This window comes from Serinus canaria, chromosome Z, assembly GCF_022539315.1.
Source record: "Serinus canaria isolate serCan28SL12 chromosome Z, serCan2020, whole genome shotgun sequence".
NCBI lineage: Eukaryota > Metazoa > Chordata > Aves > Passeriformes > Fringillidae > Serinus > Serinus canaria.
Window position 1 is genome coordinate 59537633 of NC_066343.1, and position 116399 is coordinate 59654031.

General features: G+C 40.6%; 3 protein-coding genes and 1 long non-coding RNA gene across 4 annotated transcripts; 3 read left to right on the forward strand and 1 right to left on the reverse strand.

Annotated features, from left to right (window-relative positions):
* Positions 1–27616: 27616 nt before the first annotated feature.
* LOC103821091 (molybdopterin synthase sulfur carrier subunit-like) lies at positions 27617–30843 on the forward strand. Its single transcript, XM_050986526.1, has 3 exons — positions 27617–27736; positions 28075–28196; positions 30699–30843. Exons 1-3 carry the CDS (start codon positions 27725–27727, stop codon positions 30823–30825), a joined length of 261 nt encoding a protein of 86 aa, XP_050842483.1. The 5' UTR covers positions 27617–27724; the 3' UTR covers positions 30826–30843.
* Positions 30844–31918: 1075 nt separating this feature from the next.
* LOC103821022 (molybdopterin synthase catalytic subunit) lies at positions 31919–35785 on the forward strand. The gene is made up of 4 exons (XM_030237265.2): positions 31919–32048; positions 32914–33067; positions 34439–34562; positions 35676–35785. Exons 1-4 carry the CDS (start codon positions 31928–31930, stop codon positions 35742–35744), a joined length of 468 nt encoding a protein of 155 aa, XP_030093125.1. The 5' UTR covers positions 31919–31927; the 3' UTR covers positions 35745–35785.
* A 5996-nt stretch (positions 35786–41781) lies between these two features.
* On the reverse strand, positions 41782–108623 carry ITGA2 (integrin subunit alpha 2). The gene is made up of 30 exons (XM_030236765.2): positions 108498–108623; positions 89796–89919; positions 81792–81901; positions 80801–80892; positions 77089–77203; positions 76562–76689; positions 75283–75431; positions 74077–74227; positions 73483–73648; positions 72055–72128; positions 70594–70732; positions 67917–68062; positions 67085–67228; positions 65001–65204; positions 64082–64218; positions 62494–62633; positions 61403–61554; positions 60256–60366; positions 59609–59691; positions 58702–58840; positions 57013–57105; positions 56124–56200; positions 55942–56025; positions 53126–53228; positions 52221–52331; positions 51643–51747; positions 51222–51335; positions 48936–49025; positions 45505–45621; positions 41782–44761 (listed from the first exon to the last, which is right to left on the reverse strand). Exons 1-30 carry the CDS (start codon positions 108541–108543, stop codon positions 44672–44674), a joined length of 3534 nt encoding a protein of 1177 aa, XP_030092625.2. The 5' UTR covers positions 108544–108623; the 3' UTR covers positions 41782–44671.
* LOC108962884 (uncharacterized) lies at positions 53235–58694 on the forward strand. The gene is made up of 3 exons (XR_003945818.2): positions 53235–55166; positions 55256–55328; positions 58021–58694. It is a non-coding gene; the product is annotated as an uncharacterized LOC108962884 (long non-coding RNA).
* Positions 108624–116399: the final 7776 nt, after the last annotated feature.

The window sequence follows — 116399 nt, forward strand, 5'->3', positions numbered from 1 at the left end:
AAATCTACAGGCACTCTGTGACAATATAATAACAAGTTTTGTTTTGAAGGTTGTAGCTAATACTCTAGCTAACAAACTTGCCTTTCCTTAAGGCTGAAAAGCAGATTTGTTCCAAGCCTGGAGCAAGAGGCAGAGCATTGTGCTCTGCCACCAGCAAAGGCCAGGGCTGTGCTCCAGTTCTGAGAACAACTGTCTGCTTTGGCCACCTCAGTGAGGTGAGGAGGCAGTGACTAAACCAGGTCTCTGCCCTTTGAAGGGTTTCAAGGGAGCCAGCACACTATACTTTGCACTTCCACACTTCCAAGCTATCAGATAACCCTAAATTAATTTTTCTTATTCTGTTGAAAAGAAAAACTGTCAAAGATGGATCAGGTTCTCTGGTAATCAACACTGTTCTCAAAACAGGAGAGTTAAAAATGAACAAAGATGATTTTTCTCTTCACCTTCCTAATCCTGCCCTATGCCTGAAAGTCTTTCCTTAGTGCAACTTAAAACAGCTTGAACATTGCTCAGAGTTAAACTAGACTGAAATAGATCTTCATAGGCTGCATTCTGGTAAAAGAACTAACTAGTAAATGTACCACAGACATAACTTCTGCAGCCATGGACTCAATAGCCCCTCATTACCTGCACTGGAATAAGTGGTATCCAGGTTACAACTAACTTTGCAGTACGCTAAGGAATAGTCTGCACTGCATTCACAGCACTTCTTTGAATGCACAGTGATGTAGTGTCAACAGAGAAAGAAAAACCTATGTCCAAGTAGGTAGTATAAGTTAAACTAAAAACTAAGGTCTCTCATTTCAGAAGGACAGGCAGCTATACCAGAATATTTTTACCACACTTCTGGTAAAATCTCATAGGGTACTATTCTCAGCCCCCTGTGGCTGTAAGCACAATGGGTGGACTAAGCATTCGCCCTGCATATGCTGCTTGGCATTAAGTCAGACTTCTTAACAGTATCTCAGTGGCATTTTCCCCAGGCCAATTTCCTTTGTTGGGTTTTCTTTTCTTTTCTTTTTTTTTTCTTTTTAACAGGAAAAAATATATGTCACTGAAGAACCACATGAGAAACAGTCTTAAAATTCTGACATATCCTTCATCTCAATGGAAATGCCCCCAATGTTTCATCCTAATGAAATTATTGTAGGGTTGCATAAAAATGTAACTTCTTAATAGTAAATGGAAGCAAAACAAGAAAAAACATACTTGCTACCCTAGAGTGAAGTACAAAGCTCCACTGCATCACTTTGTTAGAAATGACTAATGGAAGAGAAGAATATCAGCCATGTAAAACCTCAAGGATGAAGATGAAGATGAAGAAGTTTCAGCAGGAGGGAGAAGGAAGCGCTGGCAGAGGTTGCTGGACAGCTGCCTGCCCAAAGGCCTTGGAATTAAATAAAGGTGGATTTAAGGTATCTATCCATTCAAGTCCAGTGAAAGAAAAACCACGTAAGGTACAATTCAGCAGCCTTATCTCTAACCCAAAAAGTTGCGCTAAGCTAACACACCACAAGCTTTTGCAAATTGCCCCAACTGGGATAGTTTTGGCAAAAATTTGGGTTCTACAACACTGCAGAACTGCCATAAAAGTTAACAAACATTTTATCTTCAAATCAAATGAATCTGCAAGTAACTGATACTTAGTAAATATAACTGGTTGGCAAAGAGAATGCATAATTGCAATAAATACCAAATAAATTCCATGCATTTCATATATATTTCATATAAAGAGCCTCTCTCAGGCCTTGAATATACTCTTGGCTTAAGGCTTTCATACTCCACCTACTTCCTACAACACTCTAATCTTCCATTAATGGTCAAAAGTTTATTTTTTGTTTATTACAATTACATGGTTTTTATGGGTCAAGCACGAGGCCTTAGGAAAAATGCTGGGATAGAAAGGAGGGAGAAGCAGTTTGAATGCTGATGAAGAATTAATTTAGAACTCAGTTCTTCCAGGCTTTTAAGGATGTTTTCTTTCTGGAAAGACATTAGAGGTATTTAATTCATGTGACCTCAATGCCATTTAGGACAATGCTTTGATTTTTTTTACAATGCTTTCTGTTTTATCTTTTTTATTTGTTTAATTTAGAGGTCTTTGTTACTTATTAGATGTGATGTTTAAACTCTGCTGTAATTACTGGCTTTTCTTCTTTCTCACATTTAGTTTATTAATGTTGTTACTTAGAGCAGATTGTTTAAATATTTTGAGAACCCTTCAGGGATTGATAAAGGGCAATTAATATCAACTGTTGATATTGTCTTTTCTTTTTCCCCCACTCCCTAGATCTTATCTTTAATTTAGATTAAAGGGATGAGAGAAGGAACGGAATTCTAGTCATTTGGACCAGGATTTAGAATGTAAATGTCTTCAAAGTTGTGCTCAGCTGTTTTGGCTTAGCCTTCTGCAATGACAGGGACCATCTGAGGACTTTGGACTTGAATCCAGGTTTGGATTCCTTGGAAATGAACCTCATACACAGAGGCAAAGATAAACATACAAACATACACACAAATGTTCAGGCTGAACAGGGCCCACCTCTAATTGCATATTTATAAAATTATTCTGGTATCATAACAAGGTTTGTAGTAGAATAATCATACATAAAGACAGATGGTCAGAGTAAAAATGGGAAACCCCTAAGACAAAAACTGAGACAAAATTTGTAAAACACCCTTCCCTCTTCTGTTTGCCAGTCTGACATATAAATCTGGATATTAATTCCTTGCATATTATGAATTAAGTAAAATATTTTTTAGAGAACACTGAAATTTTAAATGCTAAAATACTCTATGTGTCTAATGAGATACAAAATGGCTCCATATGTTGGCTCAGCAGTGAAAAGAAGTGCACCAGATCCACTGCCCTTATTACTGCATACAAGCTTCAATGAGATAGAAGGAGTCCCAAATCACTGCAGGACATGTTTTGCGGCAGATTGAAGTCTTTTCCCAGAAAAAAATTGTGAGAACTGGGAAAAGAAGGAGGTAGAGAAAGATCTCTGATCCCAGATGTGTGGGAGGCTAGCAAGATGGACCTGGTATTGACTGGAGGACAATTATTGAATATTTACAAAATGACAACTAGATATACAAACTGGAAATACTTAACCAATAGAGGAAAAAGTAATTCCTACAGAATCTATGCATATCAGCCATAATTCACCTTTCTGATTTTACCCAGCTTTGCATTTCTCCCTTCTTTTCTCATATTTTACTTTTTCTGTACTTCCAAACTACTTTGTCACTTCATATTTGCAGGGCAGAATAAAATCCAAATCAGACTCCGAATCTCTTGGATGATTTTTTGAGCTATTGCTGGATTCCATACTGTAACAGGGTGGAAGGGCTGGAGTACAGAGTGACATGGAGATCACTTACTTGCACCAAGGGAAACTTCACACAGTTCTGGACTTTGCCTGGAATTAAGGTTTCTACATTTCTTGCAAAAACCCAGATGTATATTCTCATAACTGAAGACTTTCTATCAGTCCTCATTTTCCTCTCTTCTTCCTATCTTTCACCTCCTCAGTTCAGCATCTCTTTTTTCTCTTCTCTGCCTGTCTATTGTTCTGCCTCCAAAAACTGTTCCATGCATCTGTTCATCTGTGGTCTGTGGTTCCTGCCTGTGGGCAGGTTTGGACCTTGGGACATGCCAGGTAGCTTGCTATTGTTAACTTCTCCACTAAAGAAAAATTAATTAGCACAGAGAAGGAGCCCACACATTGCTAGTAAGGACAATGTCATTGACATATGAAAACTGAAGGACAGAAGCACAGAAAAAAGGTTAAACAGACCAGCTCTGTGTGACTCCTAGGAAAATTAAATTGTGGATTCAGACTGTTTGGATTAGGGCTGGCCTTGTTAGCATTTGTGCTCTCTCTGGTTTCATCTCACCTAACTCTGGGTAGCTAGCCAGGTACCTTAATCAAGATTGTATTCATTGTTAGCTTCCTCTTGAAAGAGAAGGGGATGCCTCTTACTCAGCTCAACATTAACACTTCCTGAAAAAGCCTGTTTCTTAACAGACTATTAAGACAGTCTAGTGCAAATATGATCCTAATTTCAGTCCCTCAAACTGAGATAATTAGATCTTTTCATTCAGTTGTGCCCCACAAACTTTAACTCTGAATGCATCAAATTGAGGAAGAATGAGAATGTAGACCTGCAGGCAAGAAAGTGGTGCAGCTGAATCCTGTGTGACACTTCTATTCAGCCAGTAGCACGGCGCATGTCATTGCATCATCTGGCACCCCACATTTGCTTTTTGGGACATACGGTAACCAGAGAAGCCACAGTGCTGCTCAGTGCTAAAGGCATAAAAACGTGCCGGTCTTTGTTTCTTACATCCCCAGAGACTCAGCCAGCAAGAAACAAATGTTGAGAGGTCTGAAAGAAACCCACAAAAATGAGTCAAATAATGGAACCAGGTCTTCCACTCTCCAAGGAATATACACAAACAATGACATTTTCTGCAATTTAGCAGTTTAAAACCTAATGGGCTGAGAAAAAAATCTGGATGGGAAGAGTCCCACAGGTTGGGCTAGCTTTGTCTGTGGATCAGCATTTTGTGGTCCAAACTCACTACCTGGACAAAAAGAAAAATCCAGACCATGCTTCAGCTAAAGGAAAAACATGAACTTGTTTGGGTATTTTTATGTATCAGGGCTGATTTCAAATTTCTGATACCTCTGACCATGTGAAACTGTAGTCAGAACAGTGAGTACACAAAAGTATTTTTGTATCCAAGCTACACAGAGACAATGGCCAGATTTTGTTCTCAAGATTATCTAGATCAGAGCTAACCCCTTTCAAGAAATTTATGTTAGGCTGCTATAGAAGTAGTTTTTGTAAAAATAAATTAATATTCTATTATTCATGACTGAGACTATTCAGTACTTACCAAAGGTCAAAAGAAAATTGCTGCACTTTTAAAATCACATTTATTTTGTAAAAAGCCTCAAAAATTTCTCCTTCTCAGTCAGTTATTTTATTTTACTAATTAATAAAGGCCCAAGTCTGAGTAGACAATAAATGTCCCTGAGCACAAATATCTGCTGTCAATTGAAGCACAAGAGTTGAAGAAGTTAGCACTTTCTGTGTAAGTCCTCAAAATAATAGTTCTTCAAAGAGAAGAGCTGATTTCAGAATGGAGCATGGGATATCACCCAATCCAAGAACCTGCTCAGACCAGGACTACCTGAAACATCAGCTCAAGCTATCTAATGCCTCACTCAGACAAGGTGAATGGAGGCCACACATCCCTTTTGGCAACCTGTTCTAGTGACTGCCTAAATCCACCTGGGAAATATTTTCCTTAGCATCTCGAAGGGGTAATCCCCAGAGTAACTGCAGGTATCCAATTACCTTGAACTGATTAAAAGGTTGAATGTTTGCATTACAAAAAAATATTTCCTGGAAGGGATAAAAAAGTATTTTCTCCCTGGAAATTTAAAAAAATCATGTTACAGATATATTGTTCTTCCATTTATCCCTTAAGAAAATTGTTCTTGGAAGAACGGACCCTTCAGAAATTGGTAAAGCTGGAAACCCTGGAGATGCCATAGAAAAATGAAAATAAATGGGGCAGATATGGAATTACTAAGATTTTTGTTTTCTATTCATAAATCTGTCACAGAGTAACCTATGCTTTTCTATCTTATACTCAGTGGAATTAGAAAAACTGAATTGAAAGAGATGTCATTGACATCTACAAATACACTCCTGGCAGTTCATTCTATTTCAATGCTGACAAAATTTCAGTGTCTCAAAAGCATCCAGGAAAAAACACCCGATTACTTTAATGGGTCCTGGCTGCAGAGACCTGTGATGAGGCCACTTCATTGTCAAGGTCAGTTTAAATCAATTATGCCCCTGATCCCTGTTTTGAGAGACTGTTTACAACTTCTTTCCCCATGACTAAATGTAACACTGATGTAATGGCCAATGTTGTTGATAAATGCCAAGAGCTAAAGGCCAGTCATATGAGAATTACCTAGTTGCAACTTTTCCTTCAGGAAAGGCACCAAACATGGAATAGTTTTTTAATATGTATAATTGCATGTTATCAATATCTAACAGTTTCCTGTCACATACTCTGTAAATTTGTCTGTCCACCAGAAGTATTCTAGCTGCCTGGAATTGCACGGTGAAATAAAGCTGAGGAGCTCCATAGTCATACCCCGCTCTGGGGATGCGTACTGAATTCCCAGCACATCAGTGACCCATCCTCCCTTACAAACTGCCTCAGCTGTAAAATCTCCCACAGAGAGGGAGGAAGGCCACATCCATGGGACATGCACATGAGGGGCACTGAGGAGGTGTCAGAGTCCATCAAAGACCCATGAAGCTCTCCCCAGACTCATTGCTGAGGCCTTGCAGCAGAGCACGTGATATAAAGTGATGCAACAGATTCAGAGAGATCTGCAAGAGTCTGTGTCAAACTTGTCCCCCTCCCCTGGGGAGGTACCTAGGCCTTCCCACCCAGCCCAAGTGTGTATCAATCCACTGAACTCAATGTTTCCTTTCACCATCAAGAAGCCGTCATGGAGACCATCAATGGGACATCATTGGGATCAACAGAGTGGTGATATTTTCTACTTAATCTGTTTCTGTCACTCTCTTTCTTGCCTTCACCTCTATTCTATTTCTTTCTCTTTATTTCTCTCTCTCTCTCTCTCTCTCTCTCTCTCTCCCTCTTGTTTACTGTTAAGTAACACCCACACTATTCGCTTTGGCATACGGTACCATTTGCACCTTAATTCAGGCAGAGGCATTTCTAAAAAATTTAATAGCTGAAATTTTAATAGTTGGAATTATGATAGTTATGAGTGGGCTAGAAATCCACAGTTCCAGCAAGTTTGGCTGTTGAGGAGGTGCTGGGTGTGGCCCTTTGTGACACAGGATACAGGTGTGTTGTGTCAGGACCCTTGGTGATGTGGGACATTGTGGTGCCCAGAAGCTCTTGTGATGTTGCAGAGCCCCACCCTGCCAGGGGGGTATTTAAGGGATGCAGAGCCAATCCCATGCTGACCAATCCCATGAGAGCTTCCATCTCAGGAGGAAACAGCTCCCAGGATCCCCCTGCATTGAAGGACATCTGAGATGGAAGAGGACCTGGTAAAACCCAGCTCCCAGCCCCCCAGTCCCTTGGCCAGCCTTCAGAAAGACCAGGCCCTCAGCAGGCAGTGTCTGGGAGCAAAGGGCAGCTCAGACCTGCCCCTGTCAGAGACTGAGAAGAAGGGGGCCTTTGTCAATGTGGATGAAGAGTGGAAAGATGATGCAGGTCAAGAATTTTCCCCAGTGGGAAATATTTGTAGACGAGAGCTTTGCCTGTGGGAGGAAATGAGTGTCCAAGAATTTTACCAACTGCAAGAAGAAATGATATCCCAGTGTGAGGTAGGTGTGACAGTTCGCTGGGGAGATAGAACACAGCAAGAGCCGTACCCCTGGGAAGAAAACATGATAAGCCAGTACCCATGGCATGAAGATGATAGATGCCAAGAGTGCTCCCAGTGGGAAGAAGATCCAACATACCAAGAGGTGCCCCAGCGGGAAGGGGAGGGATACCAGGATTTGTCTCTTTTGCAAGATGTGCGAGGCCATCCACACATGTACCAGTTGGAAGTGGGCAAGAGACACCCACAGTTATCTCAAGCAGGAGACAACAGTGACAAGGAGTTATCCCAAGGAAAAGGCTACAGTGTCGAAGAGCTGCCCCAATGGGAAAAAAATGAGAGTGACCAAAGGCAGTCCCAACAGGAAGAAAGTGTGAGCAGCCAGAGACTGTGCCAATGGGGAGGAGTCAGACACAAGACTTGGGGCAAACCCTTGCAGACAAAGAACGATGAGGATGCTGAAACTTGTGCCCAGCAGAGGCCAAGCTCTTCTAGCAGCATAGGCACTCAGGTATCAGGAGAGGCAGCCCGTGAGCTGCTCAGCACCTCTCCTGCTCTGGCAAGTCCCCCGGAGGCTGAGCCAGCAGCTGCTGGTGCCATGGCTGGAGCTGCTGAGGAGAAGCCCCCTGAGCCTCTGTCTCCCAAGGAGGAAAAAGCACCAGATTCTCCTGTACTCAGTGATGAGGTGCCATTGACAGGGACAGAGAGACAAGAGACAGAGAGCCCAGAGAGCCCTGCCTCACACAGCACCTCAGTCTGCAGCCAGGCTCTGCTGGACTTAGCAGGGAACATCAGCTCTGAGGTGGTGTGCAAGGCTGGGCTTGAAGTCCAGGCATCTGGCCAGCAGCCAGAGGAACAGAGGAACATGGAGCAAAGCATGGCTGCAGAACTCGAAGCAGCAGCTCCAGCGGAACGGAAAGAGAGACCAATCTCTGCCCCACTCAGCCCCTCCTTCCTATCCAGCCCCTCACCCAGATTGCTGGGAGCCCAGGCATCTGGCCAGCAGCCAGAGGAACAGAGGGACTTGGAGCAAAGCATGGCTGCAGAACTCGAAGCAGCAGCTCCAGCAGAAAGGAAAGAGAGACCAATCTCTGCCCCACTCAGCCCCTCCTTCCTATCCAGCCCCTCACCCAGATTGCTGGGAGCCCAGGCATCTGGCCAGCAGCCAGAGGAACAGAGGGACTTGGAGCAAAGCATGGCTGCAGAACTCGAAGCAGCAGCTCCAGCAGAACAGAAAGAGAGACCAATCTCTGCCCCACTCAGCCCCTCCTGCCTGTCCAGCCCCTCACCTAGATTGCTAGGAGCCCAGGAATCTGGCCAGCAGCCAGAGGAACAGAGGGACTTGGAGCAAAGCATGGCTGCAGAACTCAAAGCAGCAGCTCCAGCAGAAAGGAAAGAGAGACCAATCTCTGCCCCACTCAGCCCCTCCTGCCTGTCCAGCCCCCCACCCAGATTGCTGGGAGCCCAGGTGCTCAGTAAGCAGGAGGAGGAGGCAGACAGGGAGTCATCTCTATCAGGGCAGGGATTGCAAGGTGGACAGGAGAGAGAGAAGGGCATCTTGGCTGGGGAGCTCGAGCTTTTCCAGTACGATGATGAAGAAGACTCAGAGATCTCCCAAAAAGAAATGAACAAACACCAAGAAGTTTCCCAAGGGGAAGCCCTCATGGAGCCAGAGCTCTCCCCAGGAGAAGCTGGTAGCTACCAGGAATTGGCCCAAGGAGAAGCCTGCACAGAGCAAGAACTGTCCCCAGGAGAAGCTGTTAGCTACCAGGAATTGTCTCTCGGGGAAGATTGCACAGAGCAAGAGCTATCCCCAGGAGAAGCTGGGAGCTACCTGGAATTGTGCCCAGGGGAAGCTTGCATGGAGCAAGAGCTGTCCCCAGGAGAAATTGGTAGCTACCAGGAATTGTCCCAGGGGGAAGACTTCAAGAAACAAGAGCTATACCCAGAAGAATCCAGGAGCTACCTAGAATTTTTTGACTGGGAAGAATGTACTGAGAAAGGGCTTTCTGAGGAAGGTGGTAGCTCCCAAAAACTGTCTAACTGCGACAAATACAGCAAGCAAGAGCTGTCCCCCCAAGTCAGTAGCTACCAAGAACTCTCTGATTGGGAAGAGTCCACTGGCCAAGAACTTTCTGAAGAGGAAGATTCCATTGGCCAGGGGGTGTCCAAAGGGAATATTAACAGACATTTTCCCTGCTGGACTTCCATGCAGTCCAGCTGGGAAAATGACAGTGATAAAGAGCTCATGCAGAACAGCTGGGAACACATGAGTGTTCACAGCACTGAGGTCAAGCCCTTGCTGCAGAACGAGTATGAGTGGGACAAACTGAGCGTCCTTGAGCTGTCTGAAGAAGAAGACAGAGACAAAAGACTGCGACATTTTGCAGAGGACAGGCTCCCAGGGTCTGTCCCTCAGGAGGCTTGGGTTGAGCCACACCCCCAAGTGCCACTCTCTGTCTTGCCTCCCTATGTGAAAGCCCAAGCCCCCAGAGGACCTGTAGTTTCTCCTGCCTTCAAGAAGCAGGTGCCAGAGGCAGACCCTGCCCCATGCATCTTCCCCAGCTACTTAGGACCCCAGCTGGGAGCCCAAACCTTCAGGTGGCAGCCAGCTCCCCACAAGAAACATCCCTCATATGTCAGACCAGCGCTGCAGGTGCTGTGCAGAGAGTTCTGCTGCCCCTGCCTGGCACCGAAGCCTGAGGATTAGGCCCTGCTGCTGATGCCAGCCTGGGCCCTGCAGGTGGCAGCTAGCACACAGTCTGCCTTATGTCCTGAAGGAGCCACATGGGCTGCTGCTGCATCCCAAGACACAGAAAGGAGGCAGGGATGCCTTGGGAAGGGACACACCTAGATTTAGGGTGACAAAAAGAAATGTTCTCCCACCGTTCCTGGTGCCTTTATGTTAATAAGCCAAGTTATACCATCCCATTTCCCCTCCCCATTTCTAGAATGATCCTCACTTCTGCTTTCCCTATTGGTCCTCCTTCCTTACAGCTACTCCCCAGAATTCCGGTTGGTTGCTACCCTCTAACCCTGCCTCTGTACCGCCCCTATTCCTTCAACCCACTGGCCCTCAGACCTGATGCTCCACCTTCCTTACCCATACATGACCCTAGACGCTGCTTTTTTCTTGGTTCTTTATCCCGTGTTCCATTTAGTGTGCTGCTAATAAAGGCCACTGGAATACCATACACAAAACCCTTCCCATGTGCTTTTCTCTCTGCCGACCTTCAAGTAAGAACATGTGGTGCGAGTGTCTGGTGTGCAGAGATATCCCTTCTCCAAGAGGACATTCTTGGGAAGGCAGTAGTTTTGGCAGGTCCTGCCGTGCCGCCGCAGGTGGCAGCCAGCTCCCCACAAGAAGCATCCCTCCCATCTCAAACTGGTGCTGGGGGTGCTGTGCAGACAATTCTGCTGCCCCTGCCTGGCACTGCAGCCCAAGGATTAGGGCTCACTGCTGGCACCAGCCCGGGCCCCGCAGGTGGCGGCTGGTGCGCAGGCTGCCCCATGTCCTGAAGGAGCCACACAGGCTACCTTTGCCTGGACATGGCCCTGCAGCCTCAGCAGTGCCAGCTGCTTTGGAGCATCCCAAGTGAGTGTTCTGAAAACCAAATATTACTGATGTGGCCAGGCCCAAATCAGCACTCCTGGGAAACATTTGGTGGCAGATGGCTCAACGGTGAATCACAGAGAGTCATCAAGATGGGAAGAGATCTTGAAAGTCACCCAGTCCCACCACCACCCTGGCACCACCATCATCACCCTGAAACCATGTCCCCAGGTGCCATACCTCAACAACTCTTGAACGCTTCCAGAGATAGTGACTCTACCACCTCCCTGAGCAACTTCTTCCAACAACTCTGTCAGGGAAAATTGTTTCTGATATTTAATCTGAATCTTCCCTGGTGGAACCTTCCCTAGAAAGGCCATTTTCGCCCATCTTGAAAGGATTACCTGCTGATCCTTTGGGATTTTATCCATGAAGAACGGGCATAGAGAGAAGGTATTGCTCCCAGGGTCTCACTGCACACTGCAGGATTGCAACACGCACAGCTCTTTTAAAACAAATGAAAGGTGGGCTTAAAAAATAGCAGAAGTAAAAAAAAAAGAAAACCCACATGAAAAAAACCCATACCAAAAAAAAAAAAAAAAGCCACAGAGAAAGAATAAGAATAGGAATAGGAATAATAATAAAATAAGATGAAGAAGATGAAGAATTACTACTACTAAATAATAATAATATGAAGAAGAAGAAAAAAAGAAGAAGAAGAAGAAAAAAGAAGAAGAAGATGATGTAATAGAAGAAATAGTAGTAGTAAATAATAATAACAATAGTAATAGTAATAATAATAATAATAATAAGAAGAAGAATAGGAATAAGAAGAATAGGATGATGGAAAAGAAGAAATAGTAATAGTAGTAAAAAATAATAATAAGCAAAAGAAGAAAAATAATAATAAGATGAAGAAATATAAATAAATAATAATATTATTATTGATGATAATAATATATTTATGATAATTATATTGATGATAATAATAATGATAATAATATCAAGTTAAAATACACATACATGCATATTCTGGAATTATAGAATGCTTTGGATTGGGAAGGGCCTTAAAGATCCTCTAATTCCATCTAATTATCTTTTGCTCTCTTTCTGTCTCTGAGACCTCTTTCCTATTTTTTTATATCCCTCTACTTCACATTTCTTGTTAAATAAAATCCTTATTAAATAAAATCTGCATGTTGTGTCATCATATGATCTCATTTGTGTGCTTTGGTTCAGGCAAATTGGATTCCCCTAATTGGATTGGAACATATTCTCTGCTCCGCCTGTCATTATAGCAGAGGTGCTCCAGCTCTCTGAGGACCTCCATCACTCTCCTCTGAACTATTCTATTCTATTCTATTCTATTCTATTCTATTCTATTCTATTCTATTCTATTCTATTCTATTCTATTCTATTCTATTCTATTCTATTCTATTCTATTCTATTCTATTCTATCCTATCCATCCTATCCTATCCTATCCTATTCTATCCTATTCTATCCTACATTCTTCTTATGCTTGGGCCCCCAGACACAGATGTAGTATTCCAGATAGGGTCTCACAAAAATGGACTAGAGGACCACAGTCACTACCCTTGACCTGCGGCTTTTTGCTCCTTTCCATGCAGCCCGGTCCACTGGGCTTTCTGGGCTGTGAGCACAGATTGCCAGCTCATGCTGAGCTTCTCTTCCATCTGCAACCCTAAGTCCTCCTCCTCAGCCTCTGCCCAGCTCAACTGCCTGTCCCCCGCAAACCCTGTGCTGAGGGTAAGGTCCATACAATCTCTGTGCCATTAGCAAAACCCTTAAAGAGCCCTTGTGCCAAGGCAGAACCCTGAGGGACACCTCTCATTCCTGGTCTCCACGTGGACATGGAGCCATTGACCAAAATTCCCTGGCTGCATCCATCTGCCCAACTTTTCATGCCCTGTATAGCCCACACTCCAAAGCCAGGCCTCTGCACTGTGGGGCTTGGGGCATTGTGTGTTTTAGAATCGGTTATTCCTTTTGTAACTCAATAATGGTTCGGTCCTCGGTTCCCCCCCATGTACTTCCCTCACAATGGTTTCTCCCTGTTAGAGCTGCTCCCCCCTCCCCTGCCTGTCATGGTAACCACCCCCCCTTATCTCGAGAATTCTCTGTGTCAGTCATTCCTTAATTTGATGTATGATTTGCCCCTGTGGTTTTTCCCCTCCCCTGTGTGATTCTCAGTGGCTTAGCTGTAACCCACGCTCCTCCCTGGGTCCTTGCTATTGGTAAGCTTTGTGTCTCCTCCTATCACACCCACTCCCTTTATCAGCGTCCCGCCGGGACCCTATTTTTGTCGCCTGTCCCGGACCCCAGCCGGGAGGTGGATTAGAAGATCTTGGTACTTAGACAGGCGTCCCTCCTCCTTCTTTTGCTTTGGTACCTCGTAGCCGAAGTTCCGCCTGCGCCACCCACGCCACAGACGGTAACCACTGCCAGGGTTCCGGAGGGAATCCCGGAGTGGCACCTCGTGTGGCATCTTCGGCCGGGCCGCCGGCAACAAGCCGGGCACCTGCATAGCCCCGCGGCCGCAGAGGGAGGCTATAGGGTGTCATGTGGCACTGTGTCCAAAGCCTCACAGTGGCTCTGGGCATATCAGCATGTCAGAGACTGAAATGTTATGGGTAATGGCTTAAGCACTGCTATGAAGCAAGCATTTTCCCATTACAGCAAAATAGTATAAAGAAGCTGTGACCACTAAGGCCCACCCATCCTAGACATGACTGGAGCTCTGGTCTGTGATTCAAGCTGTCCAACAGAACTTGAGATACAATAGTGACACTACTGTTTAATTACCTCAGGTTGAGGGACAAGTAAACAAGACTGAGGGAGAAGAATGCATCCACAAGAAAGCCAAACCCCGCAGCTGTCCTGAAAAATAGCTCTGGCTAGGTTTGCCCTGGAGGAGGCCAGAGCCCACAGGCTCATCTGCTGAGGCCAGGTTTGTCCACACTCCCCAGCAACCAAAAAGGAAGGAGAAAAGTTTTGAGGGTGTAAGGGCATAACCTTGGGTCTGAGGCAGTAACCACAGTGCACCAGTTCTGGGAGACATCCATGACAAGCGTACGTCAGTGAATATCTGTCCGTGTTTCTCATCTAGAGAGAGAGCAGTGTTATGTTTCTCCTGTAAATATATATATGTGTCTATATATATGTGTGTCTATATATTTATATATGTAGTCTCCCTTAAGTTCTTTTAGGATCTTTGTGCTGTTGTGCTTTCTTTCCATCTTGACAAGTGTATAAGATTGTGGTGATCTAGGCTGCTTTAGTCTGCATGACAGTGAAATTAAATAAACTGGTCTTAAAAAGGATACTGGGTTGCATCATTTTACTGGATGATATTTAAATTTTCCTCTTGGGGTAGCACCACTGTGAAAACCCTGGCAAATATCATAGTTTTAAAGGTTGTTACTGTACTTTAGCTCCTAAAGAATGATATACAATGTGTACTTCATAATTTACACTATTTTATGCCTATATATGCTTATAACTAAAGCTGTGACATTTTCCTCTGCATTTACTAAACTGTAGCAAAATCTCTGAAGCACCAGTAATCTGACTTTAACAATAGAATGTCTTTGGCAGTGGTCAAGCTAGAACTGAAGAAGCTCCAAGATCAAAATGTAGAAAGAGTGGTAATGTAAAGTCTTTGAAAGAAAGATATTCTGCTATTTTTTCGAGCACTTCTTGACAGTGTTGCTCTGTCTCATTCATGTGATGGAAATATATGGCTCTTCTATATACAGTCCTTTCAAATATTGGCCTTTGAATGTGGGGACATTAATTTTCCTTCATAGCTGCCAAAACCAATGTGCTATAATTTGCCCTATCCACATAAAAGAGCTGGAAAAAAAAAAGAAAATAAATAAAGAAAAGAAAAATAAGGGGAAAAAAAGTAAAAATAAAAGTAAAAAGAAAATTTTTAAAAAAGAGAGAAAAAAAAAAAGAAAAAAAATCCATTGTTGGAAGAGACAGAAGACAAATCTCAATCAGAAACATACAAATACAATACCAAGGTGAAAATTTTTCACAGTTTTCATGTGTATCTGAACTGGTCCTGTGCTCTGCATAAAGCATTACATTTTCTTTATCTCTGCTGTTATTCCTTTTAAAGGGAATTGTGACAGGCTGAAACAGGTACAAAAATAATCAGAAATAACTTGAATTTAATCAGAATCAGAAAAAACTTGAATTTAAATAATGCCCTGTAACTTTCAGTTTCTCAGTCTCTGACATGGCAAGAGAGTTTACAAGCCAGGATTATCATATATCAACAGAGTGAAAAATAGGCAACACAATAGAAGTGATTCACAAACAACTGCTGCTCATGTACAGTATATGACTTGTCACATATATGCTGGATTGTAAACTCAGGTCTTTTAACTACAACTCCTGCTCATCTTGCTGAAAAGAAAAAGCATCACTAAACTGAGTAACATCTTTTTGAAAAAGAAAAACCAAACATCTCCATTATATATCTATTTGAATGCAAAAGAAAGATCTACAGTAAAAAAAAAAAAAAATAGATACAGGCTTCCACTAAACATTTTCATTTATGTGTGGATAACTGTGTGCATTATTCAGTCTTAGTAATAAAGAGGCTACAGCTGCACATCACCAGTTTTAAATTGGTCTAATGCCAGTGCTGTGTGCAAATAAGATGGGAGCTTAGAAGATTCTGTCTAAAAAGAGACATTTTCCCCTCAGTCCTGAGAAGCATTCTCAAGATGTAGCAACAGAAGCACTGAGGAAAAGAATAATTACCTTGGGGTCACTGGAGGAGGCTGTGTAGTATTTGAGCTCCTATTAGGTTTGTTACAGATCAGATTTATTTCCCAGGTCTGAGATCTGAGTACTTAGCCCAAAGGAAATTCCATATAATTTTCTACTTTTGAGAGTTTAATTTTACAGAGAAAGCTTTATTCCAGATTAGTTGAGTAATCCATAGGCTCTGGTGTAATGCTAGGAGCTTACTTAATACTCTAGCAATTTCTCATTGTAACTTCAAATATCATTTTTTTTTAGTTTAGCTAACCACTTTTGAGTCTTTAATTTGACAAACCAATCACAGAGTCTAGATTTATTCTCAAAATACAGGGTCATTTTACTTTTCAGGAACCACTCTTACGTCTGCACAAAACCATGGTCTGTGTCTTGGAGCTACCAGCACCCTGATTCCAGCTGCATAGGGCAGCTGATGATGTGCATGGACAGCAAAATGAAAGGCACTCAACTTCATTAATTTAAACCTTCAGTTCTTTGACAACAGCATGCCTACCTTCATGTACAAGTTTCTGACCCATTTCTTCTTTGCATTTAATTTTGAGAGAATGAGTACATTCTGGTTTCAGACATCCTGGAGTTCTTTTTAAGTCTGGGTTCAGTTTTCTATTCTTAAATTTATGGATGACTAACAAAAGACTTTATCAGTAGTGAGTTTCTACTTACATATCATTGTTATTTAGCAACCCTTAGTTAGCAGACCCATCAGCAGTTTATTTTGGCATATGCTGATGAAATAAATGATTCCACTTTCCAACTGCTAGTTCCTACCCATACCTTCTCTCCGGAGCTGGCATCATTGTTCATGCAGCTGCATGGTGAACTGATACACTTTCTCTGCAAAGTTTCTTTTGGCTGAGCCTGGACATCTTTCAGCAGTTACCACATTTGATCATGACGCTGGCCAGAAGTACTCTCAGAATTAAAAACGTTATATGTGTGTCAACTCTGTGTTAGAGAGTATTTACTCAGGCAACAAATGCTTTTGCTAGTCTTTTAATACAAGGCTAGTAAATCATTATCATCAGGTTGAACGAAGTGTATCAGTGCATTATCAAAAAATGTGGGTTATCTACAATACTTTCAGGGTATTCTGAATTTTGAAAAGACTTTCAAAATTTTCAAAATTCTTCAAAAGAGACATTCTTTGAAAGAGAAATTACTGTCCTCATTGCAGAAAGCACACAAAGGTGTCTGAAAACTCAAGCCCACAGATACTATGCTGCATACACATAAGCTGTATGTATGTTCTTGCTGTTTAGATGCATAGGCTTCAGAGGAAGTGACAAAATTATTCTTAAAATCAACTGTAAATTGTGGCCAGCCAGGAAAAAAATTGAAATTCAGTAGTAGTTTTACCCTTGGAAAGGCAGAGAGACATTCTTTTAATTTAATCAATATTTACTTGCCATTGCTACTAGTCCTGCAAAATTTGACTGAGGGTCACCAGGTCCCTATAAAAGAGCAGGGTTTGAAGTTCCCACAGCCCTGTAAAGCTGATGTACATGAGTACAGAGTAAGATTCTCTCAAGCTGGTACAGGTACCATTTCTGGCACACTCTTGAAACATTCTGTAGCAGATCGGCACTCACTGCAAAGGTGGGGAAAAAGGGCTACTGCCATCTGTCCTTCAAAGCAAACACCAGCCAGAAGCAAGTATGTTCAGGTCCTGCTGCTGCCTGGAAAAAGAGGTTGCAGATCCCTGTCAGTGCATATATTTATTAAATACAACTGCTTAAATATTAATAAAAAGTTAAAAAAATTGAGGAGTCCAGGAGAAGTCCAGACTGAGGAAGTGGAGGCAAAAAGTCTGCCTTGACGCTGTGTTGGGGAAAAAATGTGGGACATTCCCCTAACTAAAGGGAAAAAAAAAAAAAGAAGGTAGCAGAGCATCATAATTCTACTTGAATACTTAAATATAACTTATACTAGTAAATGTTTGCTCTTGCAGGCAGTTTGATAAAAGTTGCCATAACAGCAGTTCACTGCAGTAGCTTTACCAATCATACCAGTACCTGATCTCCATGGTAGAGATATCTGGTTAATCAATCAGTGTTAACCCATGGAAAACATGTTAGTGCTTTTGCTCATGGAAAGATTACTCTTTTAATAAACACATTGTTGAGTTTGGGTGTTTTCCTATTAATTTTAATATTAATAATTATTTCAAATATGTAACTGGAAAATCAGAAGCCTTTTAGGAAACTTAAGGTCCTGTATCACAGAATCTTCCTGTTGTTAGCACAGTTGGATTTGGTTTGGGAAATGATCCATTTGAACCCACTTACTGTTATTTGGGTATCGATGTGCCGAGGAAGAGGAGCTCTTAAGCATACAGAAAGATCCATGCTCTCATTGAATACTCACTAGCAAAAGAGGAAAACACCATACTTGATTCCCGTCATTACTTCTAAATTTTTTCCAGAGTTGCCACTTCTCAGTACAAGGATGTCTGTGTCTTCAATGTATGCATGCATCTAGACTCCTGTCTACATCATAATTTTCTCCTGTGCCACACTGGTGTCATGATTTGTGTGTTACTTTTAGTACCAGGGTCTTCACATATCAAATATGAGACAGGTCAACTATTTTAAGTTTCTTATATAGAATTACAAGCCATGTAGCAGGTGGGTCTTGCTTGATTGACCTCTGCAGCCTTTCCCTCATCCATAAGTGAGTCACCTTGTTAGAGAAAGAGATCAGATTAACCATCCAATGACTAGATATGGCACCTAGGGACATGGTTCAGTGGTGGAAATGTCACTATTAGGTTAATGGTTGGACTCAATAGTTTGAGAGGTATCTTCCAATCTTAATGATTCTGTGGTTCTATGCAGAAGACATCGTTACTCAGACACTATTTATAAATGCACACCACCACTTAGAAATCAATGGGACTATTTCACTTAACTTTGTCTGTCTCAAAGTTTTGTGTCTAATCTCGTCCCAGATGATCCTTCTATAGTCAGTAAAACTGTACAGTCACCTCAAGACAGCAGATATCTTACTCAGGATAAGCATTAGTTATATTGGTATAAAAAAACACTATCTGAAGACGTCTCTTTCTCTTCATCACCTATAAGAAATACCCAGGCAACAAATTAAGGTTCATTATACTGGACAGCTAAAAGTATATCACACTACTCCTATCGTTTCTGACAGATCCCCACTCAGAAAGTTCCTACAGAAATCACAGCTCCTCTAGCCAGAGTTGCAACTGCTCTGTGCTATAGCTTTTGTTTACAGTCTTTTGTTTTTCATCTTTTTCTTAGTTCTTGTTGTTCCTGCAATGACTTTGAAAGTTTCTCTAAGTTGTTAGATGCAAGAGGCTGTGACTCACATGTGCCAAAAATCATGGCAGAGAGTGTTATCAGCTTTACAATTCCCCTCAGGAATGTTCAGATATGAACACTCTCATAAGTGCTACTGACCGTCTCAGTGTTTTACTCAGCAACAAAGCTACATTTTCTGCTAAGGACATAGAATTTTTCTACTGTATAATCAGCTACATTGAGATAAAATGAGGTCTGACTTCTGCTAAAAGTGATCTAGAATCTTAGAAATCCTCTGGAGTTTCCAAGGCATCAGGCTTTTCAGATAATGGATATATATTGAGCTAATCCAGACTTCTAGATGGCTGATCAAATATTCTATGGATCAAGCAGAACCTCTTCTATTGTGACACTTGAAACACTTACTGGCTATTTTTTCCATTTTGTTTTTAGAAAAAAATATGCTATAAAGTCAACCTTTTGCATCAGGATTTTCAGTAGATTAACATTTTCTCTATTTTTTAGTACCTGTTCCCATGCTCAGGTTACTTCTCATGCTACAAAACAGGCTTGTGTCTGTATCTGTGCTTCAATAAAGACTGAGGGTAATTTAAAACCTTTTCTAATTTTTCCAGCCCTATGGGCTTTCTGCTGAGAAGAAATTTTCCTAGGCTTTCTCCACTCCACTCAGAGAACTCTGTTCTATCATAATTTTAACATCTAAAAAATGGCATTTTGTTTCTCTAGGGAATATATATACCAGTGGAGTATATTCCCCAAGACCAAGATCAGCCCCAAAACCCCGATTTCTCCAGTTCACACCAACAGTCAATGGAGAAAGAGGCTTGGCCAGGAGAAACCAAGAGAAGAGGGTGATTGCTTCAAAATCAGTCTTTGGAAAAACCTGTGGGTTTCCACTTCTTAGAGTCTAGAAAGATTAGTTTCACTAAGCTAAAACATTTTGTGAATGTACTCTTCATTTTTGAAGCATTTTTGACATCCCTGACTTCAAAAGAAAAAGGAAATTTTTCTTCAAAAAGCTGTCAAATTGTTTTCAAAGAAACATAACCTTTACATCTCTTCATGTTGTATGAACTTGTCTCTGTCAAATAACCCTGCAGTCTGCTTGGGTATCCTTCCCTGAGTATGTAACAGACTGATATCTCCTCCTTACAGCATGCAGTCTGCTGGTCCCTGGGGAAAGCCTCAAGCCTTTGTGGGTTTGATTGCCTGAAACTTTAGGAGATGGGAGAGGAAATGAGATTGTAGTGTAGATTGGTCAAGGTTCTTAATATTCAGCAGGGAAAGGAAGTGGACAAGATTGGTCTTGGATCCTCAGCCTAATCCAGAGTACAGTCGCTGGTACTCTGTACATGTACAGAGTACATCAATTACTCTTTGCATTTTTTTGAAGATTGTACAACTTTTATTAAATATAAAAATAAAATAGTAAAAATAACTTGATTGTATGCTTGTCTACAAAAGCAATGGGTGTTGGCTGCATATCGTTGTGAGTTTAATAAGAATGAAACAAAAACCTTGGGATGTTTGTTCTGTTTCCAAAGCTAAGAAATACTAAATTTTACCAATTTTAATGAATGTTCCCTTATATTATATAAACAAATTAAAAAATAATTTTGAGTTTATTTATTTTAAAAACTTAACATCCCCACACGTGTGATTGAAGTATATTTCAAGATTTCTGTTGTATAATTTAGGGAAGGTGAAAATATTGTTGCCATAAGAATTGAAAAAAAAAACCCCAAAATTAAAGAACTGTAACATTTAACAGCTTAATCTTTACTCCAGCTCTGTAAAGATGGAACAGCCATTGATAAACATCATGATCATTTAAGAAACAGATTTCACATTGGTCTGAGAATAAGATGTCAGCTGGTGCCCTCATGTGGATAAAGGTGCCATTATATATAATAGAAAATGAAACCTTTAGTCAAAATAAAGCCACAGAAACTTTAACATCTCAGATTTGCACACAGAATTTAGACAGATGGTTTAAGAGTCTTTCATTATTCACTTGTAGTACAGGCAATAGTTAATTGTAAGCAGAATTTGCTACCTGGATGCCAGTATACAGCACAGCTCTTAATGTAAATTTTGAGTATGAAACTGAACTCATTCTTATCTGCAGAACCACAATCTCTCTCCCTCAAAAAACCCCTATGGACTCATATTAAAGTGCAAAAATACCAACTGACTGGCTTTCAGAACTAATCACACAATGTTTTTCCAGGGTTTTGAAAAATTTCAACAGAATATAATCTTTTAAAATAAACACCTTTCCTATTTACAAAGGAAGCATTCCAGTTGTCAGCCATCACAGAGAGGAGCTGAATATGACCCGGGCATGTGGGCTGGTGGAAATAATGCCTTTCTGATCAGCCTCATTGGAAGACATTACCAGTCAAGATCTAGGCATGATTTCCTGGAAGTGTGCAAAACAAGTGAGTGAAAAGCATAAATCCCTTTCAATAAGAATACTAATTCAGCTTCATACGTGCACTGTGTGGTGATGAACATCTGCAGGGATCAGCAGGGATCCTGTGGATGGCAAGTAGGTATGAGAGCAGGCAGGATGCATGCTGCAGCCCACCCCCTGCTAGAGCCAGAGCAGGAACACCACTTCTGTTTACTGTAAAACTGTTCCTTTGGAGTGCTTATAAAAGAGTGTGCATTTTTAACTCCATTACTTAAAAATATTAAACTCTAAGTGTAGAATTAATCAAGTTGTGCAGCATTTTACAGAACCAGCTATATAATATTTACATCTTAAATGTAAGGAAAAGATCGAAGGCAAACCTTCTACAATACTTAACAGATAGCAAAAGAATCATCATGTCATATAGCCACAATTTAAACCTAAGATAGGCGGCCATTTGCACGACATTCTATTACATTTGTGCTGTGTGTGCCCCCAGTGGCAGCTAAAGACACTGACTTGCAATAAAAATACTGAACTGAAATACTATTTTGAAATAATAGTAAGTCAAAACTTCAGCAAAACTTCCTCATTCAAGCCGAGTAAAGCAGCTATAATGATTATAAATAATGGAAAGACAAGGTAACTGCAATCTGTAATTTGACATTACAAATTATGAACTGGTAGAGGTTGTCTTCTTTTTCATCTGTCACCCACAGATCTGAATAGTTCCTGGGGAATTCCTTTGGCTTCAGAAAAACTGATATTCTGAAATGCTTACTTCATACAGTGTTTCAAATTCTTTCACATTATGATAATTAGAGTGCCAACAATGTAATCTGGGAATGCAAACCAACAACTATTATTTATCTGCCAGCCTTTCATGTCTCCCTCTTCTAGGTGCTTTACAAAAGGGCCTACAAACCCACTGAAATACAAGAGCAATTTTGTCTTTCTAAACATTATTTCAGATATCTAATTTGATAGTATTCCAAATTCCTTGCCCTATAACAACTTTTTTTATGGAAATTCAAGACCTTTGCAGGAAACAGTGCGTTTTTGACATGACAATTTTTTTTTTTTCAAGACAAACGACAGATCTAATCTTTTAACTATTTAGATAATCCAGATCAAATATTAGCCAGGCAGTTCAGTACAAGGCAGTTTCAAATATGAGGTTCTATGTGCTAAAACCTGCAGTTTCCTTTGGCATTGAAGTTTGCAGAAACAGTTTTTTATGCTAGCGTCAACCCTGAATGCCCTAATACCCTTTCCCATCATTCTTCAGAGCATATGTTGTATGACTTAATAATCATCAAAAACTCCATAACCAGCTTTACTTGAATGATGATGGTGTGCATTCTAGTTTAATACAACCTCGAGCTACCTTTTTGGGCAAAGGACTGTATAAAAATGAATGAAGTAATCTCTAAGAATACTGTAGTTGCCAACAGAAAAGAAAAATACTTTATACAAACCCTGAAAATTTGTAGAATTTTTAAATCCCATTGAAGAAGTTACACATTTCACTTAATGCTGTTGCTCAATAAAAATAAATTCTTGTAGAAAAGACTTGTCCATGAATGAGACAGTTGAACAGAAAGACTTGTGTGCCTATGAATTATAGTTCCGGACTATAAAGAATACACAGCCTTAAAGCTGTGTATTCTTTCTCTGTACTTGTGCAATGCAATTATATTAGAAGGCCCTCTTAAAACTGGGTGATCTATTGGTTTAGGGAGCTAAAGATTGATTCCAGATGTAGTCATGCTCTTCTAGCCCTTCAAGAAGTAACTACTGCACCATCTGTTTTGTAATAGACAATTTCAAAGAGTGCCAAGGGAAATGTTAAATACATTGGTCAAATGGCCACATATACCTCACACACAGGAATCCTAGAGGTCACAGTGTCTCAGACAGATTCATATTTTCAAGTTTTTCTCTCAATTGTTCCACTATGGAAACTCAAGTAATAGCTCTCCTTCCTTCCAAAATAGGAAGATGTTTTCCAGATTAGTACCAGTGTTGACATGTATGATGCCAAATTCAGACCTGAATTCAGTGGAATTATTGGAATTCACAGTGACATGTCTCCTATACCTGCCTGACTTCTGGATCCTTGTAGATTATTCCAAATGATTTTTGGGGTTGTTTGGGTTTAGGGGTTTTTTGGAGAGGTTGGGGTGTTTGTTTTTGCCTTCTTTTCCTCTGATTGTATTTTTTTTTTTTTTCAAATGAACTCAGTAGCAAAAATTTAATACTGAAATTACTTCAGATTTGGCTGGTTGCCTAAGGAATATGAAGGGTGTGTGAGGTAATGAAGGGTTATTCCATGTCATGAATGATAATTTTTCTTTTCCCTAGTTATTTCAGGAAACTTGAAGTAAAGGAATTTTCTTTGTTCTTCTAAATAAAATCTTATGCATCAACATCTCAAAAAAAAAAAAAAAAAAAAAAAATGAGCACTCAAGTCTGACATCATCATGGCCTAAATTCTTCACAGCAACAAAACTTGAGTAAAAAACATTCTCTGAAGATTTCCCAAGTATAAATCTGAACTTCAGAGCAGCAACTCATGATTTATACCAAACAGTCCTGAGAAAATGTTTAAAATGAAAACAAAAGGAAACAGAAAATCTGCTAGAAATTAGACAATCACAATCTTGTGCAGTCCTAGAGAGACTTTTTTTTTCTGTAAAGACATTAGGTAAATCATTGGTAAAAAGAATTAAAGATTAACAACATGTCTCCAGTTCAATCCTCTTTGGTTTTCCCAGGGCATCCAGTCATATTTTATACTAATTCTTGTAACAAGTTGTTACAAAATTAGCTTAGGACTAGCAGACGGACTAGTGTACCTATTTAAGTATTGCTGACTTTGCTGTGGTTCTCTCTATTCAACATCACATGCAGAATCAGTGCTTTAGACTGTAAGCGTAGTGTCTGGGCAGACTCCAGCTACATCTAAAAGTTCAAAGTTTCCTGATGGTAAATAAGAAAGAAATTTGTAGGTAAAACATCCCTATCTAGAATATTCCTTAGAACCGAACTTCTTTAAGCTGCTATTTGGGAAGTGTAAGGATATCCCACATAAAAGGAAAATTTTCATTTTCAATATTAAACATTATTAAAACAAAGAAAGGTTGTAAAGTGGATACACCTGTTTTGGAAGACTTCATAACATAACTTTTTTGAAATTGAAGACATCTGAAAGAAATAAATTCTGAAATGTAAATACACAACATTCTGGCTAGTGTACATATTGGCATGGGAGAATACATACACACCTTTCTGCTACAGCGAAGGCCCCTTTACTTAGGACAAGATTTAATTGAAAATAATAGACTCAAGAAGTAACAGAACTAGATATTATAAATTGCAAATACCCTTATTCCAATACAAAAGCTCCAAGAAGAAAATGGTACCTGAAAGAGGATACAGAACAGGAAATATTTCAAGGGAATATCATACAGAGCTAGTCTATATCATAATGGATAGTTTTGAATCCTGGTCTCTACAGAGCTAGCATATCTCCTCCTGAGCTATAAAATTATCCCTTATTTAATTTTACGTTGGTATCTGTTCTCTTCCCCCAAAAACACCAAAAAAGCCAAAGAACCAAACAATCAAGCAAAATCAATCTGGATAAAACTCATTCTTGCAAACCAAGCAGCGTAGTTGCCCCACCTCTTGCTGAGGCTGATGTTCCTGGAAGATAAGACTTCCAGAATAAAGAGGTATTTGGGGAGAATTTTGTTTTAGCCACTAGTACTACACCTCACCTTAATTCCTGGTTTTGATTAAGGACTTTTAACTACTTCTTAGCTGTTCAAGAACATAGACAATGAATCATAAGAGTCACAAATCATACTCTATTCCTCTGCTTCCTAGGCACGTAATCTGCCTTTCAGTAATCATACAATGCAGAGCTGAAGACTGATCCATCCTTTGAAAAATACTCAAGAATTGGTTTAGGTGAGTTATTTCTTGGAGTTCAAAGAAAGAAAATCCAGAAATTCATTGTCAGTAACCCATCTCTCCTTATTCCATGGTTGTCTTAACCCTAAATTTACAGATAAATCCTTCAAAGCTCACTGTTTTCTGGGCTGAGAGGCTAATTTTCTCCAGCTTGGGGCCAGGACTCCTCCATTTCACCTTTTTGCATGGAAAAAATGTGCCAGCCACTTGCTAGCTACTGGCTGGGTCATACGCACCATGTCAAAGTGATCTATTCCATCTAAGATGTATAGATCCAAAATTACTCAGCCCAGAGAAAAAATAAAGCAATTATTTTATTCACTTGACACATGCTGTGTTTAGGAGAGTTCAATTTGTAACACTAGTTAATCATTCACAAAAGAACAGTTTTAAAAAGTAACTTATTTGTTCCTCGCAGCAGAGGATTAAGACACAATGAACTGAATAACTGGTGCAATACAATTGCTCTGCAGAAATGATTGTATTTCTATCACACACTTTTGGAAAGCGTAATCACTTTAACTTTCATTGTGTTTGTAACTCAGAGGCAAGAATTATTATGCAGAAAAGTCTGCTTCCTTTCTCAGCCATCTTTTTAGTTCTTTAGTTCTTTGAGGTTCTTAGGTTTTTTGTTGGTGTTGGGTGGTTTGTTTTTGTTGGGTTTGTTTTTTTTTTTTTTTTTTTTTTTTTTTTTTTTTTTTTTTTTTTTTGTTCTGTGTTTTTTATTTTGGTTTTTTTTTTTTTTTTTGGACACTGTTGCATCCAGCAAAGATTGATGTTCTTGTCCAGAGAAGGACAACAGAGCTGGTGAAGGGTCTGGAGCACCAGTCCTGTGAGGAGCAGCTGAGGGAGCTGGGAGTGTTTATCCTGCAGAAAAGGAGGATCAGGGGTGACCTTATCACTCTCTTCCACTGTCTGAAAGGAGGCTGTGGCCAGGTGGGAGTCAGTCTCTTCTCCCAAGTAGCATGCAACAGAACAAGAGCAGACAGCCTCAAGTTGCACCAGGGGAAAGCTTAGTTCGCATATGAGGAACAATTACTTCACTGAAAGTATGGTCAGGCTTGAAACAGGCTGCTTAGGAAAATGGTAGAATCACTGACCCTGGAAGGGTTCAAAAAACCTGTGGATATGGCTCCTAGGGATATGGTCTAGTGGTGAGCACAGTGGGGCCGGGGTAACTGCACTCAATGATCTTAGAGGTCTTTTCCAACCTTAACAATTCAATGACCACCAGCCCAAATGACAATTACTGACCATAAACTCCATGGCACTGATGACAGGAGAAATGTACGTGCACAGCTTTACAAACAACTAGATAACCTGAAAGAACCAATCAGGTTCTGAAAGAATGGCTGCGGGGTTACATGCTGGAGGGGAGATACCTTGCGTGAGGATGTCTGAAAAGTTGTATCTTCCTAGAGCCCCACCCAATGGGAAAAGTAGGAGGGTGCTTAGAATAAATGGAGGCTGTGCCTGCTACAAACTGGAGAGATTCTAGATGGGTATGCCTCAGTGGGATCTCCCTAGTTTTCAGTAAATTTGATTTTTGCAGGACTCCTCTCATTGTGGACCCTGGGCTTTGGCAGCATGATTTTCTACACACTGTTAATGGCTGTGGACTTGCCTCTGTCTCTTCTGCCTGGAGGAGCTCCGCCATTCCTGTTGTGAGGTTACACGTGTCTCCAGACAAACACTACAGAAATAACCGTGGCCACCCACAAGGAGTAGTTTTGGCGCACGGTTATGCCGTGTCGAACTGCCGTGAGTCTCTCGGCAGCGCTTTCTACACACCCCGGTGAGAGCCAGCTCTCTCCCACCCTGCTGCCCTTCCTGCTCCGGTACCGCAGGCAGAGGTAAAACAGGCCCTAACCCTGAAATCCTGTGTCAGCATTGAAACGGATCCGTGGCTTTTACACGCCAACTATACCTGTCCTGTACATTTAGTACATGTTTAATACGTAAGGCTGTGGAGGCGTAATGTTTGTGAACATCTGCAATCCCGATGCGTGCGGAGCTGCCCCCTGAAAATCCGGCTTGTAAAGTGCCGTCCCTAACACTGTACCCTGAGTTTTGGGGCAAAGCCGCGGCATCCCACCTCTGCCACCACCCGTGAGGGGTAGAAACCGGCGGTGCTGGGGCCGACAGCGGGAGCGGGCCCGCGGTGCTCCCGGCCAGGCCGCAGGGGGCGGTCCAGCCCGGCGCCTCTCGCCCCGGCGCAGGCGCCGCCGTGGGCCCGCGGCGGAGGGCAGCTCGCCCCGGGACGGCGGCTCCATGCGCTGCCAGGTAGGTCCCACCGGCCGGCGACCCCGGGCGGGTCCGGCCGGAGGCTCGGCCGGTGCCGGGTAGGGCCGCAGGGCTCCCGCTGCCCCTGGCCCCGATGGGCAGCGGGAGCGGCCTGGGCGGCGGGCGCGGAGCGCGGATCCGCGGTCACTCACCGCCCGCCGCCCTCTCCGCCTTTCCCCCGCTGGCCTGACAGCCGGGGCAGGAGGGACGCGGCTGAGCCGATCGGCATCGAGACGAGCCTGGGAAAGCTGTTTTTGGCGCTCTGTTTCCGGTTTTGTGCTGGTATTTTGGGAGCGGTTTTCTGGGCAGGCCCTGAGCGCTGTTTGTTCCCCGGGCAGGTCTCGGTGCTGTATTTCGCCAGGAGCGCAGAGCTGGCGGGGCTGCGCTGCGAGACCCTCTCGGTGCCACGGGAGATCACCTCTCTGCAGCTCTGGGAGGAAATTGTCAAGGTCCACCCTAGGTATGCAGCAAGTTACCCTGGAGGTACACAAAGAAACGTGGATTTTTACAAAAATTTTTGTAAAGCAAATTTGGTGTTTAGTATTGGGCTGGCACACATATCAGTACTTCAACAGCGCAAAACCAATGGTCTTACCTTCTTTTGGTAACCCTAAACACTAAATTTTTTTTGTTTTTTTGCACAGCTGGCAGTGTTGCAGCTTTTTGTATACACAAGGAAAGCCCAAGTGCAGGAGATCTACCCAAAACTGGGCCAGAGAGTACACGTGGCCCATTGTCCAGGCGGGCTGTGGTGTGGTAACCTGAAAACCACCATGTTTTTAGTCTGTGGAGAAGATGAGATGTAGCAAGGAGGGATCAAGCACGGCCAGGACAATATATAAGAAATGAAAGATAAGATGCGGGTGTTTCCAATTTTTTAGGATGGACATTAGGAAGAAGTTCTTCATTGAAAGGATGCAAAGACATTGGAATGGGCTGTCAGGGAGGTGGTTGAGTCACTGTCCTTGAAGATTTTTAAGGAAAGATTGGACTTTGTGCCATGCACACAGAGTGCTTTTCAAACTTAATTGATTCTGTGATTATCTGTACTCTGAGCCATTGGTCTGAGCCTATGGCACACTCTGCAAGGCAGCTCTGAAAGGGAACTCAAGCCCCCACAGGCTTCCAGCCACTCAGCCCTGACAGAGCAAATATGTTCAGCCATTTCAGTGCTCCGAAAAAGACCCACTCCACTGCTGCTTGCATTTCATAAGGAGTCTGGTCTTGAGAAAGTACTTTGTATGCTGTAAGGATTGCAGCAGCATTGGTACTCTTGGGGGTGTTAATAGAAAGGTCCCCTCCATCTAAAGCTGAGGGAAGGTGCTCAGTCCTGTCAAGAATGAGTCTGATGGACAAAGGTGCAAACACCATTTTGAAGGGATAGAAGGGAGTAAAAAAAAAGTGAGGTATAAAAGGGGTTATGGTTCTCAGTGCTCTGGAATTTCCATAACTTTGGACTTCGTTGTCCAAGTCTTCGTTTAGGAACAAACTTTCTTTAGTAAAATGCCAAACACTGTGAAAAAAAAATGAACTATTTAACATTGGTATCTGTTTCCAAGTGAGAAACTCTTCACAGAACACTGGACCAGGGACCTTTCCCTCACAGAGAATTGAAATAAAGTGTGTTTGGGTGCTAGAGGCAGTAGGGAACACATATATTTTACTTTGCAGCCTTTTTGTCTATGTTAGCAGCAGCAGCAGCACCGTTTGTCGTTTTGCTGTAATTTGTCAACTTTGTCCTTTTATGAATGATGACTTGGGGCAGTAGAATTTTCTGGAAAAACTCAGTGTAATTGTAGGGCATTGACCACAGACTTCTATTCACATTGCTAATGGATATTCAAATTGCAGCTTGAGCTTACTTGACAGTGCTTTTCTGTTCCACACATTTTCCCCAACTAATTAGCTTGTAAGGGACTTTAATTAGAGTCTGTCCTTCTAATGGGCACTTCAGTTTCATGGTAGTGCGCAGTTCTTTAGTGGCTGCTTTACTTTCAAACAATCCCTCCCTTTAGTCTGTTCCCTGAATCAGTGCTACTGTGTTTTGCTCAGCCTTTGCCTTGACTACTTTTGTCTGTCTGGCTGGTAGGAAACAGGATGATTTTTACTTGTACTCCTTCGGTCTTCGTACTTGTTTTTAAGCAATACAGCTGAGATGGTTATGCCAGATTTTGTAGTCTCAAAGAACTGTTATCATGCTTGGGCCATCTGAAGTAAAATGCACTTCTTTTTTATCCTGTCTTACTGCTATGGCCCTCATGCTTGCTATGTAATTGCATTTAGTCATAGAAATTATTTCCTGCCTCATGATATCCTGAGCTATGGACTCTCACAGCAATATCTCACATAAAAAATCTGTAGAAGATCTGCCAGAAGACACAACACATTTGCTCTCTTAGTTCTGTGGCCACTCCTTATCAATAGCAGATTTCAGACCTGTAAGTACAAAAGACTCAAAGCCTCACAAAGTCTGAGCACACACCACAAAAGCAACTCTCTGACTACTGAATCTTCGTGAGATCTCATGCACAGCATACCACAATGCTTCTTGATGTATAAGAAAATTGCTCCAGTCCTGCCAGACCGCATCAAGGCAGTATTTCCTTCTAATCCCAAATTGGATAGCTGCTGCCTCTTGAGTTACCAATGTTTTTATTGTAAGCTTCTGAAGTGGCTCTGGTATGGATTGGTTTGTTCTGACATGGGCCTATGACAAATCCAATTCCTGATTTCTGAAAAATACTGATCTAATTCCTTCTTAACCATTACAAGAAAATCCAGGATTAGGAGGTGTGTGTTTGTTGTATTTTTGACAGTGTCTTGGGAGTGAAGTTATGTGAGTCTCAGTGGTTTTTACCTCAGCTGCCCTATACTGAGCACCAGTTTGCTGTTTAATGAAATCTCACGGTTAAATGCAAAGATTGTGTGGAAACCCATTTGTGCTCTTGCCAATCCCCCTCAGGCTTGCTCTCATCCGGGATCAAGTGGTGTTTGCTGTTCGGCAGGAGTACGTGCTCCTTGGAGATCAGCTTCTGGTCCTGCAGCCTGGAGACGAGGTTGCCATCATCCCACCAATTAGTGGAGGCTGAACCTGCCCAGGTTCTGTTAGGTAGGTATCACTTACTGCCTATTTTCTATGGAGTGTAATCCTGTGCTAAAATACCTCATGAATTCTGTGTGATGTTACAAGAACCTTTTCTTGTTTAGGTCTGAAGATGTGATTGCAATTCTCTCCCTCCACCCCAGTACTCTTTTGAGAAAACCCAACTTGTGTTTCTGTCTGGTGAGTGCAGTTGTGGTGAGCAGAAACTATAAGCCAGTGCACCAGTAAATGATTAACATGTATCCAGTAAATGGGAAACACTTGCCAGAGAGGTCAGGCATTACTTTGAATCTGTGTTTTAGGTCTTGTTACTCTTTCTGGTTGTTTCTTCCTACCAGTGGAAACTTGACTTGCTTAAACAAGATAATAATGAAAACTTTCCTGCCACTTTTTAACAGTAAAGATAATAAAATAAAAATAATTGTCTGCTGCTTAGAAATTTTGTTAGTTTTTTGCTGTTAAAATAGCTTCATTTCTTTGCCTGCTTTCAAGTGCCAGTCTATTCACTGCAGCTTGTTCTGTTGCTGCTGATCAAATTACTTTTCATTCTTAGGTGATCTGATGACTGGCTTCTACCAGATAAGTTAGAAGTGTCTTCTGTGTGTCTATAACAGACTGATTAAAGGAGGTCCTGAATGTCCTGGAGAACATACCCAACTTTAGGATTAGAACTCTGATCCATACTTATCAGAAATCTCTGTTTTAAACTGTTTGATTTGATAAGTGTGAGGGATTGACAATCACCACAGATTTACCACCACTACACAGTGATCTGTGCTGGTTGAATGTACTGTTAAACCAGGGCCTTGGGATAATTAGAGTTTCATCCCACTGTACCAGACTTTCCTATCAGAAAGAAATATGTATGCAATAAAACCAAGTCATTGCTTGTTATTTGCAGTTAATATTCTCCCAGCAAGGCTGCTGAGAAATTAATTTCACATGTAGACGAGTCTCTTGGGCAAATAGGTAGTGCCTGTGTTGTGCATAAATTGGGGCATGAGCCCTGGATAAAAAGCAGTTGACTGATGCTCGTATCTTCAGGAACAACAACAGAGTCTGTTTGGTTTCAGTTTTTCTATTGTGATATGGAAGAAAGCGAAGATGTGCCAAAAGATTTTATCAAGCTCAAGTCTGAAAAGCTCTCTGTAGATGAAGTGTCAGAGCTGGTTGTTTCACCATACTGTGGGGCAGTGTCTCTGTTCATTGGTGAGTTTAATGTCTGTGAGCTAAGTCATTAGATATATTACTAGTCTAATAAATGTAACTTAAGTTGTCCACATCCCAAACTTGTAGTTCTCAAATAAATCAGTTCCTGGTCTGAGCCCATTCTGTGTAGAAAACAGGTTCTGAATTATTCGAGCAAGACCATGGCAGCTCTTAAATAGCTGCCATGGGCTAAAGTGGTGTGGAACTTTCTGGCTGGTATGACTATCATAGGACTGAACAGAACAGTAGCTCTGGAGTAGAGAACTGCCTGGGAGATGTTCTCCTGTCCCCTGGGATACAGCTTGTTCATGGAGGGAAATGGAATATTGTGGGTATGATGACCGCATGTCCACACCTGTATGTGAGGGTCTGTAACTCAGGTCTTAGTTGAAAGTGAAGTACTCTTCTACCAGTGGGCTGGTGAAGGTCAGACTGGTAGCTCTGTACTGTCCTTAATGTACATGGCACACATAGGAAACTGCTTTGTGCTTAAACCTTAGTGCTACAAGGCTCCTAAATACTTGGAATTTAAAAATTACATGGGCAAATGCCATTATAACCTTGTATAACCTTACCAGTTACCACAGAAGATGTCCCAGCCTTGGGCACTGTGGGCTGCAGATCTGTGTAATGTGTAAACTAAATTCTCCCTTCTCTATAGTAAAGATTTATCCTGTTCAAATACTCTCATTATGCAGCCTTGATTAGGGGAGGTTGTTTATATTTGCACAGTGCTGACCTTGACCATAGCAAGAGATCCTGGGTTTTTACTCTGGATGAATATATAGTGTATAATGTGTATTATAAAGATACAATATGTAGTCATTTACTCCGTGCTTTTAGTTGATAAATCATTTTTTTTTAGGTACTACAAGAAATAATTTTGAAGGAAAAAAAGTGATTCACTTAGAATATGAAGCGTATACTTCAATGGCAGAGACGGAAATAAAGAAAATCTGCAGAGATGTTAGACAGAAGTGGCCTTCAGTCAAACATATTGCAGTGCACCATAGACTTGGGTATGTATGTCCAGACCCCATTCTTTTGCAACTGGAGTATCAGTCCTTGTCTGCTGCATGGCTGGGCTTACATAGTTGCAGAACCTGCAGGAGTTTTTAGAAACCATAGTGCAGCAAAGCTGGCTGCAGGATCAAGCTGTTGCTCTGGAGCTAAGTTTCAAAAATTTAGTCTTCAAAAATGTGTTTATTGGTAGGGTTTACTGGAGTCCACACTTAGCCTAGCAGGATCTTTGATGCTGATGTGATATTTTTAAGTGGGGAGATATTTCACTCAGCCTGAGAAGGCTGGAGGCTGTTGGTTTATTTTGTTCTTTATTTTTTAGAGGTGTGAAGTTGGCAGCACTTTATTTTTTTTCTTCTCTCTCCTTTTGAGGGGCTACAGAATGTTCTTATTGTCATATTTTAGTCTATTTATGCTAGAAAAAGTCTGGAATCTTAAGCTGTGGGGCATAGCAATTGCCAGCCATGCTTGTGGGAGAGCCTCCTGTTGTTCCTTGAGTCTTGGATAAGCATTTTTGTTTTGATTCAAAACGTGGAATACTAGTGTCCTCTTGGGCCTTCCCAGTTCAGGGAAGATTTCTTGCTAAAACTATCAGGATTTGCAAAAATCCTGAAGGAACTTGGGATGTGATTGCAAAGGGTAAGTAAAATAAAAGGCCTGAGGGGTAGTTTCCCTAGATTTCCTCTATAGTCAACAGAGAGGGTAGCTGTCATGAGGGCAGCTCAAAGCATTTAGGCTGAGATTTCTTCCTGTGGACTGGGCTGAAGGAGTCTTACTATAGAGGGAGGATTGGGAGGCAGATTTTGGGAATGCTACAACTGCAAGGAGAAACACAGAACTTAGTGCTTCTGTTGAGTTTAAAACAGTACACCAAGTAGGAAACTTGAGAATCTAAAATCAGACTTCATCAAAAATTTGTATTCATTGCAAAATCTGCATAGTGTGAGGCAATTAATTTTTTCTTTCACAAATTCTTATGCAAACTGAGATGATTTCTTAGGTTTTTAGGTAAGAACTGGCTGTTCTAACTTGTTATTGTTCATTATTAAGCCAGCTTCCAGTGAGTTTGTTACAAGTTAACAATTTCCCCCTCTTAATTCCATAGGCTTAATTTTAAAAAAAGAAAGAATTGAAGAAAAAACCTATGTCTGGTGGGTTTATTTATTCTAAAGTGTGGAATTCTAACATCTGGTACTGATTTTGGTTGTGGTTTTCTTTCTTTTAAAAAGTGTATAATCTTTTGGATGTGGTTTGACACTTGCTCAGTATGAATGAGTCAGGAGAGCATGTGGCCAGAATACTGACGTGACATGGCTACAACTTTTGGGTGCTCTTGATGTTCAGTGCTCTTGTTCCTCTTCTCTCCCTAGTGTGGTTCCAATAACTGAAGCAAGTGTAATTATTGCAGTCTCCTCTCCGCACAGAGCAGAATCCCTTGAAGCTGTAATGTACTGCATCAATACCTTAAAAGCATCTGTTCCGATATGGAAAAAGGTATGTTTATAGGACAAAATCAAATTTAGGCCTATGCTAATCTTAGTTGCCTGGGCTGCCTTAGCAGCATTCCAGGCAGTAGCAGCAGCTCCTGATGGGTTGTCAGTGTCTAGAACCAGGGAGTCTCCTCTATTGCAGCCAGGCCCATACGTGGCAGGTCGATCTTCTGGAAGGTTCTCCTGTACCTGTACCGTCTAGCTCCTCATTATTTTGGAGCCATTCTAGGGTGAAAGCAAAGGAGGCCTGAGCTATCCTCTTTTGAGTAGCAAAACTCAGGTTCTGCACAGACTTGTGGAAGAATTTGAGTCAGCTTAGCTTTGGACAGCATTGCAGTTTGGAAGTAACAAGTGCATTTCTTGCCTGTCTCTTTGCCCCTCATCGCTGTAGCCATGAAAGCACAAAGCACTAAGTAACAGCACACAATGAGTAGAAGTCTCAAAGCTAGTACAGGCACACAACAGTCTGTGGAGAAACCGCCCCAAGTTTAGAAAGAGCCTCATTGTATAACTGTAGTGTTGAATGCAAATAATGAGCATTATCTCTGCCTTCTCTCCCTGGCAGAATTTGGCATGTGGTTAACAGTGATATTCCCCACATTACTTCACTTTTCTGATAGCTCCTTGAGGAGATGGAAGTTCTCTCAGAATAAATAATCAGGGAGTCAGAATTTGCTGCTTAGCACTGGACTGCAGCTGGGTAATCCGGGCTGTCCTTAAGATCTATTAGTTATGTATTTGTATATCAATGTAATTTTTATTTTAATATTGACATTTTGTTACATCTAAACTATTGTCTCAAAATAATGGTACAGTAGGTTAATGTAGCAGCATGATTGCTGTGTATCTACAGCTATTACATAATTTCTTCTAGATGTCTTTGTTGAATTGACTTCAGCATAGGTAGGCCCTTTTAAATTCAGTGGGGATCAGCCCAGGGTTCAGCCAAGTCCATATGTTCTAAAGATGCTGCCCTCTCTTCTTCCTGCCAGCCAAGTACTGTGCAGTCCTGATGTTATCAGTAAATGATAGTGGGATGGCTGTTGAGTAGTTTGGCCTGGTTTGTAGCTGTATGTAGCAGACTCACAACATTTCCCATTCTTTGTTTATATTACAGGAGATTTATGAGGATGAATATTCTTGGAAAGAAAACAAGGAATGCTTTTGGGCAAATTCAGAAAAATAATTGTACTCTTTTGAAAATAAAGACTTACTCTTCCTAATGAACATATTTACCTTTGAGTTTTTACAGAGAATCTCTGTGTTTCTAAATGGTTCTAACAGATGTTTCAATTTCAATAATTTAGTTTGGACTGAGTGAAATGAACGAGGATTAATTAGGGGTTTTATGTGTCTTGACTCTCCTTTGGAATTGCCTTTTTGTGCATTTTTAACATGGAGTCAGTTTTTAAAAGAATCTTCCCTAAAATTCTTTGTTGTGAGGTTAAGACTACTCTGTGATAAATACTGTTCTTATTCTTTTACCTTGATAGTCTGTGTTCTCTGTCTTCATGGGAGGTCACCACAGGACAATTGCATTTTTTTCAATCTTAAAGTTCAGAGAGGTTTAATTTTATATGACTGCAAGCTTTATGCTATTTTGACATTCTTGTAACATGAAAGCTACTTGAAGTAGATGAACTGTTTTAGTGCAGACAGAGAAGAAAACACAAACTATACCCCAGAGTTACTAACTTTTTAGTAGTGCTTATGTTTCAGTAGCTCTGTCTCACAGAAAGATTTTTACTGTGCAGCTGATATTATGAGTCCATTGCATTCAAAAAATATGGATAGAGATTGATTCAAAGTTAAAGCTAGTACTCTGCCAGCAAAAAGAACTGTCTTAGCAATAACATGCCAATGTGTAACTTAATGATGTCTAGACAAAATTTTGAAGGTGACTTTTTGTTGTGTAGTTGTGTGGTGCTGCAGGAAAAAAACCCTAAACCAGCTACTATTACAAATACACGACTATAGTGTAATTGGGTTCAGTAAGTTGACTTCATATGTGTGGGGATTAAAAGTCATCAAATTGAATAGTTTTTCAAAGAAAAGGGAGTTATCAAACTTAATGCAATTCATATATGCATTTATATTCACATTTAAAATTTAATCTTATTATAGCTTTTATCTTGTTACTGTTTTGAAAACTAGTTAAATGAACTGCATGATATGCCTGAGTTTCACTGGAAATATTGGGTTACCTGTCTGAGCAAGATAATTTTATTTTTTATTCTATTGTGCCATGGTAGTATTTAGATGCTAAGAGTTCGAAGTCCCATTGTGTATGACATTTCTGCTAATGCTGGGAGGTAGTGTTATCTAGTCATCATTATCAGTCTTTACAAGGTACAAATGAAGGAAAATAAGGTCATGCAAAATTATTTGCTCAGTTGCTCATATATATGTTATTTATAATCCAGGTGCAAGGTCATACTCCTGAGTCAGGGCAATCCCAATCACAGGTACAAGCTGGAGGGAGAATGAATCAAGAATAGCACTGGAGAGAAACACTTGAGGGTATTTGTGAACAGAAAGCTCAGTATGAGCTGGCAATGTCCACTTGCAGCCCAGAAATCTTGCTCTGTCCTTGGCTGCGTCAAAAGCAGCGGGGCAAGCAGGTCAAAGGGTTTGATTCTGCTCCTCTGCTGTGACCTCAAGAGACCCCACTAGAGCACTGCATCTGGTTCTGGAGCCCCCAGTGCAAGAAGTTTTGTTGGAATGAGTCCAGAGGAGGACCACTAAGTTCATCAGAGGACTAGAACATCTCTCCTATGAAGACAGGCTGAGAGCTGGGGTGTTTCAGCTTGCTGAAGGCTGCAGGGAAATCTTATATCACCTTTCAGTACCTAAATGGGGCTTACAATAAGTTTGGAGGGGAAATTTTCACAACAACATGTAGAGTTGTTGTGAAAAGCCAAGGGAGAATGGCTTTAAGCTGAACTGAGGGTAGGTTTAGATCAGGTAATAGGAAGAAATTCTTTACTGTTAGGGTGGTGAGACACGGGGACAGGTTGCTCAGATAATCTGTGGATACCCCATCCCTGGAAATATTCAAGGTCAGGCTGAATGGGGCTCTGAGTAACCTGGTCTACTGGAAGGTGTCCCAGCCTGTATCAGGATGGTTGCAGCTAGATGATCTGTAAGGTCCCTTCCAACCCAAACCAGTCTTTGATTCTGTAATCATTACATCACACACTAGTGAAGCCTCAGCTTTATATTCTATTTTATTGTGTCTGCAAAAATGTACTAACAACTTCTAGCTGTACAAAGCAAAATGAGGAAAGTAGGTGATGATTTTTTTCCCCCCAGGGATTTTAATCACTTTTAATATTTAGTTACTGTATCTGAATTAAGTAAATTGTAAGGAAACATATAGCTTCAGGCAGAAACATTATTAAACTGTGCTTATTAAATTCTTGATGTACTTTCCTCAGTGGAAGTCAGTCCTTCATCTGCAGGACAGCAGCTGCTCCTTGCATGTTTACAGATACACACTCTACAAACCATGTGGGCCCTATTATCTAGGCAGAGCTGGTCAAGGACAAGACTGAGTTTTCCTTTATTTTGGAGGTTGGAGAGAAGCCCTCTGCTGTGTGAATGTAATTTTTCCTGGGAACTGTTCAGAATACTGAGCACAATCACTTGCTTTGTGAAAGAATTCTTTTTCACTTTAGAAAAGAAAGAAATACATGAACTTTATAATATTTTTTCATGTTTATGTTTGCTGTTACCATGCAACTAATTAGTGTATTAATTTCACAAAAATAAACATTTAGCTTGTTTTTCAGTGGGTATTTTATGAATGAAGTAAAACTTGTGCAGACTGTTGTGTTCTGATACAGAAAATCAATGGTATATCTTAGTTATCATTGCTAAATTCTACTTGGGACCCCATGATCAGGGACAATTCCTGAGCTGCAGTAGTGTCTCTTTAGTGCCTTTCTAGCACTGCAGTCTCCTGGAAGATTTTTCCAGGATGACCTTAAGTGCACCTTCTCCATCAGCAATGCAGCTGGGAAGGAGGGTGCAGAAAAGAAGAGAGAATAATTGTGTACTTCCCCACAGTGACCAGGAACAATGAATGGAAGAGATGTTGTACTGAGTCACAGCTGAGTGTTACAATGTGTGTATGCTGCCATGGTAAAGACAATGAAATGTCATTTTTTGTCCCTAGCTGTGCATGAGGCAAGTACTGCTTTGTTCTGGAACAATGATATATCAGTCTTGTGTAACTTTGGGTTCTTCAGCTGACATGTAAAAGCGAAATGGAAATGTTTCTGGGAGGGATGGTGTGCTAATTAGAGGTAAAATGTATCTCACTGAAATTTAAGTCCCTGCTCTGAACTCAGTATTCTGTCTCCCTCTGTAGGGCTACCCTCTCTGCTACGGTAGTATTATCATAAGAGAGCAGATTACTGTGTTCTAAGATAAATGCTTAAGCTGTGTCTGAAGTGACCCAGAAGCATTTCCAAATTGCCAGGCCAGGGGATGAATCCCAGCAGTGTCTCACTGTGTGTTAGGAAAAGCTGTGGTTGCACTTCTTGCTGTCCACATGCAGAACTACAGTGCTGGATGAGGGCTACTCTGCCTTATGGTGAGGTCCATTGAGTAGGATGATAGCTGCAGACTTGTCCATCTACAAGGAAGACCCTGCTTTCTGGAATGAGTCCAGCTGTTTCTCTTCCTTGTCCGTGGTGAAGGCTAATCCCACCTCTCCATAAGACCAGCTGTGTTGAATTGGTGCCTCTGGTACAGAGAGCAATGTTCCCAGACACAAGTGCTACAGACCCAGAAGGTCACCCTGTGATTCCTGTAGAGATCTGCCAGCTGAGGGCTGTCTGTGGAAGTGCATGTCTTCAGAGTGATAATTTGTCCTTCTGAAAAGATGCTTTAGTCTTCAATGGCAAAATCTGTATACACTGATCCACCCCATTGTCTGGCCGAACATCCATATACCAGCACTGATTCTTTTAAGAGTTTTCTTTCCTGATTTTGAGCGTTGTGCTCTGTTCTCAAGACAAGCTCAGCCTGATGCATATGGTGAAAACAGCAACTGATGGATTGTCATGGAATAACATGGGAGAGGAGGGCAGGGGAGGGAGGGGGTTGTTTTATAAGTGGCCTTCCCAGGAGATGGCAGCCGAGAGATTGCTGAGGAGGAGGAGCGGCTCCTGGCCCGCTCAGGTGCTGGCCCTGTAGGGAAATACAGGTGAGGACCAGCAGCTTTGGCTGCTGCTTGTGAAAGTGGCACTGCTGCACTCAGGAATGAAGCCTTTAGATGCTTGACTTTGAACTAAATTTTTGGCCTTCCTCTGTTTGGTTTATGCACAGCTGTTAAATGTAAGTTGTAGTTTTATAGAATAGCACATTATTTGGTGCTTCAGAAGCATAAAAAAAAAAAAACTTCTAAATCTAATTATTAACAAATTGTTTGTTAAATCAGACAGTATTGCCCTTTCCCCTTTAAAATACTATGAAAAATATTCTTGAGCATTAAGTACAATTAACTGTCCTGTGGAGGTGATGAAAAAGAGTTCAGAATAGATTGATGACTATAAATTACCAGTTTCTTCGAGTACCTTAGGCCAGTTTAAAAAAAAAAACCATGCCATAAATTTTTATCGCATCAACTTACCAAAAATTAGCACCCTGATGTATCTTTATAGCAGTTCTTTTTATAAAAGTTCCATTTTGACTACTTTAAGAGGCAAGTACATTTTAAAAACTGCTAGCATACTAAAATCTGTGATTGCATACAAATAATTGACCAATTAACTGAGAACAGAAAGGTTCACTTAAAATGTAGGACTCAACTTTTCTAAAGCTGCAAAAATGTTCACGTCATTAACTTTCACAGGCAATAAAAAATGGAGGTAATTAGCTATAGATTTTGAGATGCATTTTCATACCTTCATTTTTTAGTCATTAATTTGCAAGCTTTTGTTGTATTTTAGTTTTGGATGTGCTTTAACCCCAGTCAGCAAATCAGCCCCACCCAGCCATTCACTCACTTTGCCACTTGTGGAATGGGGGAGAGAATAGGAAGAGTAAAAGTGGGAAGTCTTGTGGGTTGAGATGGAAGACAGTTTAATAGGGAAAGTAAAAACTGCTCATGCAAGCAAAGCGAAACATGGAATGCATTCGCCACTTCCTACTGGCAGGCAGGTTGAGTTAACCCCAGGAAAGCAGAGCTACATTGCATGTGACAGTGGCTTGGGAAGACCAACATCTAACACTCCGAATGCCTGTGGTCACTTGTGGGAAGCTGTCACATCTCTGTCCCTTACCCACTTTCCTATGCACCCCCAGCCTCCTTGCTGGTGAGATGGGGTGAAGAGCAGCAAAGGCCTTGAACCTGTGAGCACTGCTTAGTGACAGATTAAACATCCCTGAGTTATTAACAGTTTCCAGAAGAAATCCAAAACACAGCCCCATACTAGCTACTATCAAGAAATGTACCTCTGCCCCAGTCAAAACCAGCACATACATAAGACAGTATATAAGGAATCTGGCTTGTAATTCTGCAAAACACTTAGACTTGCTGAAAGGCAGAACTCTGTGCCTTAAGATTAGGTTCATCTGATATTCTGTGATGGAAGTGTTAAAATTGGTAGCCTACCTGAATTTTTATGTACCCCTGTTAAAAGTATGGAGGAACCGAAAAGCTTTGTCAAAGTGTGTAGTTTTCAGGTTGTAGTTTCTGACAATGTTGTTTTCCTGTTAGCCAAGTTCCTCCCTCTCTTCTTTTGCCACAATGTTCCTGCTGAAAAACTGAATCCACCTCTTCCAGCATATGGTGGGGTGTAGTCAGAGCCAGAGTCATGACATGCTACTGCTGACCAATTCTTAAATAGACAAAGTGCAGAGACTGGCAGAATGGGATGTAATTTTAGATAGCAGTGATGATAATCCCAATGTTTATAGGAAGGCCTGACCCTGGTAATGCTTTGACACCATCTACTCAGCTAGATCTTTCCAAATATTTTGTGCTTATGTGTGCTGGGTTGCAGTACAGTACAGTACAGCTTACTGGTTATGTTACACTCTGGACTGTGATCTGCAGGACTTCAGGTGCAGTCTTTGTCTACTTTGCAGAGTCATCCCCTTAGGCTCTCACTGTGTGCTACTGGGATAAAGCCATATTTGGCCCCATTTTATCAGTGCTTTTTCAGTAGCATTGCTTCTCTTTAGGGTGCTGTCTAAAAATAAATGAGTCTGCATTCAGCAGTAGTCTTGGGTTTTATTGCAGTAATGCTGTTAGGCCCTCAGACAGGCCACCACAGTGATACAGTCCCTGCTCCCATAGAGCTTACATGCTAGCTTTTAGAAGTCAACTTTATTATAAACTTTCTTGTATATTCCAAATTTATACATAGGATCATATGAAACCAACTCAGATTTTGGACTTGATTCTAGTACTTCAGGAAATCATCAGCTAGATTTCAAGACCAGAATCTGATATAACTTGAGTTTGTTGAAGGTATTGCTGACTTTTCTTGCTGCAAGCACAAACACAAGTACATGCTGAAGCTCAAAATTTCAGGGTATTTAAAACATGCTGCTTTAAAAAAGTAAATTTAAAAGAAAAAAACAAACCAAACCCTTGCACACAATACAAAATATACATAATATTTCCAGTATTATTTGCGGCTCTGCCAACTTAAAAGTGCAATAGATTTACCCATTACAAAAACTGAATTATCCATTTAAGTATTAATTGTAAAAGAAAAATAAACTAGTAAATTGGAGTGGTTAGGTTAGGATACAAAAACCTTACCCATTGCTATGTCTCCTCTTTATTTTGGAAAAGTATTATTGTGTCCAGGCTGGGAAGGAAAATTATATTGTCCATGTCAAAATATAACCCAGTGAAGGCTAGTGAATTGAATCATTGCTACCTGATTGATAAACTGTTTAATCCCCAAAGAAGTTGCATATTGGATATTGACCTATACCTCCCACTGAAGGCAGAAGAAGGAAATCTGGGTCAAGGTCAGAATTGCCTGGTAGGCAGCACCAGAAATTGAAAATTCTACCATATGGTGTATTGTGAAATTCCCCCTCTGTTCTGGAGTGCATGACCCTGATTATGTAGGAGCTTCCCACATACATGGCTGTAGGGGTTATTTTTTTCTGCACAAGTTTATATAAGAATTGAGGCAGACACATTTTTTCTTTCTACTCTCAGAGCATTTGCCCTCAAAGTTTGTAATTACAAGTCAGGAGCTTATTCTTTAGATTTATGCAATTGCTATTTTTTTCCCGACTTTTAAAATATTTGTTTTGGTCACAGACTCAGCTGATGGCAAGAGTCTTGTTTCATAATTGATATAAGAAACTGAATTGTTTTTCAGAATGTTAGAAAAACTGCAACAAAATGTCCCAAAACATAACATTTCATAGATACAAAATAAATTCAAAACACATATAAAACTACACTGAGCATAATCCAGCTGTTGCTGCAAATGAAGCTGTTATTTGCCAAAGAGATGGTTGGCTTTTGACTGATTAGCTAATTAAAAAGACTGAGTAAAACTTTCAAATGTGCTTAAGCCTAGTCTCTCAGAAAATAATGGAAAAGTGCCTAAGCATAATTACAATCCAGCTTTGGGGGGAAGAAACCATGACTTTGTGTTCTCAATCAGGCACATTTGCATGTTTTACTCTTCAAGTAAATCACCTCAAGTTGGAAACAATCTCACTAGCATGGCAGCATACACAGGAAAAACACACACATCTCTCACAATCAATTGTAAGTGTAACTGCCAGGCATGAGAGAGAAAGGCAGCCAAAAGGCCAATTCCCCTGACTGTTATCAGTCTTACAGCACGGGCCTTTATAAGACTGAGCTTTCATTATAACCAGGCAGCGTAACAGCATGTGATAAACTTGAGGTGTGTAACCAACACAAAGTCACCCAAGTGTTGTGCTTAGAGCTCATTCCAGAGCACCACAGTACTTCACCGTATAAAACATAAGTTAACTTCATCAAGACATGAACAGGTAGGACCAAAAAAATGTGACAGATAAGGAGGTTGTACTGAACTTTGGTCTCCTGGAGGGCACTGAGATGCTAAAGAAGTAAGTGCAGTAAACATTTTACAGAGCTTAGATCTTCACTATCCCCTTTTGTAACGTGCATAATTCCTCAGTCAGCTATCCCCTTTAGTTCACTCTATGCTCTTAGTCTTGCAAAATCTTTCAGTACAGAATTAAAGGCAAGATCTTGACTGTCTTTCTATTTACGTCAAAAGCCAAACTGAAATCAGAGGGACCGAGAGTATAAAGGCCAGCATAACAGTAGTAGTGCTTCTCAAGATGAAAATGAGTAAATACATTGCAGAGAACATGCTGTAAGTGATTATGAAATTCATGTTTTCTTCTCAGGGAAAAAGTATGCAGAAGAGTTATACATACCAGTTGACAATACTTCCCCAAAACAATATCCTTCAGTAATTTAGTTGTGACCTTAGTGCAAGAAATATGGTGAACTTTTGGAAGACTTTGCCCAACCAGTTGTCCTGTAGCACCCAGACAGACATCTTCATACACAGTTCCCAGTTTATAGATTAGTTAAAGCAAAGGTTTGCTGGTGGAAATTACTTTTCTAAAACAATAAGGATGGAGCTAGTCGATGAAAAAAATGACTTTTCTTCTCTCAGTCTGGAAGCAGTGTTCACCACACATTCATCATCAACTTAATAGAAAATGTCCTTTAACACATGTGGTACTTGTCAACTGAATTACCAACTGATGCTGTTCCACAATAATCTGAAAAAATTCTTCTGTTTCACTCTGCAGTGGATCAAGAGAAGGGCTGCTGGAACAGTATGTTACTGTATACTCCGGACCTGCCAGTTCTAAGGGTTAAGTTTGTTTGAAAGGCAAAAATTTACAAGAAAAGGCATTATAAATCATTTTTGAAAAAACCAAACTGTCCTGCAGTTACTCTTACAATAGAGTAGAATCTGTAAAATATTTCATCTATAAAGACACTTTCATTAAAAATGTTTAACTGTTACTAAGCTTTAAGGCACTCCAGCTGAAGGACTGACTGATCGCAACTACTATTGGTGGCTCAGATCTCCTGTTTATCCATGTAACTCATCTTCAGTCTTTGTCCTTTGTGAGTTCTGCAATTTCATCAACATCTTCTATATCCTGTGTCATTTTCTCGTACTGTCTCTTGAAGAAGCCAAGCTGTGAGAAGTATTAAAATAACACCACATTGCAGTCAGTCACTGATAATGCATTACTCAGCAAAACTAAATACTGTGATGGTAAAAATGCATGTGTCCATGAATACACTATAGAGTTTGATTTGTAGACAATTCCTGCCTCTAAAATGAAAAGAGGTGGGCCCTAAACTTCTACTTGATGCAGCTAAATGCTAGAGCAGCAGTGCTGATTAGCCAGTATCCCTGCCAAGATATAGGTATTTCCATGATGCCTTGGTGTGCCAAGGAGCACTTCAAACACCAATGCCCTGGCACACAGAAAAACTTTCCCCTTTTTCTATGTAACCTCTGTAATTTACTTTTTGCTCCTGCCTTTTCTTTTGTCTGTTCTTTTGTCCTATATATATCCTCTCTCACCTTGTTTGTAACCCCCACCCTAGTCCACTGGGAATATCATGGGTGTTCAGAGCCCAGATATGATATTATGGAAAGAGGCAGACAGTGTTGCAAGGAAAAAAGTAAAAGTCACAGCTTGTGTCTTGAATGATTGGCAGCTCATTTAACATCTTCATCTTGCAGGTTTCTATAAGGACTCGTTTCATAAACTCTTCTAAAGTATGTCAAGGGTGTAATGTCAGTGCAGTACTTTTCATAGGACCAAACTGCAGATGTGGTTTTGTTTCATGCTAGAGAACAGAGATTCCAAAGAAAATAGCCCAAATATATTTATCCCTTTCTCGTTTTAAGATATAAGTACCTACTTACTTTCCACAAAACAGCAACCAGTACCAACAACAAGAGAAGTCCAGCCAATATGCTGCCAATCACAACACCCACTGGTACCTCAGCTTTCTCATCTGGCTTCATTATTGTAACTGGAATCTGAAAGGAGAAAGATTGTGTCTTAGGGGCTAATGTGAACTGCAAATAAGGTAGGATTTGTAAACCAAAGATCAAGAATGCCTGGACTGCACATATTCCAGGATCACTGACTGGAATACACCAAGCAGTTACAGCCCTGTCACTGTGTCCATGGGCGCCTGGTTGCACTGTGGCACACGGCAGTGCCAGCTAAGGACTAGAGACCCTCATCACTCTTGGCCATTCATAACAGGCAGAAGACCAATCTCTTCTGCCATCTGCCTCTCTATTAACAGCAGGCCTTTCAGAGGCTCCACACACCATCACCATGTAAACCAGCCATGTTTACATGAAGGCAGGGAATAGCCTGGTGTTCAGCCCCAGATTCAGACTGCTGGAGAAGCACTCCTTTTCATCAAGGGTGTCAGAGCCTGTTATCTGTGCTCAGCAGCTGTAGGAGGCAGGACTAATCACTGATGCCAGACACCATAAATTCTGCTGAAATTCCAATCCTCCTGCTGGGCAGGTGCCTAAGTCTCTTTTGCCTGCTGTTCATACCTTCTGTGAAACCACTAATGACTTGACAGTCTCATAGTGATCTGTGTTCTCCTGGGTCAACTGCATGAATTTGCAGGAAGATGTATAGGTCAAACAGGAGCACCTCTAGCACACCTACATTTCCTGAACCACAAGCAATACCAGAGAGCTCCCAGAAGAGCATAGAGTGTCTGAAAGTTAAGTTTTCAGGTGATACCCTATCTAGCTGGATTAGGTTTAACCAAATATATAATTACACATAATAGAGTTTCTTGGAGAGACATTGCTGTAATATTTATGAACTGTCAAATTTTTGGATTTAATCTTGGAACAACATGCAGTTAGCTGAAAGTTTTTTTTCCTTCCTGAAACATGATAAAACAAGTCACACTGGTTTATTTTCTCAGGGTGGTTGTTCAATGCATTTGTCTGGAGTAATTTAATCTTAAGCTTTCTGGGAAACTTGCACTGGACTGACATTTCAGTGATTTAAGTAATTTCTGTTGGAAGGCTCCAGTGTTGTGCTAGGTGTGGTTATGTGTATTCATTTCACCAAGGCAGGACGGCTTTGTCTATTTTCTAACTGAATGGCCATAGTGATGATTCTAGCAGGTTAACATTCTGGCCTCCAGCTGGCAGTCCTTTCCAACTTGGAAAAAATGTGAAAGCTTTTACGTAAAAACACCTAAGCAGCTTCCCCACATAGCATCACAAGGCAATATTAATTTATTTGGCTAAACAACAACCCAGTTCATCCAATGTAGAAAGCCAATTTCATATATGCAGTTTGCCTAGTAGTGCCTTCTGCATTAGATTAACAGTGAAGTGGCTCTACTGGAAAGGAAAACTGATGCCTAGGAACAAATTATCTTTCCTGAAGTAAAACTGTGGTCAATAAGACACCATGAGACTGGGATTCAACTCATCTGGTGTTTATCTACAATATCCTCCTTGACTCCCAAAGGAGGATAGGCTTTTCTAAGAGCCTAATTCACCCTAGTTATTTTCAGGATCAAATTTAAGATGAGATGAACTGCATTTCAGAAATACCTGCTCTTTCCAGGGACTAAGGTATACAGAATATGGATGACTAATGCTGATATTAAATTGGATGAATCCTACTACATCCATCTAAATCAACAGGGTAAGTAAGGAAATAAGCTCTGCTTGCTTCTATACTGTTCTGTTCCCAAGGAAGTGTGAAGGGCAGACTGGGTATTCCTGTTGGCCTAACAAGAAGTACAGTGCTGGGTACTGACTCCAGGTGTCAAACTGTCTGCTTTAGGGAGAATGTACTTCCCCAACCAGGAACATTTACCTAGACTTCTCACAGGGCAATAGGTTGTTGAGTGAAGGTCAGGCTGGAAGTCACCAAAAGCCACTTTGTTTCAAGGAACCCTGTGGAAAACTTTCAGGGTCTGTTCAGCTATTGCCTCAAAGGTGTAGAAGTCCCAGCTGCACATGTGTCAATGGCTAGGGGAGGAACTGACTTTCATTTGTCAACTATCATTTGAATAATTAAATTCTAGTTCTCCTGAAGTTGCCAACAGAACTTCTGGTAATGTAGATTTGGCAGTACCATGCTTAAAATGTGGAAAAATACTTATTAATACATGGTTTATGAGTTACCTAAAAAGTCTGTGCAGTTACCTGGAATATTTACATTGTATAGTAATGAGCTTCATCTCATAATAGAAATAATACCATGCCAAACTGAAGCACTCAGAACACTTCAAATACTGACATGTAATTTTTCTGCAAAAACATACCTCATTTTTTCTTCAGGCACTGAAGGTTTTACTGATTACAAAATGGCTTATTTAGAGGTTCTTCACAAGAAATAGAGTGATCCATGAGAAACCAATTATTAAAAATAGTATTGGATGATGATTGTATCACAGAATGAGAGAGATCAATCTGTAACTGCTTTTGTACACATTTAGTTGAATTCTCTATGGCCCATGAATGGGCTATGCTGCACATTCTTACAGATATTTGACTCATTTACTCATTTGCATTTTGCTGTTTAATGGCCTTCGTTATTTTATGGATAAAACAGGCTATTAAGTCCTGCAGAAATAAATCTGGAAGTAGTACTGCAAATGGAAGGGTGTCCTTCTCAAGATAGACTAAGACAATAAGGTGTCCTCTTTTATTACAACAGTACCAAAGAACTATTATATTCTTCCAGAGTCTTTTATATTTGTGTAGAGCAGATAGAAAGCTTGGAAGAAGAATTCAGTACTAATAAAGCAGTGGTATGGAGACTTCTCTTGAGATTAGCTGTGTCCACACTGTCCATATGACAGCTATTCCAAATGCTAAAAATATTCCACATTCCTTTACAAAGGAGATTTTTTTCTGGAGACCTTGCCAAACATTTGCATGGAAACCTCAAACCATACTCTTACAGAAGTAAGACTATAAGTCAGATTTGTGAACATGTTTCCCAGAACTCATTTATCTATAAAAATTAATTCCACTGAAGCAAGAAAGCCAAATCTTGATCTTTTCATGAAGAGAAAGCTATCTGAATTTCAGAAGTTTCTAGCTGACATTTTCTCAGAGTTCTACAATTTATTTGAGACCTACAGGTTTTAACTATGTCTGGTTTATATAGCAGTGGGCTGAAATGAAATATTTTAATAACTTAAGGGACTTATATATAGTCAAATGACACATAATTTCAGCATAATCAGGTTGCTATGTACTCCTAAAGGACACTGAAAATGAAATACTATCACTTTAATACAGTCAAAGATAGAGAAGTTGAAAAAATATACCAAACTATCACTTACAGTTAGGGTATTCTCTCCAATGATGAATAACTCAGGGTCATTTGTATCAATTTTTGCTTCTGCAGAGAGTTGTAATGTCTGGAAAATTAACTGAAAGAGAAGATTAAAACAACTGTAAAGCTGTGTTAATGGCAACTCAATTAAAATGAAGATATTCTAAAAGTCCTTGAAGTCTCAAGTCCTTGAAATGAGGACTTCACAGCCAGAAAAGAAAATCATAGTATTAAGAAAATTAAAATTACTTTAATATTTTTCCCCAGCCAACATGCCAATCAAAGTAATAATATATCAGTAATTCACTTAGCAATGACATTGAGGAACTGGTTTTTCTTTTTCTTTAATGTACAGTTCAAGTAAAACAGAAGGAAATATTTATGTAACCCTTTTTAGAGTTATTTCAAAGCTGTCACTGCTGTTAGCAGGGAAGAGATGGGGGGAAACAGCAGTGAGAAAAGGAGACAGCAACAAAAGACAGATGGGAATATATCTCTGGCCTTTGAAAGAAATGGAAACTGGATGTTCTTTTACTTCCCCTGCCCTCACTTCTATCCAATGCTTCTGTTTTTCCCCATTTATTTTTTCCTTTCACTGTGTGCTCCTCTCCACGTCTCAAATTCTGACACAGCTCTCTCAGCTTAAACAGAGACGATGACAAAAATCTTAAGCCAATTCCTATTAGAAAAGGGACCTTGTGCCAGATCCCACTTCCCTCTCTGGATATACTGGGAGGAGAGGTGCATGGCTGTGTAGATGCTGACAGTTCACTGCTGCTCTTCCACAGCAACACAAGGAATGGCCCCAGGCTCATGGGAGCACAGGACCACTCTCTCCAGCTGACCCAAAGGTAATGCCTGCTCTGCCATTTTGCCTTCTCAACCATTTTTCTGTGGCAGGGCCAGGTACCGTGGGCAGCTGTGGGTCTGCAGTGGCCAACACACCAAACCGACTGGTTCTGCAATGTGAGTTATTGCATCCCTGCACTGCGGCCATCTGCCCAAGTGGTGTGTCCTGCACACCTAAAAGTTGAGAAAAACACCTGAGCACTATTCAAAACACCTCAATTCCTAAACACATCTTTTATTTTCTTAGCAGGTACTGGCAAGCCTGTTACGCCCTTCTCAGACAATGGCTGATTGCCAGTAAATAAAAAGGCTGATGATGTCCATGATAGAGTGAGTGCTTGCAAGATTATTTGTGCTCAATTATGACAACCAAATAGAAAATTACAAAATGGGAGCTGCGAGGAGAACTGTGACATATGAACTTTCCTTCCCATCAGCCAGTGATGGTAAACAAACCATTTCCTTTTGTTCAGATCTCCACCTTCTGCGTACCTAACAGCACTAACAAATGGTCTTGACCCAGCTAATGAGAAAAATACAAACGCCAAAGACAGACAGATGCTTTTTGTCACACACTTCCATAACACATTTAACAATATCAACCTGACCTTTTCCTTTTAAGAGTAGAATGCTGGAGCTGACAGCAGCCCTGCTGTTAAATGTCAATACCTGCCACAAGAATCACCAGACACACTAAGGAGACTGCGTCATGTTCCTGACGCATTGGGCAAACCCAGGACTCCAGGATCGTTTGTTTGGTTGCCCAGCTAAGAAGCAAATATGGTCTAACTTCAAAAGTCTGGTAACTCATGATGAGTTATATCCTGAAGGCCACAGGGTGAAAATAGGCTGAGATATTGATGGCTTTTTTAAGCATCCTGTAGGTCTCTAAGCAAGGACTGTTTCTTTGATGCCTACTCTAATAAACAGAAAAAAATCAATTAAAGATGTTTTCCCCACTCTCTCTATATCAAATAGAACTGGCAGCACTAACAAAGGTTTTGTTATTTTGATGTGATCAAAAATGATCACGATGTAGACTGTGATGTTCAAAAGCTAAAAAGCATGATTATTTTACAGGCTATACTGTGTTCTGCTGTCCTATGATGAGTTTTGTGGAAACCGCAGTTCCCTAAGAATGAATCTAACAGATGTAGGAAACATTTTTTTTCGGCTACGAAGGTTGCATTATCGTAGCATTTTCTTAGATTCTGTCCTGGACTGAAGTTTTATCAGCTCTGTTATGCAGCCTCACTACTTTCAGGTTCAAGTTTTCAATCTGGAAAAGCAAAACCAATATAAAGTAAAGGAAGGTCTTTCTAGACTGAGGTCTCTGTACTCAGTGAGTATTCTGAGAGTAATCTTGTACTGGACTTTGAAAAATATCAGGAGTTTAAAAATACTTGAGTATTGTATCCTCTATAAAGATGCAGCTGATACTCACGGCAGCAAAGGTTCCATTCCAGATTTGGGTGGACACGTTCACAAAGTACTCTCCCTTCAGTGCAAGGTCTTCCAGTTTGCATGTGATGGTACTGCACTTCACGTTCTTACAGTTCTTCCAGGGGAAACAGCAAGAAGAGGCAATAGCATGCATTAAAAATACACTTTGCAAAATATTCTTGCAACATACAGAATTTCTGCCCTTGCCTTTGCCGTTCTGTGCATACAAATGAATCCTTCAGGCTGTGCTAAAGCAGATGCAGTATCTGTGAGAACATCCATAGGCTGAGCTCCTGCTCTGTAAATGAGGAATGCCACCCCATCACAGCTTTCCTCCCAAGTACAGCAATGGGCTCAGAAGGTCAGCTCTGCTTCCTTCAGCTCAGAAGGTCCTGCTTACTGCAGCCCTGGGTTTTACTCACCAGTTCTTTGGAAGCTCTGAAGTTCTCTTTCATAAAAGATGGAGAATAAGGTCTTTTCCCTATCTGCAGTGGATTTATCTGAGCATCACAAGTAACACCTCTGACCTAGGAAAGATGGCAGCAATGAGACAGGATGACATGCTACTTGGGAGTTTCTACTCATCATAGTAATATACATTTCCGGGCTTAGACAGTGGCTGTTAAAGGTTGAAGTGTAAACACTGAATTCTTTAGGAAATGAAGAGTATGTGGTTTTGGTCAGAAGTAAGTAATTCTTATGACACTTTTTTTTTTTTTTTTTGGTCCCTAGATTGACCTGAAGGGCTTTTCCTCACCTAAAATTTTCATTTTTACAATAACTTTCTCAGGAACTTGGAGAAGGGCCTAATTGAAGAGATCCGTATACTCCACATCTGCCAAGAAGTAGCCTAGTGTACTGTTGGCATTGTGGTTTCCTCTTTATGAGGAAGGAACATGGAGAAAGAGCATGGATTCTCTTAAACTAAGCCATAATACTGGGGAGATAATTGATGTTTATAGTACTGATAAACCCCCAAAAACACAATTCAGTTCTGTACCTCATCTGTGGTGACTGCAGTTAGGTACATCAGTGGGTTGCCTTTGCTGGTCAGTTCAGGAAGATTGATTGTTACAGATGCCATCTTTACTGGAATACTTCCTGTGGTTACCTGCAAAGCAAATAACTCAAGAGTTAATTCAGGTAGCTATGCATAAATTATTTGATACAGCAAGAAAATTAGAAATAATGGATGAGTATGGAAGAACTGGACTCCTTCTACATCATTTTTTTTTTTTTTTTACTAGGACACTGGGGTAGTAATTTTGTGAATAGTAAAGCAGAAAGTGTATTGTATAGCTCCAGGTTCCTGTCTCTTTTCTTAGCAGAGTTCATATTAACTGCATGAAATATGTTTTGAAAAGCAAATACACTGCCATGGCCAATAGGCCTGTTTAGTCCTTTGGAGTAGCAGTTACAGGAATGGAAATGGAACATCATTTAACTTTCTTCCACGTTGCATATTTGGATCTAAATTTTTTTCTGTGTTATGTAATAAGCACTGTGATTTGGCTAGTTCTTGCATCAGGTTTGAGCCCTTAACCCTTGACAAACTTCAAGTTTCAAAGTCCAAGCCTGCAAGCACTTGTTTTTCTTTATCAAGTTGTCAGGAGACTGTGAAAACACAGTCTAAGCTGGCCTGAAGTTAAGCATTAACCATCTCCTAAATATGTACACAGTGCAGGACCAATCCCTCCCCCATTCTACTTGTGCAAATGTCATCCTTAACCTTATGAAGACTCCAAGAACTTATGCTATTTGCAAATATTTTTTTTCTTACTTGACCTATTCAAAAGCTTCAAAATCAGACAATGAAAGAAGGAGTGTTTTTTAAACAAGGTTTTGGGAGCAGGCTACAGAGGGAGCTAAGGCAACTTCTTGAACCAGAACAACAGACTTACTAACCTTAACTGAGAAGTTGAACGTGGGGCCAATATCTTCAAAATTATTCACAGTGGAAGGAATGTTATGACCAGAGTATACTTCATAAAAGTTGATATTGGCAAGCCTGGTTAACAACCATAAAACAATATATTTCAATTGCAGCTTTGAAAACATATGTTACTGGATATGTCTTTGTGAAACAGGTCAGAAGTACAGAGAGAGAAGTCAGTCACTTAGATTGTTGTTTTAAATTTACAAAGTTGGTTAAGAAAATGGTGTGCTGAAGCCCAGAGCTGGAACAAACATGTGAAATTAAGACAAGAGAACTGTACATGATACAGGCTCTCTCAGGCTTCTAGACCCTGCATTGTTTCAGGGCCATACTGCAAACTCCTTCTCTGTGCACAAACTGCAACATTCACCCTTGCAGTCACCTTTTTACTCAGAAAGGGCCTTCCTGGCTGTCTCCCTTGGTACATCTGTAACTGGCTGGGTGTGGAAGCACAGGCATCACCGTGCTTGTGTAAATGGAACATATCACATGGCCCTCATAGTCCTCTTTGGGTCACATTATTTAGCAATTACGGGGTTTAAAATTCAGAATTTCCGAAGTAACAGAAGGGTGGTTTCAGCCCACTGCAGCATGGAATGGCAGGTGCATGATGGAAGGGCATGGTGCAAGGAACTGTGGGTGCTTGAGGAGCTCAGTTAGTCAGAACCACACTCAGAGGCAAAGAAAACCTCCCTGTGCAGTGCATCACACCCACTACCTGCTAATCTATCTGTGAGCAGCTCCTCTGCTAATCCATGCCAAAACATGACATATTGTCTGCTTTCTTACTGCTGAAGACTCCAGTCCTTCCAAGATGCAGAGTATCAGCTTCCTAGTCCTTTCAGAGGTCTCGGGAAAGACATATTGCTACATCTTCTCCCAGAAACTCAAAAATTACCCCTAGGAAGACTTTACTTCAGCAAAACAATACTTTTTTCTCAACTCTTGTAATTTTAAGGGATTTCTTCTTGGCTGCATTACCTGCCTCAGGAAAGAACAAATTCCAGGTAAATACTTCCTAAGCCAAGTTATACCATGGCTTAATACGCATTTTATTTAATTCTTTTAAATTTATTATCTCTAAGAATAACTAACCATTTTCTGGCAGTAGGTATTCCTTCATTCCTTGAAGCGCATATGAAATTGAATTTTTTCATATTCAGGAGAAGCAGCTGAATTCAAACCCTTGCTTTCCCTTGAATAACTTTTATAGACTCCATTCCTCGCTTCTTCTGAAGCATTTCATTTCAGTTCATATTTCTCAGCTAATTAAACCCACTGATTCAAGTTTGCACCTTCTGAATTTCCTGAGAAGCTAGCCCTCTGCACAGATGCTCCTGCAGTCTCTGCTGCTGCTGGCAAGGTCTCATGCAACTTTCTCAAGGAGCTGAAAGAACTTGCACCACTGACTTAAATGCTTTTCTGCACTTAAAATAATCTCAAAAATTCTGCTTGACTCCAGGACTGGGGCACCTATTCATGATGCGGAGCCTCAAATATTATGAAACTGCTTCACAAAGAAGGTTATAACACTAATCTTCCGTATGGTGGTCCCTATTCCAGCTCATCCTACACAGCAGCCAGCAGTTCATGTAGCTATGTTGATCTCTGAATATTAATTTCCTGGATCCATAGCTGCTGTGCATTTTGAAGCAGCTCCCTCTTTTTAAAATTTCTGTTATTCTCTGAATATCTACTGGGTTTTTTTAATATCCATTTATATTTACTAATTTTTGAACACTTTGGAATGCAAAAGCATTTTTTCACCAAGAACTGGTGACCAAGTGCATTATGTTGATCCTAGAAATTCAGTATTTGGGAGAGATAAATAAATCTATTCTTTCAGGAAAATTCAAATATCCTACCTTGATCCTGGAGTGACACCCATGTATTTTTGTTTCAGTTGCAATCTAAGTTAAACTGTAACTGAAATCATTCTTTTTTGGAACAGTAACAGACTAATTACTGTTTGAGTACATCCCAAATCACCAAGTGTTTCCAGGGCTCAAGGTAAGGACTTTCAAGAACACTATATGAAGGTAAAAGGTCATAAAAGGCTTTTTGTTGGTCTGCTCAGCTGCCTCTTCTTCCCTTCCCAGGGAAAAGGATCTCTCACGACAGCCCTGACTTGCCTTCTACATGGAGAAGAAAGGGCTGGCACCAGGCAGGGGGGTAGGTTTGAGCCAGAATCTGGATGGGTGCATGGGAAAACAGGGTGTTTGATTCCAGTGCCAGTGCAGCTGCAGCAGGGGAGAATCTGCCAGGTGTACCTCAGGTTTTAGTTCAAATCATTATCTCAAACTGCTAAGAAGTTTATATTCTTGCTCCAGGTTCAGCAGAAACATCCATAATTTTTTTCTTTTTTTATTTCCCTCCTTTACTGAGGGGGGCATACTTTATCTTTTGATATTCTTTGGTTTAGTTTTGATCACTGTAACTACAGATTTGATCCCATGGCATTACATTTGAGCCAAGAAGCCCAATGTTATTATACAGTACTTATGTTACCAAAACCACATGCACTGTTTGGCCTTTATATCACTTCTGTTCTCAGGAGCATCTGTAACAAGCGTTTGGAGGTAAACATGGGTCCACAACTTTCCTAATTTTTTACATATAAGTTTGGTTGGAAGGACAGACAAATCTGCTACTACTGGTGAAGAGGGAACTTCTTATGTCTTCCAAAACAAAAGCAAAGCCTCACTCCTATTTTAGTGGCCTTTCAAGACTGTTACTTGAAGTAGCTTGGCAAAATGACCGTGTCTGTTTATGTAAATCAGCATACCTTGTGAAGTGAATTTCTGCATCATATCGCAAAGGAATTGATAAGGCCACCTGGTTGTCCAAGTCTTGCTCTTCCTTACTTTCACTGTTCATCAAAACACATTTGAGTCAGGTGTAATAATACTGTTCTATACAAATGAGCTTTTAATACCTAACTCGCTTTCATATCATTGTGTACTTTACCTCCATGCATGAAAACTTAGAACTGCCACATTCTGAAGATTTTTAAGGTTGAAATCAAAGCTAATATCAAAGGATACCTACAGAAGAGACAACGAACACATGGTAAACAAGTTGGTACAACACCCTAAAAGACATTATTCATGTGTGTAACAATGCCCTCTGTATATGAATTCTCTACAGATTTCTGTGTAATATTTCAGTCATTTCTTAATACTCAGAATTAATTTGTTCTTACATTCCCCTACAAGTCAGCATGATTACATAAACATGAGTTATTTGCATTTTTAAATTGTATACAGCTAGCTGTAAGCTGCAACAAAAGGTGGTTACAATTCCTTCATTTTAACCTCTAGCACTGACACAAGCTTTGTATTCATTCTTTTCTTCCATTTGTTCCAGCAGGTCCACTTTGAGCAATTCCATTATAATTCAGAACAAGCTTAACTTTCTATATATGATTTTTTAAATATTATTAGGGCGGTGTGGGCCTCTCTCCTCCCAAAACAATACTGTTTTCTTGGAGAGATGAGATTCATGGAGCAGGTGAGGGAGTTACCCCAGATTCACAATGCCAGAGGGATGTGATGAGAATTGTGCACAGTTTTTAGGAGCCTGCACATGATGCTTCTCTGCCCCCAGCTTTCATTCTCCAAAAGTTACATAACTGCAGCAGCATTTGGAAGCTGTGAGTTCTGACAAATGAGTTTTGAGAGCCCTTTGTCCTTTAATCTGATAGGGAGTCACATATTTTAAGCACTAGTTTGCTTATTTTAATGCCTCTGTGTAAAATCTAAGAAACCTTTACAGTAATAAATGCAGAGTTAGGAAAAAAACAACAGCAGAAAAGGTTTTGGGATCATTCAAGGTTATTTAAACATGCTAGCTGTACCTGTTGTCCTGTTCTGAAAACAGGATAGCTTATTTGGCAGATGACTGTACTTTGTGCTGTTCCTGTTTGACACGAGACTTCAGTCCCATCACTCTGTAGAGAAAACAGACAGAAACACCATCTTATGTCAGGTTTTGATAAGGCAGAGAGGTGTGTACCTTCAACAGCATATGTATTATAATAAGGAGGAGTGAAAATAGGTGTTATGGCAGTAAATCCTAGAGATGCAGCAGATGGGTGGGGCATAGGCAGGGCCAGGAGGAAGTCAAAAGGAAGGTGGGACAAGGACCATTCCCACTTGATTTCTTGTGTGCTGCAGTCATCTTACTAGAACTTTGTGTTGGGCTTGGAGGAAGGAATACAGGCCAGAGAGTACAGGTCAGCTCTACCACTAATTTCTGTAAGTCCTTTTCTTACAGAATTTTTACAGAACTTTTGCAGACATATTTACACAGTCTTAGAGCTAGAAGAAATACAACTTTCTGTAGGAAAATCTGACATACATAATAGTTTGTTTACTACTTTCCAGAATATTGTCTTGTCATCATCCTTGATTCAAAGACAAATTCACAGACCAGAGCCAGTTATTAACCCTTGGAGAAGAATTAATTAAAATGTACTGTCTTTTGTAAAAAAACATTCCTACTAGACATTTACCATTCATGAATTATGCTACAAAAATCCCCCCAAACCCTCAAAACAAAACTTCCAAAAAGACCCATACATACTCAGTTTATGTTTTTCTTCCTGCCTTGAAGCAGGCACATTTTTGGTCCAAACTTCACTTGCAGGCTGAAGTGCTTCTAAGCAAAAGGGCTTTTAAAGCAAAAGAAAATTCTAGCTCCAGTGTGGTCTTTTGGCAAGAGTGAAATGAACAATCTTGCTGCACAACAGGATGGGGAGGTAGAGGGGCACCCCCAGCGCTGTGTGCAGTACTTTTGCCAATTCATTGTTCAGAATAATGCTGCTCTTGGGCAGGAATGAATGCTATCCCTCCTCTCCCTTCAGTACAGGGACTGCTCTGGATTTCACCCCCAGGATTATCACGCACCTCTCCAGTAGGAGCCTGACCATATAAGCCAGGCACTGAAATCTACATTTCATCCTTCGTGAACTGGGAGCAACAATTTGAATTATAGGTATACTGCATTCCCCAAAATAGTGTGCATATTTCCTCTCTTTTGCTTTCTCTAAGATAAAATTTGTTGGAAAAAGAGTTTTTGGTATAGCCATCATGTCAATCTGATTAACTGTCTAGCTGGAACACATGGCCTTGGCAGTAACACTATTTCTAGATCCAAAGTCTGCGCTTTAAGGATTCATCATCAATGCTGCATGTCTGATTTATCAAATACAAATTCCCTGCAGCACAGCAACTTCTTCAGGCATGTTGCTGGGAGTTAAGAAGATGTGGGTGCCAAGGCCTAAAGTGAGGAAGAGATGTCTGAGGTGAGATCAAACTCGAAAAGTTGCCAGCTTTTATGCTGAGTTGGAAATATCTCTCCTTGACCTAAATAAACTGATGTGCTGGGGGAATAATTCTGGTATCCAAGAAAACAAATTGTGAGAGAGTTTTGTACACACGTTCTTTTTGGAATAGGCACTGCTAGAAAGGAAAAAAGAAAATTAGTCTGAGAACCTCAAAAATAAGGGGCAATAACAGAAACAGAGAAGTTGGGAACCACGCACCGGTAAAGAAGATGAAGCAAAAAACAAGTTGTCTGAAAATGTAGCCTGTATTCTGGTGTTATATGCATTTTCCTTTTTATTTCTCAATTTCACGTTGAATGTTAGTCTTCTGTTTTTGCTGCTGACAATAAACTGTTTGCTGTTGGAAAATAAAGTCCATTGTTGTAAATAGAGGTACTAGAACAGCTGTGGATCAGGAAAATGTGTTGCCTGAAGCCAACAACAAATAACAAGCACAGCAAGACATTTCCTACATTGTACACACTTAAACGTTCTGCTTTCTAAACCCTTTGGCATAAGAAATTCTGTGAAGGTGTTTCCTAAAACCAGATATAATTATTGTATTCCAAAAGTGCGGGACTTTGATTATGTGTTGTCAGAGGGACTGCTGAGTTTTCAAGGGGTCTGCCCTGGTGGGAAGGTGGACAGAGTGGGCAGCACACATGGGCAGCTTTATCTCTGTGATGCATATATATGCATATACATCTGACATGGACTTAGAATACCTGCAGCCAGATAGCTGACCATAACACTGCTGCAGCTGTCTTCATCCTTCATTGTGATCATCCTCATTGATCACATTGTGCTCCCTTTCCCAACAGCAGCCAGTCAGACACAATTTGTCCAAATACTCACTATGTCCTCATCTCTAAGGTACCAAAACTTGGGTTAGTCTAAGCTGACAAGAGTCCTACTTCTGTGTTTGTACTTCTGTGTTTCTCCCTACCCTACCTCTTTTTCCTTGATTAAATTTAGATTAAAATGCCATTGCTTTTTTTGTCTATGCTGTTTCTAAGCAGATGTTGAACTGGAAAGGCTTTCTCCTCCAGAAATTAATCCAAAGCCTACAGATGAACCAACTGTTGAAAGCACTGGACCTTAACAGTTCCACTGATTCAGCTCTTACCTGTCATCTGCCTTCTGCTGAACATTCAGAACAAGATCACAGATACAAAGTTCATCTTCACCACAGTCTTTAATAAAAGGAATCTAGGAAAAAGAAAAACATTTCCTGAATGACAGGGCTCAACTTATAACATGATCTGAAGACACTAGAGTGCAGGCACCTTCAAGCTGAAGCACATTCTTGGTTTGCAGATAAGATAATCCCTCTGAAGGACATTAAAAATCTTGACAAGTGAACGAGTGAACTCAATAATGTGTTGCTACATGTCAACTGATCCAATAATGGTACAGACAGATTACTCTTCAATGACAACAAAGGATGTTGTCATATTCGTTCCATCTCTCTTCTATGTCCCTTTTTACTGTAGAATAAACTGAAAGAATTAATCTTTGCCATCAACTAGAAGTTCACATCAATGGTGACATGGCTGAACTCACGTGCTTGTTATGTGCTACGGTGGCTGATGTGTGTGTGAGCAAGCTCATGTAATACAGGCAAAGGCATGAAAGGAACCAGGGGACACCCCTCCGTGTGACTTACACAGAGCATGCAGAGGTACCTGCATGTACCTCTTTGGTGTTTGTGGGGGCCTCTCATTATGGATGTATATGGCCATGCATTCCTGAATTGTAAATCTGCATACTTACGCTATAGGCCACAGATGCTGGAGAAGATATGTCCAGGACAGGGCTGGAGCCAGGATTTGCCAGGCCAATGTCAATGCGCAAACCAAGTGAATTCACGGCATCTGAAGGCTCCTGTAAAGCACACATGGTTCAGGTGATGGCTGCCAGCACAAAAAACAGGGTAAAATCGGCAATTTCTATTGTGAATTGAGACTGCGCAGTAAAATAATACTTTGCTCTAAACAAGGAGAAGCAACAGTTCAAAGCTTCACTTCTTAAAGAAAATAATTCTGTGAGATTGACCAGTGTGGGCTCCTCTAGATTAACAGTTTTCAGTGCGATTTCCATGATAAAACTGATTTTTCTAGGATTCCTGGAGACTGTGCACATCACAGTAACTACTATGGCCAAGGAACATGCAGACTGTCTGCAGCGGTAGGAGCTGGTCCTCAAAGCCATCATCAGGAAGCTGCAGAAGTCAAATTCCTATTCCACTCTGCCTAACCATCACAAAGAGCATCTGGGCCTGAGTGACACTGAAACCCAGTAAATGCCGTGTTTCCTCTTTCTTCAGCCCTGGAAGAATCATCTTCTAGCCCTGTGGCTCACTGCTCCACAAGGCACTAAATGTGATCACTAGGTCACTACAAACCAGAGCAGGGAAGGAAGTCCTGTACCTGACCTAGCATCATGCAACAGAGCTTAAGGCAAATCTCAGGTCTCTGTTCAGTCTTTGGTTCTGGAGAAAAATGGAGACCTGCTTATTTTTATTTAACTCCTTTGTGTGTACAAGGGTTTAGGATGCATGCAAATTCTGCCTGAATGTTAGTTTGAAGAAAACATTTGCATGTATGTTTTAGTTCTTACAAAACAGTCTACTTAGAGGGAAATTAAAATCTATTTAAACTATAGACCATGGGCTCTATATTACACCAAAGCTGAATAACACAATTAAGAACCCTCTTTCCTATCCTAAAAATCTGTGCTGAATGTGACAGTTCTTAGTTTGTATGAAATCATAATCTTATTAAGTATTTTTCAGCTGGGTGGATTTGGGAAACATAAATAATTCAGTCCACCATGCATGAAATTCACATTACAGACAAAAAATTAATCCATGCCTTCCTCTGATCTTTTGTTATGCAAGAGTACTTGCAACCGCACTTACTTGTACACTGAAGACATCATGAACACAATTCTCTTCATGATGCACCACAAGATCCCTCTGCATGTACCTTTCATTATTTTCTTTGAAGAATGCTCTAGAAGTCACTCTGGAGGACTGGAGGTCTGCATCCAATGTTGCATTGTACTTTATAGCTACAAGAAGAATAGCAGTACATTTTTGACTGAGCATGGTTGCCCGTGATCTCATTACTATGCTCAATATTATAGGGACCAGGCTTTCCCAACCACACTAAGTATTTCATGTTTTTCATAGCTAAACACAGAGCAGTTTCAAAATGAAGATACTTTCTCTTGTGTTTTCCAAAGTAGTCAGACAGGTTTAGGTCCTGATCTGCAAGGGGCACATCAAATGGCAATCAATCCAGCCTCCACTGCAGATGTCTGAGCCTGCAGCTCAGGCAAGAAGACAGTCAGCAGGGCCAGGGTTACTCTAGGTAAAGGGGCCTTGCAACAATATCACTGAACTCAGAGGTGACTTTAAACAATCTGCATCTCCTCTTCAATCACATAATAATTTCTGCCACCTCCTCTTTGTTTTATGACTATTCTCTTGTGAAAGTTCATTGTTATTTTATAGCTTAAAATCATGAGCTCCTAAAGGCACTTTATGTAGCACTGAAGCAGTCCAACTCGTGTCGTCCGTGAGACTGAACTTGAAAACTTCACGGGAGCCCACTGATGGTCACAGAAATATTCATTGTGCTCTGAAAAGAAGAACTTCCTCCCGCTAAAAACTGCTCTGACCTTCTGAAAAATATTTAATTTTCTTTTTCTGAAGAGGAAAAGTATGCAGTCTGTTGTTGAAAAGAGAAGGCTGGATGAACCTAGCTCCTCATGAATTACATTTTTGGGGATTGTTGAGCAACAAGGACAAAGCTGTCCTCTATACTGTTAATTCCCCACTTTTCAAAGAGTATGGAGCCAGTGATGAATTAGGACAAGCATTTAAGTTTTACATTGATTTTGTGATTCTTGACATTTAGTCTAACACATATTTAGACTTTCCATTACTCATTTAAATAATGGACTTTTGCAGACATTAATACAAGAAAATCACTGAAATACTCTTACCCACTTGATTATTTTTCTTAGCAGGTCTAAATGAAGCCTGAAAACATATTTTGACAGTTATATCTGTATTCTTGTTCAGCAGACTGATTTTCTCAGGTTTAAATGAAGCAGTTATAGACACATTTGCAATGCCTTTTGACCTGAAAAATATATTTTAAAAGTTACATGGGGTTTTGAAGAACAATAGGTTACACAGAAGCTGCTATCTAATACTACCTGTAAATGTTAGTACTGATTTTTTGGGGTTCCCAATGTAAACTTCTTTTAATGGTACTGGTATAATTATTTTTCCTTAGGTATACGTGAATATGTTGATATCATTGCTTACAGCAATAACAATATGTATTTTTATGTCACATTAATGGCTACTTGATGACTTCAGCCTATGCTCTAATCAATCCCTCAAGGTATCAGAGAATGAAGCTCTCAACCTATTTTCTAAAAAAGTAACCTTCTGCTCTCTTTAGAGCTCTTCTGGGAAGGTGAGGATGGATAATTCTTCATTTTATTTAATAATCTAATTTTTCTGAAAAACAACTTTAAATGTAATTAATCAAGATTTTGAAGAAGAGTTTCAGAGGAACCCTACATGTAAAAACAAACACTTTAATCAAAATGAAATGCATTAATCAGCCCAAATGTCAGAGTGAAAGAAGAGTAAGCATCTTCATTAATCAAATCTAAATAAGTGCTGGTACTTCAAGGAGCATAATTTTCTTTCATGAAATTCCCAGCAGCAGCAGCAGTCAAAGGTCCAAATTGACCATTCATTTTTAATTATCTTGTTTCATTATGAAAGAAGTAGCAATTCACTGATATTTTTCTTACAATGGGGAGCCTCAGGCATGAAGACAGGCAACAGATAGGAAAGGAAACAGCATTTGAATTTAGCTCCTCAAGGAAGGAGTGGAAATCACAGCCTACTTAGACAGGCAGATGATTTGGCTTCTGTGAAACCTTTTTAAATTTTGTGAAAGTACTCTGACTTCTGTGGCAAAAGCAATGAGCCATTACAAATGTGTTTCTTGCCAGGACTAGTTGTCAACTCCCTATTACTGCTCTCTGTCCTTACCCTGCAGGGCCACGCTGCCCCCATCCCAGCCTATCAGCCAGTTGAGGTCACACAGGTTGTGTGAGACGTGGTTTCATCCATCTCAGGCTCAGCTATCAAAATTGTACTCTGGCTACTGAGGTACACAGCCTGCTGTTACAAACACCCTCCATCAAGCCCCATTCCCTGCTGCTGTCCCTTCCCTCTGGACCATGTGTCTGCACAGCAGTAGCATGAAGATGTCTCCTGGCCCTCTCATTCCTGGCCAGGCCCTGCCACCTGGCTTCCTCCCCCTGCCCTGGCTCTGCCCTGTGTGCTGCCTTGGCTTTCAGTGGTTTAATGTTAAATGCCTAAAAGAGATTTAGTCATTTTTTAGCTAGTTTTTATAGCAGTGATGAGGCAGTAAGTGTGCTAGCCCTGAACACATAGAACAAAAGAGATTTTTAATTTGCTTATTTTTCCTGTTGAATTAACTGCATGTTCAACTGCTGCATCTGAAGCACTAACTGCTTCCTTTCTAAGAAAGAGTATACTAACCATAGCACAACCACATTTCCATCAGCACCAACTGATACGTCAGTAATGCCATCGTCATCTAAGTCTCTATGGCCATCTACTGATCTTCCAAAGAATTGGAGCTTTTGTCCAAAAGCAGAATCCGATCCTAAGATTTTCTGGGAAAGAGAGTTTGGTTACTGAGTTTGCCAAAGCATGCTTAAGTCCATAGATAGTAGCCTGATTAATAGATTTTCACTGATACTCCCTGTATATGCAATGTATTGTTTAAACAAATTGCATTTGTGGGTGTTTTCTCAGATGCTTTTGTAGCACTTCTTTCTCATCTGTTGGAGCAGACAAAGGACTAGATTTTTCTGTCTTGGGAGCAGATCAACTGACTGCTGTATGCCAGATACAGCTGGAAACTTTTTCCATCTCACATTGAGCAACTCAAAGAATATGAAGCTTAATAGGAGTTCTAACAAATACTTGCTGCAACCAGAAAATCTGCATTGAAAGTGACAATAAGATTTCCACTATAGTATACATGAAGACCAGTGGAAGACCTTTAATACTATGCATTTGTAATTTGCAGAGCTGAGATTTATCTGATCTTCATTGCTGTACATAAACACTAAAAACCTGAAAATAATGGGTGTCAGTTTTAGGATAGTAGTTGACTTCACACTCAGGCATCAAAAATGGCTCAGAATGAGCATCTTGCACATCCTTTTCCTCTATATGGTTCCTTTATAAGCACCACAGCATCAGCCTGGATATGCTGGCAGCTGAAAGGAGGGGAGGCATAAAATGTGAAATAAACCAACAGTACTCCTTTAAGTGGTTGAAACGGTAGCCAACTAAAGCACAGAAAACCTTCTGTTTTCCTCTAGTAGATTTAAAGGCATCAAGTACATCATTACACAACACAGTAAGTGTTGAGTTATACAGTAAATACCTGAGAATATTTGGTACGTATAGTCTTTTGAAATCCATTATAGATGTAAATTGCTCCTGAGTTTTCATTTTCCAGTGGTGCACCTATTACAACATCATTAGAACCATCCAAATCAATGTCTGCAAGGGCTGCAATTGCTGATCCAAAGCGTGCATTTTCTGACCCCTGTGGACCTTCCAAGAGTTCTTGTTGATCCAAGATTCTCTTTAAGAATTGAAAAATAAGAAAAGCAGAAACACAGCTATCATTGCACCATATTAGACCTAGGAGCAGTATCTATGTGCATTGTTTTTTGTTTCTGTTTTCCAGTACATTCCCCTCAGATAGCTCAACACTGAATTCCTTCCCCATTGTATTGCCCATTCAGTTTGCATTATGTCTCAAAGTCTTGGCAAGAATTACACAGCAAAATCAAAGCATGCTATGCAAAGCACTAACAGCAAATATAACCATATGTACGAAGCTTAAATGCCCTCTCTGTCCTCATCTGACTGTTCTGAAGTTTCACAATACATTGAAAAATACAGTTTCCAGTTTTGGATTACTGGTTTTTATGCAGAGGGAATGGAAATTATGTAACTGGACATAATTCTTTGAAACAGAAATGGAATTTCCTTACTAAACTAATGCAAAAAACATGTGTCCAAATGGTAAACTCCTGACCTCTCCAATGCCAATGAAAAAAGAAAGACTGCAGATCTTCATAGTTAAATAATCCCATTTACACTAGGTTAAATGCAACTCTGGCAAACAGCATTCTCACCTTTAACTTCAGTTACCATTCTGTGCTTAAAATTTTAGAAATAACAGGCACGTTATTTATTAAAAATGACTAGAAAAGTATTACTTGCGCAATGGGGACAACTTGCACAAATCCAGATTATTTTTAAAAAACATTAAAAGTACCTTTCATTGTTCTTATTTAAAATTTAAACCAAACATTTGACAGCAACTAAAAATTGTAAGATAGTCTTCCAATTTATTTGGTTTTCAAAAGGAAAGGAAAAAAAACCTTTAATTTTTCTTTTCTTTCATATCTCATGTATGATACCACAGGCAAAAAGACTAATGTCAGCTGCCAACTTTCAGCTCCTCCATTTACATTGAAATTGTTTTAGGTTAGTTTCCTATGACACTCTGACTAAGGTCCTGCTGAGGAGCATGGTCCTTCCTCTCTATTTATTTGATTGCTATTTACCTAGTAAAGAGACCATTTTCTCTTCTCTCTGATGGATGTCAGATATTAATTTACTTGGCAGACATCCAGTGAAAGAAAGACTGTTCAAAAATGCCAGAGGGCTCAGTATGGTTAATACATATATTATGAAAACACCTACTATGGGTCTGAACAAAAAGCACTGTCAGGCAAGCATCAGACATGTAACTAAGCTTTACTGAACAGAGGGGACAACAAGAGTTATGGTAACCATCCAGAGTTAGAGTCTATGAAACAATGCAGAAAGCTGGTAGAAGAGCATTTCTTAGAACTGCTTTGGGAATACTGTCAGGCATTGAATACAATCACCAAAAACAAATGGCGAATTACTTAGCAAAAGCCTTGAGCTAGGTTTTTTAGAGATACAGCCAACCCATGCTATATTAGCATGAAGCACATTGCCTGGCACCAGGACCAGGGAGACACGGAGAACACCAGGCTCCTGACTACTAACAGTGCTTAGCTACTGCCTTGCTCATTGGCTCCAGTTTGGTCTGTTCCAGCTGCCTAATTCCCAGGTTAACTGCACAAGCTGTTCTGGGGCAAGTTTGCAGCTGCTACGGAAAAGAAGAACATGTAAGGCAGCATTGGAAAGGCCTCCACACATATCCCTCTAATCAGGAAGGCTTGACCCTATTGATCCCTTCTCCTATGCCACATCCCAGGATAAGCACGTGCTCTGTTTCTTGTAAAAAAAAAAAAAAAAAAAAAAAAAAAAAGTCACTTGAAATACTTCAAACACTTTGACAAGATTCACTAAATAGTGACTTTGAGGATCTGGGGAGGCCAAAGGCCTTTTAGCATCCATGTGGCCAATCTGATTTGAAAGAAAGTAGCCCTAAGCAACGCTGGTTTTAGCAATTTTTACCTTTGTGATGGAAAACATGTACACTCTCCCTTCTTCCTTCTTCAGGTCATTCATAAACATTGGTGCACCCACAAGCAGCACATCTGTCACAGAATCCCTGTCAACATCCACTGAACACACCACACTGCCAAAGTAGGAGCCAATCTGAAATCAGAAGCAAATGGGTTGTCACTGTATATGGTTTTTGTAAATCATGTTTTAGCACCTGATTTAGAAAACTTACATCCAGTAATACTACAATGCTACTGTATGTTGGTTAATTAAATTACTCTGTAGCTTGCTCCATTGTTGGAAGAATCATATCCTTATACACATTTAACTATTTCTGTCCCACAGTGGCTGCTCAGCAATACAAATGCCAACAGAAAGTAAGATATGGGAGGTACATATTTTTTATAACTGCACATGAAACTTCCCAGCCTCTGATCTACTCTCAGATTTTTCTTACAGATGATACCAAAACCAGCTAAAACTATTCCTCTTTTCCAGAGAAAAAGAGACTGAGCTTCCATATCTGTCTTCTGATGTCATCTACTTCATAACTTCTTAGGCGGAGCAGAGTTTAATGAGTGTCTCCTGATTTGAATTGTTGACAGAAGGATACATTAGTTAGATTTGTATATTATCTTTTGCCACTAATTGGATGACTTCCTAAAATACTGTTTAAGAGTAACAGCTAACCTCACTGAAAGAGTCTAGTGGCAGAGAAAAATTCAAGTGGATTCTAAATGCTTTGAGACAAAGAGGAATTTTCCAAACAAATTGCAATTTACTGCTGGGTCAATAAAAAAAGATTCCTGAAAGTCTGTATTCGTGACCAAAATATACTTGCCTGCTCGCCCCTCTGTGACTGCACAATTGCAACATTACCATCACTGTCAACATTATAAACCACCACTCTGCCAGTGTAGTTGGATCTTGGTGCGCCAGCAACAAAATAGACAGAGCTCGCAGTTGAGAGAACAGCAACAGAATAACCTGAGTATAGAAGTAAACATTTAACATAAGTGAGAGAGATCTTTAACTACAATTTATCAGTTGGTCATCCATAAAAACAAAGAGGAGGAGACAATCTGGTATGTTGACTGCACAGAGTGACGATTCCAGATGGGAAGTTATGCTGTCACATATGCATAAAATTTGCAATATTCTCCTGGAGAGAGCAATGACACACAGATCAGGTTGAAGCAGGTTTACAGAATAACACAATAGCTTTGCCTATTCAGTCAAATGTAGACCACAAAAATGTCATGCTTGTGAAGGAGACAGGAAAAAAACGTGCAGACAGTATCCTTGGAAAGAAGAAATTAAGAGAAATATGAGATGAACGTTTGTACCAGTCTTCAAACTAGGGAGGAACACCTAGCTTCTGCAAAGTTTGCAGTGCATTTTCCCACAGCCCACTAAACCACAGACCAGTGGTTTCTTGGAATAGAAGAGTCTACATTAACAGCTTGTCAGCTGAAGAGATGATTGAACTTCTCTGAACATTTTAATCCCCATCACGATTATTCTAGCATTTATTTGCTTTCAGGAAACATCATTTAATACCTGTAAAAATGCAGACATGTATTAGCAGTATAAATCTAGCTTTAGTACGTACTTTAGATTTCTGTGGTTTAGTTCCAGCAAATTTATTTTAAGCAAAGAAAACAAAGTCATCCTTTATAAAGTCTATAGTTAAACTCAATAAGAAAATGCCAGTGATGGGACAGAGTATGCAGATCTTTAGCAAGCTGCAGAACAATTTGAGGGGACAATAAAAGGAATATGCCTTGGTCTTTAAATCACACCAGTCTAATTCAGATCTTTTCTTCAGACACAGGGTGAGAACTTTTGTGACTGAAGTTCAATGAGCAACAAAATGAGGTTTTGTTTTGCAAGTTAAGTACACACCTTCCTAATCAACACAGAATGCAATCATTTGAAGTGAGTGGGTGCCATGTAGAGCAGGGTGGCAGAACAACTGAGCAGGCTGTTCTTGCAGCTCTTTAACTTATGCTCTCCCAAGCTGGTGAGAGAGAGCTGGTATGGAGAGCTCCTACTGGAGGACAGAAAGTGGAAGGGAAATAAAGGGACAGAAAAGGCAACAACATTAAAGTAAACACTGAAACTGCCTTGAAGAAAAAGGAAATTACCATAATTTTTAAAAATTATTAAGAAAATGAAGTAAGAGAAAGTCTGAAGAGGTCATACACGCAAAAGAACTACTGCTCATTTGCTTGGATTTAGATTTATTCATTTGTTGGATACAAGTAATATTGAGCCATAGAGGAAAAAAAGAATGCTAGTTGCAAAGAGAGCATATTATTAAATACCTTTAAGAAAGTTATAGATGCTTAATGTAGTAGCATTATTCAGGGGTGAAAGAGCAGAGCAGGCACGTTGAAGGTTTACAAAAGCAGTTCAATGAGCTGAGAATACAGACTGTCTTTATTGGGTTACAAAAGCACGTCAAAAATACATATGGAGATTATAAGTATAATCTCTATTAAGTGGTAGTAATATTCAAAACCTATAAACTGAACTGGAAAAGGCTAAGAAAACAGCGAGCACTTATGAAACAACAGAAAGTCAATCAGCTTCTCATCCACATGAACTGGGGAAGAACACTCAAACACTGTAACAGAAGCATCTCATAATGATCAGTATGATTCACTAAGCAGCCTTTTCAAATCCCATGATTTATTATGTCTCTGTGACTGTGCTGGTTTTGGCTGGAATACAGTTAATTTTCTTCCCTGCAGCTGGTGTGGAGCTGTGATTTGGATTTATGCTGGAAACAGTGTTGATAACACAGGGATGTTTTAGTTACTGCCGAGCAGTGCTCACACAGTGTCAAGGCCTTTTCTGCTCCTCACCGTGTCCCACCAGCCAGGAGGCTGGGACGGGTCACAGGGAGTCGGGAGGGGACACACCAGGGCAGCTGCCCACCAGTGACTACAGGGGTGTCCCTGCCATAGGGTGGCATGCTCAGCTATAAATAAGCTGCAGGACGAAGGAGGGGACGTTCAGAATGATGGCGTTTGTCTTCCCAAGTCACAGTTGTGTGTGTTTGAGCCCTGCCGTCTGGGGATGGCTGAACACACCTATCTGCCCGTGGAAAGGGATGAATAAATTCCTTGATTTGCTCTGCTTGCATGCTTCACTTCCACTTTCTCTGGCGGCATCTCAGCCCAGGAGTTCACACACTCTGACTCTTTGGACACTCCTGCATTCTCACTCCCCTTAAGAGGACTGACTGAGTGGCTACTTAGCTGCCAGCTGGGGTTAAGCCACACCAGTGACAAAGACTGATTTTTTTTTTCAGCTTACCACTTTGATATTATTAGAATTTTTTTTTTAAAATCAAGTTTTTATTCAATGAACTATTGACTTTTGACGAAAAATTCTTTTCACATTCTCAAATAATTTCTTAACACAAATCTGGCTAGGGGATAACTTTCCAACTTCTTCAATATCTTAATCAAGGTTTCATACTTTTCCAGATTTGTATTTCAGCCCCTTACCTAGATATGAGCTATGATTTCTGTCCTGTAGAATCTTCTCAAACACATGGCTTGGAAAAGTGGTGGCTCTGCCTGAAGACTCCTGAACTATTGTTCCACTCCAGTCATAGGCCCCAACTGCACCCAGCAGCAGAACATCCTTCAAAAAATAAAAGTCTACATTTTAGAAGTACCTGATTTAGGAAAAGTGTGAGCAAAGCTGAAGGTTCCATGCATAATTTCACATCACTGGGTTTAAGGCAGTGGTGCAGACTAAAGCCTTCAGGCAGTTGACTGGAGCTGCTCATAGCTGCTCCTTAGGTGCAGGACTTCACTGCCCCTTTAAAAGGGATTGTCACCCTTTGGCTGCAAGAGGATAAGCGACTGCTTTAGCTCCTGTGGCACTGCAACTCATGGTAAAATGGGTTTATTTAAACACTGTGATAATTTCCTACGTCTGTCTGTCCACACTGGGGTTGGCTTGCTAAGCCCATGCTTTTATGCACCCATGCCTTCTGAGGATCACACAAATGCAGCTGTACAAAAAAGCTAAAGCCCCTTTTCTCGACAACAAAAGTGCCAATGACAGCACACAAGAGCTGATACAAATAGATACAGTTTAATTCTTTACATAAGGAGATGTTCTTGAGAGAAGAGTTAGAACTAAAATCCAAATTAGCATGGCTCATTACACAGAAAACTTCATACAGAAACACCTAATCTTATACTTGTACACAGAAAACAAACATAGTTTAGTTTATTCAAGTTATTAAAATTCTTCACTAAACTGACATACTGTTACAGAAAACTGCAATAAAATTTAATGTGTAATTTTCCTGAAAAAATGCCCATGTGTCTCTTTTTTTTTTTGCCATTTCTTAGCATCAACTGGTTCATAATTTAAAACTTTAATTTGTGCAAATACAAAGGACTTATAAAAAAATATTTCATTCATTCTTAAGGGTTATGAGAAATAAAAAACCTTCTTGTATTTTCAGTTGAAAGCTGCTTGAACCACATTTGGATTTTACAAGGAGGACTTATTTGATAATCTTAAAATTGATTAGCACTAAAATATATCTGATTTTTTGGTTCTAATTTTAAGTGAAATATGCTTTAAACAAATATAATTAATGTTATAATTTATGGAGAAATTATTTTCAGATTTGATTTATTTATGTTTTGGTGGCTGCCTACCAGCTTTACAGTATAGCTAGTCACAAACAAAGAGGAATTAAATTTTTCCTGCTACATGAACTCAGAAATCACTGAGATCATTTATTAACATCTCTAAATTAGTACATGAATAAATGATAATACAATTATACTTATTAATATATAATCAAGTAAAAAAATGATAATTTTATATTCTGCTTGTAAAAAGTTCTTAAAATTGGACATTGTGTTTTCATTTCTCTTTTCTTACACTCAGGTGTACATATGTATATCTATTTGTATCATTAAAGAATTAAACTCACATACCTTTTTTTGTGAGTAATATGCACTGAAGCCCACCTGTGACATTTCCATTTGGAAGGTATCACCTTGATCAGTACCTGGAAAAACAGATATGCATAGATGGTTATCTCTATGTAACTACACAAAATCCAGTCTTGTGGCCTCTGAGTTTAGCTATATAGGGTCTGTGTATATCCACCAATCTGGCTAAAGCATTTACAAGCAATGGAAACCAGAGCTGGTAAACTGCAGAAATTTGGAGGATTCAATTGAGGCAAATTGATAAGATGGAGCCAAGAGTCATGCTATAAGTCTCTTCCAAAAAAAGGGCAGAAGACGTTGGTCAAGATGGTTTGAATCAGTTTGCAGTCTTGCTATTGTGGGTGGTCTCTTTGTGTGTTTTCTAGAAAGCATTAATACCCTGAAATTAACAACTTTAATGACTGTATATTCATAATTTCCAAACAGAACAGAAATTTTTATTTTCGTATAGGACTCCTAAAAACTGTTGTAATTGACTTGAAAAATACTGTGAGATCCATTTCCTAAGCTAGATGGATAGGAATTCAGTGGGAGTACTCAGCAAGAAGACCTCTTTCCTAGCTTTGAGTAGCCGTATGGGCCTAGCAAAGAACAAATGAAGGTGAAAGAGAAGGGAAGATTTCTTCCTCAGCACAGGAAAGTGGCAGACACAAGCTTCATAGGGAGCTGAGAGCAGGCTACACATCTCCAAGGCAAGGTCTCAATTTAACTTAAATTTAAAAGCTGGGTTTTGGGACAGCCAAAGTATGTCTGTGTCACCTCTGCAACACCTTCCTCTGAGTAAGACACAGTAGTGTGGGTGGTGCTAGGCAGGGGGCCTGGTAGACACCAAATAAATTCCATTTTCAGTTCTGTAATCAGCAACCTAGTCTTCTGGTTTGTTTTGTCTGGGTTGTGGGTCTGGGTTTTTTGTTAGGTTTTTTGTTTGGTTTGGGGGTTTTTTTGGTTGTGGGTTTGTTTTTGTTTTTTGGGTTTTTTTTTGTGTTTGTTTTTTTTTTTAGCTTGGTTTTGGTTTTTTTTTTAATTTAAAAATAGCTTAGGATTCACACAGGCGAAGCTCACAAGCATAAAGATACCTTTATTCTTCTGGTGGTAACAAATACATTTGGTTGCAAATGGAAAAACCCCCTTGCCTGAAGCCCATGACATGACAGACATTTTCATTAGCTGGAGAACGTTTTCCCCAAACTGAATAAATTAACTCAAAGCTTAGCCTAATAAGGGGTGAGGGAGCTAGGGGAACACCTACGAAAACCAGAGCCCACCTGAGCAGGGAGGAGCAGGGAGAAGTGTGTAGCTCCAGCTACCCCTCATTTTTACAATACTGCACCAAACTGAAGCTAAATAAAATCCTAAGCCTGTCAGCTGGGAGAATCTCATCTAATTTTTCAAAGGCATTGAGTGTTTTACCTTCTATACTAAAAATGCGTTCTCCAAGTGTTCCTGCTTCTTCCAGTAGTGCAGCCTCAGATGACACATTGAAGAAATACTTCTCTGTTGGGTGACTAGCAATTCCCTTGATTTCTTTAATTAAGTTTTTAGTATCAAGTTCATGCCTTATTAGGTATCCCAAAACCTTGTGCAAAGAAACAAACAGACAGCAAAATAAGAAGAGAGAGAGATCATAGTGCTACTCCATTTCTACCTATATTATTTAAGCAAATATTCTACATAGTTTAAAAAAAGTTACCTTTGTTCATTTTACTGAATTGCTTATTACAGTTCATTCCTATGCAAGGGACCATTCATACAGGAAAAGCACATAAGGCCTGGCAAGGGAGAAAGCTACTGAGGTTGCTCAGGCAATTCTAGTCTTGCTTTTTCAGCCAGTGAAAAGATCAGTATTTCCCTCAGTTCAGAGGATTAATTTGGCTTGGCTTCGGTCTCACCAGTGTAACACTGCGTGCATTACACACCACTTTTGTACAGAACATGTACTCTGATACACACATAACAAAACCATCTTTCAAACATGCAGTAACGTGTAATTTCAGTATTACTTACAGCAATGCCAAATCTGGTTATATTGTCTTCATTGCATTTACCTATCACTGTTTTCAAGTTGGAGCCATCGTGTGATTCACCATCTGTCACAACAACCATGACTTTTGTGGCGGTCGGGCGTCCTCCCGACTCAGCTGAGAAGGCATACTGTCTGTTATAAAACATTGGGTTTATCACACATCAGTCCATCATGGATGGAATCCAGCACATACACTGTAATGGATATGTCCATCACTGAATTAGAACAAGTTGCTTCTGTAGGGCATAAGAAATGTAACCAAAGAATCAGAAAAAAAAAAAAAAAAAAAAGTAGGACTGGAAGGACTGGATGGAGATTCTGATAAAAACGTAAATTCCAGGAAAAACAATTTTTTCTTTTTTTTTTTTTTTTTTTTTTTGGTACAAATATTTCTGAAAGAAAAGGGGTTCTATCAGAACTACTAAAGTTTTATGACACCAGGAATTGGCATCATCAAGCTCATACAAAAATGGAACAGAATTAATAAAAAACCTCTCAATACTACTGCAAATATTGACTCCATTGATAGCTGAGCCTGTTCCTAACCCAAATTCTCAAGTTCTATCGATTCAGCTTGTATTTTGGCCTAGAGTTCTGTACTTGATAAAACTTCAAAACAGCATCTTCTTGTTGAGAAATGGACCTAGTTTGTATTTGTGTTCAGAATCATAAAACATTGGTTTAAATTTTCCACATTTTTTCACACTCATAGTGCTGCAGTGATAAACTGACAACAGACAAGAGGTTTTTCTTTTATTGTCTCTGCAAGCAACCAAAGCCTGATCTGCAAACACAAATGTTACTGGGCCCACTGAATCCCTGGATAAACTTTGCTTCTTCCAGTGGTTTTGTATCTTTCCTAACACTTTGTCCACTCTGTTTGACGCACTGTCATGTTTAGAGACCTGTGACATAAGCAATTCTGCTGGGTACCAGAATTCCTTAGAGTAGACTTCAACCCAGTGGTTAACAATATGCTTTCCAGCAATTCTAGTTTACGAATCCCTGCACCAGACCAGTCTGCATGGGACACTGTAAATGTACCTGATGGATTCTGCCTAGTGCTGGGAACCTACTCCAGAGGCCCTGGGCACCTGGACTTCCAGCAGGAATGAAATTCACGATGTTCTCACTGCCATGTAAGGAAAGTTACAACAGTTGCACAGTAAATCATCAATGCATCTCACCTTGCATTGTCAATGGCTTTGAAAGTATTAGTGAGATCTCCTCCCTTCTGAGATGTTCTCTCCATTGCTTTAACAACCTCATCCTTGGTTTGATATGTGTTCAAGTTGAAGACTACTCGGGGATCGTTAGCATACTGAATTAAACCCACCTATGCAATAAAGAAAAATGCTGTTAGATTATGATGGTTTACAATTAGCTACATAGAGTCACGATGCCTACTTATGCGTCAGGCTGGTGTAAAATGAAAATGCACAGTTCTCTTTCCACACATATGAAACCAATTAATATTAAAACATTTGAAAAGCAAGGAAAGCTAAAATGCTCTTGCACTTTGTATCATCTTTGTTACGGACTACAGTGTGTTACTGCAAATGACCTGAAATAGTAGACATTAAATGTTTGCTTGGTTACTTCTGGAAGGGCTGATGGATAGCAATAATACAGGGAGCTCTGGGAAAAAAGAGAAAATAGCAATAGCTCTACAAGCTGACAGCACCTCAGTCTGATCTCTTCTAAGGAAGTCCTAAAGGTTAGTTACTTCACAGCACTGCAAACCCTACTTGTTTTTAATATGGGTGAAGCTAAAGACGGAAGATAAGATGAGCATTTACAACAAAGGCAAAATAGAGAAAATGCTAAAGGTGAGGTTCAGAAAGAACTGAGCAGGAAGCCTAGCTTTTAAGCACCTCACTTCCAAAGTAGCCCAAGGAAGAAGGCAGCCTTTGGGAGAGAGATTTCCAGTGCCCCAGTCTTTGTTCTCAGAACTGTTTAGGGAAAATGGACAACTGTAAAGACAGAAGATGTTTAAAACAAAAAAAGGCAATAAAATTTTCCTTACCACCATCAAATCAAAAGGAAAAAAAAAGCCTCAAAGATCAGTGAGTAAACCAGCAGGAAAAGTTCCTGTTTTAAAGATGCAGCAGTTGGAAAATAAGAGTTGTATGAAAAGTCCATTAAAATCTGCCCTACTTTTATCACATCCCCAAAGGCTATTTTCAACAACTTTTATGTCTAATGCATGAAAGAGATCTGACTCCCCTAGATACAACACAGACTTCTATTTCAGTTAATTTATATTTTGGATCAAATTACTAATCCCTTTTGAAATAAGATAACCATGAGATAAAATTCCCACCACTGAGTAGGATAACTGTGTAATCTGTGGCTTTCAGTGACATACTGTAGTTACAGAAAATCACACTTGGTTTCCTTTAAAATTGGTTGGTTTAGGTTTTGTTCGGGTTTTTTTGGTCTTTCTCAAATATGTCTTTGACTCACCTGGGTCTTGTTAAGGCCTATGTCTAAGCCTTGTACAAATTTTTTCAAAAATGCCCGCACGGCATCCCAGGGATAAATGCTGTTTGACTCATCACAAACCACCACAACATCTATAACAGAGGAACACTCTAGAACAAAAATAAGAAGTGGGCATTAATTGCATTTGCAGTCTCAACATACTCCTCAGCTAAATCCAGAGGTGCATACTTAGGTCTCACACAGGCAACACTTCACATCAGGAGGCTTTTCCTGAATGAGAACTCAATAAGGGCATATGTAGGTTCTGAGTCTGCACTGGTGCAATGCCTCTGAATACAGAGGATTAAGATCCTATTTACATCAGCATCGGATCATAATTTGTCAGTCTTTACATATAAATCCCAGGACTTTGATTTGGCATACGCTTTTTTTTTTTTTTTAAGAAATCAAAATTAACAGTCCCCAACACAGTATCTCTTGATTTTGTTTGATATGTTTGGTTTTGGGTTTTTTTTTTAATTGAATGTGTTTTGCACATGTTGCCTTACTTTGAACAGCTGGTGAAAAGCTTCTTAAGATCTCAAAACTTGGACTGATTTCAGAACAAACTCCTGTTGCATAGTATTGTCTTCCACACTGCTGCGCCCACAAGGGACCACAAGTCTTAAAAAAAAACACAACAAAAAAGAAACGATGAAAATAACAAATATCTACACCAAACCACCACAAGCAGGCCGACAGCTCTCGGTCACGGGGCAAGCCAGCGCCGCCCCTCTCACACAGTTCCCTAGGGAGCGAAATCCTGGAATCTTGCCGCAGCGGCCGCCGTTCGTGCCGCGCACCCCGGGCTGCAGCGCCGACGGCGGCCGCCAGGTGGCGGCAGCGTCCCGTGCAGGGGGTCGGGGGACGCGCGGCGGCGTCGAGCGGGGCGGGCGGGAACCCGAGCTGGGAACAGAACCGGGAACCGGGACCCGAGCCGGGACCCGAGCCGGGAACTGGGACCCAAACCGGGATCCGGGTCCCGAGCCGGGGACCGACAGCTCGAACCCCTCCGAAAGCCTCGTCCCAGCGGGAATTCACGTCCCATGTACAGGGTGAAGTGCAGCACCTCCCGCCTCGCGGTGAACACGGTCTCACTCGGCTACACCGGCGGGAGCGGTCGGCCCCTGGGCGCGCATCCCCCCCGGCTGCGTGTTTCGTTGGCTTCGGGGGAAAATGACCCTGCTTCCCTGCTGGAAACGACCTCTGTAAACTGGAGTATTTTCAGCTTCATCATCCTGCTGTCATTTACGTCTTTCTACATCTTTATTTGTCCTGATATCAACCACATATTAAGGCACTATCTTGCCGTGAGAATATAGGGGGAGTTTTGTGTGTGTGTGTGTGTGTGGGTTGAGGTGGCGAGTTGGTGAGTGTATTTCCTTCTTAAAAGAAAACATTATAAACTCGAGGAAATAAATGTAGCCTCTACATAACCTCTCTCCAACTGTTCTGTGAGAAATTGCATTTTCCTTATATATACACACTCTGGTTGCACCCACCTTTATTTAGGAAAAGAGGGACTTTTCTAAAGAATAGTAGAGGCTAGAAAAAAGTAATTAAATTCAAAAGTAAGTCGAAAATGAGCTAAATCACCCACTTGGTTTCCCAGTGAGAGACAACATCAAACTATCCTAAGATATTTGACCAGATGGCGGATTTTGTAGATGAGAAAGGAAGTATATCCACATTATCTGATTTTGAGATAAGTGCTTTTTTTAGCTGCTACACGAGGCATGCTTAGTTCTTACTGAAAAAGACAGATTTTTAGAGAGGTGAAAGGTACAAAATAAATCATCTATATGGAAATGGAAGAGGGTTACTGGCCTTTAAAATTAATTAAAACAAAATTAAAATAAATTAAAAGTTATTTTTAGATCAGTTTTATTTGCCCATTTTCTAACTTTTTCTTCTGTATCGGGGGTAGTTAAAAACTGTGACGTTAACCTTTGGAGCAAAACCCAAAAATGTTCTAATAATCTTTGTTTATCTTCAGAGGAACAAAAACGGGGGGAAATTATTGTTCTAGCACTGCTTAAGTCAGAAATTTAGGATGGATCATTACCAAAGGGGAGATCACATATCAAGGACAGACGAACTTGAAAGGCAGAAAGTTATAAAGGGGCGGAGACTTGCCCCTCAGGACTAAGATTAAGACCTGTGGGCATAAACTGGAAGGCCATTGAATGGAAGGGAGAGAAGCAGATGGACTGGGTGCTGGATAACTGCAGGGTGTCTGCAAACATGCAGCCAGCACACAAAGCAAATATGGCTTAAAGATGTGTGACGAGAAGCTGTTGAGTTGGGGAAATACCAAATGCACTGTATAGTGCCTGGGAAAGACTCACTTGGATACAGCAGAGACCTGGTCACTGATGTTTGAGAGAGACGTATTTTAAAAAGAACATTTCAGCCAAAAACCTCTGTATCTGTTTAGCAAGGCAAAGGAGAAAGGTGGTTGTGGGCTGTCAAATAGAGAAGGGAGATTTTACACGCAGGGAGATGAGAGCTGCTTCTTCCAACTGAAGGCACAGCACTTCCCAGTAAACAAACGGATAAAAATTTAGATGGGAAATCCAGAAAAACCTTGTTAACCATCAGTGAAATTCTTCAGCACCTCTCCAACAGGACTAAGCATGCCTCAGAAAAATGTAATGAGCGTGTGAGAAATTACTGCCCTGCACTTGGAATACCTGTGGGAAGCAATCCCTTGGCACCAAACAGCATCCCAGCAGGACTGGGAGCTGCAGCACAGACATGCCGGCCTGGGTCACGCTCCCAAGCCAAAGAGCCCAGGGACTGAGCACGCAGCACAGACTGGGACAGGCAGATGGAGGATGGGAGAGGCCTCAGGAGGAAGGAGAACAGCGAGCTGGCAGGAGGAAACCCTGAAATAACCCACAGAGCCCATCACAGAGGCCAGCTGCCACAGAGGCTTGGAGCAAAGTCCCGTCTGGAAGCAGCTTGCAAATACGAGCAGGGTTCAATACCTGCCACAACTAAACCAGGGGACTTTTGGTATTTGTTGAGGCTGAATCACAGATAAGCACCTGTCTCCGGAACCTCGTTCTCCTTATGTCAAAAAAGAACTCCTGTTGATGAAGACATGACTGTTTATGTCTTAGAATTCAACCTGGTTTTTTGTGGCTTTTTTCTCTTTTTTTAAATTTAAGGAGAATCAATCAATAACATGCAGATCAGGAAATAGTTCTTAACTGAGAAAAGTTCAAATATTATTAGATAATATAAATTTCCCTGCATGAGGTATTTTAAAACACTCTAGTTACTCATACTGAATAAAAGTGGGTGTGCATAGGGCATTAAAAGTAATTGAAAGTATTATTCAAGCGAGAGAATAAGATCTTTTAATCAAGGCCTTTTCGACCACAAGTCAAGAAAATTACTGTTGCTATATTTTTAAGTTATGAATAACTTTACTAATTCTATGAGAACTGCTAGAAAGGTTGGAATTAGACATACTTCTAGTACCTCATTTACTACATGCAACTACATGTTAATGAATATAATAAATACTTGAATACTTTTGTGATTAGATGCAACAAAAAATACAAAGCTTAAGGACAGCTTAGAGCTTTTCTCTCTGTATTTTATTGTTTTACTTACATACTGCACATGGCTACATCAAACTGAAATACACCTACACACCAAGAGTTTTCATGCTTATGATTAGGATCATAAAAAGCATATTCAACAGGTATTCACTTCCTTTCAAGTAAGAATTCTACTTTGCACGCTCCAAGGACAGTGGTTTGTGAAATACACACTGAGAAAACGCATCTTCCAAGCTCACTAACCAAATAAAAGGGACTAGAAATACTGATATCTCAGGAGAACAGTGCCTGTGCACGTATGAATGGTAGAGGAGAGGTTGTATAAAGTCCATTGAAAGCACAATCAGAACTATACAAGACCACCTCAAATAATTTAATGGTGGAGATATTCTTGCCTATGTTGTCTGACTTAAATTACTGAGACATGATGTTTAGATAAACAATAGAAGACAGACCTCCCAATTTTTCCTGCTTTAATGATACATTTTACAATTGATTTTGGAACCTAGGTGATTGCAGTGGGATGTACTAATCCATGCTGCATAATAACATACATTTAGCCCGGACTTATGAAAAAATGTGGATAAGTCTGGTTTCTTGATTCTCTACATAAGTTTCTGTGTGTACTGCATATGATCTTGATACATACCAGAAATCCTCCAGTTTTTGAGTTCTGTATCAGAGTCAATCCAAGGTTCATGTCCTTTTTAATTTCAGTCACATTTGGAATATTTATTAAAGCTGAAATAAAATTAAATTAAGTAATGACAGAGTAGTAAATAAGATGTAGAAGCAATTTACTAAGTTAGAATTAATTTCAAGAACTTGATTTTTCACAATCTAAGGTGCCTTTTCCAAATGGCTGCATGCAATTCTGAGACAAAGAAACAGAAGCTAATCTTTGGGGGGAAAAAATTGCTAACTCTCAAATATAAATATCAATTAAGTACGGCCAATTAGAGTATCTGCCCTCAAGAGAGCTGAAGGCAAAAGAGAGGAAGAAAAAAATCTACCTATTGCATGTTTTTGGCTGGCTGAGTAGCTACAGTTACATTCCTCAGGACACCAGACTCCTCTGATCCAGTATCAGGCTTTAGACAAAAAACTGGAAGGGACAGCGGAGGGCAGAAATTATCTGCACCACAAATAAACACAAAGGAGCCATCTCAGCACACCCCGCTGCCTCGCATTGTCACTGTATCCAAACCTGAACTCCTTTTTACAGCTAGTTTGTAAGCGCAGACACACAACCCCTCCTGGTTTAGGGAGGACAGGGACAGGCACCTGCCCCTGGATGCCAGCAGGGAGCCATGTGGCCACCAGCCACTGGCTTTGGGACCCACAGTGCTCCTGCCCCTGGGCTGGAGGGTAAGGACCCCAGGGGTCCAGGGGTGACACTGAGACCCCAGTGCCTCCAGCAGCTGGCACCACCTGGCCTGAGTCCAGTGGCAGGCACCGTTTTTGCTCAGACAGACCCATGTGTCACCAGCACCGAGGCCCTGCAGCACACACACGCCTTCCCAGAATCTGAGATTATGCAGACTGCTAGTTCAGAAAAGTTTTAATAAGGTAAACTGGCCTCATACAAACACAGGGGAAAACTGAACAAGTCCAGCAAGACACTGTTAGTTAGAACGTACCTTGTAAATTCAATTTTTGGCATGTGTTTTTGGAGACACCAACAGGACATGCGTATATATCTCCAGTTCTGTTCGCAGGATAGCCACTCCAGGGTGAACCAACCAACAACCTAAAGGAAAAGAAACTTGATTATGTCCTCAATGATACTGAAAAAGTTCAGCAGCAGTATCGCATGGCACACTATAGGTAACAGGTAGAGAGGCTTTCATGAGCACTCAGGTTTAGTAGTCTTCTCCAGAACTGTTCAGAACCTTTATTTGCGTGTCAATACACTGCACTGGATTCACCAGGGGCAGCTTTGGTGGAGAAGAAGAATGGGGGAGCCTTTGGGGATTCATCTGCCTCCAACAAGTGTAGTGTTTTTAATGTGATATTATGTCAGAGGTCAGAAGAAATACAGTGAAGGTACTAATGTATATAGACACATAAAAATGTAGAAATGTATGTGTTGGGGATCGAGATACATATTACTTATTGTTCTATCAGTTAATGGTTAACTGATTCCTTTTGGGTTACTCTTTCTACAGGATCTGCTCAGCAACAATAAAACACTTATGTCTGAGCTTGAGCACTACCACACCTTGATAACACTAAGTCAGAAAGATAATACTGCAGGTGGTAACAATCTACAAGAAAGTTAATACTTTCTACAATAAGTTAATACTTATGATATTTTGCCTGCAACACAAAGCGATTCATTTTCTCTGACGCATTTGTTCATATGCCATAAGATTTCCCCCCAACATCTGCTCCTCAAGACTCTTAATCTTTATCTGAAAGCCTTCACAAAACTGTATAGTTCACCTTCTTGGAATACTGCTTAATACTGCTTAATACCTATCTTTCATCAAAAGTCTGTAAATGATGATCTCAAGAGTTATAAAAATAAAGTAGATTATTGAAAAGCAAGGAGTATGGGTATTTGCTCCAGCAGCAAAATGACTTTATTTTCAAACAGAACAATCCATGGTAGGAAGTAATGTATTTTGGAGACTGTAGGAAGACAAGCAATGGGGCCCCAGTACAGAATGTTGAATTCAATTGGAAATCATCTTTTGTTAGTCCGTCATTAGGTTGTTTAAAGCAAAATTGCTATTCTCTAAAATTTTGTAGGTAGCTAACAAAAACATACCTTGTGCTGTTAAAAAAATCGTGAAACTATTATATTTTAAAGCAATTTTTATATATGTCATATTAACTGCCTAGGGATCACCTGATTTTACTGCTGTGATGTCAGTTTGAATAAAATGGTTATAACAAGAAAGAGTTTTAGATGCACATGAGTTTTAGACCTTTCTAGTTTGCTCAGAGAAAATACTGCTAAACTGCATTTTCTTTTTTAGGTTTTCTTCACCTTGATTAAACACAAATAACATTGTTTTATCGGTTCAGCTGGAGGTTTGGTTTCAGATTCTCTTTCTTGTGTATCTGGATATTTTAAGAATGCCTAACTCTTTCTCAACTACCTTGTTGGAAAAAGGAGATGCAGATAGCAGGAACAGGACTTTGTGTACTTCTAGCATCTCTAAATATGCAACTTAGCTTCATACAAACACCTCTCTCTATCAAAACAATTGCAATAGCTGTGAGGAGGCCTCTGATTTTCTTGTTATTTATGAGTGTTTCTGAGCCTTTTCTGCACAGTGGAAACCAGAACTGCCACAGCTCAGGACCAAGTAAATAGAGCTCATAAGCAGCTACTGCACTGGTCATGTGCCAACAGATAACATAATCTTGCAAATACTTGCAGTGACACAGAGGGCTAGAGCTGGTCAACAGTGGGAGGAAGAAGGAGGAGGAAGAACAGGAGGAGATACACTCTCCCACCTTGCTAGGTACTACTGAGTTGGGTACAGGCATAAAATGCTAACTGGGCTGATGGGAGACAAGGGTTAGGAGTTTTTGTGGAAAGTGGAAACAGCTTTAAAAAGGATGGCAACACTGCATGTGCAATATCTGAAACTGGAACAGCATTCCAGCATTAACTGTCACGCTGAACACTGCACTGTGTACATTTATAAACACTTGCATTTTTTTTCTAAGTTTCCCAGAAGACAAACATATTTCAGAGTCCTTGCAGGATGACAGCTACTGTTCAGTGAATGGCCTTCTATCTTGGAAGTACCCACTGCAACTACTCCCATCTAGTCATGAAACTCACTGTGAATCTCTGTGTTGTGCTGGCACAGCTCTGCAGCCACAGGTTTTCCTGAAGTCCAGAGCACACAGTTTCACTCACAAGAAGGGTGAGTGAGAAGGAGAAGAGGAACAGAAGCATGCTTGAGCACTTGCTGACCCCAGATCCTAGCCTAACTCCAAGCCAACTCCCAAGTTCCATCCCTGCTACTGGCACAGAGACAAACATCATCCCTGCTCTAGTGTTTACTAAAAGCTGTTCTCTCCTTTTCAGCATGCATTCTTTTGCTCATTCCAGGGGCATTATTTGCCTCCCATTTTCCCTGCGCTCAACATTAATTGCAATCCAGACATCTGCTTATTCCAAGGAACTGGCCCTTCTAAAACTTGATAGTCACAAGATAATTTTGCTTTTGCTACCCCTGAAACTAACCTTGTGGTTGCTGCATGGTACAAACAGGAAAATATAAGACAAAACAAGATGAAATTTTCTCATTTTAAACCCAGATTTAAATCTATGCCAAATAAAGAAATTTAAATTTGTCTTTCATTTGTCTTGCACACCTCACAGTTTACTGGGACTTATTTTATTAATTTATTTTTCTGTATTCCTTGTAGATTTGCAGAGTCTGTGAATCTCAATGTCATACCTATATTGCAGGCGAAAAATGCCACTCCATACACAGAATTCACACTTAGAACTGACTGTTACTGATGGTGATTTTCAGAAATGAACAAGAGCTATTAAGCCTGTTGCATTATTTCAGTTAACTAGTCTAATCTGTCATCAATACATGCCTGAGAAAAAATTATTAATTAACTTATGCCAAGCTTAGCCCCCTACTTTCGCCAGCCTTAAAGGCTCTAGGAAATAGCGTAATTTCTATTTCTTTTGTATTCTTTGCCTTAATTAATATTTAATACCAGCCTTAATCTACATAAGAAATCAGAAAGTCCTACTTGCCTTTCAAAATTAACATAAACCATTACAGTAGGGAGTTACACAACACTGCTCTGGGAAAATGCATGTGTATCTTTCTGAAACATCAGAAGTGAAGACAGCAAGGGAGTATTTGGCTAGCATCCTGCTAACTACAAACAGGTTTTTTTTTTTTACTGTAATTAGACAGGATACATGAGACAAAGCGAAACAGAATATATCAGCAAAGAATGCAAGAAAGCAGTACTAAAACAAGTGAAAATGCTTGTTTCCAAATGAACTGTATCATGTATAATGTATTAATTAAGCTCTTTTTCAACCTTGAGTTAAATATTTATTTTTACAAAACCTCTTTATGTGTCCTTGCAGACCATCGTTACAAAATACTACAGTGAGTATAATGAAATATTGCTGCTGATGTTATTATTCATCTCCCTAATCATTCTCCAACACTGTATACAAAGCCATGGCACTAGGAAGTCAAATGAAGTTCAGCAGCAATGCCTTACCACACAAGCTGCAGGAGTGGCAGATCAAAGTGCAACAGGAATTATTTCTGGGAAATTACACCATGACAAAGCTAGTAATCAGCAAAGTGTGACGTAGCAGAAAGCAAAATCAGAATTCATAGTGAAGGGCTGAATTCCCAGCTGTTGTCAGAGCATGTTTCGTATTTTCTGGTTTCTTTATTTTATTTCTCTCTTCTCATGTACTTGCTTTTTATTGTTTTGTTTTATTTGGTTTTTTTTGTTTGTTTGTTTGCTTGTTTGTTTTTCATTGTTTTGTTTTCTAAACACAAAGATGGCTAATAGGAAAATAAGAGTAGAAAGAACCTCTTAGCTCATCCGGCCCTTTTCCTACAATTACAGGAAGTGGTGAGTAGATATGAAGACTAGAAAACTCTTCACGGTCATAGATGCTTCTCTGCACACACTAAAGCACTTCTCACCATCTAAAACTTTTGATCCTTTCAAGAAGAATCAGAAGTTCAAAAACAACAGTGAGCTATGGCAAGAGAGTCTGAGTGACAAGTCACTCAAGAAGTCCTAGAAAAAACCAGTCAGAGCTTCTCCAAGCAGGAAAAGGGCAAACTGTGGAGCATGCAGTCAGGGAAAATAAAACTGGGTAAAGAACTCAGCATTAGCACTGGCTCTGGCACTGCAAAGACAGAGCTGCAACAATGGCAGCTTCTGTTAGGAGAAAAAAAAAATCAAAAAATTACCCTCCTCAAAAGACATGGCCTTCCTCATTAAAATCAGAAAGCTTTGAAAATGTACTGATTTCAATAGAAGCTCATACAGAAATGTGTCTTTTTGGCAAAATATCTTACTGGTCTGAAGAGGCTGCACAGATCAGCAGGAAAAAGGGCACTATATTTGGTGACCAGTGAGAAGTAGGCAATGATTTTTAAAACTAAAAAAAAAAATCATTGGTAGTGCAATAATTATGAGATACATCAGTAAGTGCACTGTATATTGTATCATTACTGACATGTGAGATGAAACAAAATATTTTAAGACAAAAAATCCCAGTATAAATTCAAAACCAAAATAATTTTAAAAATTGCAAATTCTAAGCCCACAGGCAGAGCTAAGCATATGTCTGAAGACCCATGTGTGTAGGAAAAAGCATTTCACAGCTATCTACAATTATTTAAATCTTCCTCACCTGAGACAGCTAAAAAACCAACTCTCAGCATGGAGTAAATACGATTATCTCTGAATATACCGTCAGTTGCTGTTCAGAGCATGCACATCCAAGATGTACTTGACAGGGTGCAATCTGGCTTTCTAAAAGATTTATTTGAAAAGTAACAAATTTTAGTTTCAATTTAAGATTCAAATGCAGATGACCTCTTGACAGGGAGAACCACTGCATAAACTGAATTATCTTTCTGTGGTGGCTAATTACTTGTGTGGCCAACTGCTTTTCTAATTGATGAATTTCATTGGTATTCGCAATTTTCCTCGAGTTTATTAAAGAGCTTCTGTTTTAAAATTCTCACCAGAAACTGTGAAGAGCTTGAGCTGTGCTTGACTTGCAAGTTTGTCCTTATTTATGAGCATTTCCTGCCATCAAGGCTCAACAATGCACAGTGGATTAGTGCCTAATTATCCTGGACTGTCTGTCTCTAACACAAACAGTCTTCCTTGGTGGTTTGGGCCACAGCATCCCAACATGTACCAGTCTCTTCAGGAGTCCAGCATTCCCTTTTGGACTGTCTTCCCTCTTCTCTCTGAACTCATCTCCAAACAAAAGTGAAAACCAGTAACAATTCTGCAAAAATTCTGTCTTTTATCATTTCTTTAGTTCACACTGCCTCAGGAGATGCACCCCCCAGAAATACTGCTGAATAACATAACTGGCATCTGCTGTATTTCTGTAGCTCTCCTTTAAGTACAGAAGGGTTTTTAAAGGCGTATTTTGTATAGCACCCTGTAAACTTATTTAGCAAAATTTAGGAAGTGATAAAATTTCTGGTGGACCTCAGATTCTGGATAACCTCTTCTGGGGAGAGATGGCACCCCAGCAGCACAAGGTGCTGTGAGCAGCCCCATTCTCTGCGCCAGGACAGAGTTTTTTGATACATCACATTCTTGCTGCACAGTGACAAACTCTCCACAAAAGCATATGATGATAAATGCTCCCCTCAGACAGAAAAAACACCCTGATCTTATCTCAGACTTTATCTTGTTCCCAGTTCAGCCATGTCAACAAGAACTGTGTGCATGGACTGTAGCCTCCGCATGGCTCATAGGAGAAAACAGCTCTACTGAACAACTTGAAAGAGACTGAATGTTCTGTTTGGGTTGGGGTTTATTGTTTGTATGCTTGGTTGGGTTTTCTTTTTTTTTTGTTTGTTTGTTTGTTTTTTAATAATGCATACAAGATAAAGCTTTATTGTCCCAAGAAAAAGAAAACAGCCTAGAAATTAAGAGAACAAGACAGAAGATGACTCACTTTTTTTTTAAGCTTGCCTAATGATTTTTTGAGTGGAAGACTGAAAAGGGCTTTTCTTCACTGAAGAGTCTCTAACAAGCCCTAGTTACTTGAACACAAGCTGATAAAATTTCCCTGATTTTTGGAGATACATCAGACACCATGCTGTGAAAGAACTAATGATGAAGTGCCTACATACAGAAAAGTTCAACAGATTCAAAATATTCATATACTTAGGAGAAGATTAGTCAAACTCCACGGTCATAAAGGTCTTTTCCAACCTAAATGACTCCATGATTCTGTAAGGTAGGAAAACTTAAACCAAAGTTACTTTTTTTTTTCTTCTATCCAGTACACATTATTCAGGAAAGTGGTAGTGGAGGAGTTTTTATATTAGAAGGAAAACTAAGAGAGGGAAATATAAAACATAAGTAGCTTGAATGGATCAGGCAGCTATTGCTTCTTCTGCAAGCTTTCAGAAAAACTCACTAGAAGTATAAAACACAACAATTTCTCCATGTACGAGGCAAAAACGTTCAATTCAGTACAGGCACACATTCCTGTTCTCCTTCAATGGCTTTACACAGAAGCTGGAGGGTCTTTTTTGTTTTTGTTTTTTTTTTTTTAAAGAGATCTCTGATCTATGGGTGACTAAACACATAATTAAAGCAGGCAGAAATGTGGTGAGAAGCCACCACAGCATCAGATGAAGAGTGGGGGCAGGCTGGAAGCCTACCCAGCTGAGGGAGAGACAACGCCAAGGTTTTAATTTAGAGGCTAGAGCTCAGCCCTGCTCCTGGTGTGTCTCCCGGCCCCTGGAAGCCAGCACTGCTGGGAAGTCGGGGCTGTACGTCTGCGCGTGCAGCCGATGGCAGCGGCGCCGTCACAAACCTCTCCGCTGCCTCCTCACTGTGCGCCCGCCCTTCCAAACTTCAACTGCAAAACACCTTTTCACCTGCTACATCTTACTTCCTCTTTCCTGAAAAGAGGGGGGTGTCAGGAAAGTAGAACTGCCAGTTTGTGGCTGTTTGGGTTCTGACACAGTTCCTGTCCATGGAGGATGACCAGTCTGAAGTGTCCCAGCGTGCTGTAATATGTACAGTCTAGTGTGGCTTTCTCTAGACTTAAACCCATGTATACACAAACAGCCACTGAAGAGTTCAGTAGTTCTCAACTGCTTTCAAAGACCTACAGTCCTTGCACATAAAGACACCTTAAGATTTGTGCCTGCTGAGGCTGTGGAAGAGGAAACAATGTGTCTTCCACTAAATGCGCTTACTCCCAATAATATGTCAAAGTTCTTCTTGAAACCAACATCACTAAAAAAAATATTTTACTAATTGCTCATCAAGCTCAGTGTTGTGGCAACAGAGGATTTCAGGTCAAATTTTGCGGCTGAAGAGATGTAGCAAACGCAATACTCCGCTATGACTGTGTTATCATAAACATCCAAATACACCATCCCTTGCAAAGCAAACAGTTATTACTGTATCAGACACAACATTATATCCATTTAGTTTAATTTTAATATTAATAATTAGAACTCACTAGACCTAATAATTTGTTTTGACCTTAACAATGTTAAAATGGAACAATATCCCATGGATATGTAAAGAGTAACAAAGATGCTCTGGGTACACAAAGGAATGAAACGCAAGTTAAAATTCTAGAGAAACCGTAAGCCTAAGGAAATTAGAGTATTGGAGATGAAGTAAAAGATTACCATAAGAAAGATCTCAGGTTAAGGAAAGACATGGTGTTAAGGAAAAAAGCGTGAACCATCACATGCACATACTTTTAGAATACCTCAACTTTTGGTTTAATAACATTAAGTATTTACTTGTAAAAAGATAGCTGTAATATTAAAACAAATTAGCCAGAATCCCTTTAAATGAGATGTGGAATTATAAAAGAAATATTAAGAGTTGCAATATTTTTTTACTTAACCTTTTAGTTGGACATAAACCAACCCATTTAAGCTGCTTACCATTTGCCTTGTTCATTTATAAACTGCTGAACTGCATATCCAAACTGCTCTCTTGGAGGACCAGAAAATATTTTTGCTTCCAGAAGCCCAACATTGTAGGCTTCACAGCAGTTATGAAGAATGCCTGTTAACAGAAAGATTATAAGAGAAGCAATTAAAGAAGAATTTTGATCCCAGTGAAAAAGGCTCTTCATCTGCGACAGCTCCCCCAACAGAAGAAAATAAATACAGCCTTTGACACATGCTTGAAAAAACAGTGATTTTGCCTCAGTACCCTGGCCATGTGAAATGCCTCTCTAGCACTCTTTATGTGTGTTGTGTTTCTGTGGGCAGAGATCAGTGACTCATTCACTGTTTGTCTTAACAAAAATTACAGCATTACTAATGGGAAAGTTTTAGCTGAATAGAGGCAAAATGTGTGATTCACAGGTCTGTTATCCTCCTTTACCTTCAGAAACAAGTTAAGCTTATGGCACTGCAAACACATCAGCAGCCTGCTGACGTATACCAGAATCACAGGACTTTTTAGGCTGGAAGAACCTTACTCAACCACTGCCAAATCCATGGATAAACCATGTCCCCAAGTGCTACAACTACACATCTTTTAGAAACTTGAAGGGATGGTGATTGCACCACTTCCCTGGGAAGAGTGTTTCAATACTTGACAACCTTTTACAGGAAGACATTTTTCCTCATGTTCAGTTCAAACCTTCCTGGTGCAACTTGAGCTCATTTCTGCTTGTGCTATTGGTTGTTACCTGGGAAAAGACACTGACCCCCACCTGGCCACAGCCCCCGTTCAGGCAGTAGCAGAGACTGATAAGGTCTCCCCTGAGCCTCCTTTTCTCCAGGACAAACAGCCCCAGCTCCCTCAGCTGCTCCTCACAGGACTGGTGCTCCAGACCCTGCCCCAGCTCCACTGCCCTTCTCTGGACTCTCTCCAGCTCCTCAGTGCCTTTCTTGCAGGGAGGGCCCAGAGCTGGACACAGCACTCCAGGTGTGCCCCCAGCAGTGCCCAGTACTGGGGACAATCCCTGCCCTGGCCCTGCTGGCCACACCATGGCTGATCCAGGCCAGGATGCCATTGGCCTTCTTGGCCACCTGGGCACACCCTGGCTCATGTTCAGCTGCTGTCACCAGCACCCCCAGCTCCTTTCCAGCCACTCTGTCCCAGCCTGTGGCACTGCCTGGGGTTGTTGTGACCCAAGGGCAGGACCTGGCACTTGGCCTTTTTGAGCCTCACTCCATTGGCCTCAGCCCATGGATGCAGCCTGCCCAGATCCCTCTGCAGAGCCTTCCTGCCCTCCAGCAGATCAATACTTCTGTCCAACTTGGTGTCACCCGAAATCTGACTGAGCGTGCACTTGATCCCAGGCACTTGATATCCAGGCAGCTGAGATATCAAGGAAAAACTGAGCCTTGGAACACCACTTGTGACCACCCACCAGCTGGGTACAACTCCATTCACCTCAACTTCTCATGCTCAAATGAAATGCCCTGACTGTACCTGCTAATACAGTTTATAATTGAGTTTGTGGCACTGGAATAAAAATGAGGTTATCTGCTTCATCAGAAAACCGAAATTTTTGAGTCATTTCATTAACACGCCAGAAGCCTTTGTTTTCAGTCCAAACAGTCTGAACAGTTGTCCAAACAGGAAAACTTAGAACTACAAACATGCAAAGTAGAACAGCACTAATAAATCGTGACATTTAACACTGCAACTCTACTTAGCTGCGTTTTGTTCTTAATTGCTCTTCCTTGGGCACTTTTGTACCTGGGAATAATGGTGTGCCATTCCATGCTATTTTGGAAGGAACCAGCAATGTGGACTGGGGACAGAATTGATTCTGTAGCACATGGGGATCCACTCCTCATCCATAAAGGGCCTGATTTTTTTTCTGATCAAGAACTGTAGGTGGATACCTAGGAGAATATAAACTGGGAAGGCTGCAGGAAAAAGACCAGATTCCCCTGAGGGACTCTGCTGTGAGGAGGCAACTCCTTCCCCAGTGTGGAGGTGGAAGGACTGAGACAACAGTGGAATTCCAGGAACAAGCTACAGCCCAGCTGAGGAACACCTCAGAGCTCCTGGAAAGCCTCCAAAAATGGCAATGCTGGAGGAAATAATGGCTTGTGATTGCACTGTGCAGCTACTCCCTGAGGTTCCCAGATGAGGCAGGTTCACAGAGCTGCTCATGGGTTAAACAACGTCTCTCATGTTTCCCCTCCCTTCCTGTGTGCCTAGACAGAATGAGTTTTATCTGCTTTACACACAAATATGCCTCACCACAATTATTCAGCATGAGTCATTGTGTAGTAAAGAAACAGCTTCTTCAATAATCCCTTACAACAACGATACACTATGGAGAGAGGGCATCCTAAAAATATAGACTCAGATTCTAACCATTTCTCTAGTTTTGATGGGCAGAGAGCTTACTGTTGGTATCACCTTCTCCCAGGTCCCAGGAGCAGCTTTGGAAAAGAGGTTAACAGGGTTTATATCAACATGAAACAGCCCATCACAGTAGCTGAATTGTAATAGTAATAATGATAATAAAATCATAGTGACAATATTAAAATCGCAACCACAGGTTTGCAGGCAAAGTTCACGACCTGTAAAAATTGTCAATGTATTTTGTACCCTTGCCCACAGAATTCAAAACAGGAATATCACTAGCAGAAGACTAAATACAACTGTAAAAGAGTTACTACTTTTTTTTAACCACAAATTCAAACAGGAAATCATAATTAGTTATCTCAAACAACCACATCTACAGTCAGCCTCTGGAAAGCAAGAAGTCACCCACTTCTAGAAGTATAGTTCCTTGAGAAACATCCTTAGAGATAAATATATTTCTTGAGTCAAGCTATTTAAGACTGGAGAAGAGGATGTGTACAGACTCATTACTCTTTGTTTTGCAAGCCTTTTGACACTAAACACAACCTCATATAATCACAGTTTATGTCTGGGTTTTGAGGACAAGGAACGGTGTATTGAGATAGTAATCAACAATTGCCAGTAATTCCTTTGTGATCTAATATACTTGAATTTTACAAAAACATATTTTTCATGTCATACCCCGAGGGGTTTTTTGGTGTCTGTTGTTACATTGTAATATCCTCAGTCAGAAATCAAGCATGATTGAGCAGTTTCCCTTTCTCAGGAGGCCAAAGGAGACTATACCACAGCACCATCCTGCATGTAAATACTGAAGAAGAACCCTCCACATTCTATGTTGCACATGAAAATAAACCCTGGCTTTTGAACTTGAGGGATGGAAGCAATCTAAAATTATAAACAGCTACAGTCTGACCCAAAATCCAGGGGCATTTAGAGAAAAACTCTTGATTCTCTGGACTGTTACACACTTACTAGCAAATCACACTGCAAGCCAAATGGTAACACTAATGAGGGCATTGGACAACTTTGGTGCAAATACATGGAAGATGTTTCTAATTTGTGTCCAAGGTGAGAGTTTTGTTAAATGCTATAGGCAGGGAAAAATTTCCTCCAGAACTGGGTGGAAGTACAGGGAGCAGGTATGACAGCCTGAAGTAAAGTCCCCATGGCTCAAATTCCCCTGGGGTGCTGTGACAAGACAGATGGGCTCAGCAAAATGTGTGGTAGCTTATGTGTTGCCTGTTCATCTCCTTCCTTGACCTCCCACCAGTGTGTAACATTGATCCCTGAACCTCCCAGGGCCACTCTCTGTAATCCTATTTTCTCCAAGATGGGGGCTTATTCCAAGAAGCAAGGACCCCTGATCCTGCACTGGGAAGCTTCAGCTCTCTGTAGCTCCCCTGGGCTTCTCTGCAATTTACAGGAGCAAGGTCCTTCTTCTCTTCTCACGGCATGACACACGAACAATTTCACCCTTCCTTCTCATTTACCACTGAGGCTTGATTTTATTCTTTTAATCATTTGCACAAGTGCAGCATCAGAGTGCTGCTCTTTGAGAGCAGAAAGGTACAGCTGCAATAATGGAGAGGTGTCTGCCCGATCACAGGTCTCTTCAAATCTGCCTCTATCATGTTCACTTTCTGGACAGGCAGCCAGTCAAGGACAGTGAAAAGAGAAGAACAAAAAAAGCAATCATAAAACCCAGCCTCTGAAGACACACTGTTTTCTGCAGTGTTCTTACAGATCAGCCTAGTTTCAGCACATTTCAGTTACATTTTAAATTCCTCATTTTTATAATCATGAGCAGATTTTTTAGATCTACTTCACACATATCTTAGTAGGCTTGGGCCCAGCAAGTATATACTGGCAATAATATAGTAGGCATTTTTCCTGCCATTTTCCTCCATCTTATATAGTGCTTCCACTATAAGGACATCTTTTATACATTTTGTACATCTATCAATATAGTATCCATAAAAAGAAACCCAAGCATTTGCAGACAAAAAAGGAGAAAATTCTAAGTTTCCTCTAGACCTATTTTAAGCCAGTGCAAAATAAGAGGGTCTCTTATGCATTAAAAGGGTGCCAATCATTGAAGTATCTAGGTTCAAAGTACTGTATATTCCAGGCTGGAACGATTCAGTATCTGTTGCTGCCTTCAGGCAATGAACTTTGATAATTTAAGAATCTTGAAATAAAGAAAACTAATTCACTATCTGGATTTTAATAGCTTTTGGTGACAGACTTCTACTTTGTGACCTAATGATCATGAGAGATTGGTTGGGCAAGTAAAAATCCACTTCCTAACTTCTGTCTGTAAATGGCACTTTATTTACAGTCAAATAAACAGACTCTGTGGAACAAAGGAAGCTAGATACAAGCCTAAAGCTTCTGAAAGCCCCTCTGCAAACTTCAAAAGCAGAAGTTCCTCTCCACTGGGAAAGCTGCTTGGGCAGTTCAGTTTAAAGGGATCACCTTCACTAAGTAAAGCAGTCCCAATATCTAGCTTCAGAAAGGAAGTACAAGAAAAGAAATCCTAAAGGGATAAAAGAAACTCTAAGCTTTCTAATAAACTACAGTATCTCTCTGCTTGGGATTTTTTTCCCCCTGGGAATTCCCATATTTAAGCAACTGCATTAATGCAGTGTGAGCCATGGGAGCTGCAGTGTAGTTATATAGCTGGTTTTATAACTTAACACCAAGATTTTTTTTTTCTGCTAGCAGGATGAAAAATAATGCATGTTATGACTGGGCACCTTTAAGCCTCAACGTGTGGGAATTCCTTTGTAACTATAAATGACATATCTAATGATAGCTCTAATGCCTTCTGTGTGCTTCATTCTGTTTGCACTACAAGCTGAAGCAAGTTTTAATGAAGTAAAATCTCATATTAGGTACACCCAATTCATAATTGTTTTGATTTTGTAAGCAAAGTTCACAGCTTAAAGTGATCAAGCAAAAAATGTCTGTTTGATAATCAATTGTTTGACGTTAAGGTTATAATAGCTGTTTTATTGAAGCCCCTTATTCAGATTACATCGGGCATAGAAACATCAACAGGATAAAAAAAAGAAATCTGATTTTCATGCATTTGATTTTTTCATTTGGTGGAACTTTGTAAAGCTCTAACAGAATGTACTGAACATATTATTAGCCTGTATTTTGCATCAGAGATATTATAAATGTCTCATTTTATTTTCACTCTATATAGTAAAGATTGACTTTTCAATCAGGTTTTACTACATTGCAAAGGTGATGTGCCAATTTTAGATGGCAATAAATTACAAAATACCATAATTGGACTCAGTTATGCTAAGTCTCACCTCTTATTAAAATATCCAGTCAGAGGCATTTTCTGCTGTTGTTATTTATAGCTCTCATCAAACAGGTCTAGCAAAGACAGTATCAAGAAAAAAAAAGAGACAATGGACTTTGACCACCGAGTCTGTAAGGATCCACCACACACTAAGTTTTAAATTTATCTAATATTAACCTTGCCAGTAGGAAAGTTTGCCTCTTTACCTTAATGCCATGGTGTTCACTTCTTTGCACAACTACTATCTATAAAGCAGAAAAAGTTTGTTATATAACCTAGCTAAGTGACCTCTTGTCTTTGTGAGTGAGCATTTGTGTCAGTCACACTGCCAGGAGAGCATCCTTGGCAGCTCCCCTCTGCTGGGTAGCACAGCCACAGCTATAACCACTGCCCCTCTGCCAGCTCCAGCAGGGCGGCCGACCCTGAGAAACCCAAACTTGAGGTCAGCAACAAGCTGAGGGATTTGGGGGTGGAAGGGGTAAACAGGCAGTCAGCAAGGGAAAGCAAGGCCATGGGCTGGCATTAGGCTAAAACCATGCACTACAGTTTTTCATCTCTAAGTTATTTTGGGTGGAAAAATGAATCAAGAATACCCCACTGGATTATTGTTTGCTTCCTGAATTAGTTTCTTAGATTGGCAGCCACTAAGATGTGTGCTGTTGACATTGCCTTAATTGCTCCGTCTGGCCTTTTAAAAAATATCTATTCATTACAGAAGAGGGCTTTGCTTTCCCCTTTTATGTTATACTGCTCCAAGAGAGCCACTACAAATTCCACAAAGAAAATTTTTCTGTTGGGCTCAAAGATTTCTACCTCCAAAGAACACACATCAGCAGGGCCCTGAAGCCTGTCAGACCCTGCTGAGGACAGAGAAAAGAAAGGGGTGGGAGGGATGAGAGAACTTGTAGCTGTTGTTTTCCACTGACTTCATCTCACAGTGGATGCACACTCTGGTTCAAGCTTTCTCCATGACTGAAATATTTCTAAGGGCTCTCTTTGGGGTAGATTTTCAGCTATTTTCTATTGTGCAAAGTCACACTGGATCTCCTTAGTTGTCAGGGAACTTGAAAAAGCACTTTTGTCTCCGTCTGATACCCAGCTGGTTATTTTTTCATCCCTCTGCAAAAGTTTGCCGAAGTTGGCTCACAGATTCCAGAGTTAGAGAGGGAATACAGGCACCTACAGACCCCCTTCACATTATAATCACCTACTGTCCTTGCAATATTAGCCAGAAGGTGGAATGAAGGCAGGAAGGGGAAGCCATAAAGTTATGAAAGAGGGTAGTCAAGAAGTATTTGCTTTATATTGAATATATTTAGTCTTACTTTACTGTTTGAACAACATTTTGGTTTAAGAGTAATTTTACTCCCTTACTAGTCAGAACATATATTATCAGAGCAAGAATCCAACTGGAATTACTCAAGTATTCTTACAGAAAGTACTACTCAGCTTTCATAATATGTTGTGCTTGGAAAGCTTTATTGACAAGACTGTGGAAACATAAAGTAAAAAACAATCAGCATGCAGTTAATTTAGTCTATTGAATTGTGGCTTTCAGAAGCCACTGAGCAATTCTCACTGCAATGAGCAAAATCTTCACAAAGAAAGAAACTCTTTTTACCTTTTCTAATGTACTACTCCAACTATATTGGTTTCACTGTTTGGGACTTTCCTACAAATGAACATAAATATAAAATAACTTTTTTATCTGCCTTTAGAATACTCACAAATGGCCACACAGAATCCAAGCCAACATGCAAGAAAAATAAATGACTACTTATAATTCAGTCTGGAAAGGCACATTAGATTTTACCCAGGATATTCAACATAACTGAAAACAATTTCTCATTATGAAATGAGAAATCGTTACATTTACTTTTCTACTTTCTGCTAGTAATTTTTTTCCTCAATATGCACACCCACAGCAGTAGATATAATGGCATGTAGAAATCTTCGGCTCATATACTAAAACAGCAGTTTCATAATCACATTTAATCTGGTTTTATTTAAATCTGAACACACTTCTTATAGAGAACAACCTCCTAAATAGAGACAATGTGAACCTCTACAGGAATCAAAAAGAATAAAGAAAGTGATTGGCAAGACACTGCTTTATATACTGGCAGTTGAAATATTGTATAATCCTCACTTCAGTTTCTTTGTCACTATTTCATATGTTTACAGAAGCTTGAAAAAGGCAAGTCTTCCTTTTACTGCTTCATCTGCCTGTTTTACTTTCTGTTGTCTTGAGACCAACTTTTTCTTCACAACAGCCACAATATCTCAGGCTTCTTAATAATAAACAGAAATCATAACATTTAGAGTAGAAATAAATTATAGGCAAAAAAGCCTCCCCCAAATCCACCACTCGGAACAAAAGAGAAACAATGCCTCATTTAGCAACAATCCTCCCACCCTTCTTCCTCCCCTTCTTTTCAGCAAGTTTTCTTGGCTTAGTTGGCTGACTGCTTCTTCCTGGAAATAGGTCAGCTTCCAGCCTGAGAGCCTCTGTGTGTGTGAAAGCCTGAGACACTGCCTTTCCCTTGCAGTGGTTCAGAATGCAAAAGCTGCACCGAGGAGTTACCAATAACCTCCTATAAAGGCAGCCTAAACCTGAAAGGACACAAATTGTGACTGAAAAGTTGCAGAGACTGTGGTAACACAACAAGGAGCTGTTTATTTTGCTGCTCTGACGCTGCTGCAGAACAAGAGATCTAATTATATTTAACCACAACTTCATTAGTTAGTCTACAAGACTTGTCTTTCTCCTGGTGACTCCCTACTTGTGGCCCAGATATTGCCCTCCTTGGCTTCCACAGCAGACAAATAAACCACTCTTCATCTGTAGTTAAGAATCCAGACAACCTACCACACACACAAGAACTGGTTCCAAAAAAATGCTTAGGAGCAGCTCCTGCAGGATGGACAGCTTCCTATGAGTTTTTAATAAAGACAGCAAGTATTCAAGCCTACTCAAATTTATTATCTTGGCATGTTTCCATCCATGTTTTCAGTGGGGAAAAGATTTATTTTACAGAAAAGTCACTTAAATTCTATCTTTTTGTTATGACATGGAGTTTTTCTTTTATCTTGGTACTAACAGGATTTGTCAACTTTATCCTTAGAATACCAAAATTTTTTTTCAACGCCACAAAGAGATTAAAAGTATGCGAGGGTAACAAGCTGTACACATACATATGTTATTTATGCAGTTGTCACTGGCCTTCACTAGTAATGATGATAAACACAAAAAACCTTGCATGCTTCCCTATGATAAAAACTGGCTTTGCAATTGGCATTTCACTCCAGCAGTTTCTCCTCCCTTGTGTCCACATTATCAGTAGTCGTGTTTTCTCTTTTTTAAACCAGGAATATTTCCAAATATAGTCAGGGAAGCATGAGCTACACTACAACTGTAAGAGAGGAAATGCATGTCACCACACTGAAAGCAATGGGACTGCTATCTGTACACCCTATATGCCACATTTGCTCATCTCAGCTGCTATGAAAACATGATTGCACAAAGCAAAAATGCAGGTTTTCACACAATGGGAAATATCAAGAAGGGAAAGCATGTACAGGTATCTGTACTTCCCTTTCACACTCTAGCCTTTATGAAAAGTACAGTGCCTTATATTATACTGTGCGTTATGTTATATCACTGTTCAATGTGACCTGTAAGGCTAGACTAGAAAAAAGCTGAGGGACTTGCCATCACCATCCATCCCTCTGCCACTCGCCATCACCATCCATCCCTCTGCCACTCCAATGTCACAGACTAAAGCATGAGGAGTGCAGTGGGTCCAGTGACCATTCCACCATACCATTTTTAGGACAGTAAGTTTAAGACCCTGTTCCCCCCACACAGCTTCTGAAGCTAACTGGAAGCTTAGCTCTGTACGCTGTACACAGACGGCCACAGAAATAAGAGCAGCTTCAGCTGTAAGAAGTTTGCTACATCAGCTTCCTGCAAGAAGAAAAACTCCGAAGCACCACAGGATATATAACACAATACTTGGAAGAGCTATAATTATCAGAACATTTGTTCTCCTATGCCAGAAGTAATGACTACTTCTCTCCTTTGATTTTAATGGGAGCTCATGGCTGGGCATCCTGAATGGTAGGCAGGTGGTCCCAATCACTCACCTGAAATTGCGCCTTAATGCACCTTGAAATGATCAATTCTGGCACCAGATAGTGTCTAGGCAGAATTTAGGCACATTAAAATCAGGAAAACAATCCAGGAAGCCCAGACTTCAGCAGCTGGCTAACCCACAATGAACCTAAAATTAGCTGTCACTTAGATGTAATTACACAAAGTTGCACAAAAGTTTAGAATATAAATCAGGTGTAGAAGCAGCCACGTCTAAGAGCAAAGTATTCTACTCTACTGTTAACCCACTCTGATACAACAGTAAGAGGCAATGAAGGATTTTCAACTTCATTATTTTGGCTTGTAATAATTAAATTATTTAACTAAATAGCTATGCAACTTTCTATGCACAACCAAATTACCTAATGTGAATTGCATGGGTAGCTGGTCCCAAACAGCCAACTCAGAACTCCTTCCAGCTAAGTGCCCAGACATTGGGCCAAAGGCAAGATGTATCTTTGTCTGGAAATATGAATACTCATCCTGGGATGAGCTGAGACCTTGTTGCAATATATGGGGTGGAGAATGCTTAGTTGCCAGGGAGAAAAGATGCTTCTGGAAAACGCTGAGAGGTGAATCTACGTGACCACTAGCCTCAAGGGAGAACTACACCCATATTTCCTAGGTGACTATTACTATTACTTCTGAAGCAGATACCTCTCAAAAAAAAAAGCTGAATTGGACACCTGTCTCCCAAAATCCTTCCCCATCCTTGACCTCATTAGCAGGAGGCACCTCAGGATGGTGCCTGAGAAGGATGGAGTTCAAACACCCTCGATCCACCTCTTAGCTGCAGGAATCTTCCTGCCCTGCAAGAAGCTGGCTTTTTGTGCATTTTGAAGTGCTGAGTCCAAGGCACCTAACCCTGCACTCTGGGGCAGGGGGACCATGTTTTGGGTGAAGTGGGGCTGCAGCAGGCACTCTCCTAGCCTTCAGTCCACACACCACATGGGGTCTACCCAGATGCCAGTGCTCAGGTTGGTGACAGGATACTGGAGTTTGAGTTCAGAAGCAAGTTATCTTTTTTTTTTTTTTTTTTTTTTTGGAAAAATGAAGCCATTGTACATTTTGGGGTCAGAGAGAAGGGCCCATGTACATTTAAGAAGAGTTTTCTGGAGATAATACTTGCTTCCACAAAAGCAGAACAGTTGCTTTTTTGTCTTCAGAGAACCAAAGTCTATTGTAGCTCTCAGCTTCTCAGAAGGACAGCTCCAGACTCTCAAGTACTTTTTACTGTTCAATATGATGAACTGGCTTTTGGCAGCTTGGAAAGGAAAACAAAAAAAAAATAAAAAAAAAAAAATGCAAACCAACCCCCCACACCCCCCACCCAAAAAAAAAAAAAAAAAAAGAGAGAGTACAGAAAGTGAAACAAAAGGATATTTGGCTAGAGTTAAATAGATAACTATTATTAGCAGAACGACTATGTGAGAAGTGCTGCTGGATTTTTTCTCAGTTTATTGTTTTGCCCATTTTATTAAGAGTTCCTTCTTCATCATTTCTGCTATTTTATATTTGACCTAAATATATTTCAGACATGTTTAAATGGGAACTTTATTTGGTGAGCACAATTAAAGAATGTGTTATGCCACTTAAACTTTTTCTATGCAGAAAAGTTTATCTAAATTATTATTTGAGGAATTTCAGCTAAATCTGAGTTTAATATTTTAAATTCAATCTGTCCTATGTGCATCTAAAATACTGCATATAAAGACAACTGAATTTTATACTACACAGTAGGAATACTAGATAAAATAGTTTTAAAATTCATTATTATAGACTGCTGTCATTGTCTTATTAGAATTTACTGTTAAGAAAATTGAATCACTGAAAAACTATTTATTAAAATGCTTTGCTATTCTTTAGGTAGCAATTAATATTCTCTTCAAACAGAAAATTCAAATGAGAATACAGGTACAGCGACATTTGAGTCACACACCCTCCTCTGCAGTGATACTTGGTAACTATCTAGGATGCACTAGTTGCCTCAGGACATAATACTCCACTTGCTGCTGCTTTGAACAGGTGCCTCAAGGAGATTATTCTGTGTTTTACTCTCCTTATTGTAGCATGTTGCTGTAAAGAAACCAGGACACAAATTCTTGACTTGAGTTGCCCTGATTTGACACCTATACAGCTAAGAGAATGGGACCAGGCAAGAATAAGTTTAAGCCTGAACAGCAGTAATTTACTGTTTTGTTCTTTAAGCTGAATATATAATGAAGTAGAATTTCTCAGCCAGTGTGCTTTCATAGCTGAAGGGAAACTTGAACACAACAGTGACAGAAACTGAGGAATTATGAGAAGTGACTGCTGTGCATGTGGAAATTTAGACACACTGACAGCTAATTCCACTGGTTTACCTGTGTGCTGCTGCCCTGCTGCAGGCAGCACAGAGCATGGCACAGGCATATCCCCCAGAAAGTGCTGGGTTGACAACTTCTAGTAACAGCATCCTTAGCTGCACTAAGCATGCAGACCTAGCACAAGGCAGCTACTCCTCAGTCAGGTAAGAACGCTGATCTTGCAGCTGGCTGGGGTAGCTCTTTACCACGTAATCCAGTGGGCGAAGCAGCCTGGTCATCTGCAGTCTTATCATCACACACAGCTTTGTACTGCAGTCCTAACAGAGCATCAAACACTGCCAGCTTTTCTTGCTTAAGGTCTCTTATGTTTGAGACAGATAGCTAGACAGGCAGATAGATTAGCTGTCATACAGATGAAAGGTAAAAATTTAGTTCAATCCTTCATATTCATCCACTCCCCCCTCACCTCTCCATCCTCAAACTCCACTATTTCCTTAGGGATTTTCTACTGTGCAATAAACTTCCTCCCTGAAGCCTACTGTTGACAGTAATTTCCCCCAAGATTTCTTTATTGTCTGTCCTTTAGAAATAACCAACCATGTTATGCAAGGAAATTCGTGTGATTAAGGAAAAAAACCAAAGTCATGCAAGTGTATGATATAAGGGAAGAATTATAAACTTGGAAGCAGGTTGCAAAGGGCAAAACAAATCAGGAATAAGGCAAGAGTTCCATCAGAGCTGTGCATAACTTCCAAGCCCTTCACCCTGTCTAACAGCAATTTGAAAGGGACAAAAGAATCTGTGACATTCATCATGTGTGACATTCAACCATGCACACGCCATTCAGTTGCACACAAAATGTCTTTGCTCATCCTCCATTCAAAGAGTGTTGATCCTTCTTCTTTGCCTGCTCTTTCAAGTCCTGAATAATATGCTCGCCTGACTATATTTTTATAGCATGTGCATCTCCAGGAGAAAATAAAATTTTCCCCCCTGGGGATCCTGAAATGCTACTCAGGGAATAATTCAAAATAACAATTACCAACACTCAGAATATTGAGTTTATTTGGCAATTAAGAAATCACAGCCTTATTTGGAAGTGATGGAAGTGCTTATGTTGACACCACTAAATGCCTTTAGTATACACCACCCCCAGAAAACAATTGCAGTATGAGCAGGAAGAAGATTATTGCATATTGCTTCACAAAAACACATACTCACACTTGATCAATACAGACAGAAGACATCATTTATCCTGTGTAATTCACACTCACTTATTTTTATTATCCTTTTATCTGTGCCTTAAGAAGGGATATGTCCCCATAATTATTTAGCACAGATATATGTCAGTTTTCCACCTAAGGGTTTATAAATAAACATTCTTCTGTGTCATCACTTTTAAGAGAAAACTAAGGCTCAGACAGTTCTCTGATGTCCTTGAGTAATTTAAATTGGAAGAGTAGAGCCAAATTATTTACACAAAAAAGTAAGCTTATCAACTTGTTCTGTCTCACTGCACAGGGTCTGAAATCCCCACACTGTGTAGTATCCAGACCACTATGTGATCTAAAAGCTCCAGAGAAAAGGAGCTCTAAACATTAAAACTGCTAATGGAAATGTCCTAAGCCAAGCAGATAACATGTGTTGGTATGCAAGTGCGTGGCTATGCCGATGAGAATCCAGTCTGTGTCCCGTCTGCATTTCAGCATGGTCACCATGGAAATGGGAACCAGCCTGCACAGAGCCTAACAAAGGAAACCTTTAAATGAAAATAACAACACTGGATAGAGGCTGCACAAGATTTCTGCTGGGGAAAATCACTTGCTTTACTCATCTGGAGATGAAGAAACTCCTTTTACCTGCATTAATTCTAACTGTGAACTTTATTCACACTTAGCTGTTTTGACATTAAGCCATTACACTGGCAGTTCCAGTTATTAGCCCTCATGAAAATACATCGCATGAAGTACATACAAACCCCACTTTCATTCATTTAAAATTACAATAGTGAAGAAAGACCACAATGAATAATATTTATATAGTGGCTAGGAAGCACAATGAAAAAAAGAGTAGCTGTACTTTTACTTCTTTAACTTCTTAAATTAAAGTACTGTGATACTGAATCAAAAAAGCAAAGAACAATTCAAATGTTGTTCCAGAGAGCAGCAGCACACAGTTAAAACTTGTTGGTAGGATCTCATGTTGACTTTGACCACATTATGCACAAATAAATATTAACTGTTAATGTGTTTAGGTGTCTAATGGTAATAGCCTGTATGCTTTCTAAAGTAAACATAATACAAAATACAAGTCCTGTAAAGCAGTATGAATGAAGCCTTACTTCAATCTGCAATGCTGTGAGAGGCAAAACTCCAAAAATAATACATAGTAGGGCTGCTACTTCTTGCTACCTCAGAAAGAAGGTAGAGACAGGTTTACTTAAAGAAGAGTTCATGTTTAGGTCCTCCTTTCAAGCCATCTCCAGATTACAGAATAATTTTTTACATTAAGATTACTCACAAATATGATAATAAAACATCAAGGTATCAAAAGATGATCACAAAGAGGGAGAAAGGCAGAAATCAAAATAGGCTGTGCAGATTTAACTTGCTGTGCATGATTGCATGTTAAAAGCATTTTCACCCCAACTTTTAGCTTCATTTATCGCAAATGTTCCATTTGCTGTTCAGTTATCAGTTTAGTCCCTCCTGCTTTGTACATTGCCATGTCCTTTAATGTATATGATTTCAATCTTAGCAGTTTCCTTCTTGATTATTGCCTACATATATTGAAGATAAACATTTAAGTATTTGCATGTGACAGAGGATTTATTTTTCAACACTCAAGTGAAATGAGAGATCATCCTTACCTCCATAAAAAAAGTACCACTTTGGATATCTAGTGATACAGCTAAACCCTTATTTTTTTCACATTTAAATTATGATTTCCATTTAGTATCAGTCACAGCTGTGAACACAGAGCAGTTTTGCACATCAAAATGCACTTGCACAACCAGCTCAAGCCAGTGGAAGTGACAGCTACAAGTGAAAGAGACTTTTCCAGCTTTCCTCCCTCCTCTGGCCACAAGTTCTGACTGTACCCTATGCCAGCACCAACAAATAAATTGCTCAAGTGAGCAGAATCAGTTTAGCTCATCTCCAAAACTAGCCTGGCTCAAAAGGGGGAAAAAATTATTTAAGCAAACGGGGCCCTGACCTGTTCCCGAGACTAAGCCATAGTGATATCACAGAGAAAGTGGTGGAAACTAGCAAACAGGAGTGGATGAAATGTCCTTGCAACGTCAGCTCCACATTCAGGTCAGCTTAACCAGAACATGAAAACGCAGCTTCAGTTTTGAGAACCCCTGGCTGAGCAAAGAGAAAGAGAAGAACACAAAAGCTCCAACCACATGTCAAAGATTTGATTTAAATGACTCGTCTCAAATTGTACTCAGCTTTTGCGGGGAAAAAAAAAGAGAGTGAGAAAGAATCCACTTTGGTAAGGAAAAAAGATAAATTTATTTCTCTTAATCCTATATTTCATCCTCATTCATTAGAGCATTTTCTAATTTCAAAATTAAGCAAGGCAGGAGTTCCAGCTCATTATCTGATCACACCATCTTTCTCTGTTCATAGGCGGTGACAGCATGATGTACTGATGTGCAAAAGAGACAAATCCAGGTGGCTAACTTACTCTGGGCACTTCCCAACTTTTGCATGTTAAATGCCATTATTACAGCTTCTATCCCAGTTTAAACAACAGCATACTGGAGAAAAAGAGTCCGTAAGTAGGGTGGCCTATTCCTCTATAGAGCCTCACGGCCTATTACTTACAAGAATTTCCATCATTGGAAACTCTCTATTCTACAGAGACACCCCAGTTTCAGGTAGACCTGTTTTCTCCTTCAGTCTGCCTGGGTCCCACAGATAGACTTGAGAATTCATGGCACTCATGTGGTAGACCTGTAGCCCAAAAGGCATAAATAACCCTTGTGTTGCTGCAAGTGTTCATTTCAAAATTAAGGGTTCAAGGGATGTGTACCTCACAGAGTGGAGATTTTATGAATGTGCTAAAAGTTGTATCATTCACATCCTGGGTTGATGGAGGAAGGTGCATGTTAGGCTTCAATATGAAGACTTGCTGAGATAGTATACGCGAGGTCACCCCAAATTTTACTTCCTCCCCTATGTACAGCTCACCAACACTATCACTTGACAATTCACTCTGAAGTCAATTATTCTTATAAAAAGGAGAGCAAGCTGGTTCATCTGAAGCCCAGGAGCAGTTAAGAGCAGTACAGACAGTCAGGAGACCACCATCCAGAAGCAAACTGGAAAGCAGAGTGACTTAAACAATGATGCACATTGCTTTAAAAATAACAAATAACATGAGATGTCAAGAGAGAAATTTTTTGTATTTGCAGGTGTAGGATCTAAGACCTCACACAGAAACATCTGACTAAGGTGCACGACAAGGTGGACATAAATTAGCTGATAAAAATGCATTTCTTTCCAGAGGAATACAGTTTTTCACAGACTTGTTACCTGGCCAGATTTAGGTAGACAATGCAAATAGTGCCTTCCTGCCAAATTGCAAATATGTCCTCTGAAGCACAAGGGCACTAGAGCTTTCCAAAGAAAATGTTACCAGAATTGAGCCCAGGAAAGCTACTGTATTTTCCACTGGCTTCACTCTCAGAGAGAGCGGGGCTGTTTTGGCTCTGACTTTTGAGAACAGGATAAGGAAAAAAAAATGCATACTGAAAATGTAAATATAAAGAACTGGACGTGGCAAATCTATCAGCAGCATGTAGCAACAGAAAAGCTTCTGGCTTTGTTGCATAGGTTGTCCTGTTAATGCATCATTTATTCCTCTTGACATAATCCACTTCCCTATGCTATACACTTTTTGGCCAACAATTACCAAGGTTGGTAGCAAAGTCATGCTTTTAAAATGATAGCTCTGATTCAGATCTCTTCTTCTTGTAGCATCTACAAAGTCTTAATGACTTTCCAGACACAAAAGTACACATCAGCAAGGAGTAACCCACTACTTCACTCTTGCACTATTTTTAGTTGAATTTAGAGACACAGCAAAGCACCCCATGTGACCTATTTGATGCACCTGATAATTCAGAAGCTAATATACTGATAAAAAATCAAGTCTGGAATAACTTGGAATATTTTCTGGAAGTAAAGGTTAATTCAGCCAAGCTATCCCAATTAAATTTAAGGATATCACCTTTGAAAGTAAACCAGTTCACTAGAATTCAAACAACTTGAAAATTATTGTGGGAGAGCTACAAGAGTACTAACATAGCAGAATTCTAAAAACACTTAAGGAAAACTCTCCTGTCCTGAAACTTTTTTGTTGCTACTCCAACAACATCAAAAAAGGCCTTAGCAAGTATTAACCCAGTAATTTCATCCACTAACATCAAAAGTCATGACACATCTGAAATGAAAATTATGACAGCTTTCAGATGTATAAATTGAGATAAATCACGGGTAGTGCCTGAACGAAGTAGACCTATCCCATTTCTGTCATTCAAAATGCCAGGGGAATTCTCCTCTCACAATCAGCCCTTATCTTCTGCTTTCAGCAGCGCTCTAAACCTTTGCAAGTCTTAAGACCCCATGAATTACAGTGAATGCTAATGGTCCTGGTTTTCAGTAGCTGTAACCAGGAGAATAAAGGATAGATTAAGCAAAAGTACAGGGTGCAATGTTTTGCCCACTGGTACTTTTCAGACTTATTCTTTTTAAAAAAATTGCCAAGTTGTTTTTGTTCTATAAATCACATCACAGGTTAATATTTTTGTATTTTACTTCATACCCTGCAGCCACACATTCCACTGCAGTGTTCGCTATAGTTACTGAAAGAACAAGTCAGAACAGCTCATCAGCGAAATCTCATTTTCATGCTGCCTCTTTGGTGACTTGCTAATTAAGGGGTTTTGAGAGTATACACTAATATTAAAACTCTGAAACTGCCTGGGAATTTGCTCATGGCAAGTGAATATGATTGCTTATAGTTCCCAGGAAAATAGATGTAATGGTAATTAAGTTAGCCAAGAGAAGGAGGAGACGGTTTAAGTTTCCCTATGCTTGTCCAAGGAGCGGCATCTGCCCAGCAGCGTAGTAACAGATCTAGAGGACTCATGCAAATAGGAGCAGCACTCACAAAGAGAACATTATCTTCGCGCCCAAAAAGATATAATCATCATATAATCCTAAATTCACACATCAGAGTGTCCCCGTTCCCTCCGCTTCAGTGCGCACACACAGAGTCCATTTTCGGGAAAGTGAAATCCACGCCACTCCAGGAGTTTAACCTGCTTTAAAATCGCCGCCGAAGCACCGCGCCCGCCCGCAGCCGCAGCCCCCGGCTCGCAGCCTCGCACCCTCCGCGCCTCCCTGCCCGGCCGCCCCCGCTCCGCACCTCGCGCCCGCCGCTGGATCTTCCCTCCCTCCTCCCCTCCTTCCTCTCTTGCGTCCCGGAGCGGCAGGACGGACAGACGTACCCAGCGCGAGGAGCAGAGGCGGCAGCGCCGTGCCCGCGGAGCCCATGTCCGGCGCGCTGCGAGGTCCGGCCGGCGCCGCTCCGAGCTGGCTGCTTCCCAGGGCTACACTGAGCGCCACCTGCTCCGAGCCGCCCCCAAATACTCTTCCTCCTCCTCCTTCTTTTCCTCCTCCTCCTCCTCCTCCTCCACGCCCCCTTCGGTCCACGACCGCGGAGGGGCCGGAGGCAGCTCCTCCCGTCTCCCGCCCCTCGCTCCGCACCCGCGGCGCAGCCGGCGGTGCCGTTCCCTGCAGGCTCTGCCGTTGGGTTATCCCACTCGGTTCCCTCCTGGTTTTACGGCCTGGAGGAGACCCCGCCGCGCTCGGCCCGCCTGGTGCTGCCCAAGGCTGCGTGCCCCTGCCTCATGGCTGCGCTGGAAGGGGGGCCCCACGATCGGGACGCCCACCACCCCGCTCTGGGTACCATGGGCAACAGCGGCTTGGAGGGCTGGGGATGCCTCTTTTTCTTATTAAATTGCACGTTTGATGACCCTGACTCTATATCTTCTTCTTCGTTAAATTTCTTTAAATGAAATTTTTGCAGAATATGCCCCCAGCTATGCAGGAGTGAAACAGGATCCAGAAGCCTTGCAACTCAACTGTCTCGAACTTGGCAATGACGGTGAGGATGTGTTGTCTAGGCAAAATAACTGCCCGTGTTTCCTTAGATGCCAGGCCAATATCCAGGTAGACAAAGAGAATCAGAACCAGTAAGAATAGGGAGATGGACTTTGTCTTCGTAATATATCAGAAAGGGTTCTTATGCAAGGTGCTGTGAAGCTTTCAGTCTACCTAACCTTGTCAGAGCTGTTTGAATACTGTATGTGCAGAGTATTTGAATAGTATGCATTTTCTCCATCCCACAGTTCCAGAAAATGCCAAAATTTATGGCACTACCTTTTCATATGGAATGTATTCATTTTGTACAACAAATTCTGCTGAATAATTTGAACTTCTTGGCATTAACATTGTGTAATGAAAAAGACAGTTGTCCTGGAAAATTGAAATAAAAAAGCTTTCTTCCTTCACCCTCCTTGCCATCTAGGTCATGACCATTTAGGTGTGACCCACTTGCTATTATTTAAGGAGCACCTGTATTCTCTCAGCTTGTTATTTGTTTTTAGCCTTTAGAAACTGAGCTGTAAATTAAAACAAAGAAGTTTCTCAGCATTTGTCAGTTTCAACAGGATTTTTTGGACATGGGTTTTATATGGACAACGTGGTTAAAGAAACCTCCACCAGGATGTTAAAATCCTCTTGATGGAAGTGGAGCAGGGACTGTCCTTGCATAACTTACATTGGATTCTTTCAGGTATTTACTTTATAGGACTCACAGGACTGTTATCCAGCCTAATGCAAGAGCTTGTACATGGATGCGCTGTGAGCACATGGATGCACAGTGAGACACTGTCACTGCTGAAAGCTCTTCCAAGGCCCTTGGTCAGTCATCACCAGGGACAACTCACAAGTCTCTGAGAGCACTCTGTTTCCTTTGCAGGGTGTCACAGAAGCCCTTCAGACACCTCAACCAGTATTGAAGTGCAGATATTGAAGCAGCAACACCAGCTTCAGCACCCCGACTGGTCCAGTGACCAGTGGGAAAATTGTGATGGGAAGAGCAACCATGGGACTTTTCTTTCCATCTGCACTGAGTGTGTACGTGTATGTGTCATTCCAGGACAAGAAGGAAGACCTATACTTCCACAAGGAATAAGAACATAATTAGTAAATACTAATAAAAGGACAATAAAAAACAACAACAAAAAAAATCCCCATCATGGAGAAAAATGGTTTCTTAATAATGGAATAAACCTAGACTTGCCCTCTGCCCCACCCTAAAATAACCTCTGCAGACTAATGTCTCAGTTTCCTAAGAAACAATGTCTTTGATTCAGTTACATCATTCTAATTATAAATATATCCTTAGGATATGAAACTTTCTTTCTCATCCAGATACAATGCTGAAGAACGATTTCTCACACACAAAGGCTGTCTCCCTGGGTGCTGTTCCTAAGACCAACATTCTTCAGTGTTTACAAAGAATAGGCTGTAGGAGAATAAATACTGTGAAAATTACTGTATTATTCAACAATACTCCCTTAGATGAATGCTTTTGTTTTAAACTATTATAAGCCATTTGATAACAACCTTCTCATATAGTCCTGAACTGTACTTTGCATATTATAGGAAACAAGAGTTTTTATATTGTGCAATATTTCACCTTTTTTGACTCACTTCAGAAATTTTATACATATATTTCACACATTCAGGGAAATTATTATTTATTATTGTTCACCTACACTGATAATTAAATTACTCAGAGAACAGTTTGGTTAGTGCTCCTTATCTCTGCACTATAAAATGGGGTGTGATACACACCTTTTGCTGTACACTTGTTTGTTGTTTACTGATGTTTCATAGCACCTTGTCATGTCTGCTGGTCATTGATCATGGGGACGCTTGCCAAAACCACCATATCTGCCCGAGCTTATTTGCAAAGTTTCAGGCTTGGTTCTATGCAAATACAGTGTCCACATTGAAATAAACTATTTTGTTATCAAGGGCCAAACAAACTTTCGTGTTCACAGTAAGGACTGTGTGAAGCAGTGAAACTGCAGTTATCCTTTCATCACTATGAAAAGATAATTACAGTTTTTGCATTGTCAATTAAAAATAGAAGTTGCAGAGTGAAGATAATGAAGAAATCTTGCTTTTAAAGTTATTCTGGTGAATGCATACTTAATGATCAATTTTACAATTTATGCATGTTATTCTAGCTTTCTAATGTGATGAAAAATGTTCGAATTAATGTCAACCTTCTCAGAGAAATATGCACCTATCTCCATTTTTTTGTCATTTGCAAGGGCTGACCAGAGAATCAGAGTTTCTGTGGTATGCCAAACTTAGCAGTTATCTGTTAATGTGTTTCTGGGAGGGAATCTTGGAAAAGTGACTAATTTACACACAGAAGGCCAAGATGAATGGCTCCAGGTCACTCTTTGGTTTGTCTGGAGATGCTAGAGGAAAGGGCTGCAAATATTAGTTATTATTTTTAGCAGAAACACAGTGTCTATAACAGAAATGTTACATTAAAGGCTCCACTGAAGGAAAAATAAGAAGCTATTAAAAAAAACCCCCAAATCTATAAAGGACATGTCAAAATTAGCTGTGAGGATGTAGTTTAGACATTAGTAATAATTCAGTTTTGAAATAAAATTGGAAAAAATAAAAAATACACTAATGGCATTTTAGGTGTCGCGTAGGGAATAAGCAGGACAAACCAGCACTTTGCTCTGCTGCTGTGCAAACCACACATTTTTAACACTTTTTGCAACTTCAAAGTGCTACACAGGATCCCCCAGTCTTGGTCTTGATGCACAGCACCACTTCCTACTCTGGAATACCAGCATGCACATACCTGTCTCTTGCTGTATTGGCAGGATAGAACTGTGTTCTATCCAGCACAGAATATATACCAATATATTTTTACCAATTCTATTTTCAGCTGAGAAAGGCTTAAATCTGTCCTGTGGAAATAATAGGGAAATAATAGTAATGGATGCAATGAATCCAGTGAAGAAGTGTTCCATTCACCTGTGATCTCAAAAGTGAGGTCCTACACCAAAGCTAACACAACCTATGTAATTTCAGGGTCTCTGGAGGAGCTGATGTGCTCCTCCAATTACCAAAGTATTTAACCTTAATACAACTCCAATAACCACACGAACTCTTAAAAATAGTGTTTGTCTTTAAAATATTTATCAGACAGGGTTTAGGAGTACCCAATGAAAAGACAGGAGCCTCTATTTCCTTAGAAATAGAAATATACCTTTGATTATATTTCTGAGCATTTTTATTTTGGAAACTTCATAATTGTTTGGATTTTTTTGGAATTAAGATCTATAAATTATTTCTTTTATTTGCCTACCACCAATAGTTGCTCAAGAATTTTGCTAGATATTTTTTAGCAAACCTGACGCCCTTAAAAATTTCCACTGAATCCCTCTGAATTTTTAACTAAACATGTGGGAAATATTTTAGTCTTACTGCATTACTTTGGATGGATTTTTTTTTCCTTCTAAGATTGTTTGCAATTTAGATGTATGAAGCTAATGAAAAGTAATACTGAATATAAAAGAAATCTTTTAGCATATTTGCAACTGCTGAACTGGACCTATTCTCTCCTGGTTATTTACTACATTTTGTAGGATTAGCTACAAACCTTGAGTAAAAGATGAAACATCAGAAAGGTGGTGGAAAAAATGTAGTAATGTGGTCATTTATTGTCTAGTAGCCTCTAAAAAAGTGTTCACATTATCACAGAATCAATTTGATTAGAAAAGAATTCTGAGATCACCAAGCCCATTCCAATGTCTAATTACCCTTTCTGTGAAGAAACACCTCCTGATGTCTGATTTCAACCTCTCCTGGAGAAGCTTGAGCTTCTGTCCTCTCAATCTGTCACTGCTTGAATGGCAGAAGAGACTGACGCCCATCTGGCCACAGCCTCCTTGCAAGGACTGATAAGGTCTCCCCTGAGTCTCCTTTTCTCCAGGACAAACACCCCCAGCTCCCTCAGCTGCTCCTCACAGGACTGGTGCTCCAGACCCTGCCCCAGCTCCACTGCCCTTCTCTGGACTCTCTCCAGCTCCTCAGTGCCTTTCTTGCAGGGAGAGCCCAGAGCTGGACACAGCACTCCAGGAGTGCCCTCAGCAGTGCCCAGTGCTGGGGACAATCCCTGCCCTGGCTCTGCTGGCCACACCATGGCTGATCCAGGCCAGGATGCCATTGGCCTTCTTGGCCACCTGGGCACACCCTGGCTCATGTTCAGCTGCTGTCACCAGCACCCCCAGCTCCTTTCCAGCCACTCTGCCTCAGCCTGTGGCACTGCCTGGGGTTGTTGTGACCCAAGGGCAGGACCTGGCACTGGGCATTGTTAAACCTCACTCCATTGGCCTCAGCCCATGGATGCAGCCTGCCCGGATCCCTCTGCAGAGCTTTCCTGCCCTCCACAGATCAACACTTCTGCCCAACTTGGTACATGCTATGGATTTAGTAAGGTAATACTCAATCTCCTCATCCAAATCTTTTAGATATTGATCAGGATAGTAAATATGTGGAAGCCCAAGAGTGACTGGCCCCAGCTGGATGCAGCACTGTTCACCATCACTCTCTGGGCCCGGCCATCCAGCCAGTGTTTAACTCAGTGAAGGGTGCTCCTGTCCAAGCCATGGGCTTCCAGCTTCCCCAGGAGTGTGCTGTAGGAGACAGTGTCAAAGGCTCCTCTGAACTCCAGGTAAACAACATCAAAAGCCTTTCCCTCGTCTATCAGGTGTGTCACCACGTCAACAAAGGAGATCAGCAGGGTCTGCCTTTCCTAAACATGTGGTGGCTGGGTATTATCCCTCTGATCCCTACAGGCTGCCCTGTCAGTGCTGTGTGATCGCACTCAAGATGATCTGTTCCGTAACCTTCCCTGGGACCAAGGTCAGGCTGACAAACCTGTAGTTTCACATATCTTCCTTCCAGCCCTTCCTGTGCATGGGAATCACAAGGATCCTGTGGACCTCCCCAGTCAGCCAGGACTGACAATAAATGATGAAGAGTATCTTGGCAAACTCTACTGCCAGTTCCCTCAGTACTTTTGGGTGAATCCCATCTGGTCCCACTGACTTGTGGGTGTCTGAGTGGCACAGCAGGTCACTGACTAATTCCTCCTGGATTGCAGGGGTCTGTTCTGCTCCCCATCCCTGTCAAGCAGCTCAGGGGTCTGGTTGCCCTGATGATCACTGATCTTACAGTTGAAGACTGAGGCAAAGAAGGCATTAAGGACATCAATCTTACTACTCATCCTCGTCTTTGGAACCATATTTCCCCCGCTGAGTTCAATAAAAAATGGAGTTTTTCCTTTGTCTTTCTTTTGTAATTAATCTTTTTATAATTCATTCCTTATTTCCTTATTATTTTCCTTACCAGCTTGCAAAAATCTTATTCACTTTCTAAGAAAACTTGTCCTGGGGAAACTGACAGGCTAGCCCTCAGAAACTGCAATAAAATCAGAAAGTTCTTTTCATGAAGGGCTGGCAGGATGGTCATGGAAGAGGAGCCCTGTGCTAAGAGAGGACTTGCCCCCTCCGGGGGTTGGTGACACGTGACTGAAATGGTGCCATTAGGCCATGTGCAAAGGAGTACATGTTGCACCTTCTGTAGATTTTATTTGGTCACTGGTGCTGTTCCCCCAGGTCTCAGTACTGGGGCCAGTTCTGCTTGGTATCTCCATCAATGACCTTGACAAGTTGTTGGGGGCACTCAGTCTGTTTGCAGATGAGATCAGTTTGGGTGGAAGTGTTGATCTACTGGAGGGCAGGAAGGCTCTGCAGAGGGATCTGGGCAGGCTGGATCCATGGGCTGAAGCCAATGGAGTGAGGTTCAACAATGCCCAGTGCCAGGTCCTGCCCTTGGGTCACAACAACCCCAGGCAGTGCCACAGGCTGGGGCAGAGTGGCTGGAAAGGAGCTGGGGGTGCTGGTGACAGCAGCTGAACATGAGCCAGGGTGTGCCCAGGCGGCCAAGAAGGCCAATGGCATCCTGGCCTGGATCAGCCATGGTGTGGCCAGCAGGGCCAGGGCAGGGATTGTCCCCCTGCACTGGGCACTGGTGGGGGCACACCTGGAGTGCTGTGTCCAGCTCTGGGCCCTCCCTGCAAGAAAGGCACTGAGGAGCTGGAGAGAGTCCAGAGAAGGGCAATGGAGCTGGGGCAGGGTCTGGAGCACCAGTCCTGTGAGGAGCAGCTGAGGGAGCTGGGGGTGTTTGTCCTGGAGAAAAGGAGGCTCAGGGGAGAGCTTGTCAATGTCTACACCTCCCTGAAAGGAGGCTGTGCCCAGGTGGGGGTCAGCCTCTTCTCCCAGGAAACGAGTGATGGGATGAGAGGACGGAAGCTCAAATTTCTCCAGGGGAGCTTCAGATTGGAAATCAGGGAGAATTTTTCCTCAGAAGGGATGTTTAAGCATTGGGATGGGCTACCCAGGGAGATGGTAGAATCACTGTCCCTGGAGGTGTTCAGAAACGACGACATGGCACTTTGTGATGTGATTTGCTTCATACGGTATTGTCAAAGGGTGAACTTGGTGATTGTGGAGGTCTTTTCCAAAATTAATTATTCTATCATTCTATGAACTATCTTGTAGCATCACAATATGAAGCATATATTACTCTCTAATATTTGTTGGCTGGGTGTTACAGGTAATTTTCCAAATACCGGGAATTCATGATATATAGGAGCCAGGACACTGAGATAATTTTGGTAGATACTCCAAATAAACAGCAGAAAGCAATTCAGTAGTTTGTGAGATTCTTGAGAATTTCAAAATCTTCATCACCACAACTCTTTTTTTTTTTTTTTTTTTTTTTTTTTCTGGCTAATAGGGTAATTGGAAATTTTACCTGAACCCTAAAGGTTTTGAGATACAACAGCATCTATTTTGGCACAGTGTAAAAATGCTGAGACTGGAGTAATAGGCTTTATTACTGAGATTTTATGAGCTGGCATCTAAGAAAGTGAGCTATTAATGGCTATTAGTTTGGACCATGAGAAAAGAAAACTTAGAAAGATTTCTTGGTGTGTTTTCCAAAATGATAGAAAGTAATTTACATTTCTCAGACTATGTCTACTGTCACAGAATTGCTAAACTTCAAACACTCTTCAGGGAAAAATGAGGATATCCTCTGTTTTTCATCTTAACCGTTCTGATGGAGTGAAACTGTGTTGTAATGGAAAATAATATGAAGAAACTTTCCCTAGATAAAGAGATTCTATTCTTTTATCCCAGGAAGAATAACAATACCCTGAACATGAATAAATCTTA

Coding starts and splice junctions, on each gene's coding strand:
- LOC103821022 (XM_030237265.2), top strand. CDS start 31,928: ATGGAAGAAAGCGAAGATGTGCCAAAAGATTTTATCAAGCTCAAGTCT. Junction 32,049..32,913: donor GGCAGTGTCTCTGTTCATTG/GTGAGTTTAATG, acceptor ATTTTTTTTTAG/GTACTACAAGAAATAATTTT. Junction 33,068..34,438: donor GCAGTGCACCATAGACTTGG/GTATGTATGTCC, acceptor TTCTCTCCCTAG/TGTGGTTCCAATAACTGAAG.
- ITGA2 (XM_030236765.2), bottom strand. CDS start 108,543: ATGGGCTCCGCGGGCACGGCGCTGCCGCCTCTGCTCCTCGCGCTGG. Junction 60,367..61,402: donor ATGATGTCTTCAGTGTACAA/GTAAGTGCGGTT, acceptor TGTGCTTTACAG/GAGCCTTCAGATGCCGTGAA. Junction 59,692..60,255: donor CAGCATCTGTGGCCTATAGC/GTAAGTATGCAG, acceptor TCTTTTTCCTAG/ATTCCTTTTATTAAAGACTG.
- LOC103821091 (XM_050986526.1), top strand. Junction 28,197..30,698: donor ATTGTCAAGGTCCACCCTAG/GTATGCAGCAAG, acceptor AATCCCCCTCAG/GCTTGCTCTCATCCGGGATC.